General features: G+C 45.5%; 14 protein-coding genes across 23 annotated transcripts in view; 7 read left to right on the top strand and 7 right to left on the bottom strand.

The window, feature by feature from the left end:
* The window catches only part of LOC137884494 (inositol-tetrakisphosphate 1-kinase-like), a 25916-nt gene extending 8423 nt beyond the window's left edge, over nt 1-17493 (bottom strand). The window contains exons 1-5 of the mRNA XM_068726275.1: nt 17310-17493; nt 16672-16825; nt 13276-13300; nt 6797-6922; nt 3689-3806 (exon numbers count right to left, since the gene is read on the bottom strand). Coding sequence (XP_068582376.1) covers nt 3689-3806; nt 6797-6922; nt 13276-13300; nt 16672-16766 — 364 coding nt within the window. The 5' untranslated portion in view covers nt 16767-16825; nt 17310-17493. The remainder of the gene's footprint in view (nt 1-3688; nt 3807-6796; nt 6923-13275; nt 13301-16671; nt 16826-17309) is intronic.
* Nucleotides 17494-18742: 1249 nt separating this feature from the next.
* On the top strand, nt 18743-23121 carry ubr7 (ubiquitin protein ligase E3 component n-recognin 7). The gene is made up of 11 exons (XM_068726306.1): nt 18743-19038; nt 19342-19475; nt 19592-19652; nt 19740-19835; nt 19958-20011; nt 20110-20215; nt 20310-20455; nt 21451-21645; nt 21793-21949; nt 22053-22114; nt 22248-23121. The coding sequence occupies exons 1-11, from the start codon at nt 18922-18924 to the stop codon at nt 22329-22331; spliced, it is 1212 nt and encodes a 403-aa protein (XP_068582407.1). The 5' UTR covers nt 18743-18921; the 3' UTR covers nt 22332-23121.
* Nucleotides 23122-25312: 2191 nt separating this feature from the next.
* Nucleotides 25313-42757, bottom strand: btbd7 (BTB (POZ) domain containing 7). Of its 2 annotated transcripts, none has more exons than XM_068726303.1 (11): nt 42433-42757; nt 36648-36865; nt 34146-35279; nt 29415-29623; nt 28710-28785; nt 28116-28276; nt 27782-27925; nt 27209-27398; nt 26935-27113; nt 26289-26693; nt 25313-26105 (listed from the first exon to the last, which is right to left on the bottom strand). In XM_068726303.1, the coding sequence occupies exons 2-11, from the start codon at nt 36727-36729 to the stop codon at nt 25326-25328; spliced, it is 3360 nt and encodes a 1119-aa protein (XP_068582404.1). In that variant the 5' UTR covers nt 36730-36865; nt 42433-42757; the 3' UTR covers nt 25313-25325. The 2 variants fall into 2 exon arrangements, with proteins under 2 accessions (XP_068582404.1, XP_068582405.1); XM_068726304.1 differs by having other exon boundaries at nt 26628-26693.
* A 1759-nt stretch (nt 42758-44516) lies between these two features.
* Nucleotides 44517-45625, top strand: si:dkey-85n7.8 (COX8 domain-containing protein). The gene is made up of 2 exons (XM_068726307.1): nt 44517-44686; nt 45328-45625. The coding sequence occupies exons 1-2, from the start codon at nt 44573-44575 to the stop codon at nt 45433-45435; spliced, it is 222 nt and encodes a 73-aa protein (XP_068582408.1). The 5' UTR covers nt 44517-44572; the 3' UTR covers nt 45436-45625.
* Nucleotides 45626-46413: 788 nt separating this feature from the next.
* On the top strand, nt 46414-76723 carry LOC137884527 (protein unc-79 homolog). 6 transcript variants are annotated; one of them, XM_068726338.1, is made up of 51 exons: nt 46414-46592; nt 48115-48235; nt 51784-51938; nt 52704-52874; nt 53049-53144; nt 53229-53284; nt 53641-53770; nt 53882-53946; nt 54854-54942; nt 55419-55459; nt 57186-57214; nt 58344-58573; nt 58773-58944; nt 59067-59297; nt 59538-59728; nt 60246-60369; nt 61061-61201; nt 61764-61979; nt 62251-62478; nt 62566-62707; nt 63117-63196; nt 63310-63458; nt 63587-63744; nt 64879-65060; nt 65149-65350; nt 65481-65663; nt 66307-66375; nt 66817-67154; nt 67299-67481; nt 67628-67790; nt 68061-68210; nt 68311-69561; nt 70119-70220; nt 70500-70616; nt 70808-70910; nt 71009-71149; nt 71277-71315; nt 71409-71521; nt 71639-71724; nt 72128-72301; nt 72611-72679; nt 72782-72892; nt 74144-74248; nt 74354-74431; nt 74557-74646; nt 74769-74944; nt 75227-75410; nt 75511-75714; nt 75849-75926; nt 76020-76061; nt 76170-76723. In XM_068726338.1, exons 1-51 carry the CDS (start codon nt 46571-46573, stop codon nt 76356-76358), a joined length of 7959 nt encoding a protein of 2652 aa, XP_068582439.1. In that variant the 5' UTR covers nt 46414-46570; the 3' UTR covers nt 76359-76723. The 6 variants fall into 6 exon arrangements, with proteins under 6 accessions (XP_068582439.1, XP_068582437.1, XP_068582436.1 ...); XM_068726336.1 differs by having other exon boundaries at nt 51625-51938; nt 66865-67154; XM_068726335.1 differs by having other exon boundaries at nt 51625-51938.
* A 4253-nt stretch (nt 76724-80976) lies between these two features.
* prima1 (proline rich membrane anchor 1) lies at nt 80977-91723 on the bottom strand. Its single transcript, XM_068726370.1, has 4 exons — nt 90965-91723; nt 89928-90069; nt 87314-87446; nt 80977-81745 (listed from the first exon to the last, which is right to left on the bottom strand). The coding sequence occupies exons 1-4, from the start codon at nt 91244-91246 to the stop codon at nt 81646-81648; spliced, it is 657 nt and encodes a 218-aa protein (XP_068582471.1). The 5' UTR covers nt 91247-91723; the 3' UTR covers nt 80977-81645.
* Nucleotides 91724-95702: 3979 nt separating this feature from the next.
* LOC137884541 (protein FAM181A-like) lies at nt 95703-96938 on the top strand. Its single transcript, XM_068726369.1, has 2 exons — nt 95703-95953; nt 96088-96938. The coding sequence occupies exon 2, from the start codon at nt 96147-96149 to the stop codon at nt 96921-96923; it is 777 nt and encodes a 258-aa protein (XP_068582470.1). The 5' UTR covers nt 95703-95953; nt 96088-96146; the 3' UTR covers nt 96924-96938.
* Nucleotides 96939-97442: 504 nt separating this feature from the next.
* On the bottom strand, nt 97443-103075 carry LOC137884540 (ankyrin repeat and SOCS box protein 2-like). 4 transcript variants are annotated; one of them, XM_068726367.1, is made up of 9 exons: nt 102836-103075; nt 102123-102327; nt 99866-100035; nt 99565-99720; nt 99233-99478; nt 98970-99141; nt 98192-98774; nt 97954-98107; nt 97443-97803 (listed from the first exon to the last, which is right to left on the bottom strand). In XM_068726367.1, exons 2-9 carry the CDS (start codon nt 102242-102244, stop codon nt 97673-97675), a joined length of 1734 nt encoding a protein of 577 aa, XP_068582468.1. In that variant the 5' UTR covers nt 102245-102327; nt 102836-103075; the 3' UTR covers nt 97443-97672. The 4 variants fall into 4 exon arrangements, with proteins under 4 accessions (XP_068582468.1, XP_068582469.1, XP_068582467.1 ...); XM_068726368.1 differs by lacking the exon at nt 102836-103075 and adding an exon at nt 100861-100946 and having other exon boundaries at nt 102123-102200; XM_068726366.1 differs by lacking the exon at nt 102836-103075 and having other exon boundaries at nt 102123-102807.
* A 1389-nt stretch (nt 103076-104464) lies between these two features.
* On the top strand, nt 104465-106663 carry ccdc197 (coiled-coil domain containing 197). Its single transcript, XM_068726375.1, has 9 exons — nt 104465-104752; nt 104854-104899; nt 105076-105252; nt 105348-105505; nt 105594-105676; nt 105765-105937; nt 106069-106179; nt 106266-106382; nt 106475-106663. Exons 1-9 carry the CDS (start codon nt 104643-104645, stop codon nt 106652-106654), a joined length of 1155 nt encoding a protein of 384 aa, XP_068582476.1. The 5' UTR covers nt 104465-104642; the 3' UTR covers nt 106655-106663.
* An 11-nt stretch (nt 106664-106674) lies between these two features.
* Nucleotides 106675-109884, top strand: LOC137884549 (ubiquitin thioesterase OTUB2-like). The gene is made up of 5 exons (XM_068726376.1): nt 106675-107812; nt 107928-108046; nt 108130-108214; nt 108777-108968; nt 109060-109884. Exons 1-5 carry the CDS (start codon nt 107732-107734, stop codon nt 109264-109266), a joined length of 684 nt encoding a protein of 227 aa, XP_068582477.1. The 5' UTR covers nt 106675-107731; the 3' UTR covers nt 109267-109884.
* On the bottom strand, nt 109545-114319 carry ddx24 (DEAD (Asp-Glu-Ala-Asp) box helicase 24). The gene is made up of 8 exons (XM_068726372.1): nt 113104-114319; nt 112521-113012; nt 112261-112414; nt 110976-111491; nt 110550-110625; nt 110133-110321; nt 109916-110045; nt 109545-109816 (listed from the first exon to the last, which is right to left on the bottom strand). Exons 1-8 carry the CDS (start codon nt 114056-114058, stop codon nt 109545-109547), a joined length of 2784 nt encoding a protein of 927 aa, XP_068582473.1. The 5' UTR covers nt 114059-114319.
* A 54-nt stretch (nt 114320-114373) lies between these two features.
* On the bottom strand, nt 114374-116793 carry LOC137884546 (protein Z-dependent protease inhibitor-like). The gene is made up of 5 exons (XM_068726374.1): nt 116735-116793; nt 115883-116503; nt 115501-115771; nt 115139-115286; nt 114374-115047 (listed from the first exon to the last, which is right to left on the bottom strand). Exons 1-5 carry the CDS (start codon nt 116736-116738, stop codon nt 114856-114858), a joined length of 1236 nt encoding a protein of 411 aa, XP_068582475.1. The 5' UTR covers nt 116739-116793; the 3' UTR covers nt 114374-114855.
* A 153-nt stretch (nt 116794-116946) lies between these two features.
* Nucleotides 116947-121448, bottom strand: atxn3 (ataxin 3). Its single transcript, XM_068726458.1, has 11 exons — nt 121376-121448; nt 120679-120843; nt 120540-120584; nt 120364-120449; nt 120200-120266; nt 120032-120119; nt 119821-119950; nt 119551-119714; nt 119173-119329; nt 118939-119003; nt 116947-118844 (listed from the first exon to the last, which is right to left on the bottom strand). Exons 1-11 carry the CDS (start codon nt 121397-121399, stop codon nt 118792-118794), a joined length of 1044 nt encoding a protein of 347 aa, XP_068582559.1. The 5' UTR covers nt 121400-121448; the 3' UTR covers nt 116947-118791.
* Nucleotides 121449-121999: 551 nt separating this feature from the next.
* Nucleotides 122000-136898, top strand: ubr1 (ubiquitin protein ligase E3 component n-recognin 1). The gene is given in 49 exon segments (XM_068726371.1): nt 122000-122078; nt 123523-123782; nt 123936-124014; nt 124434-124544; nt 125682-125809; nt 125900-126038; nt 126168-126230; nt 126330-126453; nt 126606-126713; nt 126811-126899; nt 126986-127084; nt 127177-127334; nt 127411-127510; nt 127650-127778; nt 127901-128081; nt 128174-128226; nt 128332-128442; nt 128554-128619; nt 128714-128812; nt 128906-128969; nt 129050-129174; nt 129262-129314; nt 129410-129512; nt 129593-129641; nt 129746-129900; nt 130010-130109; nt 130215-130318; nt 130633-130713; nt 131030-131211; nt 131316-131524; nt 131650-131749; nt 131935-132087; nt 132178-132278; nt 132483-132582; nt 132693-132841; nt 132932-132987; nt 133077-133173; nt 133276-133343; nt 133549-133696; nt 133804-133888; nt 134110-134134; nt 134137-134248; nt 134327-134402; nt 134404-134433; nt 134539-134595; nt 134688-134765; nt 134841-135011; nt 135128-135229; nt 135574-136898. Coding segments are annotated over 49 exon segments (5217 nt in total). The 5' UTR covers nt 122000-122033; the 3' UTR covers nt 135716-136898.
* The last annotated feature ends 1531 nt before the right edge of the window (nt 136899-138429 follow it).

Here is a 138429-nt window from a genome sequence, read left to right as displayed (position 1 = left end):
GCAGCTTGAACATGTGCTTCGACCACATTGTACAAAACTAATTTCCTAATTGGAACACTTTAATTTTCCCTTCAAAAAAGGAACACATCTCAATTTGATCTGATCTGATCTGGTTCAAACGTTTCTATTTTTTGCCATTACATGACAGAGGAGCACAGAATACTCTCCTTCTTCTTCTCTCTCTCTCTCTCACACAGGCGAATACTTGTTGTGCGCTCTATAACCTTTCAATGTGCAGCTGGGTCTGTTCCAGCAACATGTCACTTTTGCCTGTAGGATTACCCATCAGTCATCTGTGCGCCGGTCGCAGCCACGCTCGCCACACTGCTGTTATTTTACCAGGACGAGAATAGCAGCACGACGCCGGGTAGGGAAAATATCCTCCATTACATCACTGAGTTCCCAAAGTCTGATGCAGCTACATTTTGTCTAACAAAAAAAAAAACCATCAACAAAATAATCCAAACCTTGTCAAACGAAAAACATGTCACGCTCCAAGTTAAGGATTTATAATAAAGAGACAGAGGAATGGTGGAGAAGAGAGAGTGTGGCCAAGTTTGTAAAAGCATGCGAGCTTGGCTCTGGTTGACGCTCTAGGGCTAACGGGGGTGGGGGGGTGGGGGGAATCAATCTCTGGCTCTGTCTAAACACTGCATGCTCACAGCAGACCCAGCGGAGCCGAGGACGACGTTTACGGGACTCCTAAGAAGAGAAGAGACGCTTTTTAAATGTCATTATCCAGTTACACTGCTTCTTTCTTTTTTTATATCTCATTGTGACATCCGCTGCGCACGCGCACGCGCACGCGCACACGCACACACACACACACACACACACACACACACACAACCTGTCTGGTCTGTTACATCATACTCACACATGCAAATAAATGAACTCCAAACGTCTAGGCACCCACCGGTGCGCCTGAGAATGAGCAGAGAAGGAGTTCCTGAACTGTTATAACGCCTCAACATTCAGATCATATCTTCCCGCTGGTTTCATGCATTAGGTGCGGAGAGTGACACGGTGCCAAGCTACTCTCAGCTTCATACAATGTGGTGTTGTTTAGGTGGAGGGCTGAACTCTTCTGTTGCTATTTAGAGCTTGTTTCCTAGAAACCCCAGCATCCTCTCTCTCTCTCTCTCTCTCTCTCTCTCTCTCTCTCTCTCTCTCTCTCTCTCTCTCTCTCTCTCTCTCTCTCTCTCTCTCTCTCTCTCTCTCTCTGCTGCCCGCCCCCCCCCAGACAAATCAGCAGGATTTTCAATATTTTAAATTGAACTCCAAACAAGGCGCTGTAAGAGGTTTCCACTTCAATTGCAATTATGAATCATTTACCTACTTTGACGAGATATTCATCATTTCATAATTGGGACAATGCGCTTTCACATTCGACTGGAAACCTGTGATCTAGTCGGGGCGATGCCGTCGGCCCGCTTGGCTCACTGGACTTGTTTGGGTCTTAAAAAAAAAAAAAAAAAAAGGGTCTGCGTTTGTTTCTCACGTTGCAGCTATGATTAAATATTGATCGCTTGCATAAACACTTGTTCAGTCGGTCCTTGCGGAGACCTAAAGATAATATGCAAAGAAGCCCGAAGAGGTTTCGGTTTGATCCAGAGGAACCCTGCTTGTATTCAGAAGAATCCTTTTATCCCGAGGAGAAGAAGAAGAAGCTTAAAACACTGAGAGGGGATTTGTTTTACAGAAGAGTTGACTTGACGACGGTTTCCGTCTATAAAAACAGTCCACGGTATCAAAAGTCAAGTGTACACAGGAACCAGTAGATTCCACTAAGCAACATAAACAGTTACCTTTCTCTGGCGAACACAGGAATCACAAAACCAAGTGGGACAACAGAGCAGCGCCAAGAGCTTCAATCGGCACAACTATGAATCACTGATCCATTAGCGCTCCGGCTACTTTCTATTCAACATATCAAGATGAGCCGATTGTTGCGCTGACGTTAAAATCCATTTCAAACAAGTCGGAGTAGAACAGCTAAATGCACCGCGACTGGAGCTATTCAACGTGGAGAGACCACTCCAGTGGTAGAATAAGGTTTCCAGAGAAAGCACAAAACGCGCTTTTCAAGTGCTTCCTTCTATTGAGTGCTATTCTGAGTAATGCAGACTTAAAGCATGGCAAGCTCCCTGTGGCCTTTAAGCACTGGGTTGCCTTGGCAGCTGCTTGTGGACTCCATGGCCTCTGCTGATAAGGAGGAGGAAGTGGCTGTGTCTAAGAAAGCTAGGTAGGCTTTCCACGCTCTCACACTATCCCTCTTCCTCCTCCCCCCCCCTCTCTAAACTTATACCAGTTCTCTCAGTGCCTCCGACTGAAGAAAGTCCATTTGTCCTGAGCCTCGTGCTGTTTTTCCTACAATCACAGTTGCGTGGTGAAGGATTATAATGGTTTACACTCCACGCTTGTGTTCTAAACTAACCACAATCGTCAGGGAGGTTTTTGGTATGCGAGCCTAAGTGTGAGCAGAGAGCACCGCTAGCTTTAATGGAAGCAGAGTGGCGAAGGAAGAGCAGCTTCCTATAAAATGTAGCCGGTGAGCCATCTTCCTCCTCAAACCTAATGCACACAGTGAGACAGAGCGATACAGCTTACGCCGTTATGTAACAGCCCTCATGTCCGTTTGGATAAAAAGGCGTCTTCTTGCGGTTCTATTTTAAGACCTAATGACACCGCCGACGTGCCGAAATGCCTCTGATCCGTCGCTCTGACACCAAAATGAGGCCCCTCAAAGAAGTCGGACGATCGGTAAAGTAATACTTAAAAAGGTTTACATTCCCCGCCATGTACGGGGTTAAAAGGAAATGTGGATGAGTCACAGGTGTGTTTACAGTGCGTGTGGGTCGGGAATGTGTTCCCGTCGTCATTGGCTTTCTCCGCCTCCAGCCAAAAGATATCTCTTGCCGATTAGTTTACGGTCTCTGTGACAGAGGAAGGTGTTGGACCGACTCTGAGGCAAATTCTGATCCATCAGCGAGAAACCTGAAAACGGAGCCAAGTTTATACTGGGGGGGGGGGGGTGCATTTGTCGCATGAAAGGGAGGAGAGAAATTATGATATCAGCTGGCAGGAATTAAACATCTGCTCGGAAGCATCCAATAACATAATTCAAAAGAGAGGCGACAGCGCTGTCGTGTGTTAGCCATGTGTCCCCTCTGGAAGGGGAAGAGGAAAGACAGAGAATCTGCAGCGACCGCGACTCTGCCTTCCACCTTACGCAACACGTCCAACGATATTAATGACGGCGTCCGTGAAATCAACAGCTCCTTTATTACATTGGACATCTTCTGTTTTTATAGAATGTTGAGGACCGGGAGAGGAACGGAGATGTTAAAAGCCTGGACACACGGCAAAGTGACAGTTTATTAAGTACACCAAGATTTTAGGATAGAGTCAGCTTTATGGACATTTTGGAGGCTGCAGTTTGCAGTGCTGTTGATACAGATGGGATGGACAAAATATTAGAAACACTTCCAATTACGCGGTGAACTGTAGAGACCAAAATGACTCTCTAAGACATATTTGGACGTATTTGGACCATCCACTCCAATCTCAGCTAACAGACTTACAGTTCTCAGCACACAGGTCATCAGTCAGCAGTTTGAATTTCTGTGTCAAATTTCCCCAAAACGTAAAAAAAAAAAGCGCCACCAAGTCCCATGAAACATCTCACCTTGCATACAGCTCTCTATCCTGTGGATGAGCTGGTAGGACTTGCAGCGGTCCAGCAGGGTTCGGATGGCTGGAAGGGGGTCCAGGACGATGGTCTCAGGGTGGGCGTCGATGTAGTCCTGAAACACACACACACACACACACACACACACACACACACACACACACACACACACACACACACACACACACACACGTGAACATTAGAAGAGTGCTGCACACTAGCACACTGAGGCTTTACACCACAAGCAACCACCTGCCATGACACAAACACATCTATACAGATTGGAAACGTTCACATATCAAAGTGGGAAAACTACAAATTCGAACGCTGAGTTGAAGGGTCAACATGCCTCACTCTGTATATGTTTGTGTGAGAGAGAGAGCGAGAGAGCGAGAGAGCGAGACAGACAGACAGACAGACAGACAGACAGACAGACAGACAGACAGACAGACAGACAGACAGACAGACAGAGCGAGAGTCTCTGGAGGTCACATCACTGCATCTCTGCATGGCCGGCCGTTGGGTCAGCGTGAGGTTCTCTGTTTTACATAACTACACTCCCCATCTCTCGTCGGCTCTGTCCCCACACCACCTCCTCTCCACTTTGCAGCTCTCCATGCTCTCCGCATTTCAATCTCCGCTCTGTGGATTCCTCTGCCAACCGTCCGCTTACAAGCAATTTGTCCTGAAAAAAAAAATGCTCTCAGGTGGAGCTCTGTCTGCCCGCTCACATCGCAGCACCACTGTCATGCACGCTTGCATGACATTAAACATGTACAGCTCTTATTACACACCCACACCCACACCCACACCCACACACACATTGCTCAGCATGTAAACAAATGTGTGTTCGCCTCGACACGGAGGACCCGTCTGTGGGATTTGCAGCGCTGATCAAAGCCAGTTGAGCGGTTATGTAAATGCTTCCGTCGAAAAAAATAAATCCAAACTAATCTTCCAGGAGTTTAGAGGAATACTCCGCTGATAAGGACCATCACTTTTGATTTTTACTAGAATAATAAACGCATTCAAACACAGTGAATGAGGGGGAGGTGAGATGGAGAGGAGCGCTGGCCAGCAGGTGTTAGAGAGGAGAAGAGCCAGACGTATGTCAGGGTGGGTGTGAGAGAGAGTGGGCGTTCAGGCTGCACATTTTCTGTTCGTTTTTCGGGGCAGATCTGTTACCATAGGGGGGAAAAAAAACAACAACAAGAGAATATGGGCAGCAGAGGATCGACTCTGTGCTACTGGTTGTAAACTGTGTCTGTGATGCAACTTGTGATTCACCACATCAGCTTGAGTGACTGGACACTAGACCGGAACTCTTTCTGTAGCACCTATGTGGCAGCGAGATAACACAAACACACACAAAAAAAAAAAAGATGGATCATCACTGCACCCGCGATGACGCAGCTCATAAAAACATCCTCATAATATTTGAACCAGGTCTGCTGTGCACACTACTCACACCTCAGGCCACTGAATCACCAGAGTGCAGCCCGGCCCGACATTTTGTTTTGAATAAAGATGGATTTTAGAGTGGAAGGCTTATTCCCGTCACCACAAAAAAAAAAAAAAAGATTATTTATGATCAAATCTGTGCTTATGCTTATATCCCAATGAAAAAACTGACAAAAGCTATCAATTATCAAAAATGTGAGTGTAGGGGTCAATGTTCACCTCTGGTTCTGAAGCACACTGAAGACACACACTCAGAGAAGAAGTGTGTCTGAAGTGCTTTTTTTGTCACACAGACCTTTAGAAAAGACAAGGCGTGTCCATATGCTTCAAAATGGCCGAGGGTACCATAAAAGTGTGCAAATGCTTCCATGTGTTAATATGTTGACCAGGTTCTGCTGTGTAAGTGATTGCTCCACACCGAGTTCCTGTTTGTCTTTCCTAATTGAGCAGTCAGGAGGAACACGTTGACAGAATAGCATGACGGTGATCTTGATTACAGCTCCTCTGGGTCATACAGAGACAGAGAGAGAGAGACACACACACAGAGAGACGGAGAGAGAGAGAGAGAGAGAGACAGACAGACAGAGACACAGAGAAAGACAGAGAGAGAGAGAGAGAGACAGACAGAGAGAGAGACAGACAGACAGAGAAAGAGACAGAGAGAGACAGAGAAAGATGCAGAGAGACAGACAGAGAGAGATACAGAGAGACAAAGAGAGAAACAGAGAGAGAGAGAGAGAGAGAGATAGAGAGAGAGAGAGATAGAGAAAGATAGAGAGACAGACAGAGAGAGAGACAGAGAAAGATACAGAGAGACAGACCGAGAGAGAGAGAGACAGAGACAGAGAGACAGAGACAGACAGAGAGAGAGACAGAGAAAGATACAGAGAGACAGACCGAGAGAGAGAGAGACAGAGAAAGATACAGAGAGAGACAGACAGACAGAGAGAGATAGTGCTGGTGGTACAAAATACATCTTTTCACGATCTATAACGCTGCTAGATTAATGAATGCGTGCGCACACACACACACACACACACACACACACACACACACACACACACACACACACACACACACACACACACACACACACACACACACACACACACACACACACACACCTTTTGTGAAGTGTGTTCACACCGTCACATTTGGAGCTGTGACCTGCTGTTTCAGGTGAGATTTGTCACATCTGGAGGAACAAGAATAACTCTTCGGTAACTTAAGCATTTAGATTTAATGACTCACCGTATGATGAAACATAGTGGCTAATGCCCTTCATCTTCCTGGAGCTAAGTGAAGGCTCTTTGGTCTCCGTTTGGTTCTTTGAACTGGTATATTTACATGTAAACAGAACTCTGTCATCCATACATGTTTACTGCCTGCAGTGCTGCTGTGCTACAGACAACACTATCTAGAGCTTTTACACTTTTCAATTGTATCTGAAGAGCTTTGGCTAAAGTTCCATATCATGCGTGCCGACAGTGGCTGGGCCGTCGGGTCACTGGATCACGTAAATGTGTTGTGCGTGAGATAAGGATTTGAAAGTCCTCTTTACAAAACGTTGAGAGGTACGAACATGTTTAGCTACAAAACCTTCATTACTAAAACTGAAAGACACTGAAGGACAAAGACGCATACCTGTACTCTCTGCACCAGCAGCACAGCCTGAGAGTCATTCTGGTCGGCCTCCAGGATGAGGTCAGTCAGTTTGTGGATGATGACGTCCAGGGGACCCTGCTCCTCCAGGGGCTGGCTGAGGTCCAGCTAGGAAGGGAAGGACAGCCGTGGGTCAAGGGTTAGGGTAAAAAAATAAACAAAACACTCCCACACGCAGGTATTCATTTATCATATTCAGAAATGGTTAACCAAAAGCAATCATCCACAAAAATACTTTTTTAAATAAACAAAACAAAAAAAAAAAAGCCAGTTTAGGGGGAAAACAGTAAAGCCAACAGAACACTTCGCACAAAATCAAAAACATGTTCTCACGAGCAAGTACGGCAAGTTTTTTGACCAAAAGTAAAAAAAAAATCCCCACAGCTTGTTCAGGCCTCAAGTCACAACTTGCCAAAATGTCCCCACATTCTTCTTTACCGCCCCCTGAAGCATCGAGGCCTGCAGTTGGTGAACAAAGTCAAAAGATGCCCCCCTGTACGTAGTCAGACCACATTCCTCTTATCAGAGGGAGGGTTATCGTAGGTATCGGACATGCTTCACTACACTCATATTAATACGGCACATGCACCGGGCAGCTTAGGTAGGAGGCAGTGCTGGTGCTGAAGTCTAGGCTGTTCAGAAATGACAAAGAAGACTGAATCACAGCTGCTCCTGCATGGTCTTGTTAATCGAAGCGAGCAGTGTAGAAGAATATACACACACACTGTATAAAGCTAACAGCAGAATTAAGCTGAAGGACAGATTTTATGAAGTACTTTTGAGATAGTGACCCCCCAATTTTGGGGAATCATCAATCTGCCATTGCCCTCCTCCTTTCTACTTGTAATCCGTCAATATAGATGAGTCATCTCTCCGCCCCATCTCGTAGTTCTTCTTTGGTTCTAAATCATCTTCTTTTATTCACAGCTCTAACTTCGGTGCGGCCAGAGTTTACGTCGTATTTTGTTTTGAATTACACAACCGGGATTTATTTCTTACTACGAGTTACAAACGTTCTCTCCCTCTGGCCAGGCCTCCAGCCTGAGCGGAGTAGTCAACGGCCTCGGAGGAAAATGACAAAACTAGCATTCGTTTAAAGTTTACCGCAACAGAAAGGCCGACTGCACGGACCAAGTAGTTCACAAGTAGTCAAAGCAGCTCTCCCCGAGTGCGATATGATTTATCTAGGTCACCGCTCGCACGCACACACACGCACGCACACACACGCACACACACACACACAACATGAGATAGAGGAGAGGTGCTAGGCTGTAGCAACCAATGTTGCTTCCCCTGCTGATGGCTGAGTCCAATTCACAAAAAGGCCTGTGTTCTGGCTGTTTGATGCAACAGAAGGGAGTCGAGTTAAGGTTCGTCTGTAAGAGACAAGACAACTTTCAAAAAGTTAGAATACTCAAGGTTGTGTTAGAGAGTCTGATACAGAAGCCTTCAATACGTGGCCAGGAGTAAAAGTATATCAAGAGACAAACAAATCATCACAAATGATGCTATGTTTATTCTCACAGCAGTAATACATTATGAATATGTGAAATGAACTCATGGGACTAAGAGGCAGTGAAACTGAAACCGGAGCAAACGCAGCAACATCACCCTCAAGACTGTCAGACGAAGCCAACTGTGTAGGTTGTGGTGCAGCCGTTGCGCAACGCAGTCACCAACCCATTAGCTAATCAGCAAAATGGGAGATCGCCTGATCATTCCGGACAAAAGACAATTCAGCAACACATGTGCAAATAAGCCGGAGCAGGGCAGGACCCCACACTGTCCTTTGTACTGTCCAGACGGTACGCAAACCGAGAGGGGGGGGGGGGCCACACCTTAGTCACACCGGAGCAGATCAATGCGGGATCTGTAAAAACTGCTCTGGTTTCAGTTGGTTTAGGGTTGGCCGCAATCAACCCGTCAGTCCGGCTAACATTTCCTGGTTAATGATTGTGAGAAGTGTGACGGATGGATGACTAATTAGCGTACCCTTGATCCCGCCCTGAAAAGTCAATTGCGCAGAGTTGTAAATCTGTTAGTTATCAGTCGACTAAGACACCGTGGTGTTCACACGCCGTTCACAAGGAAGAACAACATGTATTTTAGGCCCTATACTCACAACAAGGGGACACCGTGTATTGATGGAAACGTATGTATGTTTATTGTTCTCATTAGAGTCCGATATACGAGATGCATGCACTGTTCTATGGAGAGCGGGCGCGATCCATACTGCACATTATACAGTGCGCTGACATGCGAAGAAAAGGCAACACGCCCTGCGATGTGCAAGCCTAGCCCCATTTCCTTAAGAGCTCACTATGCGCTATACATCAACACGGCGTGTCTTTCCCTGCCCACCTCACGCTGCTCTCTCATTCTCGTTCCCCACGCTCCATTCCTCCTGCCTGTAAAAACACGCCCGCCTGCTCAAAAGTGATGTGCCAACATGAGCTGCAAAAATGTATGCAAGGCAACCACGACAACCATATATAGTGACTCTAGCAGGTTTGCAAGAATCGACACAGAGTGCATGTAGTGTTGCATTTTTCGTGTAAAGTGCAAAATGTTACTTAATTAGCAGCAGACGGTGATGATTTAGGATTTAGACAATTGTCGGAGTCAGATATTCAGAAGTACTCAACGGGCAGTTTTTGGAGTTGATATGCAATACTGCTGCACTGACAATATTTCATTAAAATCAACCAGTATGATTACATGAACTACAAAGCCAGGTTTAAAAACCTGCAGACGTTCTGGTGACTCATTGTACACAGCAGTCCAGCTGGTTTACCAGAAATCAGGTGTGGCGTATGGCAGATGCATAAAACACATAAACACGCAGCTATGACCTTAACAGCACCGTCACGGTACGTCAACCCTCATAAAATGTGCCGTCATTGGCGGATGACCTATTACCGGCTCTACACCGGCGTGAGCGGCGGCGGTGACGGGGCCTCGGCGGCGGCGGCGTGAGCTACAGCAGGTCGGTACAATACCGCAGCGGGCGCTTTTCTGTCTCGCTGGAGCCGGGTGGGGAAGGGAATGTGTCTGTACTCCGCTGAGGCATGGCTTTTAATCTCCTGCTTGCACAACACAGAGGGCCCGTCCACAGCCCGGCCCCTCCGCAGACACGGGACTCTACAGCGCGTGTGTGTGTGTGTGTGTGTGTGTGTGTGTGGGGGGGGGGTCAACGCACCACTGGCAAAGACGCATCGTAGAGGATGACGCTCTCCTCTCCCTGCGGCGTGGACGGAGTGACCTCCGCTTTAGAGCTCGGCCAAAAAAAAAAGAACAAAAAAAAAAAAGCCAGCAGTAAAGTCACTGATGTCCCGCTAAATGCTAAAAGCAGAAATGTCAGCCGACTTCTTTGCGGGTCCCTCTGGGACCGAGTGCGAGCAGCGGGCCACGGTGGTGATGGACAGCATAGAAAACACGCGGGATCCTGGAGGGAGAGGGCAGGTCAGGGCCAATATATTCAGCTTTGATGTGGCTCCATGGTGGGCCAACGCTATACCCCAGAGAAGACTCTAAGAAGGACAGAGCTCCCGTGTGTGCTTCAGTCTTCAACATAATTGTGTACAAATATGGTGAACACGAGCGGCATGGACCTCGTGTTTGCAGCAGTTGTTGGTCTCTTAAGGTTTCGCCGTGGAGCTGCTTCATCCTTCAGAAGTCTCTTTCTAGTCGTACTCCGCTGGATCTCGTCTCACCTGCCGTTCGCTTTGTTGTCAGGCTATCCCAGAGTGCAGACAGACAGGCATGCGATGAATGATTTATTTTCTAGTACAAAAGAAAACATGCGTGTCGGAAACAAACTGCGGTTGTTGGCCACGCTTCACAGACAGCACACGCTTAAACACGAGAGTGGATCTCCACACGCAAAAACCCTACGGAGGGTCAACCTGGGAGCTCATTAGGCAACTGTCCTTCACCTTCAACCAGGAATTAACATTTTTAGAGACATTTTTGGCAGGTGGATAAATCACGGGGGATGAAAAACAACTTGAGAAGAAAAGAGACGCAAGACCTCTACCAGGTCTGTTGAGAATGGCTGAGGAATAATAATAATAATAATAATATGACATAAAAGAGTCACGATGGACTTGGTCAAACTGATGAATATATTAAATATTGGCCACCAATCAGCTTTCATTAGATGGTGGCACACTGGAGATCACCATCTAAAAGATAATCTCTCATTCGTCAAGCTCCGATTCAATATGTGGGTGAGATCCAGCAGAACGCCGGATATTAAAACGTTAAATTCCAAAAGCACTTAACGTATAATAAAAACCGGAACTCGATAACTTTCTATGAACAGCCCACTCACAACGATGGCCATTTGCCGCGATGGGTTTCCTCTCGCAGAGCGAATATATTGGCTTGAGGCCGAGTCTGGTGAGTTAATCTCATCGGCTGTGTGATTCAGACGAGATAATGTACAGAGCACCTGGAGGACGGCTCTTATGAGCTCAGGGCTGAGGGGTCAGTGTTGATGAGATGATGCAAAAAAAATAAATAAAAAAGGCTTGGAGGGGAGAGAGGGAGAGAGAGAGAGAGAGAGAGAGAGAGAGAGAGAGAGAGAGAGAGAGAGAGAGAGAGAGAGAGAGAGAGAGAGATAATGGGTTACTTGAAAAAAGAAAAAAAAGAGAAAAAGAAGAAGAGTTAGAGTGGAAAGATGCTCGAGACGAAAGGAGCAGTCATGTAAAAGTCAAACAAAAGAACCATCTGTTCTCCTTCAGTTGTCGCTCCTGATGGGTATACATGTAGATGGTTTCCCACACTAGAAATGGAAATATAAAATGAGCTCCCTGGGGCTGCCAGATTTAGCAAAGATCTGTTCACACAGGGCGACGTCATAACCACGAGCAGCCCTCTGGAGGATCAAACCTCTTGTGGCAAATTTATATATATATATATATATATATATATATATATATATATATATCGCTGAGTGCAACGTCAAATATCTATACGTCAAACCGACTTCTATTTCAAAGTTTTGTTTGAGTAGATTGTAATTTTATTATCGATTAATCTGCCGATTACTTTCCTGATCAACTGATGAATCATTGGGTCAGAACATGAAACCATCAGGCTCTTTCAGCTCTCGTACAAAAGCCATCATTCCAACAAATCTGTGTTTTTTTTCGACAGAAATTCGCTTGAAATAAGATGGTAAACAACACGAACCAGAAAAAGCCGAGGATAAACTTATCCTTGGATATCCAGTTTTTATCGTCGAGATCAGCTGGTTTGTCAGCCCACAGGGACAAGGTTGTGATTCAATAAATGTGCAAATATGTTCTACTCCAGCCTTCTAGAGAAGGTCAAATGGACTTGGTATCCACATGACGGCACCGCTGCCACCCCTAAAGCTCAACTACATGAATAGACCATGAACGCCTAATCTGCAATGAAACACAATTTCCATTTTGAAACAATAGTAGAGCCAGACAAGTTTTAGTGTTATGTAGCAGACGCTTCCTTTCCATGATGATCTTGCATTAGATATCGCTTCATTGACTGCAAAATAAGAGTCTACGGTAAAGTCTACGGGTTGCTGGGCTCTGAACTCACTCGTGGAATGAGAGAAGTAAACTTGAGCTGTCTCAATTGGCAGCGACAGACCAAGCTTAAAAGTAAGGAAAGTTTCTGCTGATGTGTGGGAAGAGAAAAAAAAGAAAAAAGAAACAACAGGTAGTCCTGGAGAAAGAGTTACGGAGAAGGCCAGAGGGCTGTTCATGTCCCCGGGTACCCCGAGCTGTTTGTGAGGCTCCACTCTCCCACGAGGGACTGAATGCACAGTGGGACACAAAGCCCTGCTTACTTTGGGACTATTCCCAGGACAAGGCTCTTTCTGGGTGTGCAGCTATCCAAGAGAGAGACAGAATTAAAAAAAAAAGAAGAAAAACAGAGTGAGAGGCTGAGAGAGAAAAGGTAGGACGACTTCCTCCACAACTACAGAAAGCACTTCAACTGACAAGAGCTCGACACTGAGCTCCCAGGACTGAGTAGCAACTGTTACTCCGCTGCTGCTGCTGCATGTGCCGTGTTTACATACTCGATGTAATGCGCTGTGTCCGATGTCCATTAATGACAGCAGCCGTTACTTCCCTGACACACACACACACACACACACACACACACACACACACACACACACACACACACACACACACACACACACACACACACACACACACACACACACACACAGAATGAGTAGGCACTGCCCCAATTAGATCCCTCTGACAGACAACACCGTTTACAGAGTTGAGGCCACGTTGTGCCGAGATGAATTGCATCACAGCTTAACGAAAAATAAAAAATTGAAAATGACCCGATGATGCATTCAGACTGAAAATAGCAAGAATGTGACCCAAACGGGGAAACGGTACATTTTACAATGACTGACTGCAAAAACCGTACAAAAAAAAGAGTTTTTGTCCACTTACCTGAACAACTTCTATTCCTCTTTTCCTGAAAAAAAAAAAAGACAAAAATAAAAGGTCATTAATTTAACCAAATAGACAGATAAATAGACGCGGCCATGCATTGAAAGTACCTCAGCTACGCACAGTGAAAGTGACAAGAAAGCACACTCCTATTTATTTTGTACGCTCATGTAAAACATGTCTTTGCATCAGTTGCCTCTACTGGAGTCATTACCTTCATCGTCCATAAGGCCGCCTTCACACCTAATCAGGTGTTGCAGCGACAACGCCAGAGTCCTCATTCCACTTTTAACAAACAAGTACAGCAACACTAGTCTTTGTGTTGCCCGGCAACCAGCAGAGGATTACATGAGCGGGAGTTGTGACATCGCAACACCGTACACATGTACAGTCCGGCACCACAACCGCCTCAGCCCGTCAGTTTGTTTTTGAGCCAGCAGCCCCATGGTAACCAGCAGTGCATCCATTCACCGCTTCACAACAATGTGGATATTTAATACCGCAGCTGGCGCGTTTCATGCGCTGTGAATGGGGCCTTTTAGTTTGGTCCCATCTCAGATATGGAGATCGTCTGATCGTCTCCGATACTGTTGCACAGCCAGCAGAACGAAAGCGGGACGAAGGAGAAGACCCAGCAGCAGAGAGAAGCAGCCCAAAACCAGAACTTTTTGGGGAAATTGGCTTGACACACAAGAATACAGAGCAGACACTTCTTACTACACCATTTCTTACCAACACGCAGGATCGTATATCCATTTAACTCCATCACTCGTATCGTATACGTGTGGTCCACCGTAGACACGAGAGACAGTGTGTGATCACAAAGTTTATCAGTGGATGTATTTGAGAATGTGCTGCCATGTTGGAGCACACAGGGTCAGATAATGTGAGCCAACCAGGTGAAGCAGCATAAACCTGTTGGGGCTGTTGGAACTTTGGCCGTTCCTTGAAATCAATACGATCCTTTCTTTACACGTTAATACATCTTAAAGTGACACTCGCCACAGGTTTTTAAAAAATAACAACAACAAGTCTTCCAATCACTGCAGTAAATGGTATCATTTGGGTGAAAGACTACATAAATACAGCGGGTGTCCCTCAATATAATCACATCACACGTGTTGTGATGGAGCGGCCTTGCCTTGACAGGACTAAGTAACAATATTTTCACTGTGTCCAAAGACGCCGGGGCTGGCTGTTCTCGAGGGCATTGCCCCCCCCCCCCCCCCCCCCCAGAATTCAGGTATAGGAGAGTCAGTAAGAAGCCTCTAAAAAGCTGTGCAAGGCCGTGGGACGCAAACATAAACCCGAGTGGCTTTGACCAGCAGGAATCCCTTCAGTCCAGCTGGACATGACAGGCCAGACTCCACACTGAAGCACTCACAACGTCAGCTGCATGATGAAAGAGAGAAAACCTGTTCAGCCACTATCAGAGTATCACACTGGCCCATTCTGTTGAGGTGAAACATTTGCTTTATTTATGATAATACAGCCTGATGAGTAAAAAAAACAAAAAAAACCTGCTCATATATATATATATATATATATATATATATATATATATATATATATATATATATATATATATATATATATATATATATATATATATATATCTCTGTTCAGTAAAATCAAGGGGCATGAAATGAAATTCAAAGAGTGTGATATTGCCAAATAAATCATTTATGAATAAAACGGACACACCCTCGGAGAGGTGCGCCTCCAAAACAGGGAAACTACCTTTTAAAACCTATGTGTCGTCTTCATACAGGAGCCACACACACACACACACACACACACACACACACACACACACACACACACACACACACAGCAGGCTTACTTTAGTTCCACCTTCGTTCTCTAACCTGGTCTGTGATCAGGGACGTGTGTCAGGAAACGGGGAGGAGCAGAAGACAAGTGGCAGTGGGGAAATTCACCCACATTCACTCTTCATTTAAAATGGGATAGTATTGGTTGTTGTTCCTGTTAAAGGCAATTCATTTGACTTGATTGTTTTTCCACAAATACACCCCCCCCCCCCCCCCCCCCCCCCGCCCTTCATATTAAACCAGGGGTTGGCAGGATGCAGGGAGGGAGCGAGTGTTACTTGAAGGTTTATGAGGAGATTAAAAATGTTTTGTGGATTACAGTGTGGTAATCTGTGCTGGCCCAACCGGGGTTGCGTTGTGAGGCAACAACCCTCATGAAAAAAAAAAAAAAGGTAGGAAGTAACTGCCTGCTGACAACACACCTGACCTACCGCGGCACATTCTTGCCGAGTCACACGACTGAAGACCGTAAAGTGATTTCTCCACCGTCATCGTTTTGTGTTGACAGGATAACCGTGGCCCTCGTACAGCACGGGCAATTAGGCAACGTTGCCATTAGAGATGATAAGGCCGCTGCCGTACCTTGGAGCCTTTCCACGATCCAGTATGCAGCTATTGTAAATCAGCGAGGGAGAATTCACTTCTCCTGAAGTCATGTCTGCTGAGAAAATCCAATGCTCTACTTTGTAATACCTTATATAACAAATCGCCTCGGCCCAAAGAAGGATCAGCTACAGCAAGATAACATACATACAACATTCATAGAGCGGCCCCTCTCAAGGCTGGAGCCTTGCTGTGGTCAAAATACACCCTTGAACCAATTCATATTGTGACTATGCATTTGGACAGACACGTCCCCCTGTGTGGAGATGAATAAAAAAAAAAAAACGTCTAACAACTAGAGACAAAAAGCCAAGACTGGTCTGTGTGATATCACAATCCTCCAATTACAATCGACACAAGATACCGTCACGGTCAAAGGTTAATTCTGTATAATAAGAGCACATATTCTGGTTTAGATGCGTCATCGGCAGCACATGCCTTACAGCTTCACGCTTCAGGACAATTAAGGAAATAATAACACCTGTTATATCTGCCTGTCCTGTTACACGTGTGCCGTAGGCCACTAAGAACCAATCGCACCTACACACCTTCCCACTGTGTGTCAACAGGCACCGACTCAAGACATAGCAAACACAATCCAACACACTAAACTGACGTCTGCTAAGGCATGCGTGCATATTGTATTATCTTGTATACAACGTCTTTGCATTACAGCTAATGTGTTGCTTTAGTAAAACCTCAAAATGCCGAACAGACAAGGATGCTGTGTATAAGTAGGAGCGAGAAAGTGCTGCAAAACTGCTACTGGGCTATTCCCTGAAAGAGGAGAACAGATAATAATGAGCCATTGAGTTATTAAGAGGAAGTACAGTGTCTATCAGTACATCTCTTGAATTCCCTGTGATATCAACCGAGGTAAGCCTACTGTGTGAATCTGTGCGTTAGTCGCTCCACAATCACTTGACCTGGATACATTAGGATTGGTGTTAAAGCCACATACCTGCACAGATCAGCAAATGCTTGAAAATTCAGCTTCTTCATCTTCTTCTCGCTGAGCCAGTAGCCGACTCTCCGGCCTTTCAGGAACGTCTGCATCTCCACTGTGCTCCCGGTCCTTTTCTCTTAAGGTTGAACGGTGTGACTGAAGACTCGACCTGGACAAGAGGCACAAACCAGGAAACCACACTGTGACGTTCGTCCCACAACAGTCAACAATGAGCAACGAAGGAAACACTCAGGGCTCGCTTCTCGGGTTTGCGACACGTTTACGTTACCTCAAAACACAGCCCGAGGGCCACATTATCTAGTTTCCAAACGTATTAGTACAGTTAACGTGGTCCAGCATCAGAACCACGCGCACTGACCCGCTTTATGCTAACCTCAACTGCTAACGTTAGCTAGCAAGCTGGGCAGTGGCAAATTTTGCGAAGCTAACCGTTGGCATGCAATTAGGAAACGTAAGCTAGCTCGCTAACAAGGTTGACCAACGTTAACCGGCAGAACAGATTCAAACCACTTCCAGATACCCAATGAGTTAAAACTAACTAGCAACGGGTAGTTGGCTAAAAGATGAAGCAACTGTCGTAAAGGTGACTAACGCTACGCCAGAGAGGCTGTGGTGAGCTAGCATTCACTAACCTGCGATTTTACCACAGCTCCCCCCCCCCTTTGAACGTGTGTCCTCTTCAGAAAACTAGCTCGGACAGCTTCCCATTGTCGTCCCGTCCGGCGGAGAAGGAGTTTTCAAGCGAGGTGACAGATGACAGGCAGGACTCACGTTGAGATGTTCCTTCTTCAGTCTGGAGATTGAACTGCTCACACCCAGGAGCACAGGAGATTGATGCTGCCTTCAGGAGCCCCTCGGAAAATAGCATTGTCGAATCACAGTCTCTTCTGATTTCACGTGCCGCATGTGCCGTAATCATCGATTCATTTGGAGATTTGTTTACTGTTAACAGTCCCAAAATCCAGATACAAATCAACTGTTCAGGGAACTTTAGCAAATGGACTAGCAAATAATTACATTGGAAGGGTTGGAGCAAGCAACGTTTGGCGTTATTGCTGAAAAACTGATGGTTGTTTTCATTTCAATTAGTTGTGTTTGTTGATTAATCGACTCATAGTTTATCTTCTTCAAAAGCAAGAAATGAAACCCAGAAGTGTGTACATTTAGATGTATAATTAAGGTGCTGTTGAGCAGTTGTTCCTTGATAGTCCTGACTTTAACAGCAGCATGTGTTTCATTCATCATTGGGGTAAAATATACTGATTTAAGGTGCCCCACAAAATACCAGTATGACTATTTTTTCTGTTTTTGCTGGAGGCCCAGCATTCTTAGCTCTGTCCCCGCACATGAACCATCTCTGTGGGCTGTTCACGGTGCTTCGACAATATTTCCGAAAGCCTTTAAAAGCACCCGGGATGCGGTCAGAGAAGTTCAGCGTGTTCCCTGTGTGTGAGCGCGGCTTCACCGTCTGTCAACCCAACCAACCCAGTGCGTGAAGAATTAAGAAAGGTTGAGGCAGAATGCGGATCAGTGGTTTGTGAATGTGTACACAAACCAAGTGCAGTGAGCACAGTGAACTGACCTTCTATCTGCGGGCATGCTGTAGCTTGCAACACCCTCCTTTCAGCGAAGCGATGAACGCATATTTTAGGCGGGCGCCCAAACAGAGAACAATATCACAGTGGCGCCATCTATTGGAAAACCACTGCAACATACAGCAATTTAATACACTGTACACACACACACACACACACACACACACACACACACACTTATTATGATAGTAACCGATCAAAAGAATTGATAAGAAAAGATTCTGAACACATACTGAATATATTCACTGTAATTCTCCCTCAAAATGCATATTTCTTAAACGTCTAGTCTAATTTGTTTTCATTGTGATAATGAACCCAGAGACTGTATCCCACCATTGCCACCTGCAGTTACAATACAATACAAACACATGTCTTGATTTAAGCCAATTAAATGCAATCATTGTATTACGCATGTCCTTGAATTCTTGATCATACCATTTTAACTAAAATAACTAACGCCATTGATCGAACAGCAACACATTGGAGATTGTTTATTGTTAATCAGTAACGTTGCCCTGCGTCACTTCCTCCACGTGGTCTCTGCACAAACGACTCCCGCCCGGAACGGTCGTTTGTCAACACTGTCGTTTTTCGGCTCAGCGTGTCTTTGTGTTCTCCTCACCCTCTCTTTTTTTTTTTTTATACCAAAATGGCAGCGAATAAAGAAGACTCAGACACGGACGACATTCTGTCCAACGAGGAGGAGCTGGAGAAGGCTTTGTGTGTGCTGGCTGGAAGCGACCCAGAAAACTGCTCTTATTCCCGGGTAAGAAACGCGTCCCTGCACCGCGTCCCTGCAGCCATCGCCTTTATCCGCCTTCCGTTTCACCGCTCGTGCTGCAGTTGTATGTGCAGTGTTCATTGTGACTCTGTGTGTAACAAGTACGGTCTTTGTTGCTTCTGAGGGGCGTTTAAGAGTGAAACTATGCAATGGTAGTTATTGTGCTTGGTATCACTGCAGTATTTCTAATCAGACAATATTAAATTACTACTGTAGAGCTTATTAGAGGGGGTATGTTATCATTGTGTACAGTGCTGTCTATTCATACCTCCTGTGTTATTGTCACAGGGCTATGTCAAGAGACAGGCTGTGTTCGCCTGCAGCACCTGCACTCCAAATGCTGCAGAACCAGCTGGGGTGTGTTTGGCTTGTGCCAATAAATGCCACGATGGACATGATATCTTTGAACTGTACACCAAAAGGTATTCTTTTTTTTCCTTTTTTCTTTTTTTGAGTGATGTAAAGTGATCGTACAAATTCAGTCCCACAGTTTTGCCATATCCATTTCATAATTAACCTAATTTTTTTTCTGATGTAGAAATTTTCGCTGTGACTGTGGAAATGGCAAGTTTGGGGATTTCAAGTGCCAGCTAATTCCTGTGAGTCCTCTGGCTTCATAATGACTTCTAACCGATTCGTGCTTTACGTTGGTGCCGCTGACGTTATTCCGTCTCCTGTCTTCACAGGCCAAAGATGAGGAGAACGTCAGAAATCACTACGATCACAACTTCAACGGCTGCTACTGCACATGTGACCGGCCGTACCCAGACACGGACGACCAGGTATTCCTTTTATTTATTTATTTGTTATCTCTGAGATCTTGCGTGAATTCAGATTACATTGATCAAATCTACCGTTTCCATCATCTGTCATTGTGACACCTTTTTATTAAATTACCCAATAGGCCAACGATGAGATGATTCAGTGTGTCATCTGCGAGGATTGGTTTCATAGCAGGGTGAGCACAAGTCCTGTTATTGAAATGACATTTTTGAGAACTTCCCTTTTTTCCACATTCTCTTCTCATGACGTAGTCCATTTGTTTGTCGTTGGTAGCACCTGGGCTGCGCTGCAGTGGACCCCGAGGAGCTGCAGGAGATGATATGCGAGGCCTGCATGAACAAGGCCCCTGTCTTGTGGACCTATGCTGCTCACTTTGCAGGTAATAGTTGTCTTGAGCTGCTCGTCAGGGTAGGCAAATACATTTAATAGTAAAATCCAGAGAACAGTTTTTGCATTTGTCCTTCCCTTTTTAGTTTCACCTATGATCAGCGTCGGTAATCCTGAGGGGGAGGAAGAGGAGGAAGAGGAAGTCGAGGACGGAGCAGAAAAGGAAGAAGCCTCTGAGCCCAGTCAAAGTGGGGATGAGGAACCGTCCACCAGTGCTGAGCACGCAAAGCAGGTGAGAACCCGTGCTCGTAATTACCATGGCTCCTATGTGACATGAACGCAGCATGCTTCACTAGCCCTTCACAGAAAACTAATTTGACGACAAATGGGAGAAACATAAATTTAGGTCTTCTCTTGTTATTTTTCCATTCATGGTTTGGGTTGTATTTTACTAAAAAAAGAAAAGAAAAAAAATCCTAACTGGTTAGAATTTTAAGAAAACATCCCTTTTCCCCAAATTCATTAAAGTCATAACTCGATGATCTCCATTTCATTCTCTATAGCGGTAATTGCAGGTGTGGTTTTTGTATCTTTCTTCCCAGAGGGCCCCACTTTTTTTCCCGGGAAATATTGCCGCAGACACCCAGTAATTTTTAATATTGCAAATACTAAATAAAGGGCTTTCATCAGTGTGTACAATAGGCTCAACCACCATGGTGTTTACCTCATTTCACAGTTTCTTTGAGTGAGCAGTGTGTGTGTATTTGTATCAACATCAACAGATGTTTCCTACTTATGGTAGTGTGGTGCTACCTGCTCATGAATACCCTCCTCCATCATTTGGGAGCCCTCTACATCTGTGTGTGACTCCACTGTGTTATGCAGGGATCATGTACAGTATTTCAGTGCTCACTGTGCGGCGTTCCCTCGGTGGCAGCTGGTGTGTTTTTCCGTTGCCACAAGATGGGGCTGGAGGGTAATGAGCAGATTATAGAGCAGGCTCCAGCTCCTGTTATCGTGCTTCCCCCTCCTCTGGGTAATTAGGGGAGAAATGACCCATGAGCCACTGCTTCCCCTGCACTGTTAGACGGCTTTGGCCAGGCTTCACAGGGCAAGCTTACTGTAAACTGGTGATTTTCATCACCCGATGGTCTCGTCGTGTCAGTCGCCTCCAGGCTTCCCCCGGACGAGTCTGCAGCGCCGTGGGCCGAGATGTTCCACAAAGCCCACGCTCCTCCTGCCAGCAGCGCAGTAACTCGCCCCATCCTCCTGTTATTTGTGTCTCAGGAAGTGGCAACCAGGAGTTCCCTCTGCAAACGGACCCACGAGGAAATGTCAGGCAGCCCTGCAAAGGCCGCGACCAAAACCGCTGTCTGCAGGCTGAAGGATCTGCACGCCAAGGGCCTGGAGAGGCGAAGACAGGGAGCGGTGTTCTGGCCTTACAGCTGGCGCTCCGAGCTCTGCACCTGCATGAGCTGCAAGGTAGGCCACGAATACCAGCTCTCAGATTATAATGTGGGTTTTAACAAAAGGGCACGGGGAAGCCACTTCGCAGGTGTTGTGATCCCGGTCCATGTAACGGAGTCCATGAAGTACTCTGGCTTCTTTACTTAATGAGCGTTTCTACAGAGGGTCTACGTGGCTGCGGAGGTGCAGTTCCTTATGGATCAGTCGGACACCATTCTAGCCTACGAGAACAGAGGCTTGGATGAGCCGTTTGGTCAGCACCCGTTGATGGCGCTGACGAGCTCCATGGACCGGGTGCAGCAGCTGGAGGTCATTTACGGTGAGCATGTGTGGTGTGGTGTGGGGTGTGAGGATGTAATCATGCAAAGTGGAATTCATGGGCGAGGCGATCGATGGAGACTAATCGCGCGTTCCTCCCTCAGGCGTCAACGAGCTGACGACTTCCATCACTGCGTTTTTAGACCAGTGTGTTACTGAAGGAAAGGTAAGAAACGGAAATATAGTCTGGACGGTTTTGATCCATTAGTGTTTCCCTTGTCACCCGTGGGAAAGAGTGCAAATTCTTTATTTTTTTAACATGTTTGGTGTCTTTTTTTTCCCCTCCTCTTCTCTATCAGACGGTCACAGTTGAAGCGGTGCATCAGTTCTTCGAGGAGCTGCGGGCTAAAAAGAGACGACGGACCAATGCAGGATACCAGTGACGAGGAGGCCCACGCTGCCGTCTGTAGGCCTGCTTCACATGGTGCTGTGAAGGGATGAATGTGTGATTCGGAAGATTAACCTTTTATCTTTGTTGAATAAAAAAAAAAAAAAAAAAAAAGGAAAGGAACTTCTTGCTGCAACCGATGTGATCCTAACGCGCAGAGTGCACCGACTCGCCGCTGTGAATTGTTTCTTCTCGAGTGAAGGGAGTGAGATTGTTTTTATTGATTTATCATAATGCCTTAACTCTAAAGCTCCAAATGAATGTTACTCGAGACGTGTCAACACTGTATGCTTTAAATAGATTCAATTGTTACATTGCTACAATGTTATGTGCGTCACATGAACATGTCCAGTTTTGGTGACGACCAAATGTTGTTCCAAATAAAGCGATCACGTTTCTAGTGCACAAAACAACGCGACTGAGATCAAATTAATTCCGTAATATCAAACCACTTTATTTTTTGAGGATGCCCAAGTTGACCACTGTTATGCACCTTTTGAGGCGACAGTAGAAAAATAGATTCAGTGAAACTAAATGCAACTTAATGTCAATCTACAAACATGTTTTCTATAATACCATACAAGCACAAAGTACCTGTTTATAATTCAACACAAGCAATCAACACATTTCAGATGGTTCAATTTCCAAAAGGTGCTAAATAACACTATGTACACAGAACGAGCTACATGAGATTTCAAAAGGACTATTTGATGCAGGCTGGTAAGCTGGTAGAAAAGAGCTTGCATAGACATCAAAGTCACTTCTTCAATAAAAGCCCAGCCGCAGGCGGGGGGGTGGGGAGTGGGGGGGGAAGGCACTGACTTCTCTACAGCAAAGAGCAAAACAAGGACTTTTAGTCAATGGAACGTTGTCCCGGAAAATAAAACGACTACCCAACATGAACATGGGGAGGAATCTGGAGCTTTTGCATTTTTTCCCCATGAAGCAAAACCCCTTGGATGGAAAAATTAATTTTTTTTTTCTGCTTTAAAATCGCCGCTACTAATATCTTCAGATCCTCTACGTATTCATGTTACTTTAAAAAAGTAAAGAATAGGGAAGAAAAGAAACACCTCTACAAATAATCCACACCACCTACAACACTGAACACACCGCCCCAATGCCTAACATTTAGGGGACAAAATAGATTGAGACGCAATCTTCTTATGTTTTACACCACACATTCTGAGTGAGACTTCAGGACAAAGACGAGTACACAGTGCTGTCCACTACAGTAAAAACTCAAAGCCTTCCAACAACCACTAAAGTGTGATAGAAAACAATTCCAAATTTGTCAGAATGGAGTTCAATTCATTATATACAATTTCATTGGAGATGTGAGCCAGCTAAAAATCGCCAACTTCTCTTCAATATTCCTTTTTGTTCGAAATTCATTTGTTCCTTTTCCCTTCGGCTAACATACCGGCGGCTCCTACAAGTGCAATGATACTGGTGTGTGAGGTTGTGTGCCAGCTGGTGGCTGTAACAGGCTTTTTGTGTGTGTGTGTGTGTGTGTGTGTGTGTGTGTGTGTGTGTGTGTGTGTGTGTGTGTACTTGCATGGTGCTGGAGCTACAGCTGCTGTGGCTCTTTTAACAGTATTTAATAGTATCAACACTGACTATGCAGGTCCACAACCTCGCAATGGGAGGCCTGGTGTGTGTGTGTGTGTGTGTGTGTGTGTGTGTGTGTGTGTGTGTGTGTGTGTGTGTGTGTGTGTGTGTGTGTGTGTGTGTATATATATATATATGTTAGCATTTGGGTAAGGGGGTAGTTAATGTGTCCATAGTGAACAGAACAGTCAAATAAGCAGTTAACAGGGGTAGCGATATGACATCATAATTAAACAAAATAAAAACAGGTAGCTAAAAGTGAATATTCCAAGCACTGATTAAGGCTTTAGATGAGATTACTTGATGGATTAAACAGAACAAGAGGCTGTGGTTCAGTCACCTCTGATATGTACAGACAGACCTGACTAAAGATGGGGAGTGTACAGTACTGAGATTGTCTCTACACAACTGTGTGTATCAAAGTTATCCTCGCACACAGACACACGCACACCTGTTCCAGCTGAACCCCCCCCCAGTACATCAGTTGCCATGGCACCCCTATATTTGTCACTGTGTTTCGTAATGAGTCTGCTCGTGCTCCTTCCCGCCACCCCTAGCCCTCTGAAAACACCGGGCGTCTGCCTCTAAGCTAGACACACAAAGCATGTCATAGGTAAAAAAAAAAAAACGACGCAATTATCAGGCCGGGTAACGGGAGGATGACGAACTCCCGATGACCCCGCTTCCTGTAAGGTCACCGGGTGGTGGGGACTAGCCAAGTGGGTTGCTATAAGCATGCTACAGGGAAAAATGGAAATACAAAAATAATGGGAGGAAAAGAATACAGTCAGATGTATTTACATACGGTTTTATCACAATACTCTCTGTCCCGGACTGAGGACCATTGTTAGCCTGTGTGTGAATTGAGATCCCTATCCCACCGTCTCCCCATTCTACGCCTAAAACAATGGAGAGACAACAGAGCTTATGAATGTAATCTTTGTTGAACCATCGGTTCATAACGGAGCTACATCTAGCGTTGCGATCTCTCACGCGGCATAGCGCTGAAGTCTGTCTTTACAATCAAACTCAAGAGACCGCTCTGTCCCAGTAGAGCCTGAGTCATCCTCTAAACCAGCAGGATCAATTACTACAAGCATGGACAGTTAACCTGCGGCTCTTACTCATTCCACTCTGCGACTGTGTGATGGATAGCACGGTGTGATAAGAGGTAGGACAAAATAAAAGGACAGATCCAATAAATAGCAACCATTGACCACCTCTTTACCCTGCTCCTCTCACACAAACACACACAGACAGACAGACACACAGGCACACATTTAGTGCTTCTCCATTCATTGTGATGGACAGCCACTCATCATGCTTTCCCTTTTCGTAACTCATCCCTCCCTCCCCCCCCCCCGGTCCTCAAATGGGGTTAAAGTGCAGATTTCTTATAAGGGTAGTCGGGCTTGCTGGGTGACCTGCGGTCTCTGGCGATGTCCTCGCTGACACTGTTCCTGTGAGGCTGCTGGAGGGACCCCGGGCCCAACGATTCTCCAGCTAGAACCATCTCCTCCGGGGCATCTCTAGGTCCTGTGTGCCTCTCCTCATAGCTGTCCATGTTTCCACTGGGAGGCCGTAAATGTCCTAAGCCATGAGTCAAATCCGTCTCATTCGATCGCCCCCTTTGGACGTGTCCCATCCTAGGTTGGGCCACAGAAGGGCTGGCAAGGACTCCATCGTGCCTCTGAGAAGTCATACTAAGGACGTCCAGACGTAGCGGGTCTGCGGCAGTCCGTCCCTGCGGGCGGCCCTGGGACTGAGATTCAGAAATGTAAGGGGGCGGATAAGAGCCGGAGGGAGTGCAGCTGTGGCTGTAGAGGTCTGGTCCTGCAAAGGAGGGCAGAGGGTGAGCGGAGGTCGGGGTTGCAGGTCGACAGGAGAAGTCGTACAGGTCAGGGAATTCGGCTTGAGCCTCCAGCTTGGGTTCGGGAGCGTGTCTCTTGCATGAATGGCCGTGTCCGGGGCCGTGGCCACCGTGGCCGTGGCGGGCAGAAGGGCAGGGCCCATGGGGCAGGTGGTGGCCCGAGGGACCCATGGGGCCGTGAGGGCCATCCCTGTCCAACTCTGCCATGTGCTGCTCCCTCAGGGACATGACAGAGACACCCAATGCAATGTCAGGCATGAACTCCCTCATCGCAGGCTCCATGCTCATCTGCAGCGGGAAAACAGACACAAAGACGTGTGACGTTACCTGACAATTTAGCAACTAATGATCCCAGGCACAAACCATGCAGCCGCATTTTAACAAAGAAAAATCGTAGCACAAGGACTCTAGGAAGTAACACACACACGCACTAACACACACACACACACACACACACACACACACACTCACCGCTTGCTGTTCAGAAAGCAAAGCTCGGCCCATAGCCTGCGGGTTGGTGCAGTCTGGGGGCTGGGGCCTGGGCACAGAGGAGTAGTCTGAGCTGCCATGCTTAGCAGCTGCATGGCGCTGGATCAGGGTGCGGTTGCAGGGATAGGAGAAGGAGCGGGTAGGGGTTGGCATGGGCACGCGAGGACGCCAGGCACCCTTGAGCTGAGCGTGGCTGGGTGTGGCAGGGGGGTGGTATGGGGGAGGTGGAGGAGGTAGGGGAGGGTGAAAGCCAACTACCCCTTCTAGCTCTGTGAACATGCTATCCATGGCTGGGCTGCTGTTTACCCGACACCGACCCACCTGGCGTAGAGCCAGAATTGGACTCTCATCTCCAAACCGTTCATCGGGGAAGAACTTGTATGGGTTCTGAAAATACAAAAAAAAAAAAAAAAAAACAGTACATGAGATAGAGAAATCCATGTCCATTGAGGTGCTGACAAAGCATTGAAAAGAAGATCTATCTGCCTGGGGTTGTTCAAGGTCTGTATCTGCTGCACTACTGAGGTCCGTCTGTGTCCTCAGCACAACCATCCCTGTTAGTATCCCAGCCACCTCTCAAACCCCCCCCCCCCCCCGGTGGGGGGAACAAACTCTGCTTTCTACCAACCTGCAGTAGCTCAGTGGCTCCGTCTGCCAGACCGAACTCCCTCAGCACCCGCAGCTGCAGCTCATAGCTGACGGTGGCGCCTTCACCACAGTTGAGGGCGTAAGCTCTCTGGACCTGCTCCGTGTGTCTCAGCTCCTGCAGCCTCCGGATCATCTCCTTGACCACGGACAGCTGAGGCACTGAAAGACGCAAACACATTGACGGACGCTTCACTTTTTGATACGAGCATCACGTTTAAGGGGACTTTAGTCCGTTACCATCTGGTCATTTTTACCTGGAATTTCATTGGCCACAACCGACGGCGCCGCGGTCGAGTTGCTTGCCATTTGCTGGTGGTTGATCATGTGACAGCACTGAGGCACGGCGTTGTTGACCATGTAGAGCGTGTCCGGGACGTTGGACATGCGCACTAATCGCAAACGCACCAAGTCTGTCTGCTCCACCATCATTTCATCAAGCACAGACTAAAAAGGGGGGGGGGCAGGTAGACGAGAGAGGGCAAGTTAGACCATGACTTCTAAGAAATGAAACTCAACTCAAGGACAGCGAGACGGTTTGCAAATTAGTTCCACTTGATTGACACTTCATTTAATAATGACTCTCTCTGGTCTAGGGAACTGTTCATAAATATTCATGGCCCTGGGAATCCATATAAGTTATTAGGAAAAGTGTGCAAATGGACATAAAATGAATTTCAGTCAAGTGATGGAGGCAGCTATTTAACGCGGTGAGTATGCAGAGCATCCGAGCGACGCAGAACCTCTACTCTTTGATGTTAGACAAATAATCCACCGCTTCCCGCGTTGCCTGGAGTCCGAATTAATCGGCGGCAGTGAGCGAGCCTTACCTTAGCCTCCTCCACATAAGGAGAGAAGAGGCGGGGACGCACATAGATGCCGGCGTTCTTCTGCCGCAACCAGGCATTGGCTTTTCCCCCCTCGGCTGTGGGCAGCATGTCCGAGGGAGGGGTGCTGATCAAACCTCGTTTAAGCTGTGAACGGGGGGTGAAGAACGTGGATCGATGTTTAGTTTATCAAGGTCACAGTGACTCAGGTGAAAACACACGCACACGCACACACACACACACACACACACACACACACACACACACACACACACACACACACACACACACACACACACACAGAGCAGCTGAGAAAGGGTAGCGAAGCAGCACTGACCGCGTCAGCGAGGACGTCACTGTTGGGAGGTAAGATGTGCTCCGTTCGGATAAAGGGCAGGAGGGGAGACAGGATCTCCTTCAGCTCCTCCACATCCAGGTCCCTCCTCTTCACTCCCCTCTTGTTCACGCTGTGGGCTGTGCCGCTCAAAAGGTTCGGTTCTGGGTAAACGAGGACAGGAACAGCAGCTTTAATATAATGCGTTTAACCGTGACCGTTTGTGCAACTATGATTAGGCTTTTAATGCGTTTAAGTCAACCTGCTGGCTATTTTTTTTCTCCCCCCACATTGTTCAGGATAAAAACAAACGATGTAAATATAAATATTGCATTGCTTCCTGTGTGGTTCAGCTTCCTAAGAGCAGGTTAGCCAGCCCATACAATACGATGACCAACAAACCGTGACAATAAATCCTACAGAAGCTTACTAGGTCAGAGCACACAACGACATGACCAATCACTATGAGGTCACTATTTTTTTTTTAGGGTAAAGTAATGCTTTTAAGTGCATTTGGAGGCTGTGGTAAGTGGGTAATGTCCTCAGAGCCATTAGGGGGGGCTGCTCAGAGGGTAATTATAGAGCGTATTATCTTACCCCTGTCTGCCATCCTCTTAATAAGCTGCTGCTCGCCCCACTTAACAACATACTTGAGAATGTCCTGTTCACTCGCCTGTAAATGAGACCAAGGCACAGAGAGAGAGAGAGAGAGAGAGAGAGAGAGAGAGAGAGAGAGAGAGAGAGAGAGAGAGAGAGAGAGAGAGAGAGACAAAAGTATTATTAGGACATGGTTAGATATTGTCGGGAACAAAGCTGTTAAATGAGGACGAGGTGAAAATGCAATATGTTCAGGCGGTGTCCCAGCAAAACTCGGGCCCGGTTGGTTTGTTTGCGTCGTTGGATTTCGACACCTCAACCATCTGGTCTGATGCCAGAGTATCTTGGCAGTGCAGATGACAGCTCAGCTTTGATTAGGTTCTTGGTTTGAAGGCATTTCCCTCCAGGGAACGGCGTTACTCATCTCTGTAGACCCAGAGTGTCGTGTCTCTCTCTCTGTGTGTGTGTGTGTGTGTGTGTGTGTGTGTGTGTGTGTGTGTGTGTGTGTGTGTGTGTGTGTGTGTGTGTGTGTGACACAGATATTGTGTTAATTTATCCCTCTGTGTTTACTGTATTTCTCACCAAGCAGTAGTCATCGCGAACATGTCAGGCACCCATTACTGAAACGTCCCGCTAGGAAATGTACCTCCGAACCGGGAGATGTCGTTAAGGGGCGACAGGTTGACGGATGAAGCGTTTCCTTACCTGCAGGTAGTCGGACTGAATGGCGCAGAGAAGGTGCTCTTTGCCGAGCTCGTAGAGAACATCTGAAGAGACGACCTGACTGAATTCCTCACAGAGGAAGTGCATGGCCTGCCTGTGGACCCACTTGGAGCCGTACGGCTGGGAGCTCCACTTCAGGATGGGGACGAGCGAGTCCAGAGACAGGCTTTCCACGACGATGTCCTCGCAGCCTGGGAGAGACAACGAGACGGACGAGCAGGTTACATCCCGATACGTCTTCGTGGGCACAAACATATTCCAGAAACGGCTATGAATATTAAAGAAAGCAATACTTCACAAAAGATTAAAGAAATACAATAAGAGGATTTAACTGGAAAATGATTGGAATACAAGTGGTAGTTCTGCAGCCGCTGCCAGACCGTGAGTAGTTTTGACTTGTAGTCACTGACCCAGGGAGTCTCCCTCTACTAGCCCCCACATCCTCCTCGCTGCGTTTCCTAAAATCAGAGCACATACCAGAACAGCAGGCAGCGGTTTAACTCTGTAACACACCAACCCACATAAATGCCTTTGATACCTTGATGTGTTTCAGTCTCAAGCTGCCTCCTCTTAACCGTGATAAGTAAACACAGCAGCCAGAGGAAATGTGCTGCCAGTGCACACACACACACACACACACACACACACACACACACACACACACACAGTTTGCAATAGAATACACACTTGTGTGCATAATTCAGAAATGCATTAAAAAAGACACAGAAGGCTTTGAGAATTATGTACCTGCTGCTCTAGTCATTTCAAAACAAAAAAATTCCGCTTTATGCCGGCACTCAAACTTGCACTTACTCTTAAGAAGGATCCATTTAGGCAGAATGACCCCCCCCCCCCACCCCAACATCCCCTCAGATTAACATGCGATTGGCTAGCTCAAGCCATCAATGCCAAACCCCAACACGCCTTGTTCTCTGATCAATAACGTTTTATACAAAATGGAGATAAAGCCAGACTGACCGACGTCTAGTTAGAGCTGCTCTGAAACTGTAACAAGCTGGCCGACTTCCTCATTCCAGGCCGTCCTGTCCTTCAGCTCACAGTTGGGGAAATGCTTCTCTCTTATCTTGAAGTAGAGGATCTAAGCTGCCTTTCTGCCCCCAAAACCACCACTTTGCACATACACACTCAGGGGAAACCGGACACCAGACTTGAGAGCGACGGCTCCAGCGAATGCTTTTGAATCCGTGGCATCCAACACATAGGCACACCGTAAGCAATCATGTACACACGCGCACACACACACACACACACACACACACACACGCATGGATGCACAAACTTATGACGCACTTCCTCCTTTTGGGCGTCTTTAAAGTTGTAATGGCAAGTTAGAGAAATGCAAAGCAGACACCCGCAGCGTTTTAAAACCAAGGGTGGAACTCCTGCGTCGTTAAGAAGACAGATGAAGCTGAAATGTGGACCCGGGCACTTTGGCTTTTTTTTATCTGCTATAAACAGACCGGGAGAGGCAATAGATCCACAACATCTGTGCCTCTGTCTCCACCACTCGTCCCTGTCCCGTCCGTCTGTCTGTCTGGAAAGTGCTTTTGCTCACGTCAAGCTTTCACCTTTGCATCTTTTGCCCCCCTCTGAACAACACACACACACACACACACACACACACACACACACACACACACACACACACACACACACACACACACACACACACACACACACACACACACACACACACACACACACACACACACACACACACAGCTCTGCTTTGTGTCAGCCCATTAGAATTCACAGCGACAGCCCGTCTTTTAAAACGCAGCACTTTTATTATGAGCTAGAGATTAGAATCAGCATTATATCTAATACTAACCCGCCTCCTCTTCTCTCCACGGGTGGTATACACCACATTCGCCGGAGCCCAGTCGACTGGCAAGAACATCAACACAACAGCAGGAGCAGCAGCAGCGACAGCCAGCTTTTCACTACACTAACTTTGGAGGACATATGCATTTTGTCTTGCTGTTATTATTTGGAGCTCCTTGTTTACGGGGCGCACGGTCTCCAAAGCCACTTAAATCATCAGCAGCACTCAATGGCCTGTAAACAAGGCTGTGGATGTGAATCACGTCCGATGATCACTCAAGAACTGGGACTTCAGTCAACACACTCCAAACGCAAGACACTGAAAGCACTGGTCAGTGAGGGGGGGGGGGGAGACAGACAGAGAGAGAGAGAGAGAGAGAGACAGAGAGAGAAAAAGAGAGAGAGAGAGAGAGAGAGAGAAAAAGAGAGAGAGAGAGAGAGAGAGAGAAAAGGAGAGAGAGAGAGAGAGAAAAGGAGAGAGAGAGAGAGAGAAAAGGAGAAAGAGAGAGAGAAAAGGAGAGAGAGAGAGGGAGAGAGACAGAGTGAGAGAGAGAGAGAGAGAGAGAGAGAGAGACACAGACAGACAGACAGACAGAGAGAGAGAGACAGAAAGAGAGAGAGACAGAAAGAGAGAGACAGACAGACAGACACAGAGACAGAGACAGACACAGAGACAGAGCCACAGTGCATGAGCTGAAACCACACCGACTGGCTGTAATCTCTGCGGTGCACTTGAAAAATTAATAAGGCTTTTAATATTGGTTGCCGTTTGAGTGAGATGGAGTCATAAAGGGATGCACATCTTGAGAATTAAATCAGGAAGAAGGACAGCGAGATCAACCCGCTCCACAAAAACCTCCACGGGCCGAAGCTTCACACGGGCCAGACGGTAGCGGTGGAGGAGCGCTCGCTGGAGGGGGACAGATGAGAGGACTCGCCCCGTGTGAAACCTCTGGCATGGGCCTCATGACATGGCAGCTACTGAAGTCTGGAGCGGCGGGGTGGACGCAGACCAATTTCTTCTTCATTTCATAATAAACTCACAGATGCCCCGATGATCAGACGAGCAGGATTCTTTTTAATTAAATGTGGGAAAAAAAGGCATAAAATACAGATCTCCAAAAAAAAAGGGTAATAGAAAAGTTATAAAATAAAACACCGGGTCAACCTAAAACCATCTCGGCACATTCCACACTGTGGTTTCATGGGAGCTGATTAGAGCGGTGCAGCCGCTGTGGGAGACGGAGGAGAGGGGATAAAAATACCCTCGAGTAGGGGCTTGTCGAGAGAGAGAGAGAGAGGGGGGGGGGGGGGGGGGGGGGGTGATGGTGTGCGGGGATGACACTATTTGGCTGCTCGTCGGCTTAAGCTGCCAGCGTGACCCTGAGAGCGACACTAGAGCTCCAGGGTGGGCGTTGGTGTCGAACCAGCCGAGTGCCTGGTGTTAGCGGACGGCGCTATTGAGATCACCGCAGCTCTCTTTAAAAAACAACAACAACAACAACAAAAAAAAAAACGATTGACTTCTTAGTCGATACAGACAATTCAGACAGTTGCTGTGCTTTTGCACGATTTTACACAAGCATGCTCACTATTGTAGAGTTTACTGGATTCAAACAAAGTTTTAGAAACGTAAGCGTTCGCGTCGCCCTTCTGAGAACTTCAGAGATTTTCAACTAAAAGGCTTTGAAAGAGAAAGAGGCTCGGTGCAGCGCCTTTCTGTTCTCTCCTCATTAGAAGCGATTGAAGGAGATGCTGGCGCTGTAAGGACATGCAGCCTCACAATACAATCCTTTCAGCTTCACTCAAGTGTTCCGAGTCTATAGAAACCGTCTATACAAGTTCTTTGGAACGCGCCGTTTTAAATTGAAAATAATAGTGTTTTGATTTCCTTACGCAGCACGGGAGCAGTGAAGACAGACGTGTGCTTAAATTGCTTAATAGGTCACATATCACCATTTCAATATCTGACAAGCTAATTCCCATCACGGCGGCTCTTTAGAGCAGCCGCACATGTGCTCAGACGAAAACGGTGAGTGGCTCGTGTCGCGTCAAACTTTATAACCTTGTGCCGTTCTGAAACGGTAGCAAGGAGTTCAGAAAGACGGGCGTAACCCGGGTAAAGATAGACTAGTGTTCTGAGGCGCCGCGTTGGATCAGACGGTAAGGCGTCTGCACCAGGAGACACAGACAAGTCCTTCACCTTATATCAATCTGTTGCCGGCAGCCGAAAGCTCAAAAACACCCATCAAAGTCAGCCACGCTGTTAGACACTAGGTCTGCACAGTGATATATTGCACGTATGCCGACTGACGTATGCATAAAGTAGTTTTAAGGAAAGGGTGGGATATTAATACAATGAGGATCAGACATATTTGTAGCAATGCATGGAGGGAGAGGTTGAAGTAAGCCTGAGTCACGCCAGTAAATTGCGACTCCTACTACTTTATCCACAGAGAAGGACACTATAATCAGTGGACTGACAAATGAACCTTTAAATTCAAGGTAAAGACTATTCAACTACATTATCGCAGTTCAAAAACAATTTGTCCAAGCTGTTGACTCGACACTACCGAGACTCATTTAATCAAACCGCACTAAATAGTGTGGCAGACGTAGAGCCGGACAATTGAACACAGTCCGGTACTGTTACCCTGAACTGGTCTACGGCAGGACAAACATATGAGAGGGGAAAAAAAAATACATGATGCATAACAGATATGACACTTAAAAAGGTCAATCTGATAATATGTCTTCATGTCAATTTAAGGTGATTTTGCAAAGGCTTTTAGTCTATTTAGAACTAAATCTTTTTATCTCGTCAGGTTCTGTTGACTTGTGTGCGATGTAAATATTCTCATGACTCACCTTGCGCAAGCATGCTGAACTCCAGGAACAGAGCGATGTGGTACAGCTCCATCGCCTCCTCGGTGCGGGTGCTCGCTCCGCGGCCGCCAGACACCAGGGCCTGCACCTCGCCGAGGCTCCCCGCCGACGGGCTGCCCCGCAGCACCAGCCCGAGCTCCACCGCGTCCGTGTACATGCAGTGGAGAATAACCTGCACGTATTTCCGCGGGATGATGGACTCGTCCAGCACTATGCGGGTCGGCGTCTGCAGCGTGCGCTCTGTCATTTCCTCCCCCGTGCGGATGCGCCGCTGCAACAGGTTCCTAAAGAAAGGAGAGCGCGCCGAGAGGATGGCTTTGTGAGCCCTGAGGTCCTCGTCTGGGGTCCCGGGGCATCCCGAGCCCACCGCCGGCGCTGCAGCCACGGCGCCTCGCTCGTTGCAGCTCTCGATCATCTCGGAGTCCGAGGAGAAGCTGAGCAGAGCGTCGTAGTAACACATGTAGTCAAACAGGCCCTTCATATCAGCCTCCAGGGAGTTGGGTGTACCGAACTCCTCACTGAGTTGCACCAGCACATCCACGTTCTGCAGCCTGGCGTCCTCCGCCCCGCTCACCCCAAACTCCCCGCTGTACAGGTAGTGAAGTAGGGCCGAGAACATGGGCACGTCGATGCCGGCTGTCTCGATGTCCATGAGGACCTCCGCTCCATAGCCGGGGGATGACGACAGCAGAGTCTTGAAGAAGGGGCAGCGGGCAGCCAGGATGGCCCGGTGAGCTGGGAAGCAAGTACCCTGGAAGATGAGGTCCACATCAGTGCAGTACTTATGCTGGTAGAGGGCAGCCAGGTCCCGATGCAAGCTGGGTGCCTCGGCACGTGCGAGGCTGGCTTGGAAGCTCAGCTCCTTGAGCGCCGCCGTGCCCTCGTATTCCTCCACCAGGGCGTTGGTGTCGCGGACGTCCCACCCCGACAAGAGCTCCCGCATCTGCCGCGCGTGATCCGCCGAGCGGCTGGACTTCCTCCTTTTGATGAACCTCCGCTTGAGCGTCGCCAGGCCGAGGCTCTTCTTCTTCCTGTCTGCGGGCCGCTCGTGTCCGTGCTCCAGACTGTACAGCTTGGACTCCCAGCCATATCCCTGCTGAGAGTAGGACGAGGTCCCTGGAATGAACCGACATGGCAGGGTTAGCTTCAGGAGAATTGTATGTTTGTGTTTAAACAATCTTAAAAAGTGTAACACATTACTGGATATAAAGCAAGAAACCTCTTATCAGTATGAAATAGCTGTGATATTTTTGTCTTCTGATGAGACGTATACTTTACAACCCCGACACCACTCCACTGCTGAGGACGGACTGCTGGAAACACAATCCGTCTCCGAGCTCCGTCAGGCCAAACACACGACCCCGACCCAGCTCCCAAAGCATTTGGACCGAGTTCAACAGCGGATAAAAACAGACAGAACACATTCATGTCGTTTTTCGTTTTTAGATCAACCCGCGTTTCATCACAAGAACCAATTAGCTCATTGAGGACTCTGTCCTGCTCTGTGCTCCTCAACGAGTTCGGGGTCCATTCGCACACTTTGGCCCAATCGATAAAACTAAACAGCCGTCATGTTTGGCTTGAGAGACAGGACTCGTACGTCAGAGGAAGCTCTGCCAAGGAGATCCTCTCTCCCCGCATTCATCGATGTGACCTAAACAGTAATCGTACACTGCGAATCCTCCGCGGCCCAGGCCAGCTCAAACAGGTTCAGAGAAAAACCTCATGGGTCTCAAGGGTCTACAGAGATCATCTGGCTCCTTAAACAACACTTTCACTTTTAAGGGGATTCTACAAAACAAAAAAAACTCCAAAACTCCAAAACTCAGAGCCAAAGTCATTTAGAAAGCGAAAGAAATTAAATGGGTTTTTTGGATGGATATACTGTATATTTGCATTATTTATTTTTTTATTGCAAGCAGGTAGACAGAAAGACGCTGTGGTACAACAACGCTCTCCGACAACGACATCAGCGCTGCTGAAATTGAAACAAAAGCAAAAAAAAAAAAAAAAAAAGGGTCTCCGGCTGTAGCTGTCGAGTCATTCAGCAGTGAAATGTGACGGTCTAACAAGCAGCCTATCGCTGGTCACAGGCACAAAAATCACCACGGGCAGATTAGCTCCCATCCAGCCCGATAGCCAGCAGCCTTATAATGATCACACCACAAGCACACAGGAACAACAAGGCCAAGAAGAGCAGGACTGCAAGGATAGCACTAGAAGAAAAGGAGGTGCGTTGTTCGTTTTTTTTAATGCATTTCGGGTCAATTGTACGAGTCAGTTCAAGAGCTCTCATGCACAAACGCATCCACCTTTTTGCACCACCAGTAGTCCTGAAAGCAGGTTAATGTAATCCTAAGTGTGAGCTCACGAGTGCGGTTTTAACACTTCAGATGAGTGGGAATATCGTGCTTTTACACTAACGGATAGATCTGATCATTTGAATCGTCCATCAGAGCCGACTTTGTGTTAAACAATACCCACCTATGAAAGTCTGCTGAGCCTGTGCATTTCCCCCGATGCGCGGGGAGCATGAGTGTGGATAGCTGGATCCATTAGCACCCATCCTCACTTCTCTTCACTTGCGATCTGGGGGCCCCCCCTCCTGCTGAGTCATTCTGCTCAGACAACGTCTTCCCTCTCGATCCTCAGTCGCGGGTCAGGCTCCGATCCTCAGAGCTCCGGGGCCCAGCCTGCCATACCTGGAGGGAGGACGACGCAAGAACAGTTAGAGAGAGACGTCAACAGAAAACAAAATGTTGCGGACTAACATCTCACCGGGATCGCAAACATGGTGGGTTTGGACTGTGTTAAAGATAATGAATGGCCAGGAGCGGAACAGAGGAACATCTATTACCATCTATTACACAGTTTCAGTGATTGATTTCAGTGCGATCATAGATGCCGTCGCAACTTCACAGGCCTGAAATGCTACAAATTGTGATGAGGAGGCATTTTTTAGTGGCAGTTCTTCATCTGATGACCGGGTGTACAGGCTTCCATCTATCATCTTCATCGGTTAACAGAGTCTTCCTCTGCAGATGCAGAAGTACAGTGATATTCAGAGGAAGGCACAACTCACTCCGCCTTTGCCCACATGGTCCATTTCAGTAGTTTTCACATTTGTAGTTTTCAAGCGCTTTTAATGGTCGGAAGACTACAAAAGCGCCACACAAGTTTGTTTAATTACTATTGAAATGTCACTTAGCTAGTTTTCAAACTTTGGGTCTCTCTTTAGTTTGCGTCTCTTCAGTCAGACTCAGCATCAGAACAGCTGCAGTGACCCGAGTTTGTTCAGTGAAACTCTTGTTTTTAGTGCTTCAGAGCGGCGCCGATGGGAAATGTCACATCATGCAATCTCAGTCCATTATGTGACACGGGGGACGTCCTCGAGACAATATATATAATATATACTCAGAGCTGACGCAACCGTGTCGACCGTCAGCGCTTTCCCCACGCCATTAATACAGCTTTAATACCAGCACACCGTGGGCGACGCAGCATATTGTATTTTTTAAATGATTTCTGCATTAACAGCAAAAAAAACAACTTTTGGATTAATCGGGTATTTAATTAATTGCATGAGACAAAAACAGGCATTGCTGTCCGGTTATTTTGTCCGTTCCACGGAAGCCATTTTAGCAGTTTACAGCAGGAGAAGGCGTGTAAATAATTAAGAAGAAAGATGGCCGAATTCCATTTAGCTACTTCAGTTTCACGGTCGTGGTTTAATGCGCGCGGCTTCTCGTCGCACCGTCGAGCCATCATTAAGATAATTAGTAACACCTGAATGTTTCCTGCCACGACGAGTCAAAACTTCTCCGGTGAACAATGGCTTCTTGAGGCCCTAACGCGAGACCACTCCACCAGAAAAAACCAAATGGGTTTTTAATATTTGGGTGGTTGTTAATCTAACAAACAGCCATTTTCCCCTCAGCTTATTGTTGCACAGTAACGTTCCTGCTCTCTCCTTTGTACCGTCTAACAGAAAGCAGAGCGCCTCATTAATTAAGCATTCCCTTAACCATCGGATTATTAATTACAAGCCAAGTGTATCAGACTTCATTTCTACCGGCGTGTACATTTGAGAACACAAATATTTCGGATTATTTTCCAAACCAGGAGGGACGGCTTTCAATTACTACGCCACTTAAATTATGGTTAAACTTGAATAAATATGCCCCTTTTTTTTAAAAAAACACATTCTATATCTAATTGACGGAGAACTATGGCGTGATGGGAGATCTGTTTTATTTCAGCCTGCTGGTTTTTCCTGCCTACTAACCCAATAAAATCATTGTGTCGGCCCCTTTAGAGCAGCACTCTGCAGCCTCCAAGGGTTCAATGGAAAACCACAGCCTGTTACTCCGCACACACGTCACACACACACACACACACACACACACACACACACACACACACAGTCACACACACACACACACACACACACACACACAGAGAGCAGTCACACTGGAGCACTCCAATAAAACGTTGGTTGATCTTTATTTCATTAGACTGCTTTAAATAAGCTCCATCTTCACAGGGAATTCATTTGGACAAAATTAGAAGTTGAATTTGAATATGTAGGAGAGAGAGGCAGCCCTTGAGATACATACCGTCTTGTTTACAAAGGGGGGGTAGGGGTAGGGGTGGGGGGTCCTCAAAGGAGCCCAGCAGAGGCAGAATAAAACAAAAGCAACCAACGCATCAATTGAACAACACGCTGACTCCCAGCGTCGACTCTATTCAAATGAGTGAGACGAATCCACCTCGAGCCGCGGTGCAGAATCTCTATTTTCTAGAGACCTGACACTGTCCAGTAGTTTGGACTGGAACAGCGAGCGGCTCTGTTGTGTTCTGGGAAGCAGAGAAGGGCAGTGCCACAGACGGAAGCTTGGGGGGGGGGACGCCGGCAGCCGAGCTGGACTATACGTCCCTAATGAGAGGTGACAGGAGACCCCTCCCTGCCCCCCGCCTATCTCCCTCTACATGCACAGAGGACATACGCTCCCTTTCAAAACAGCGGGCTGCTCACCTTGCCTCCAGTCGCTCGGATCATTTGATTTCATTTAAAAATCAGCCACTTGCAGAGTTTTTTTTTTTTTTAATTTAAAAAAAAAGACAGAACCCCAGCCTCCCACGGAACATTACCATACAAAACTGCTCGGCACGAGAACAGGACCGATGTATTATTCAAATGACAGTCAAGGCACCTGATCAATCATTCATGTGGATGTCTCATCGCGGCTAGAGGAAAGGGGAAGCGGTAGGTATCTGGATCTCCTTTCCTGTCTGCCACACTCCTAATTTTGAGAAGCGTGTTCTTATTATTTCAACTCATCCACTTTAACCAAAGCTCTGCTAATGACACACACACACACACACACACACACACACACACACAGGCAACATTTTGACTCAAAGTGACAGCTGTAATGAAGCTAGGACAGCATGACAAGACTTCAACAGTTGAACGCGCTGTGAAGAATTACTTGGGCAGTGTAGCAGATGATTGAGATTTTAGATTTCATGCCTTTTTATAACAGTTTGAATCTAAGAAGACCCCCTTGGTTCAAAACGGCCTCAAAGACACCGAGGCGCTGCGCTCTCTCTCTCTCTCTCTCTCTCTCTCTCTCTCTCTCTCTCTCTCTCTCCTCTCTCTCTCCTCTCTCTCTCTCTCTCCCTCCCTCCATCGGCCCCCACAGTGAATCCTGTGAACGAAAGATGAAAATCACCACCTTTTGACAGTAATCTTTGTTAGCTCAATGACACAGCCCCTAATCTGCTGAAGAGGAGCAATCACTGCGACAGTATCGCAGTCGGGCCTGAATGAAAAGGGCAGCGACTGTAGCGGTACTGAAACACTTCCCCTGTCTAAAATTACACGGTAGCTGCAAAGTGCTCTAAAATGTGTCAAAGCTCTCAAAAAAAAACACAGCTCTTCAGTATCAGTTCTTCAATGTGGGATTTGTATTAGTCTACCGCCGGCATGTTATTACCTCATGAAGTCCTGTCGCCAGAAGAAGCGTGGATAATTTACTTTCTTGACTCGCGTACAACGGAAAAACAAAAGATGCAAAAAGCAACACAATCCAAGAATGTCAACTAGTTCCTCGTGATTTCAGTCTTTAATAAGTTTAAATAGATGTAGAACAACAAAAAAACAAACACGTTCTGCCGACACAGACGCTCTTAAATGACCCGTGTGGAGACTGTGCTCTGCTGGACAGAAGCACAGCGTCGGTAATTATAGAGCGTTTGACTCTTTGGATATTCGATACAATCAGAGGCGCTCAAAGAGGAACATAATAAGCAGCGCTGAGCTGAAACTAGAACGTTCTCACGGAGTGACCTCTACAGTATCGATGTGTCTGCACACACACACACACACACACACACACACCTCACGGCCAGATGAGCCAACATGGAAATACAGGTGGAGGAAACAGAATAAACTGCTTCCCCTTTTAAATAACAATCATGTCATATTTTGTCTGAAACGATGGCCTGAGAGAGACAATTTAGTGGCGGAGAAGACTGCTTACCTCGGCAGTGTTTCAGCCAATCAGGTCAATCAGTGCAGCAGTTAATCAGGCCATCCGACTGATTACAGGACTCTGCCAGGAGAGCTAAAAAGGAAACTACAGAACCAGAACGGGCCAGAAACGGCAACACACTGACAGGACAGAGACGGATAGAGTCAACAAAAGTCCTCACAATGATGACTCATGGTGGGCAGCCTCTGGATTAGCCAACAATACCGGACCGTAGGGCTGCGTATTTTAGCATTTCGCAGACTACGCTGTCAGATGATATCACACAAGATATGTCATCAGCGTCAACACGTTTAGTTCATTGGTGTGAACGGATGAATAACGGTGCTCCAGGTCAGCTTGCAAAACAACCGACCGGGGCCGACGCTACAATAAAAGAAATGTTAAGTGCGGAGTGACTACATGAACACAGCCTGGCAGTCAAGCTCCAGCGGACGAATGGCAGCCCAGGAAACAATAAGTGCTTATTTTAAGCGAGTTGTGGGTGCTCCTCATCGGAGGTCTCGACCCAGCAGGCCCGGGTGAAACAGAACGCAGGCCAAAGTCCGGCTCCTCCAGCAACTCTGTGGCAAGTACTTGCAAGCTCGGGTGCTGAGCATGTAACTCCAATAATTACATGTCATTACTGCACTGGAGCACTGACACAAAAATACTTAACCTGTTGAAATGACAAAACCTAGAATGCTGAGGAAGGCAGTGAATGCAAAGACACACACACACACACACACACACACACACACACACACACACACACACACACACACACGCACGCACGCACGCACACAGAGGCTTGTCTTTAACAGGAAGGCAGGGTGCACACAATGCTGCTGTCTAACCAGAATTTCAGTGGGATTACCACAGGATTATCACATGTGCATATGGCTCCTCACCACTTAAATAGATGGTGGTACCAACACGTATCATACACATTGTTAAGAGGAAGCAATGCAATACAACAACAACAAAAAAAAACATCCTTTGGGTGGGTTTGTGAAAATAAAAGAGGGTACCTATCTATTAATATATACGGGGTCGTCATCAGACTGCTGGTTTGAGTATGATATGACTTTGTTCCACTAATAAACCATTTACCACAAGTAGAATATCGGTCACAATATCAGATGCCATATGTTGCCACAGCACAAACTATCACAAATACCGTTATCTGACACAGAGGCGATGAACAGCAACATGTAGGTTGATCCGCAAAGTTATAATGCACATTCATCCCCAACTTTTCTGTCGACATGAACTCCCAAAAACGGAAGAGGTGTCTCTGTCTCTGTCTCCCCCCCCCCCCCCCCCCCGCTTCTGTAACCAGTGTATAAAGAAATCAATCACTGGCGATGGCTTTGTTAGCCTTACGTTTACGCGGAGCTATTGTTGCTCTCTGAGCTATTGGTGGCTATCGCTGCTCAGCGGAAGCCCCGGTTAAAAGTGCTCGTAAGAGCAAAGAACAACAGAGTTGTGTGTGTGTGAGTGTGAGTGTGTATGTGTGTATGTCGGCTGATTAAAATGGGAAGCAATGTCCAAATGTGTGGCGACAGCCTGGCGAGGGGAGTCCTATTCACCACGGTAATTAGTAGCATATCCTCGGAGGCTAAGCTACCTCCGCTGTGTCGCTTTGACTTCAACGTTACCCATCGGAAACAGATGTCTACTCAGAGCAAGACGCGGTGCAACTGTTGAAAAAAGAAAGCGCTCAACATATTTACCAGAAAGTGGAGAGCTTCGAGGACATTCTATCGTTCGTATCACCTCGTAGTTTAGTCGGTACTCCGACCCAAGTTGTCCCTGGCAGGGAGAGCGAGAGAGAGAGAGAAAAAAAATGCAGCTCAACACCTTCTTTTTTCCAACTCTGCTCATTACGCACGGCTCGACGTCAACGTCCACATTTGATCCCTAGTATGCGATCTTTTCCACTTGCATCGACTTTCCGGGGAATTCGCAGCGTTTATCTTGACTGTAAACTAAACCAACACCGTTTTTATTCTCGGTTCGGTTCGGTATTTCCCCGTAGTAGCACGACGCCTTGTTGGGTGGTTGTTATGGCCTATCCCAACGCTAACCGTTTCAAGCTAGCGAGATTAATACACGTAGCTTCCGGTCGGGACTTTCAAAATAAAACAATTGGAACGTTACATTTCTTGATTTGTACAATAAAATATATCTCTGATAAATGCTGCTTCAATTACACGTTCAGTATTAATTATAGAAAAGTCATTCCAACAAAGAGCTGATTGAAAATCGCGAAAATACTGTTCACATTAGATAATGTTAGCGCGTCTGCGTCGCTCCTTTAGTTTGGAGGCGAAAGGACGTTCTTTCCTGTATGTCGCTAGCTTGTCAGCTCCTCAATGTTGTACGCCGACTGGCCAAGAGGCCCATCAGTACTCCGAGCGATGTATGCAATAACACAGTTGCTAGCGCCCTCTAGTGGTTCGTTTGTGGCAGTGGTGACTGTGAGGGCGTCCGTGCCATCAAACGTTATAGATGACGCTGTCAGTAATTTGACAGAGAGGGCTAAATAACTAGTTGCGATGTGTACAGAAGTGAATCATTAGCATTCATAACTTTGATCTCCCGCATAGAGGTCTGCTGCGTGGGGTTACTACGATGTAACGTTTGGCTGTCACACGAATTTAGGTCATTAAAATCTATATCAAAGCTTTAAACCATCTAATATATGTTCCTACGTTATGCAGCGGGACGAACCCCATTACACTGTTTGAATTGGTATATCTATTGGAATGGCATCTGATTGAAGTTCTTTGAGCGTCCTGTTGATGGCGACACAATACGTGCAATGGAGGCCAAACCGTCTTTGGTACATACTGATGGAATATCTTTTTTTATTGGGCTCCAAGGTCATTTTTGCAGTTTTGATACAAACAGAATCCCTGATTTGTATTAAAAAAAAAAGCCCCGTGAGACTTGGCATAATAACACAAGAATGGAATGAATAAGTAACAAGGAAAAACATAACTGAATGTGCCTCCTGTAGGAAAGTTTATTCTAACCGGGCAAAGTAAGGGAAATATGGGTCATTAATTCAGAGAATTGAGTGACACCATGTATATATTGTGTTGTTTTATTGTAGGTAGTAGGATGATAAAGGACGTTTAAACATATTTGGGTTGTTTTGTTATTTTTCCGCCATGGATTGAGTTTGGTGTTATCCCGTAGAAATGATTTTTTTTTTGCATGACATCATTTCCCCATATAACACACATCTCTGTTCTACTTAATAATTCCCCTCACAGGTCTGCAGCCATGTTTAGTAAATCAGTTGAAACCTTGCATGTTTATAGTTTTGGCATTTCTATTCTATTTAGCTCAATTCTTCATGTGCAAGAGTTGACTAAGAGTGAACAAACCTGATTTTTGTAAATACAAAATATGCAAGTTATTCAGATTTGGCACACTTTTTTTGTGCAATTTTTGACACACACTATTCAAGTTATCTCTTGGAATATGAAACTTTTGCTCCACATTTGTTGTAAAATGTAAGTTTCGAATAAATGTCGGCTCCGTTATTGCTGTTGACTAACTTAGACACAACTCCATCTCAAAATAAAACTTGTTTTGATAATTCATCCTAACGTAGAATCCCCATTAGACTACACATAGTTGATTTTATTGAGTTACTTTTACAGTCCCACAGAGAAAGCCAACATTCTTATCCCGATGAGAAGTTGGTCTGTATGTTTACACGAGTGTCTTTGGAATGACTCCTCCCAGGGAATTAGATGAAAGTAGTGACTATCTGATAGATCTCACAGGATATGAGGAGGAATTTCCACAGAAACATTATCATTTTCTGTTTCGAGGCAAGCGACTTCTGTGAGCAGAAAGATGTTCTCCCTTCTTAGACCCACGCTGACCTGGTCCAGGTTGATGAAAACCATCCGGCAAAATCACAGGTCAACCATCTACAGCAAGCCGCCAAAGGAAAAGATCGGAGCAGCGGTAAGAACATCTTGATTAGTAGTTGTCTGGTAGAAGTCGAATGGCCAGACGTCCCAGCTTGTTGGACGCTATAGATATGTACTCCAACAGCAGGGGTGTGTACTGACCTGGTGCTTAACGACAATGAATCAAATTGTAAGGAGCATTATGGCACACGAAAAGTGCAACACTCTTGGGAAGTCGGTATCTGTGATACTTCACTGTTTTCCCCCCTAATGCGAGGAATTCAAGCGAGCTGTGTTCCCCAGTCCGTAGAGTGGGAGAGATGTTTTATTCATTTGTTATCCATAAGTCAGTTTGAAGCTCTGGCCTCTGTAAATGGATCCTGTGATGGTACTGCAACATAGCGGCTGGTGTTTATGCCACTATAAATCTGCTGATCTGTCCTCGGGGACAGACACAGGGGCTTTTACAAAGCCTGGCTCAGGTTAGGAATACCAGAGTGCAGAGGGACAAAGGGAATATCATGGCAGGACAATTCAAATGTTATATCACCCGGTGAGTCACTGAGATTGGGACCTGCTGTTGTGGACCCAGGTGTGGATAGGAGAGGTTTGGGAGCTGTACTGCACTATATGGTTTGTGTACTAAACATCTTTCCTCATGAATTTGCGTTTATGTTCTCATGGACTTTCTTACAGCAATCGTTCTTCGCCATGTGTGCATTTGCTGTAACCCTCTTGGCCCCGGCTGGATGGATCATGCATCACATCCCGGTCTACCAGCAGAGATCACCTCCACAACCCTGACTTCTTAAAGAACTCTGCACTCAGGGAGACACCACTGTGTTATTGTGTTTCCCAATGTGCAAAATGTCGTGAAGGTAAAAGTTGACGATGCAACTGTTTTCCTGTATAAAGACTTTGATGTGATATCTGCTCTGGTATGTTTTATTTCTAACTCATTTAAAAAATAAAAATAAATGGCTGATTTGTTGACTGATCTGATTCCTGTAATGTTTGTAAAATCCTTAATATGTGCCTTGATGTTTGAGCATAACCAGTAGTAAGAAGCAGAGGGTTCATTCCAGGGTGTTGCTCTCAATCAGCTGGAGATGAGATGGAGATATTCCAACAGTTCTTGGCACAAACTGTAACGGGAAACAGGGTCTGTCAGTGGTTCAGACCCTGGAGTCTGTTTAGCCATCACTTGTATTTCGCTCTGTGAAAATTGTAAAGAAGAAACTTTAGGCTCAAAGAATGGCATATAGGTACATTTGTAGATACAATATATTTATTTATTTAGCCTCATGACAGACCAATATGTAATGCTTAAATTAGGAAGAACTTCCAATCCAATTAAAATATTGTAAAACATGTAAACAAAACTGTGTGAAGATATAAATATTCCCCCAGGACATGTCATGCTCGTGGTCATGACAATGTGACAACCATCTGTTGCACGTTTTATTTATTTTAAATGCAGCATAAACAAAAGTGCGCGTGCACATCTAGGCTAAATTCACTGATCTCCTTGGCATTTCCCTCCTATAGGCTGATCAGTTCAAATGGGACTGATACGGGTGTCGGAAATCTTGAATGACAATTTGTCAAAGGTGGATCAGTCCATTTAGAAAGGTGTGCCGTGGCGGATGTATATCAATATTCCTCTCTGACACGACAGCATAACGTTCTCAAAATTAAAAGCACACTCACAAAATTGGCTCCTCGTTTTATTTCGGCTAAAAGCGACCGCGCCACCGCCACAAAGCCACAGTGTACGAATCCATCGCGCAGAGTGGTACAATCAAGCCGAGCCTGGGCTGTAAGGGGGGGTAGATTCACTTTTTCACGACCGAGGGAAACACAACGCCGGGGAGGAAAACAACAAAAACACTAAAACAATTGACAGTCTGGGTTTTATGTCTCCTCAAGTGTCTGCGAAATGTCTACGAAGGCAGAGCAGTGTAAGTACGGCTGTGTGTGTGTGTGTGTGTGTGTGTGTGTGTGTGTGTGTGTGTGTGTGTGTGTTATTCCTGTCTTGTCATGGGGGTTTGAGCACTGGGAATGTGATTTTTGTTTTAACCAAGAAAGCGAATGAGGGGAGCTGTCCTTGGTGATGAAACCGCGGTTGCCATGGCAGGTTGCAACACGTCCTCTCACTGCAGAGTGTGTCTGGAGGGCTCAGCGAGCACCGGGAGCCGCTGTGTATTTCTCGGCATGTTAAGGGGAAAAAAACAATTTAATGGCTACATCGTCATATTGTCTTTTTTTTTTGTTGGGGTTTTTTTTTTTTTTGATTGACGTGGTCGGATGAGGCGCGTGCAAAAAAAAAAAAAAAGAAGAAGCGAGGTGTGCTGCCGGTCTCAAGGTCGACCTGACAGATTCTTTACTGAACAATACGGTGGCGTGAGATTGATCGATAACGGGGGTTTGATCACACCGTCCTGATGGCGCTTCTTGATTCTCTCCTCGTTCCTCCGATTGCTTTCGAACAGGTGGAAAGCAGCCTCTGCCTCCACACTCTATTCCATGTTACTGACTGAATCTCTGCACAGTTTTAATCCGATTTTGCCCGACTTAAGTATGTAAACAGACACACAATATGGGTTTCAAACTTGGTGTTTGAGGCTTCATCTATAATTGGGCTTAAAGTTGTGTGTGGCTGATGGTAAATATATGGATCAGGCTAGTATCAGAAAAAAAACAACAGAGAACAACAAATTGTCAGCTGTTATCGCCATATATATGTATACAAAAAAATGATTATTCATGAAAATGTCCGTCGACATGTTGTAGATTTAAGACGAGAGAAGCTGGTGTACGACTGTGTGTTTTGCAACGCAGGCTTTTGACCACACACGCTCAAAGCCTGCGGCTGTTATTCTTATTTCGGGGTTTGTCATACAGGTCAGGGGAGGGAAGCTGCTAAACACCACTGCCCAAAGTCACAGAAAATGGGTCAGCAATCACCCACACCGACTTCACTGGACTCTCATTTAAACCAGGCGCAAACAACACAGTCGTATCTTTAACAGCAGCGCGAGGACGGCGTTAAACCGAAGGGGGGGTCACCGCTGAAATGTCTCTCAGTGTCATCTGCTGAGAGATGAGTAAGCCCTCTCTCGTGTCTCATGCCGACTGCATTTTCCCAGCTTGTCTTGGGACTTGAACCGGCAACCTTTTGTCCACCAGCGTGTTTTCTGTAAGCAATAGGTTGCCGCGTCCTCGAGGGTTTCCCGTGACCTCGCTGCTGTACCAAAAAGGTCACCTGCTGAAGGCCAGAGAGCCATGAGAACACGGACTCTTTGTTTAACTTGATCGTTGGAGCTTTACAGTACATGCCGTCTCACATGGATCTCAACCACAAACAACAACAGAAAGCGCAGCTCTATGCATGTTCTACCATTTGCCTTATCTGTGTACTCAGATTCGAATGAATGAGTCTCCTGTTGATTTGCCTGTCACTCTGCTCTTTATTTTGTCTAGTTGCCTCTAAGATACGATACTTGCAAGAGTATCACAACCGTGTGCAGCACAATATTTACCCTGTGCCCTCCGGAACAGACATTGCAAACACACTGAAATACTTTTCCCAAACTCTGCTCAGGTAAGTACCCTGCTCTGGAGCCAACAGGTGAAGTAACAGACTGTAGAATGTGTGATATCTAGCTTCCTTCTGGATCAGACAGGTTAACTTGCAAGCGGGTTGCCGCGCTCCCCGAGAGGGATGACAGTGATATCGTTAAATGGCTAATATGAATTTTAGGATGTCAAGAGGAAGTAAGGGAAGTGGCCAACTCTGACTTGCCTTTGGCCCGCACTGCTTTGAGAGATAGAAGAAGATGGAGCAGATATCGTCGTGTTGTTTCGAAGCAGCTGCGGATTTAGTGATTCAGCGGCCGCCTGCTAAAATGAACGCTTTCCTCGGGACGGGCCCGTTGTGTCCTTCCCAGAAGGGGGCTGTCGGAGGGCAGCTCCTGGGGCTCTGCAGTTGCAGGGTCAGCCTGCTCCCTCGGGTGCTGCGAAAGCCAGGGGAAGGAACGCCGTGTTATTTCCTCCTCCAACACACGGGGGTCAAGTAGGCAGCCATTTTGGACACATCTTATTTTTCACGATGTGTCACGTCCCTGTTTTTCCAGCTGGAGCTTCTTAACATAGACGAGCAAACTGCAGCGATAGAATATGTTCGTATGTCTCAAGGTTGGTTTAATCTTACTCCCTTGCTGGCATCACAGACAATATTACCGCTGCCCAAATGTATGAGCTAATTTCCAAAAAAGGATGGAATTACTAAAGGCTGAAGTTGCATGTCCCACTTTTATCATTATTTTCAGCTTAGGGCGCAATCTATTTGAGATTGGCAGCCGGCCTCAATTCTACACGTTATGCCTTCGGCCCCATAAGGATTATTCCTCTGTTGAGTGATGCTCACAGAGCGGTTACTTTGCGCTGAGCCTTTGCTTGAAGGGCTGTCCGGCACCAGCAGCCACTGTGCCGTTTGAAACACGGCCTCTCGTGTGTCTTTCGCACACAGATGGATAATGACGTGGGGGGGGGGGGGGGGGGGGGGGGGGGGCAGCGACTGTGGGATTCAAGTGACGATTCTGTCTCTGAGGGGCAGCGGCATTCTCTAATGCGAAAAGGAATGACTCGCTGTGATGCCGCTGTTAAACGGTTTCCCGAGGCAAGGGCCTCTTGGTCTCAGATATGCAGAAGGAGTAATTCTCCCCACCATTAGAGGGGTCTGGTTTCCTCAGCGGGGGACTGCAGGATTATCCATACACCTGTGCCTTTCTGAAGCACCGGGGTGAAAAAAAAAAAAGAGAGAGAGAGAGAAATTAAAAAGAAAGAGAGAGAGAGAGAAAGTGGGAGTAGTGAGCCTTGGAAAAAAAAAAGTGGAGCAGGCATGTGTCATGTTCCTGGAAAGACAAACTGAAATGGCTAAAAGGAGGTGGTTTGCTGATTCACACACCAATGTTAGGTTCAGGTCAGATGTAGAACAGGAAACGACAATTACATATGCCTCCTATAACATGAGGCATCGATTTTTTTTTTTCTCTTCATATTTCTGCAAGTCAGATTGAGCTCTCTGCATCAGTGAGCCACGCTGACTTCATGCCAAACTGAGTCTCTCTGAGGAGAACGACAGCAGGGAGCAGCACTCATACGTAGCATTGTTTAGACATGATGTTCTTTAATTGTGTAAATGTATGAAGTCTGATTAACTGCTACATAGCCAATGATGTTGTATTGACAGCGCAGGGTTTGACAGTCAATGTGTGTCATGTGTCTGTATCAGTGCATTTCTACATGTGTTTTATGTGTCGTACATGTTTTGTAGTTTTTCGTGTCGTCCGTCCGTGCGTGCGTGTGTGTGTGTGTGTGTGTGTGTGTGTGTGCACATACGTGTGTCTCTTTGTGTGTAAATGTTCAGTGTATGCGTGTGAGCGTGTCTGTTAATCTCTATGTTCATTGTTCAAAATAATGATGTTTTCTATATGAGGAATTGGCAGTGAAAAAGTCATACTCTGAGATGCGGTCTGTTGTTGTTCGGTATCAGTCCCGTTTGAGTTCACGCTGCACAACACGCAGCTTTATGAACGAACCTACGCCGACTAAAATCTTACAGAGTATAACTTTGAGGGGATAATTCAGAAAATGTTACAATCTGCTGTTGACAGTATGAACTGTTAAGCGACACGCTCAACATTTATGTATCTAATGTTATGTTAATCCATTTTTTTTTTTGTTTTGAAAATCCCCTTTCTCACTTGCCGAGAATGATGTAACTCTACTTTTTGAGTGACCTTTCAAAAATAAAAATAAATAAACAATACATCAGCATTTATAAGCTGGGCTCTCTTGATAAATCCCAATCATTTGCCTGATAGAACAGCTTAGCTCTTTAATAATGTGCAGTAAAAAAAAAAAAAAAAAAGAGCAATGCTCTCTGGCCCCCCCCTCCCCCCTTCCCCCATCCTCACCCTAGACGCTCCACACTCAACCCAACTAGTTTTTCCTTTTTTTGTTTTCCCTCTCTTAAAATGTAATATGTCCACCACCTTCCCCAGGGGACAGCAAACACAATTGTCCATCCCTGCATTAGCTCACAAACATAATGCTACCAGTCATCTCCCCCCCCCCCCCCCGATACAACCTATTCCTTTGTCATTATAGTTTCTCCTCTACCGTAGATTAGTTGTTACATTTATTTTAGAAACCTGAATCCATATGCCTGTTGGATCTCATTATTTCTCCTGATGATACTGGTGCAGTATCATAACGTATGCACACGGACATTATTTCTCTGGTGCAATAAACATGTGCTGTGACCTCGGAGCACTTGATCTAACCTCACACACATGTTTATTACTGGCTGAAGCATGTTTCAAAAGTGTCACCTCTGTATTTTCCCCGAACCAATTTGGTGTCACTCCCATCCTTGACAGCCCCACTAAAGACAAGGAAATTTCTTTTTTTTTTTTTTGGATTTCTTTTTCTCCACGGCTCATTGGCCTTTTTTTTTTGCATGGTAGCCTCTGACCTTGCTGATTGGAAGATGGCAGCCATCGAGGGACAGTCGTTTGCACTGTGCCTTTTTGGAGAAGTATGGGGTTGCCACTGAAAACATGCCATTTTTTATATTTTTGCTCCTTGTCACCAGATACGCATGAGATGCAGTGATCATTGCAGTTTGTGCTCATGTTTTTTTGTTTTGTTTTCCAAGTGCAAAGATAGACAAAACGAGATAAATTGAATCAAAGTCACTCTGAACAGACAAAGCAGGGAGAAATTGCCCGTGCCTTCAGTGATACAGTCAAATAGTGAGACACTGCATCCTATGTGGGGTTTATCTGGGTTTGTTTTTTTCTATTTACGCTGTCTCTGTAGTGCCATTTCAATGTAATGTGCTGTTTTTTTGTGTCTTTGTTGTCTCTTTTTTTCCCTTGTTCCCCTCCCCTACCCTCCCTCCCCTCCCCTCCCGCCCCGGAGCAGCATTCTGTCCCGCACAGGCAGGAAGGAGAACCAGGAAGCTTCCAATTTGGCCGTGCCCATGACCATGTGTCTTTTTCCTGTGCCATTCCCACTCACCCCATCTCTAAGACCACAAGTCAGTTCCATCAACCCTTCAGTTACTCGCTCCCTCCTTTACAGCGTTCTGCGCGATGCCCCGTCAGACCGCGGGGGGCAGGGGCAGCAGAGTCGGGACGCTCAGCTCTCAGAGTACCCCTCTCTGGACTATCAGGGCCTCTATGTGACCCTCGTGACCCTGCTTGACCTGGTGCCCCTGCTGCAGCACGGTCAGCATGGTGAGTCAAGGCCCAGTGCACCACTGTTTGTCATCATCATCCCCCGAGCCGTCTGGCCTGCATGAAGCCACTGCTGCTTTTTTGGCCTCTTTTGTAACTGGAGGCGAGAAGTCCTGCTGAGGATCTTGAGGGATGCATGGGGTGATTGGGAGCACGCTGGATCCTGTCAACTTAATCGTTCATAAGCCATTGGATACACACCAGACATAGGCCTTCTCTTCCGTGTATCATATCTGACTGCATGTTTGTTATGTAAAGTGGGAGAAATGTTTTACTGCTGATGTCATGTGCAAATATACGAGTTAAATGGAAAACGCACATTGGCAAATGTAACGTTTTATTTCTTTCAATACATTTAGAATACGTCTGAGAATGACTTATTTCCGCACTGTTTTTTTCACGGGCTAAAGGCTGCATCACAGTCAGTGCTCCTGTTTTTCATGAATATTTTACCACTGTTAAAAAAAGCTCAAAAGCATGAAAACCCGTCTTCTTGACTAGAATGCTCTACTTTTAAAGAAAGCTCACTGCCCTCAGCTAAAGTTGATCTTCTAAATGTTCTCTTTTTTTTTTTTTTTTACTGTTATTACTGTTATAATATATACAATATGCAATGTCTGAAGTTTCATGTACATTTGACATCTGTGGCTGCATACAGTGTGTGAGTACTGTATGTACTGTTAATTGAATGAGTGTCTGTGTATCTCTCTTTGTCTTTTTTTTTTTTTTTTTTTTTTTTTTTTTGCCTTTTCCCTTTCTCATCAGATCTGGGACAGTCCATATTTTACACAACAACATGCCTCCTGCCCTTTCTCAGTGATGATATTCTCAGCACTTTGCCCTATACTATGATCTCCACTTTAGCCACATTTCCCCCTTTCCTCCATAAAGACATCATTGAGTACCTGAGCACCTCTTTCCTCCCCATGGCTATATGTGAGTATGACAACTTTGACAACTAATTCACTTCTCATCATAATAAAACTGTACCTTTATGTTTGCTATACTTGGTGATTTATGAAATGCATAAAAGTCCTTTCATTTATTAAATGGTATTTCATGAATAAATGAAAACGGGAAGTCATTCTTTCTCTTGCTTGCTTGCTGTAGTGGGCTCCACTCGGAGGGAGGGGGGAGTCCCTGCCTATGTCAATCTGTCTGCCTCCTCTATGCTAATGATTGCAATGCAGTACACCACAAATCCAGGTAAACCACCACATCGGCTATATATAAATATAATGTGATGTTGTGTATGGCTCTCTTTTTAAGCTGGCTTCTTCTTCTCTCTAGTGTATCACTGTCAATTGTTGGAGTGTCTAATGAAGCACAAACAGGAAGTGTGGAAGGTAGGCTACAGATATGAGGTCTTCTGTGTAAAAAACAACAACAATGAACCATTTTTCAAGTTTTATGTAAGTCAAACATAACAACGTGTCGACAATATATAACACAGCATATACTCACAGTCGTACACAGTCCTTTTGAATATAACATTCGTTTTTTAAACACATTGTCTCGTCAATCTTTTCTAAATCTTGAACAATGGACATTGGGCAACAGTTAGTCTTTATAAAATGGGTAATATAGCATGTTGGAATGAAAACCTTCAGCTAGTTGCTAATTCGTTAGCATGCGAAACATATTTAAGATAATACCTTCAAATATCGTTGCACTTTGTACTTACTGTTTAAACTGTGTGCAGGACCTTCTGTATGTCATATCCTACGGCCCATCCCAAGTAAAGCCTCCAGCTGTGCAGATGCTGTTTCATTACTGGCCCAACCTGAAGCCACCAGGAGCCATTAGTGAATATCGAGGGCTTCAGTACACGGGTGAGGTTCTGTTCGTGTCACGTCTGCTGCTTGATCTGCCCTTGAACTGACTAAAGGTCTAACACATCCCCAATGTGTCTTCTTCTCTCCTCCACTAATGCAACTCTTCAGCCTGGAACCCCATCCACTGTCAACACATCGAATGCCACAATGCTATCAATAAACCTGCTGTCAAGGTGACTTCAGTCTTAAAAAAACATGTTTTAAATCAGCCTTAAACATGAACTCTTGCATCACAGGTACATGTATGGCTGTCGGCTCCCACGACCCTTTTATTACGTTATTATTACTGTAAGAAGATGGATTAGCATCACACTCTGCTTCGAGTATAGCGTCGGGAAGGCATGGAGGACGTGCCGCATTGCTTTGCCGAGTTCAACCGCGCGTGTCAGCGTGTTTGCTTTTGTGAGCCCCCTTGGTAAATAAATCAGCGCAGCTGTGGGAGTAGGGTAATGATATCAGCTTCTATGCTGCTTTACAACAGCCTCTGCTTTATCAGCTCCACCTGCTTTTATTCCAACTGTGCTCAAAAACAGACAAATAGACTATAGGAACAGGGGCATTGACAAGAGGCCGGATTTCAATTACCAGGAGCAGGGAGGGGGTACGGAGGGAGGGGAGCTTAATTGGAAGCGGTGACCCTGTGCAGCCCTTGAGGATCAAGTGAGCGCAGTAAATTACAGTGCACCATCTGAACATTGAGGCCATGAGCATTGAGGTTCGGGCACAGGTTGCAGGAGGACAGAGTGCAGCATATGCACGCAGCCAGCCACGCAGAGGCGTGGGGAGACGGGTATAGGTGTCACATGACTTCTTGGGCAATACCATGATGAAGTAGACATTTTTCTGGCATACAAAGTATGGTAGTATGGGTATTGGAATGTACAGGTAATGTATGATATGTTTTATTCCACTTCAATCGGTGGCTGTGTGAAAATGACCAAACCATTGACGAGGTTTAGCTTTGAATATACCATGTTAAACTTTGTCATGTTTACTTCCCCTCATCAAAATACCAGTATGTTCAAACTTGTTAATAAATACCACATCCATATTCTAACACTCCCTTGTCTTACTTTGCAGATGTGTATAGATCCTACTCTTTCCGTTGCCCTGGGAGACAAGCCCCCTCCTCTTTATATATGCGAGGAGTGCAGCCAGAGGATAGCAGGGTATGCACATGTTTCACTTCCCTTCTCCATCGCCCCCACCCCCCCCATTCCGGATCCTCCCCCTCCTTAAATACAATGCCATTCAACACATACATCACCTACTGCGTGCCTCATTATTCATCTTTAACCCAGGGGAAATGCATCGCCATGGTTACGTAACTCCCCTGCGCCGTTAATGACGTCGTCATCCCGAAACCACGCAGCCACTTTGTTATATATAATATTATAATATAATAATTGCGTGACTCTGCAGTGTTGTGTTTCACTTGATATTGAGCGACGGTATATTAGCGTCCCAGCTCTGGTGGGAAGTTAAGACTGCTGTGTTTACACTATAGTGGGTTATTATATACAGGCTCAGAGGAGCAGTTTGCATACATATATATATATATATATATATATATATATATATATATATATATATATATATATATATATATATAAGCTTTGTTCATACATTTCTTCCATCTTTTCAGAGACCACGCTGAATGGCTTGTTGACGTACTCCTGCCCCAAGGTGAGCGTTCACAAACAAAAAGGTGTTTGATTGTCTCTCAGTCTGACTTGCTCCCCACAGACAATGACACACACAGTAAATGGGACATACATGGAATATATTCAGTATAATCTACAATATACATAGTTTTTTTAAGCATAATATTAGACAGAGGGTTAGTGTAGGTACCCATATGTGTTCCTTTGATTATGTTTATAGCTGTAGTTAAATCTGATAATCACAGTCTAGTCGTCTGAGGATGTACTTAAAACCTCTTGGACCCGAGCGCCCCCGCCGGTGGGGGCGGAGCATGCATCCACAAATGAATCCACTCATAACGTGCACTCATCAGTAACGAATATAATGATGCCGCATACCTGCTCAAACTGCAGCTCCTGCGCTACAAAGTCATCTCAGCTGTTTGTACACACTCCAAACACAACATGTGACAAAGCTACGTATAATACCAAAGTAACACAATCGATATAGCGCCACCTAGGCAGTCCCACTCGCCACATTTATGCCAATAACGTTTTGAAAAATGAATTCAATGCTAACACCCGTTAGCTCCGGAGATCGCTAGCGACCAGCCGGCAGAACACCATTTTTTCACATTCCGCTACGACACAGCCTCGCAGTTTTACTTCCAAAACAAAGCCGTCATCACAATCCGCATAATCGATCACATCAAAAAGCAGCTCCTTACTTTGAGATGTTCTGCAGCAAAAAAAATAATTAATCCGTTCATGTTTACTATCGATCTGCGCAGCTCATCCGTCTCTGCCTCGATTCAAAGCCGGCGCTGCCGTCGTGTGCCTGCTAGCGGAAGGGGCGGGGTTATACGTCTCAGCAAATCGGATTTGAGAAATTTGACACTCGGGTAGTTTTTATTTTCTCATTGGCTAATGGATTCTGTCGTTCAAAGTCACGTTAGGTTGTTTCAACAGAGCAGGCTGTGACGCGTCTATGGAACGTTTATTGGGTCAAATCGGCCCTTCTCGCGGTCTGAAAGGCTTTGGAGGGTAAAAAAACTGGAATTCAGACGATAAAATCCCATGGATGACAAACATTAACAGTCTCAGAGAGGATCCAGGCTCTCAAAATGATGCCAAACTGCTGCATATAGATAGATTGAACACTATTAGTGATAAAATAAGTGAAATATATAATTATATAGTATATAAAATGACAATGAAACAGCTGGAACAAAATTACATTTTGGTTGACCTCGTTTTGACCTCTCCGTACTAGATCAAGATGTACTAGATAAAGCTTCATTTTAAGTAAAAATTTGTTTAGAGACCCTCAACATATAGTTCTATGATCTGGGAGAGCTGGAAAGCTTGGACCTACATGATTTCTAATAAAGAAATATCCTGAAATTGCTTTTTTTTCCATTCGAAAATTTGAATTTTCAATTTGTGCTGTGTTACATCTTAATCTACTCTTAACCAGTACATATATACTGATATTTACACATATCAACACATCTCAAAAGTGTTGATATGTGTAAATATAAGTGTTATTTTACTACCAAAAGTATTAAAATAGCCCTTACAGTTGCAACGCTACACTCATTATCGTATGGGTATGCTATTTTCGAGCTGAGGGCCTAAAAATCGGTCTAGGGTAGAGAAGGCTAAAAAGATGTTTCCATTGAAACGTGATTCATTTAAAAAGCTACTTCTGTTGTGTGCAAACTAATGATAATAATAACTAATAATGCCAACTTAATTTGTCTTTGCAGCAGAGATATCTGCCATTTGTCAAAAGAAGGTAAGACTCTCTCATTTGCTCATTTTTATTCTGATCCATCCCACTACAGCATGTTGTGATATTGAACATTATCCAATGCTTCTCCATATTCAGGAAAAATAACCCTTGATTACCCTCACTCACCTTCAACTTCACATACAAACACAAATCAAACAGAGCAGATGCTTTAAATGGTTTTATCACTCAAAACAGAAACAAATCATGGAATCCCTTTTTACCTGTGATGCATAGCAAGGTCATTTATTTATGAACCTGACATGTTTTCTACGTTGAGAAGTCCGAGCAGCTCAGACCACATCAGTTCAAATGAAGCTGCTGGGGCGTGATGTTTGTTTGCTGCTGTTGCACGCACTGCTGAGGGCAAGTGCTCCCTGAGGGTTTCCAGGGAGACAGAAAGTAAAACAGTGTGAGATGATCTCAGGTATATTCCCGTCAGGCTGAGCAGCCGCCACCGCCGCGTCGTTGTCAGTGGAAACAGCTGGCCTCCACCCCGGTTTGTCCAGCAGTTTATAATCCACAGCCTCCCTTTCTGATCAGGCTTTATCACACTCATTTTAGAAAGCCTTTTCAACTCCCAACACCAGCTCTGTCATCTTCATCTGAGAATAGCTACTTATAAATACACCATGACACCCAAGATAGAACACACTGTAAACAGCTACAGCGTCGGTAATATTAGGGAGGTGTTTTTTTTGTTGTTGAAAGCAGGGTGGGTGAATGAGAGAACTCATCATCAGAGGACAGCTATGTTAATTTGATAGGGTGCACTGCATCCCTCTAATGGCACAAGATTAGAGGCTGATCAGATTAGGATGGCTCTCTAGGGCCATGCCTTTTATTTTTAGAAACCTGAGACACCGTTGTGACACATAAAGACTTTTTCTATCACTGTAGATGTGGACAGATTAACGTCCCTAAACAAACGCATATCGGAGAGGACGATATTCAAAGTCAGAGCAGTTACTTGATTTTGAAGGGCCTGGAAATATGTTTATTTTTAGAAGCTTGTCATAATGCATTATTGGCTGATTTGCTGTGATAATGGCATATTTTTTATTTTATTGCCTACTGATCGCCTCCTCCTCCTCCTCCTCCTCCTCCTCCTCCTCCCTGCTTCTTGTCTTTGTAGAACTGCAGCTCTCATGTGAGGAGGGCTGTGGTCACCTGCTTCTCGGCCGGCTGCTGTGGGCGCCATGGCAACCGGCCTGTCCGCTACTGCAAGCGTTGCCATGTCAACCACCACAGCAGCGAGGTGGGGGCTGCGGCGGAGACCCATCTGTACCAGACCTCGCCCCCCCCCATCAACACCCGGGAGTGCGGAGCGGAGGAGCTGGTGTGCACCGTGGAAGCCGTTATAAGGTGCATCCACAGTGTTTACAGCCACAGCCACAGGGCATATGCCTCTGATTCGCATGAATGTATGGACAACAATACCGCATGAAATGAGCTTATAAACGTCTGTGCCATGTCAGGATGCTTCCTGTTTTGTGTTTTCAGCTTCTTCTCCATCAATATGACTCTCTTATGTCTTCCCTCCTCCACTCTGAATTCCGTCCAGCCTTCTCAAGGAGGCAGAGATTCACGCAGAACAGCGTGAGTTTGAGATGAACAGACGTCGTCAGATGGGCCTGTCCGCCTCCCACCACTCTCTGGACAACATCGAGTTTGACAACAAGGAGGACGACCAGCACGACCAGCGACTCCTCAGTCAGTTCGGCATCTGGTTCCTGGTGTGTAATCAATAACAGGGAGTCGCGAGATAAGGATGTGTACAGTGCATGGCTCGTTATCGCTACCTCGCTACATTTATGGTTATCTGACTGATTAGTTTTGCTTCGCTCACATCTTGCAGGTGAGCCTGTGCACACCCAACGAAAACACGCCTACGGAGAGTCTGGCTCGGCTGGTCAGCATGGTCTTCCAGTGGTTTCACTCCACCGCCTACATGATGGACGATGAGGTCGGAAGCCTGGTGGAGAAGCTAAAGCCTCAGTTTGTCACCAAGTGGCTAAAGACAGTGTGCGAAGTGCGATTTGACGTCATGGTCATGTGTCTGCTGCCCAAGCCTGTTGAGTTTGCCAGGGTAAGATGGGTTATAGAGGATGTGCAGGGTGCTGATGAGGGTGGGAAAAGGTTATATTCAGAAAGCACAACTAACATGAACATTACAACCGCAAATATCCAGCCAAATTTAACATATTTCATGAATTTCATTAAATCACCATGTCACTGAGGGCTGAGATTTATTAAAATGATGAAGGGGAAGGTCATCCTCTCTTGGCTCTTGTCTGATCTAAGCCAGTCCGTTCACACTTCTTCCCAGGTGGGAGGTTACTGGGACAAGTCATGTAACACAGTGACCCAGCTGAAGGAGGGCCTGAACCGCATCCTGTGTCTGATACCTTACAATGTCATCAGTCAGCCACTGTGGGAGTGCTTCATGCCTGAGTGGCTGGAGGCCATCCGCACCGAGGTGCCCGACCACCAGCTCAAAGAGTTCCGGGAAGTGCTCAGGTACATCCACCACAACCTCAGCGTTTGCAAAGTGTAGCTGCTATTCTTGTACTAAAGACATTTGTTATATTCAAATAAGCAGGGCGGAGGGTGATACAACATTTCCTTACGAGTTACTTGTACCTGTGATTGTGTATTTTTCTTATTCCTGGATATGACATGACGTGATATTTAAAGTGCAGCTACAATACACTCCGATAGTGGATATGTTTTTTTCATTGTCTAAACATTAAAGATGAATGATTGGCGTCATTCCACAGAATCAGCGAAAGAAGGCTCTTCATAGACCTCAATGGTCTATAAAGCCCAACACTGGCCCAAATCTCTGACTAAAGAGGTGGTATCTTCCACCGATGCATCATTCTAGAAAATGTCTGCATAGATGAAATCACTCGCTGACGAGGAGCTAAAACACAGGCAGTGTGTGGACCATATGGTTGCAGCATGGAACAACTTTAAAACTGAAGCTTACCTGAGCTGAAGGAACATCACATTGTGCTCTGCCTTCTGCTTACAGTAAGATGTTTGATATCGAGCTGTGCCCCCTGCCCTTCTCCATGGAGGAAATGTTTGGCTTCATCAGCTGCAGATTCTCTGGCTACCCAGCGTCTGTGCAAGAGCAGGCTCTGCTGTGGCTGCATGTAAGCAAGCATAAACACACACACACACACACACACACACACACACACACACACACACACACACACTGCCTCATGTCCAGTTCACAGCCTACGGTTCTGTCAACAGTGCGTGTGAATTGAACAGGTTATCATAGAGTGCGAGAGTCTAGGCAGGGGCCCTGCTGAATATGGATCTGGGTCACCGGATGAGACCGAGAGAGATAGGAGGGATTTCGCTTTTTCATCCCATATGCACTCACAGCTTGCTGCCCTGTATACATGGATCAATTTCAAGTTTTCTGTCGCAACCGTGATCAAGAGATGCTTTGATTTACCCGCGTTAAATAGGTCACACTCAAGACGGGGTGAAAAATGTGACTTTTTATACCCATAATCTCTGCTTTGGTAACTTTACAGATTACAGTTTTTCATACACTTCCTGTCCAGTGAAAACCATGTATCACCAGGTGACTGTTGAAGTGGATGAAGTGGTCCTTTATAGGTTGAAAACATTCTCCTTAAGCTAAATAAACTAAACTATTTCTGAGCTCATGAAAAGTGTATTCAGTTTATAAAACTTAAGGAAAGGATCAGAACGCGACTTCCACCACAGCAGATATTTTAGCACTGGAAACAATATCAAAACCATCTGCATCTGTAACTAGTGTGAACAGACCCTTTAATTGCTTTGTGTGTCTTGTTTTGGACGCAGGTGCTGTCAGAGCTGGACATCGTGGTGCCTCTCCAGCTGCTGATCGGGATGTTCTCTGATGGCGTGAACTCTTTGAAAGAGCTGGCCAATCAGAGAAAGGCACGCGCCTCAGATCTGACTGGCAACACTGGGGCTCGCAGGGTGAGGGAGACAGCTGGGCCGAAACTATTCCGCCAAAAAATAATAATAAAAATGATACAGCAAGGGGAAAAAAACAAGAACATACATAACCAGCATCACAGGTTAAAAGCAGAATAGAGAAGGCCCTGAACCCTGTGAGGGTTCAAACTCATTTTCATTTATTTTTATTACAGTTTAGCTGTTTAAACCAGGATTTATAGTACATAAAAAAACACTTAAAACCACCTGATTCAATGTGAATGAGAGCTTTATTTTGGGGGGCTATTTTTGCGTCAGATACCTGTTTAGGATTACGACACATTTCTATTCTTCTTTGCTTCTATTTCATACCATTCATTGGGTTGGACTGTGTGTTGCCATGGTAACTGCCGATGTCTAAATATAGCTTCCTTAAAGGGCTTAATTGAACTTGACTGTGATGCAGATCTATCATTGAAGTTCATAGCCGAGCAGCTCTGGAGTAACGTTGGAGATTAAAAGACTGTCAGAGGCGTAAATGGTTTCGAGTTTCAGGTGAGACACTGTAACGTACCTCACACGGCGACGTGCTCTTTGCCTGCAGGTGAGCGTGGTGTCAGACCCAGGACGCCGTGGGCAGCACAACACCCTCAGTCCGTTCCCCAGCCCCTTCAGGAGCCCGTTCCGCAGCCCCCTGCGCTGCAGCCCCTTTAAAAACCTGGGTCACGCCACCGGCCACTGCGCTCTGGATCTGGACTGTGACGACGATGACATGAACCTCGGCTGCTTCATCCTCATGTTTGACCTCATCCTAAAGCAGGTCACCACACAGACATATAAAATGTTGTTATTATCTGTATGGGAGTAAAAAAAAAAAACGCCTTTTCACAAACAGTATCATATTGTATTACTCAATATTTGCCAAGGATGAACACCGACGTGTACACAGTCTAGAAACAATTCTTCTTCTTATATATACTGTATAGAGAGAATAATGACAACAATGCCCACAGGTGGGATCTTGAGATATGTGTGCCGTGCTCCACTTTTTCTTCCCCTGTGTTTTACGGTCGTATCCCCTGCCGTCCCAGATGGAGCTCCAGGATGACGGTGTGATGCTGGGTCTAGACAGCAGCCTGGGGAAGGACATCGTGGGCATCGTCAACAACGTCTTCCAGGCGCCGTGGGGGGGCTCACACACCTGCCAGAAGGATGAGAAGGCCCTGGAGTGCAGCCTGTGTCAATCCAGTATCCTGTGCTACCAGCTGGGCTGTGAGCTCCTGGAGAGGCTGACCCCCCGAGAGGAAATTCGCCTTGTGGTGAGACACAGCATGCATATGTATGCATCTAATATACATTAACCTTCGAAAGTGAATGCTATGCTAAGTGTTCGATTTCCTCTACAGGAACCTACAGACACTTTGGAGGAAACCTTGCTTCTGGGTCAGCCAGATTTCTCCCTTGGTGCAGGGAATGGAAATGTGGAAGGAGACAACCCAAGCGGCACGCACACTGACAACCCGACTAACCATTCTCCTGATAACCCATGTGTGTACCAGTTCTGTCACAACGAAATATCATTTCATTAATTGTTAACTGCCAGAAGATTGCCATTCATATTTAAAGGAATCATTCACCATTTTGAGAACTATACTTATTTGTCGTAGCTAAGCTGCTAGCTGTAGCTTTGTATTTAAAGGAATAGTTCAACACATGTTTATTTGCTTTCTTGCCAAGAGTCAGATGAGAAGATAGATGCCAATCTCATGTGTGCACTGTACATATGAAGCTACCTCTAGTAGCTAGCAGGGAATAGCTAGCCAGGCTCAGCCTGCAAAACCCATCGCTCGCTATTCACCATGCTAAGCTAAGCTAACCGACTTCAACCACGTCTGCTCTGTTATAGTGCTTGTAAGTGATGAGAAAGTTGTTTCTAACACTACCCTCTTCCCTCCAGCCATGAAGAATAACTCTGACAAGAAGTTCTCCTACCAACAGCTCCCTGTGTCTTTGAAGCTCATATACACCGTTCTGCAGGTACTTGTATATTAAAACTGATGCACATAAAGGCTGGAGGCATCCAGGAATGCTTCTGAGATGTATTTTAGTGTGGAACACTTTGAGTCAACACACATCTCTTCTGCATTCAGGAAATGTCCAAGTTTGAGGAGCCTGACATCTTGTTCAACATGCTGAACTGTCTGAAGATCCTGTGTCTCCATGGAGAGTGTTTGTACCTTGCCCGCAAGGATCACCCGCTGTTCCTGGCCTACATCCAGGAGAAGATGCTCATACCGAGGTGTGTGCCGACAGTTACTTTAATCAACATTCTTGTAAAATTGTTATATTCAACCAACTCCTTGACAGCAATGTGTGTGTGTGTGTGTGTGTGTGTGTGTGTGTCTAAATTGGTGTTCTTTGTTTCAGTCTGTGGTCCATGTTGAAGTCAGAGTTTTGCCAGCTGGCCTCCCTGGCCGTGCCTCAGCTCCTCCACGCCCTGTCTCTGTCGCATGGGGCGGACATCTTTTGGAACCTCATCAACACAAACTTTAACAGCAAAGACTGGAAAATCCGGTTTGAAGCAGGTGGGAGACGAGGCTTATGGTGTGAAACCACATATGTTGTGTATCTGATATCTGCACACAGTACCACCACCTCATCGTGACGCGACCAAACCGCTCACGTTTGGTTTTATTTCATTACTTTGTAAGCAAAGTGGTTTTGGTCTAATATGAACCATGAGATGAATAACCCCCAGTCTGCTTATATAACATGCTACCAAAACCACCGCCTGCCCACATCTCCTCCTTCTGTTGTCATGGTTACCGTGTGGCTCAAACAGGCGGGAAAGAGGAATTGTGGGATTGATTGAAGGTGTTTCTCTCCTCGTGATTGGCAGAGAGGAGCTGTAAGACCTTGAGACGGAGGCAGAGGACTCAGCGCATGAATACGGGGAAACAGGAGAACAATTGAATTAACAATAGATTGACAATAGATTGACAATAGATTGACAATAGCCCCAAACATACGGGAAACATGAAAAGGTGTTTTAGTAGTGTTGAAACAGATAGAACGGTCGCCATAAGTCATACATATATATATATATTTAAAACCTTTAATTAATGACCAACAGGCAATGTGGTGCAGCTCTGGGATTTCTCTTAACCTCCACACGGACACCTAGTGGTCAACACTGGGTACTATCCATAAACCCAGAGTAGAGGACAGTTTATGGATTTCAGAGTAAAGCGTCTGTTTTTAAATTTTTATTTTATTTTTTCATTTATATTTTACACGCGGGATGCGGGACATTATGTTGTAAACGTATGAGCATTATATTATAGAAATGTATTTTATTCTATTTGTACACTTACACCCATAGAGAAAATGGCAAATGAGACTTTTTACCTATTTTTATACATTTTGCATGTCAAACATGCAGATACAGATATAACGTGTTTCAAACTGATTTTAAGTAGATTTTATATTTATATAATTTATTATGCCATTTCTCAGTTAGTTAACAAACACACCCATGCATTGTGTAAAGCAAAACAGGACTCTGAAATAGTAGCAGTGATTAATACCTTAACTTAACTTCATCAACGAGCTCATAGCTGATTCTCTTTATTATATCTCGGTACTTATTCTTATTGTGAGATGTGTCTGTGTCGCTGACGATGTCTCTGTCCACTTTACATTCTCATGAAAACTCCCAGTGGAGAAGGTAGCGGTGCTGTGTCGATTCCTGGACATCGGTGCGGTGACTAAAAACCACCTGCTGAAGTATTCCCTGGCCCACGCTTTCTGCTGCTTCCTGGCCTCTGTGGAGGACGTCAACCCAGCCGTGGCCACCCGAGCCCGGCTGCTGCTGGACACCATCAAGAGGCCAGCCCTGCAGGTTGTTAGGCCCCAATTAACGCTTATTGGATTTAAATGCTGCATGTGTCCCGCTGTATGTTTACGTGTGTGCGTTGTTTATTATACAGGGGTTATGCCTGTGCCTGGATTTCCAGTTTGACACTGTTGTGAGGGATCGGCCTATTATCCTCAGCAAGCTCCTGCTGCTGCACTTCCTGAAGAAAGACATTCCTGCGCTGAGCTGGGAGTTCTTTGTCAACCGTTTTGAAACATTATCTCTGGAGGCTCAATTACACCTGGACTGCAACAAGGAGTTCCCTTTCCCTACTAGTATGTAGCCGCTATGTCCTCATTCAGAGTTTTTACAGCTGCTCCACCTGCTCTGCACTAATTCTCTATTTATTGTAACATAAACATGACAGCCTGATCGTGCTTCATATTATAATCTTTGTTTTGACAGCCATCACGGCCGTGCGAACCAACGTAGCCAACCTCAGCGACGCGGCAATGTGGAAAATACGACGCGCCCGCTTTGCCAGGAACCGGCAGAAGAGTGTGCGTTCGCTCCGTGACAGTGTGAAGGGAGGCCCGGCAGAGTCCAAACGGGCATTTTCACTCCCTGAGTCACTGAGCAACCGAATTCGTGAGTAGCACAGATCAGTCGATCAAGTGGAATCTCGACCTTTGTCACTTTCATTCAGTCTGTGGTCGAACAGTGTTTGCAACTACTTTGAGTGCCTCGTGGGTGCTTTGTTCGACTTGAAATTACAGGTTCAAGCCATGACTTTATCCAAAGTCAATTTATTATCACGTATGAAGAGAACCTGACGCTGTCTGCATCGCCCTAATGTGGCGATCACGGCCCCATTTCCTATTCTTTATAGGTGAAATTAAATGCTTATTTGCAAATACTATTTGACCAAATTTGACCCATTTTCCGAATGTTTCTCTCCTCACTTCTTTGCTCCCAATGTTCATCACACTTCAATATCTAAATACTGCTTTGTTTTAATAAAGGAGGAACTCCCAACCATGTCATTCATGTTATCTTTGGCTCTCTCTTTGGGAGATTCTACTTGTGTTGGCTTCTAACGCCGACGTTCCATATTTGTGATGAGACATAATCCTTCAAAACACTGTTCCGAGGCCGTGTAGTGTGTTTTTCTTTGTGTTTTTATGTGTTTGTGTGCGCACATGTGTTGGGTGACCATGACGCTCACACATGTGTCCTGTACTACCTCCCCTGTACATTCTCCTAAATTGTGTTCTTCGTATGTGGTTTTTAGCTCTAAGGCTTACGAGGCAAGAGCACTCTGCCCCGACACTGGGAGATATGATAGAGAAAGTCCTGCCAGGTAAATAACAACCTAAATCTGAAACATTAGTTTTCATAATCACATTATATATTTCGGAGGAGAATGCAGTATGATTATCAATAACGCCGCTGTGAAATTATGACAGAAGATATGAAAAAGCAATGTTTGCTCTATGAGGACAGTCGTTTTTTTTCATCCTGTTTACACAAATTTGGACACGGGATGCATATAAATTAAATTGACTTGAAATATCATAAAGTTGCAACACTCTTGCTAACAGTTAGCTGGTCTTGTTTGTGTTTACCCCGTTTACATATTCCATAAACACATTGCACCGATGTATGTGTATTGCATGGATGATGTCTCTGCCTGTCTTGACAGAGAAGTGGACAGGATGAGTTGACTCCTCCCACCTCTGTGTTGTTACCCCCCGCCGTCTCCCGCTCCTTTCCCTCTGCCCATCTTCTCCCCTGTCTGCAGCGCGTTTCCTCCCGCACTTTAACCCTGACGCTTCAGTCCCTCTCGCAGGCCAGACCCCGTCTCCTGAGGACGACACCGTCATCAGAGACCTGCTCCCTGAGGACGCGGGCATCGACCACCAGACGGTTCACCAGCTCATCATGGTGCTCATGAAATTCATGGCTAAAGACCAGAGCAGCGCCGAGGCCGACATCGGCAGCGCCAAGGCCTTCAACACAGTGAAGCGCCACCTGTACGTGCTGCTGGGCTACGACCAACAGGAGGGCTGCTTCATGATTGCACCTCAGAAGATGCGCACCTCTACCTGCTTCAACGCCTTCATCTCTGGCATTGCACAAGTGATTGACATAAAAAATCTTTTAGAACATTTGTTGGTGTTCTGTTACTGCAGCTAGAGATCAACTGGTACTTTCAATAGCACACTGTGAAGAATATGACAGTATAACATGAATGCTGAGGAATTTAACTGGTGTCTCTTGTAGGTGATGGACTACAATATTGGTTTGGGGAAGCAGCTGCTCCCCCTGGTGGTCCAGGTGTTGAAGTACTGCACGTGTCCCCAGCTGAGACACTACTTTCAGCAGCCGCCTCGATGCTCTCTCTGGGCCTTGAAGCCAAACATCAGACAGATGTGGCTCAAAGCCCTGCTAGTTATCCTCTATAAGGTATTATTATTGTATGTTAGTGGGATTTACGTGAATGGATTATTCTCTCAGTTTCCTCGTTGACATGTTTGTTTTAATTCTAAGTCTCTTGCTGTTACATATTTTCTTGCTTACAAGCTTATGATATATATTTCTATCCATCTTAGTACCCGTACAGAGACATGGATGGGAGTAAAGTGGTCCTCCATCTGATCCACATCACCATCAACACTCTGAATGCCCAGTATCACAGCTGTCGTCCCCACGCTACAGCAGGACCACTCTACAGCGACAACTCTAACATGAGCCGCTACAGCGAGAAAGAAAAAGGTGAATCACATTAAAGTGTGTTTTTTATGTCAACACCAGACTTCTAAAACGCCTAGTCTGCAGAACATTTGTTCAATTGTTGATTTTAGGTGGAACTCTCTTCTTACGAAGGATATTATTTAACAAATTAGAATTAAAAACTTCTGTGCAGGTTATAATGGGGTTAAATGACAGCCTTCCATGTGAATGTCTCTTCCTGCGGGTATTTGTTTGCCTCTTAAATACAGCACTGACGTAAAAAAAAAAAAAAAAATCTTTTCTCCATCTTAGAAGAGGACAGTGTATTCGATGAGTCAGACGTCCATGACACGCCGACTGGTGCTGCTAACAAGGAGTCACAGACCTTCTTCGCCCGCCTGAAGAGGATTGGCGGTGGCAAGTCTGTGAAGTACCAGCCGGTAGAGCTCAACGCCAAGAAAAGTAAGAAGCAGAGGCTTTCAGAGTCAAACATAGTACAAGAGCAGAACATGTCTTTGAGAGGAGAGTCTCACTTTATCCGAGTTGTATTGTTGTGTTCCAGGTGAAATTGAGCTGTCAGAGTACCGTGAAGCCAGCGCCCTTCAGGACAGCATTCTGCACTGTGTGAGGGAGGAGAGCACCAGGAAGAAGCGGCTGCAGGCCATGCACAAACAGAAGTCTCTGGACATTTCCAACACTGACTCCATCCTCTTCAATCTGGACGAACACAGGCGCAAATCCTGCATTGATCGCTGTGACATGCAGGCGCCCCCGGGGGACCTGCCTCCGTCCTCAGCCGCGACGCACGGCAAGCACCATGGCAAAGGATCGTCCGACGGCTCTTCGGTTCGGGTGGAGGGCAGTGATGCCGTGGACCGGCGGGGTTCCAAGCCTGTCATCCCAGAGGTTCGCCTCAGCTGCATGGAAACCTTTGAGGACAAGTTGGACCTGAGCTCACTTGGAGGATCAGCTCAGGGGAAGGAGGACCAAGACCTCATCGACCTCTCCTCTGACTGCACCTCCATTCCAGAAAAGCACTCACTGCTCTCCATGTCCGACAGCGACTCCTTGGTGTTTGAACAGCTGCCTCCTCTGAGGATCGTAGAGAGCGATGAGGAGTTTGACCTCACCACCATCATAGCCTCCAAGTTCAACGGGAGTCCTAAGTTCTCTGTGTCCCCTGCTAGCAGCAAGACTTTGCGACTGTCTCCTGTGGTGCAGGTGAGTGTAGAGGATTGTTCTAGTGACGTTAAGACCGCAGACCTGCTGGTGGGAGTGGGAGGCTCACAGCATCCATTTGAAGCAAGGAAGCCAAACCGCATGACTCCCAGCGCCTCTCTGGATCTTCCTGACCGAGTGGAAAACGTCTGCCATGAAAGCCCGATGACCCTGAAGCAGAAGAGAGACCTGCTGAGGAAGACAGCGCATGTCCCCGACACCTCCCTTGACGACATGTGTGATGAGGTAAAGACCGGGATTGTACCAGGGACCAGTCCCTCTGGTCGGACGATCTTCTTGGACATCCCCGAAGACAAGGCAGAGCCTCTGTCCTCACCAGAGAAAAGCAAGAGTGACAGCAACGACGAGGAAGAGGACGGGGACGACGAAGAGGACGACGACATGGGCGACGAAGTGGACAGTGACCAAAAACCTGACAACGCAGACGACAACGATGAGGCAGAGTTCAAAATCCAGATTGTTCCACGACAACGGAAGCAGAGGAAGATCGCGGTTAGCGCCATCCAGAGGGAATACCTGGACATCACGTTCAACATGTTCGACAAGCTGAGCGCCGAGCAGACCGCAGAAACCGGTAAGAAGGAAGGTTGGATAAAGATAACTCTTCTTTTCAATAATCCCTTTTTGTAGCAGAAAATGTGTAATGGCCGTGATAGTAAGCATTCGACAATGGACAGTATATATGTAAAGGCTGCATGATTTTTGTATAGAGATGAATACTGCAGAGACATGGGTATGCTTCTTAAACTCTTTCTCATCTATGTGTACTTTGAACATCTGTAAGCCGCCTCACATCTGTATCTAACCATCCACTCCAGCTGTGTCGTGTCCAGTTGTTCGTTCGCTCCTCCTTTCCTTTCATCCTGAAGCTTTAGAGCTTTAGAGCAAAACCAAAGATCAAACTGCAATCTGTGATTTTCTAAATTTGGAACCAAACACTAAACTTCAGATAAGAGGTCATTATTAAATTGGTACTAAATCAACTTCAACTTTAACCTCCTAATTGTTGCAAAAGTAGAGCTTATTACTACTGAATGTCCATATCTTAGTAGTTTTTTTGTATTGGTAGAACATGGCATATACTCTGATGCCAATGCCCCGCCCCATTATTTACGCCATATTGCCTTGCAGATCACAAAGTTCTGTCTACATTGGAAAAGCCACGAGAATCTGCCTCGGCCCCAACGCTCGAAGCTGCTATGCCTGAAACAAGCCACCGCTCTTCAGTATCAAGTAGGATCCCAATACTTTGCTTCTCAGTCCCCTAATAAACCTCATTACATGTGACTGTTGTGGTATCATTACGAGGACCATAACTGTCCATTTTTTAGACTGTTTAAGCGCCATCTCTTATCTCTTACACTTATCTCTTTGTCCTCACGATATTCAAAGATCACATTGATAGTCTCTCTTCACGTGTGTCTTACCTATTGCTTTGTAACCACACACACACTTGCTGTAGAGCTGAAACTTCACCCCGGGTGTCGTTTTTTTTGTGTGTCTGACCTTTAGCTCAGTACCGTCAAGTGAAGCGAGGCTCTCTGGGAGCTCTGACCATGAGCCAGCTAATGAAGAGGCAGCTGGAACACCAGTCCAGTGCGCCACACAACATCAGCACCTGGGACACGGGTCAGTCACTTCAGGCTTTTCTTTATCCTATAACGACCCCTCGAGGAGACATATGGACATACAGTAGTAACATATTGCATCTACAGAAATCAAATAGAGTAAATATTCCTCATTGACCTCATTCAGCAGCTAATAACTGACTCTTAACCAAAAGCCTTTTTGTAATCACTGATATTCTTCATTCTCTGCAGGGCCAACAAAGACCAGTCTGCTCTCTGCACCGAGCACAGTCAGCATGTTTGTCCCAGCGCCTGAAGAGTTCATCGATGAGCAGCCGACCACGATGTCTGACAGGTGAATCGATCGATCAATCGGAAGCTGTACTTGTCTTTGAAACCGGTTATCATAATGCTAAGGCTGGCCTGGTTCCTTTCCATGCACGATGGTCCCAGGTGTCGGGACTGTGCAGCCGTGCTGGAGGAGTACGACGAGGAGACTCTCGGCCTAGCGGTGGTGGTTCTCTCCATGTTCATCCACCTCAGCCCGGATTTGGCTGCGCCAATGCTCCTTGACATCATGCAGTCTGTGGGCAGGTACAGCTGCCCCTGCAATCTCCATCCACACAGCACTTCACCTTTAAATGAAGTTTCATAACTCACACTCAGAAACTCATGCATAATTCATCCCAAAGCCCTAATCCACTGCTGTAACTTCTTTCAGGTTGGCATCTAGTGCCAATTTTTCTGGACAAGCTGAGAGGTATGAGACGTATGAGACATTGTCACACCGGTGTTCACTGTGCTTATGGCTGGGTTCAATAATAAACGTGATTCTCCCTGTGCTGTTTTGCAGTATGTTGATCCCAGGGAACGTAGCAGGTGTAGCAAAGCAGTTCCTCCGCTGTATGTTTCACCAGCTGGCCCCTAACGGCATCCTGCCCCAACTCTTCCAGAGTAACATCAAAGGTCTGCTCATACCGCTGACTACTGACTATTCTCCATAATGATAAGACTAACTTAATAGTTCCCCACGGGTCTTTCTGTCACATCCATTCGATGAGTTCAGTCTTTCTTCTTTTGCAGATGGGAGTTTTTTGCGAACACTTGCATCCTCCCTGATAGATTTTAATGAATTGAGTTCCGTTGCTGCCCTCAACATGCTGCTCGAGGTGGGATTTTTTCTTCTTCTTCTTCTTCTTCTTCATGTAATTGTGTTTTTTAAACAGCAGGAGGAGCTCTTGTCAAAGCACAATCTTTTTTCTACAGCTACATGAACAGCATAAGCCCATCTAAAACAACAAATCACGAGGGCATTCAAGAAAACCTGCCTTACTCCACACCAGTGTACCAGTTTATTGTTGCTGTTAAAGTTAAATAAATGACACAGATAAGAACCTGTTGATGCGTGAGCTCATCCGAGCAATCATTTGTGCTTCAGTGTCCTAAATGCCCCCGCTCTCATCATGAGCATTGGGATTGATCAGGACTGAATGATCAGTTAAATGGAAATATCTACGCTTATAGAATTTCATTATATAACCCTGCGATGGTTTGTGCCTCTGTGCCCTCCAGGGTTTGAACAACAAGAAGAGTCTACCAGCAGGGGGCACAATGCTGCACTGCCTGGACAACATTGCCACCTTCATGGAGGCTCTTCCCATGGACTCTCCTAGCAACTTGTGGACAACCATCTGCAACCAGTTCCAGACCTTCCTCACAAAACTGCCCTCTGTGCTTCCTCTAAAAGTAGATATCGACTCTCCCGTTCACTTAGTCATGGTCCGATATGGTCTAATGTGATTATGGCGGGAGGAAAAAGCATCTAGCAGTGCCCTTGTCGGGTTCAATAGGATAGATGTAATTGATTTGACTCTGGCAATTTTGACCTCGGAGGTCAAATTAATGTACTCTAATCAATTTATCGCTGCACACAAATCTAAAGACCGGGAATATGGCTATGCACCGTGCAGCACATTTCAACTTTTGCATTTTAAAACCTACTCATAGTCAAGATTTTTTCAACTGTTTTCTTTTGCAATATGTGTGTCTCATTAGTGCCCCATGGATTCCAGTTTGAGGATAATAATTTGTCTTCTGAAAATCCCAACTACAAACGCAACCCGGGTAAGCCACCCCAGGTCACAATTTCATTTACCGATATGTCCACATTTCAGTAAATGTCTAACCCTCTCTTCTTCTTCTTCTTCTTCTTCCTCCACACTACAGAGCCTCCTGGAGCCTTTCTCCAAGCTGCTGAGTTTTGTCATCCAGTATGGCATGTTCAGCCTCTCCTACCTCGTAGAACTATGTGGACTGTGCTACAAAGGCTTCAACAAGGTACCCTTGAGTGTATTTACATATGCTCTCTCTGTGTAGGGAGAGTGAAGCCTGTGTTAATATCCAGCGTGTATGCAGTGATGAAAGAGTTAAGCCTTTTAAACTAATCTGCAGTGTTTAAAATGTTGAGCTCCTGTTCGCAGGCCTCTCACTCATCACTCTTTTGGTGCTGTACCTACTTCCCTGACTCGCCAGTCAGCCAGAAATGTGGCCATGTTGTCACAGATGATTAAGTAGACAGTCAGCTAGTATTGATTAACATGATTAGTTGATGCGCGAGGGCCCGACCGTGTGTTCCTGAGTGGCTGTCTCAGACGGAGCCAGGGCTGTCTGCACTGTTGGGCCAGATGGATCCTCAGTCCTCCACCACTGTCAGCGCTGCATGCTTTATGTCTCCTGCAGTATTGATTTTCTACACCCTCTTTAATTCCTCACCGTATAATATCCGCTTTTCAAAAACCCAGAGTCACTATGAGCAATTGCTTTTGGAACCTTTCCTGTGCAGTTGCAGTTGGAGAGGAGAGGCTTTCTGGGAAGCGCCGCTCAGTTATCTTTGGAGGTCAGGTTTTGAGGACACAAAGTCAGGTTCTCTAGTCCTACTAAAGTTTGTCACACCGTGCACCATTTGTCACAGGCAGCCGCACTGCACTACACGCACAAATGCCACTGGGCCCTCTAGCTTAAGAACAGCTTATAATTTGCTATTCACCAAACGGACATGCTCCACTAACTTTTAATTACGAGAGTGCCGCGTCACAGGTACGGGCATTAAGAAGCCACACGGTGAGAGTCGGAAACAGCTCTGCATTCTGTAAGAGTGGAGGAGCATGTGCCTGCGCCTAACATAAGCAAACACGACTGCATAGAGAAAGAGAGAGGCAAAGTGGAAGCCAGAAGATGACAGTGTGGTTTGTAAACAGGCAGCTGGGCTTTGTGTGGAAGGGATGAACAAAGAGAGCAGCCTGTCCTCAGGGAGGGAGAAGGCAGCCTGACAGCCTCATCTGAGCTGCCTGGGACTCTGGGAGGAGAGATCTGGACTGGCCTAAATCTACTCCTCAGCTTCACTATTCTCTGTCTATTCTCTGTCTCCCGGCCTCGCCTCCCTCCCCTCTCGCTGCCTGTCCTTCCCCCTCTATTCAGGCTACAGAGTTTATACTCTCCTCGCAGCATGAGTAAGGGAGAGTGATAATAGAAAAAGGCAGCCTTGCTGCATCAGTACATTTACTCCACTCTCTATCTCCTCGCATCCAGGAGAGAGATAAGTTCTACATGTCCCGCATTGTGGTGTTAGAGCTTCTGCAGGCTCTCAAGTTCAAGTCTCCACTGCCTGACACAAACTTGTTACTGCTGGTCCAGGTAAAAAAAATAAATTGTTTTATGCACTTCAGTTTACAAGAACCAAATAAATCGACAGCGTTTCCTCCTGAATACAAATCTAAAACCTGCTGTGGATTTCCTCAGTTTGTTTGTGCAGATATTGGTACGCGGCTCGCAGAATCCACCATCATCCAAAAGCACATGATCCTAACGCTGCCGGGGGTAAGACTTTATAAGACGTGCGTTCGGATCTTATTAGAATCAGCCTCATAAAACAGCGTGAAATAATGATAGTTCCCCCACTGCGATTCCTCCTGAAGGATAAACCGTTTTTTTGTTCACCACAGTGCACAACGGCAGCCATGGAATGCATGAGACAATACATAAGTGAGCTCCTGGACTTCATTGCGGATATGCACACCCTAACCAAACTAAAAGTAAGTCTTGCTTGTGTCACAACTCTCACAGTATTTCAGTAGGAGTAGTTTGAGGTTTTTTTGTCCCCTGTTTTGCTTATTATTCAGCCTTTTATTTTCCTGACTCCACATGTGTCACTCAGAGCCATATGAAGGCTTGTTGTCAGCCGCTGCATGAGGACACTTTCGGGGGGAACCTGAAAGTGGGCTTGGCACAAGTCGCCGCCATGGAGATCAGCAAAGGCAATCACCGCGATAACAAAGCTGTGGTCCGCTATCTTCCTTGGCTTTATCATCCGCCATCCACCATGCAACAAGGGTAAGAACGACATGAGAACATATTTCCCTCACATATCTCCAGCAATGTTCACCGTAAATCGTCCAGGTTGTAAGATATCCGTCCATGAGGCAAAAGAAAAAAAGGGTTCACAGTGTTTTGGTGTGCGGGCAGAAATCGATATATGTGACACGAATGTTAGTACGGCTAACTGATGGTGAAACATTAAGTATAATCGTGAGAGGTATGACAATAACATTTAATCGAATATATAACGTGGGCTGATCTGTGAAACTGAATTTCAATGTTTTTTTTCCTCTGAAGGCCAAAAGAATTCATCGAGTGTGTGTCCCACATTCGTCAGCTGTCCTGGCTACTTTTGGGCTCCCTGACGCACTGTGCCCTGCACCAGGGCTCCACCTCCTGTATGCCCATCCCTCTAGATGCTGGCTCCCACATCGCAGATCATTTAATAGTCATCCTCATTGGTTTCCCAGAACAGTCAAAGGTGTGGCCGAAACAAAATCCCTTCAAATGATCCCAGGTTTCGTTAATATGATCTATAAACCTCCTCACTGGCCTTTATCTCTCTTGATCTCTGTCTCCAGACGTCGGTGCTGCACATGTGCTCTCTCTTCCACGCCTTCATGTTCGCCCAGCTGTGGACCATCTACTGCGAGCAGGCGGCCGCTGCTCCGTCCCTGCAGAACCAGAACCAGACTGAATTTTCGTCCAACGCCATCCTCACTGGCCTGGAGTTCTGGAGTCGGGTTACGCCCAGCATCCTGCAGCTCATGGCCCACAATAAAGTGGTGAGTGCTCTGACAATTATTTAAGGCAGCAAATGTGGTGTGTTTGGATGAATTCCTATTTCATATATGATGAAGAATCTGTAACTATGTTTGATAAAATCACAGTTTTGATTGATTGATTGATTTTCTCTTAGATGGTAGAAATGGTGTGTCTTCATGTCATTAGCTTGATGGAAGCCCTGCAGGAGTGCAACTCAACCATCTTTGTCAAGGTTTGCTATAATCCTGGTATTTTTCTACATGTTTAATATATGATCGCCTTAACAGATACCATAATATGCATCCATTCTCACTCTTTCCTATAGTTAATCCCGATGTGGCTACCCATGATTCAGTCAAACCTTAAGGTAAGGCTTTAAAAACAACATTGATGCAGATTAATAAAAATGCAATTCACTATTGACCCATTGTGTGATGTCTAAAACGTTGTCATCTTCCATTCCTACCTTCACCAGCATCTGTCTGCGGGGCTGCAGTTGCGTCTCCAGGCCATCCAGAACCGCGTCAACCACCAGTGTCTGCAGGGCCAGACGTCCGGAGCCCCTCCGTTCGCTCTGCGCAAATGGCTGCAGTGCACCCAGTTCAAGATGGCTCAGGTGGAAATCCAGTCGTCTGAGGCCGCCTCGCAGTTCTACCCCATGTGACCTGCTCCCGCTTGTCGCCTTGGGTCCAGTCTGGGTCCTTAGACCTGCATGCGTCCTCTCTGGACGAACCCTCTGACCAAAAAAAAAAAAAGGACTCTTCTGTAAAACTGATGCTGTGGGATTCATTTGGACTGGATCATTTTAAGCATCTTTAGTGTACTACTTGTATATGTACAGTGAATCTATGCTATTTTAAAGTGCTATCACTGGAGCTAATAATTAAAAGTCTGGCAGGCTTGTGGGAGATATTTGCATCAGGTGCCTAAGAGAATTTCTATAGACCCACGTTAGTATTAGTGAGGGTGTGAAAGCAAATGCTTGTTGAATCTTACAGTACATACGCTCACTCTATTATATATATATATATATATTCTATCACTTTTTAAGTTGCTTGGTTGCAAGCTGGATAATAAAAGTATGATTTTTTTCTAAACATTGAGACCACTTTGTCATTTCACATCAATTGCCAACCCATTCAAAATTCAAATGTGACATTTACCGCCCTTTGATGTCGCGGCCGATGTGGAAAATGTCCAGTTTACCATAATGCAGATGGCAGAGCGATAAAGTCGGCTCTGTTGTTTTTCCTCCATGGACGAGAAACTGAACCTCAGGTGTGTCCGGGAAAAATGACATGACATGCATTACTCAGCTCCCGTCTGAGGTCCTCGTCGGGCTGTCAGTCATGCTGCCTCTCGCCATCAGTGCTGCGATCAATCAGAGGCCAATCTGAGGCGCAGCAGCAGCTTTGTAACTCGATAAGGTGGAGCCAGACATTGGAGGTAAACAAGACTATTTCGGTTGCGCACCCCCCTCCCCGCCCCAAAATGGAAAAGCCCACCTCGCGTCTCCATGCCCCTCTTCATTGGCAGCAGCGAAACAGATTGGCCCACGCATATACCAAGCAAACGCAATTACCTTTGGCCTAATGTGGTTTGTTGTGATTAAGCATTGTTGTGAGGTCTAACCGCATTACCGCGAAGCCCTTGTCTGAGAATAACAGATGACATGACAGCAGGGCCAGAAAGTCCAACAGCACATTAATCTTTGTTTTGATCTCCACTGCTGCAAGGATTTCATTATCAAGCTTTAAAATGAATTAGATCTGGTGATATAAATGCATTCTGCAAGAAGAAATTGGTTTATTGGACAAAAATAAGTCAAATTTGATTTGCATATATTTTTCAAAAATGTGCTTTTAGTCACTGCATGTGTAAGAGGACCCATGTTGAGAGGTGTATGCCAAATGAGTCACTAGTGTAATGATATCACACAATGTGACTAATGAACACACACACACACACACACACACACACACACACACACACACACACACACACACACACACCTACACACACTCACACTCACACACACTCTCCCCGGTGACCCCAGGCTAGCTGAATCAGGCTGCAGTGCCCCTTTTCATCAACCTCTAGTCTTGGCTCATCAAAGAGCCGCTCTCCTGCTGTGTGCCTCTGTGTGTGCGAGTGTGTATTAAAGTGATGCTGGATGCAGGTGTGTATGTGCATGTATTCCATCATGTGCACAGGGGTGTGTGTGTGTGTGTGTGTGTGTGTGTGTGTGTGTGTGTGTGTGTATTTAATCAAGTCCCCCTTGCTCTGGGGTTGCATCTGTCAGCCACTGCCACCGTTGTGATCGTTTGAACTCGCAGCCCTTTACCAAAGAACCTCTCTCATTAGCAGCAGCTTATGTAATCAGTGTCCCACAGGTATCCAGCACTTTCCCCGCCCCTGCCTGCCTTTCCTGCCTGCTGCCTCCTGGAGGACCATATGGAGGCGCTGACCTGATGAGCAGGCAGCTGGAGGTAGTGAGGGTAATTAAAGATGACCAAAGGCCTCTCGGGCAGAGAGGGTGTGAGTGGGTCCTCAAAGATTGTGAAGGTCAGCTTTGAAAGGACTTTTGAGCTCTCATGCACACACACACACACACACAGACTTGCATGCACCAGCATGGTGTATATCACCAGGTGTGTGCATTGGTGACATTTCTTGATTAAAGAGCAGGTTGATACAGAGTGCAGCACTATTTTTGTTTGTTTGTACGGAAACAATTTTGAAGAAGCCACGTTTAAAAGAAGCTGTGTTATCGGCGCCCTTTTGCTCTGTGGGAATACCTTCTGAGAGGCTCACGAAAACTTGTTGAGACAGTGACAATCCCTGGTCCCTGGTCCCCCCCCCCCCCCCCCCCGCCTAGTGCTGTCACATTGCTTTTATTACAGTGAAATCCACAGCGCCCTGGCTGGACAATGCATGAATGTTTAAATTGCTCAGAGTGTCCATTGGCATTACCATCAAGCGGCACATCCAAAGCAGGGCAGGCAAAGCACTCTGGTCCCTCATTCACATTATAATTCATTGACGTTCCTCTTCAGTGCTCCTGTGCATCAGCCTGTATAGTACAGGTTTGTCCCCCTTGTTTGTTTCACATCATTAACCACAGTTAATGTATAATGTGCAAATTAAAACAGAAATGGAAAAATGTCTGTACGATTGAATTTAAGACAATTTCACAGAGGTGTTTTTTTTTTTTTTAAATCTACTTCCTTCTTTTAGCTTCCTTCTAAACCCCAATTTCATTCTTGCGTGAGCAGCAGAAATCCTTCACACACATCCACGAGGTTTCGTCACGTGATTATTTATCGAGCCCAGAGCGAGCGCAATATGCAACGTATAAAGTTTTTCTGGTTTGCGTCATTAAGCCCCATGGAGAGCAATATGCTTGATAATTGCAGTTCATTAAAGATGCACTGTGTGAGACAGACTGAGAACATGTCCTCCACTGTGGAGGGGAGAGGGGGGTGGGGGGGGTGGGGGGGGGGGGGGCCCAGGAGACACGGCCAGCACGGCTCTCTGCCCAAGACATGAACGGCACAACACAGCACATTGCAGACAGGATGAGCAGGGGCGTAATAGAACAAGCTCACTTTTATCACCGTGGCCACACACAGTCCAGTTGGTCTGCCACAACATAAGGACAGATTCATATCTGCACATACGCCTCTTTAAACACAACGGGCTGTGGGTCTGTTGTTATGTACAGTTTTATTTACAACTGAAAAACTCAGCAATTAAATCAACTTATGCACATCTTTCGGTTTGGTATAATGCATAAATTGTGTATGTACTATTGATTGCCATATATACATTAATGGCTTGCTCCAGCAACATGACAACATTGACATAATTCTAAATGGTAGCACATTTGTTTAAGTTTGACTATGTATAAACATATGTTCTGTTACACTGTACATTAATTAACAGTCCAGAAGGCAGATATTTAAATAGCAATATTTACATTCATGCATCCTTCATTTCGCTCATATAGGTACATGGTGGGGTATACTGTTAGCTAATATCTGTGCATGTTTCGATGCAAGCATGTGTTTCTCCAAATTTCCACAGTTTAGCCAATATCTATAGTTAACTGACAGCCACAGAGTACAGCCCACTCTCACCGAGTACACTCATCTGCATGCACACTCACAGACAGACCGACAGCCAGACACACACACACACACACACACACACACACACACACACAGTCAGTCACTTACACTCACTCTCTCACACACTCACACACACACACACACACACACAAGAATGCACTCATGCACAGACACACACAGCTTTAATGTATAAAAGCAGAGCAGCGTTGAGTGATGCTCCAGTTCAGCTCAGTTGTGTTTTTCCAGCGGGGATGTGGAGGATGCCTGTGACAGCACAGACACAGAGAGTCACACACACACACACACACACACACACACACACACACACACACACACACACACACACACACACACACACACACACACACACACACACACACACATCCCTGCTGAGGCCATCCTCTGTGCAACCCGATCTCTGGCTATTGGCTAAGTCTCCTGTCTCTCTCACCAGTCACAAGGTCAGGCCTGGGCTCATGTCCCCAGTTTCTATAGCGATGGGCTAAGCCCCTTCTTGACAGATAGAAAAATGAAGATTGTCAAATCCAAAACAAAGCATGACTGAAGGCATCTAACTGACCCCAAGACTCTGAAACAACAAGATTGAACCAAAAGGCTTGAGATAGCAGGTTTAAGTTGTAGGGGAGGCAAAAAACGGGGACTGGATTATGATGCAGCACATTAATAATGTTTGGAAAAACACACATTCACATAACATCATAGAGACCCCCTGACGTTTTAGCAGAAGTCTCAGGGAAACAGAGAAAAGCATATCAAACACCCAGAGACAAAACAACTGATACCGAAACTCAAGCGTGTTTTCTGCATCAGTGTCTCAACAAAACTGACAGCAGGCTTAAAGCATCGGAGCATCACAAATGGATAATACGGTTTATAAATTATTCACTTAAAAAACATAGCTATTAAGAAATAAAATGAGTTCATCAAGATGTTCAAGATTTGTAAAGATGTGAGTAACTTACAAGACGGTTTATTTTTTTCTTTTAAGTAGAAAAATAAATTCAAAAGGTAGATAAATAAGTAAAGAAATTGAGCAAATAATTCAATGAATGACTGAAGTATATTACATTGAGCCTAAGTCTTCGGTGGCATGGTAAAATAACCAGTATGTCCCGTGTTGATGTCGTTGCTCCTCTCTCTTTTTTTTTTTTTTTTTTTCATATGGATTTCTTTAAATTGCATAGTCAGATGAATCCACATCTCAGAGGCCGACAGGAACACCATGCCTCTCACAAAGCATCTGTCTCCAAAAATGCAGAACAAAAGATGGACAGTGGTGGGGGGATTGGAATATAAAAAAATGTTGCATTCTCTGTAAAAACCGCATGCACGTTATTTATTTTGTATGATGGGCTTGTCCTGTCTGCTGTATCGTCTCTTGTTCCATTGCAGATGTCAACAGTGTGTGAGGTCTGGATCTGCGGCAGACTGGCAGACGGTCCCTCTCCAGCCAGCAGCCAACCAGCCTGTCAGCAACACTTGCTGTTACTAAGAGCATAATGTTCAGCCTGCTGTGCCACTTTCAACACCATGGGGGTTTTGTGGATTTCTCCCTCCGTCCTTTCTGGCTTCCTTTTATTATTTTTATTTTTTTATACCTTCCATCTTTTGCAGCTCCTCTTGAGCCGAATGGTGTCTTCAGTCCAGGCAACATGCCAAGCAAAGAGGGAAGGTTTACCTATTTGAAAACCTTGGATAAAACCCTGTTGCATTCTGGGTGAGAAGGGATCGTTGTATTTGGGGGTTTACGGTGAGAGACGGTAATGGTGATGTCACTTCCTGCGTCCACCAGGAGACAGTCTATACCACAGTGTTGTTGGTACCCATGGCCTTCTTGTTACGGATGCTCATGGCGTATTCCCCACGACTTGTCCCGTTCTCTTCTTTTCGTAGTGGTTTCCTGCGAAATAAATATGTTCATAAAGTAAAGTCGAATTCCTTGACAAGAGAGTTACATTTGTCTTCATTAAACAGAGTTTCTAGACTGTTAACCTTCAGGCTGATTTGATTTCTCGGGCTGCTCTTGATGGACTCGCTGGTCTCAGCGATCCTTTCTAATAAGTTCAATGTTCAAAGGTCACCTTTTTTTTTTTTGCAAGGAGACGGGGATACATCGGGATAAGGCAATTACCTACTCCTGACTGGCAGACGCGATCTTCCCTCTAAGTAATGAGTACGTGTGTGGCTGTTAAAAAAAACAACAACTTTGGAATACCATCAATGCATAACCTTCTCTTGCGCTGTAGTACTCTGTCCTTTCTATGAGGACGTTCTGGTGCAAAATAAAGCTGCAACACATGATCCCCTTGCTGCTACTGGCCTGTGAAGAGCAGTATCATTCAATGCAGCCCTTTTCATGCACTCCTCAGTGCCTTTGTGGTTATTATATTTGTCCAGTGTACTGTGGCTTCTGCACCGACCCCCTCAGCTGCTCTCTCCTGCTTTGGCTTATGTAACTCGGGAGACAGATCTGAATACAGTTAGTACAGTCATTGTTCCACTCAACACTGTACTATGCCTTCATTGCCACAGAGGACCCTTGAGCGACATCTTAGCTCAGCGTCTCCTCTCCCCTTCTCTCCTCTGAAAGCCCTGGCTGGCCAGTCCAACTTTGACAAACAGTCATTCCCAGTCCAGTCTTTTTTTTCCCTTGTCGGCCATCGTGCAGCGGGGGGGAATCCTTACAGGGTGAAATGAGCTCATGCTCGACAGAATGCAATCTAATCTAACAACCCTGCAAGAAAAACTACGTTTGTTTACGTTTGTAATGAGAGAAGGTCAAAGAGACTATGCTACTTTTGAAAAATAACACAATCTTCCTCTCTCTCAAATGAAAATAAGCGTAAGCAATAAAAATTCACTCGATTCAATTCACTCACAGGTTTTGCTGCTTCAGCCCTGTCTGGTCTGATATGACTAGCAGCGTATGGCAGCTTATGTTAGCTAACTTTGGATATATGAGTAACTGAAATGACTGAGTTGGCGCTCTTTGCCACTTCTGTACACATCGCCATGGACTCAAAACTGTGCCACCGAGTTGAGTCAATACCTTTGACGGGATCTCAGTAAAAATGCACCGTGAGCTTCATAATTGCAGCATTTATTGTGCTTCGCACTTTGGATTGCATTACGGTTCTTGCCCCCATGTGTATTCACACACCGAGACTGTAAAATAAAGAAGGACAGCCGATCAATCTCCGTTATGTAAAATGTGTTTTGGTGACATTTCCTAGAGGATATAATACAATTGATGGTCATGAATATGCTAAATTTGCTCATTTCCTCGGCTGTCAACTCAATTTGTCAACTTTATTTTTTTTCGTTGCTCCCTTAAACATTGGCCCATCTGATTCTGCCACACCTGTTATTCCACCATCTTGTTGCTGTCAGGTTTTCAAAGCGTTCCTGTCGTGGCTGTTTTTCAGCTGTCATTGCAGCGCTGTGAACCACGTCAACCCCTCCACCTCCCGGGTTCCAGATACTTTCGTCTGTCAAAAAAGTCACTGTCAAGAGTCTTCGCCGGGCTTTAAAGCTTTCGACTAAAAAAGACATCACAATGGGGTCTACATAATAAACACTGGCGATATGCCTCCTCTGTAATATTTAGCTGTGGTAGCGACATGGCTCTAAGGATGTTGTTTTCAATCTGTCTGTCAGTCCACAACTTTGGTGCAGACTAAAATATATCAACAACTGATGGAACTTTGCACACATTCATGATCCCCAGAGGATGACTCCTACTGACTGACCCCCTGACTTTTCCTCTTTGTGCCACCATTAGTTTGAAGTTTGTTGTTTTCAATGAAATACGATTGGATGGATTGTCATGGAACCTTCATGTTCACCTCAGGATGAATTGCAATAACTTATTCATGTGTTTATTTATTATGTATGACCAATAAAATACCTGCAAAACTAATGAGATTGCCACTCGCCCTTGACTGTACTTTGCTGATGAGCAAATGGTAGCATGCTAGCACACTAAACAGAGATAGTGATAATGGTGAACATTACACCTGCTTAATACCAGACCAAAGACTGTATATAAGAAGACATCAGAGCTAGCCTTGCCACAGTTGGCATGTTAGCATGCCGACGTTAGCTTTAGCTCAAAACACCGTTGCCTCACAGAGCTGCTAGCATGTCTGTAGACTCTTAGTCTTGTTATAAAGTTATCAAAAAAGTATAAAAGTTATATAAATAATACAAGCTCTTACTTTCATTTGACGCTTAACTTTGTACATTGAGCTTCTTTTTCTATTATAAAGTCTCAGATTGATGATGGTATTTGTTTTTATATTCATAAGATGATTATGAATAACTGTTGAACGACAGATGTTTTGTGAACATCTCACGCTGCATTTAGTCCATGGTTGTTGGGGTTGTTTTGGGGATGCAAGCTAGCGGCTCTTGAACAAAGTTGTGCACAAAATGTGAGGCAATGACTAAGACTTCCTGTGGGACTCTGTCAGCTGGGAGGGGTCACACGTCTCATGGACACAAGGGATCCACGCCGGCCATGTAGGACAGATTCGACTGGCTGTGTCCCTTGTGGGACCCAGGGAAAGACTCAAAATAGAAACTGTCCAGCCCCAGGGTGGAAACACATTGTGCCGCGGGGGAGAAGACTGGCTGATGCAGCTGCAGCTAGGGGAGTTGGGATAGACCAAAGTGTTCTCCAAGGGACAGACGGCAGGGTTTACAGCCAGTCTGGGAATTCTTCTACTTGGAACAAAAAGTCAGCGGGGTTGATTTTGTTTGTCGTTATGCAACATTCTTGCAGCTAACTAATTATTTTATTTTAAAAATATTTTTTGACGGATCAGTTATTTATCTGTTATGTTGTAAAAAAAAAAAAAAAAAAATGGCCGTCTGACACTGTCGATCTACAGCCTGCTGGAAGGCGCGTCAGCCCTGTTTATTTCTCCCAGGACGTAATCTCCGCTCAGACTGACCATGTCGCTTTTGGCCACCACACAGGGCAGAGCGGTGGGGCCTCAAACCGACCTCTACCCGGGGCCTTCAATAATAGATGCCATGCTGTTGACACATGGCAGGTGGCAACACAACATTTCACAGGTTAGATGAATATTTCATATCAAAGCTGTGCAATCACAGCACGCACATTCCTGTTTGAAGTTTGGGGAATGGCTCATGGTGAAATTGGGACATGTGTTGAGCTGTTTACAATTACTCCAGCCATCTGGAAATTAGAGTAACATGCTACGGTTCAAAGAAAACACATTACAAAACAGACTGTAAAAATCTGTCACCGGTTTTGATGGTGCTGGTATAGTCATTTTGAAAATAAAACAGAGATTAATTATGTATTAGTAAATATTGGATTTTAAACCACTTTGCCTGACAAGTAGTTTCCTTTTATTGTATCTCTGGCTGAGCATTTTGGATATTCTTTATTGCCCTTGGACAGGAGCAGCTGTGATGTATTATCTGTCTTTGGACAAGCCTCCCAGAGCGGTAAGTGATTGGAAAAAGCATCTAGCTTCATTAGTCAGTTGGTTCGAGTTGTGTTTGTTTTGGCTTCTTGGATGGCTGACAGCCTGGACTGCAGCATCATGTCTTTTGCTTCGGATGGCACAGCAACACTGAAACGCAGCGTGTGTCTGGATCCTCTGCTCTGTGCTTGCACACACCAGCCTCCCTGGTGCTGTGGACTCTGAATAGAATTGTATGGAAGTGTTTTTCCTCTCCAGCCCCTTTGCTTCTGACACATGACTGGCAGACAAAGATTATGAAAAATAACAAAAGGCCAGGAGGGCTGGGACCCGCAGAGCTAGCTCCTCTGCTGTCTGTGGTGCTCAGGCCTTGGCCCTCGGCCAGCTGATTTTCATTGGGAAAGCCCGGAGCACTGAGGGGCTGGAAGGGCTATATATAACTGGCTGTGTTATTCTCACTGACAAACCCTGTCTCACACTGTTATTGACTAAGAAGCTCAATTACTGCCTTTGCCTGCTTTCGTAGACAACATTTTTTTCTGTCCTTTTCGCTGTGTCGTTTCCTCAACCTTCCACTCAGGAGCGATCGGATGATTAGAGCGAGCTGGGATTAAATGTTAAGGAATCACATTTTCTTTCCCCCTGGACGGCTCTCCTATTGGCTGGCGACTAATGAATGTCTAATGAGGCCAGTCTGGCTGGACCTGTGTATTTTTCCCCCTCTCATTCAGAGTGGAGGGGAAGCTTGGCGTGGCACAAGGTCTGCAGTCTGGAGCCCACAGAGCTTCAGGACACGACCCGCTTGCATGTATAAAAGATGTGGCCTGCGACTGAATGACTGCGCAAATTAATTCATAAATAATGACTTGGGTTTGGGGCTGGAGCCCGTATTGCAACAACACTTTCTTACCACTGCTGCATTAAAAAAGGTGCCCCTTGGCTACACAGGGGGCTGGAGAATTGCCATAATGAATTCCTGAGCCAACCACCCATTACTTCCGCTGCCTGACTTTGCCTATTTGTTGTTTAAAGAAAGGAGGAATAGAGCTCTAATGAGGAAAGCCGTGTCTGGCATGCAGGTTTAATGTAATTCCATAAATATAATAAGGTATGATACTAAATCAATTTAAATACACATAAATAAAACATAGAAGTAGCGCCGTGATTTAGCACACACACACATATCTGTGGCCACTCTCACATGGGGTGTGTGTGAGAGTCAATGTTTATGCCGTATTTTACAGAGTGTGTAAATATGCCAAGATGATGTATCTGTATGTAAAGATGTTGTGAGTATATGGATGGGTGCACACAAATCGCCTCCTCCGCATGCCTCTCTGAGCATGTGTGGCTGCTTTGCACGATGTGTGTGTGTGTGTGTGTGTGTGTGTGTGTGTGTGTGTGTGTGTGTGTGTGCGTTTGTTAAATGTCTGCGAACATTAACATGGATGTCAGAGTGCATGTGTGACACCGTGCCGCCTGAATGTCACACAGAGAATTGGGTCTGGCTTGTGCTGCAGGCTAAAACCTCACGCAGCCTTTTCTCTAATAAGCCAAATGGGGGAAACAGTTCCCAGCTGCAACAGCGGCGTCTTGGGATTCCTCTGCTCGCCTCTCGCTTTCACTTTCACGAAATCCAGCTGCCGCTTTAGGAAGCTTTAGACGCTTATGCAAATTAAAAAAATCAACACGGCATTGTATGGTTCGGGTCATTACGCACTTCAATAAATTAATTTATAGGATGCTTCTTGGTGACTCAGCGTAGTGGATCTTACTCGGTGACATTTATAACCCATTCCATTATCTAACCTCTGACCTCAGTGTGACCCAGCAGGGTGATAACGGGGATAGCACAGTCTCCCACGGGTGAAATTACATATCACATGTTGAGTAGCCTGTCTGTGACCGTTCCTATTTCATCTTGTCATCGCCTCAGAATATTTCAGAGGTACGTGCGAATAAGATCCAACTGGAATACTACAAGAGCAGAAAAGAGCAAAGGGACCTCCAACCTCTTGATGGCCTTGTAGCAGATGATGATGGCTGAGAGCAGGAAGACAACTGAGGCACAGCCCACCGTTCCAAGCACTACAATGTCCATCTCCATCCACCACGGCCTCAACAAGGGCACCTCGGGCTCTGCCACTGAGGAGAAAAAAAAGAGAAGAAGAAGAAGAAGAGGGGACGGGAGGAAGGAAATTTGGATACAGAAGAAGAGAATGAGTAGAACGTATTTAACACAATAAATTACAGTGCTCATCCCTTTGGACACAGAACTAACTTTGAGTTATTAGTTCCTTAGTGGTTGCATCATACGACATGATAACACAGCAGCATGAAAGTGATGTTCTTCCCCGTTCCGAGTCGGGAAGTAGCCGTGTCCTCGCCTGTTCTGCAGGTCTTAGGTTCAACGTTCAAAGATATCCAAGCCGACACAATGAATCATTTAAGGTCCCGTCAGCCTTCCTTACACCAGCACTCTTGTCCACACCAATTACTGTTGCGGGAACCTCCTGCTCTTTCCACATTAGATTTGTGGTGTAAGGCCACTCACCGGGAATGTTGTATAACATTGTGTGCATCAGCAACTTTGTGTCTGTAATGCAGAACTTATCTCTTCTCTTTCTGCAGCATTTGATGCTGTACCAGCATATATTAATCCGTTTAGTCATGTGCATATCTATCTATCTATCTATCTATCTATCTATCTATCTATCTATCTATCTATCTATCTATCTATCTATTCATCCATCTATGAATGCCGGTTTGTTCCAGTTTTGTGCGCCTGAGAAAACACACTGTGCTGTATATATCATAACAAACTCAAAGCTCCTGCGTTTACAGTTACGTCGTTATGAATGAGAGGAAGGGTTTACACCATAGCAACAAATACTCCTTAGTAATGCTGTGGACTACTTTCCAACGCAGCACATTTCTACGGAGCAAATAACGAGACACGGCTCTCCCCGGTACAGCAGACCACGTCATAAGTCACTATGAATTTAAAAGCTCCTCTCAGCCAAACTTCCATTTTAATCCTGCGTTTTTGTCAACGGCTGTAGGATTTAATTCAGTCAGTGGTAAGAATCTACTTCATTGTGATAAAGCACGCTCCTCTGAAAGACTTCGGAAACCATTTTTAGCACATACAGACTTACCTAACAGTGCCAATTTTTCTCCCCTTTTTTTTTATAGACTTTTAGCAGATAGATAAAGGTCTCAGACATTGTCCCAGTTTTTCATGTTAGCTATGCATATTCATTGCATTTTATAGACTACAGTTTAAAGAAAAAAATTTCAGCTCTAATCGTTTTGCAAATTGGGCTACTGAAGGAATATGAAGATAATTATGCGCCTGTATGGATTAAATTGAGAACTGAAGAAAGAAAACTTCCTTGAAATGAATTATTCATGGTGTCTCCACCCTCTGCAAACATTTCTGTGTAAAGTTGAAAAGGAATAAAAATTGGCCTGCTTATCATGTTTATCGTGACACACTACTGTTTATGGATGAGTTCAGAACTCCACTCATGCGTTGGCTGTAATTGGGCATTCAACCCCCCCCCCCCCCCCCCCCCCCACTTCAGCTTACAGTCAGATGGTCCTGACAGCATCCATGCAGTGCCCGACATTTACAGAATAACTCTCGATAGGTAGTGAGTCGGTGGGGAAATAAGGTCCATTTAAATTGACCAGACAGAAAGAAATCATTGGAAGTGATTGATTGAAACCTTTACACTGCTGCCCGGTGAGACTTTGATGATTTAGTGCTCCTCCCTACTCATAATATTAAGGGCTCAGCGTGAGTGATTTCCAAAGAGTCACAGTAATAGCTCAGAACGGCTGCATCATCAGAAACGCCTGTCCCATATTTCAGCGCACTGTTCATTAAGGTGCTTGAGACTACGTACAAATCACATCAACTTTCAGCGAGCGGGCCGGTGAAATATGTTCGCCTATCTGTCAATGGATTTACCATCTTAGAGGGAGTGTCGGGGGGGGGGGGGGGAAACTGCTGCAACAGGCAGCAGATCCACACAGATATGCACGCTTGTTGTATCCAAGCACTAACACACAAAGCACTTAACACACGCGCACACCCTGATTGCCGCCAGCTCGACTTCAAAACGAAGCTAAAACTACTGGGCCGCTTCATTAGCTCCTTATCTCTACCAAATTAAAGCTAATTTAATTAACTCATCTGTATTTTAATCAGGGGTCCTCCGGGGGAAACCCTACCACTGAACCATTGAGCTTGGCAGCCCAGCAGGCATGGATTTCACAAGCAGCTGGGTAGTCCCCAAGGTCAGACCCGGCATAAATTAGTCCTGTGTTCAGCTGTCAACATCCTGCTGGCTCTATCACACGCACAGACGCACACACTTGCGAAAACAGTGGCCCATGCACGGCCTCTCACACATGGTGCATTTTTCTTTTGAGCATAAAAGGAAACACTCCACGTCAAAACAGTTTCTTCAGACTAGCCCAGTTGCTTGACACCTGCGCTTGGCTGTGGAATGAGATCCAACTGCGGAGCGAGAGCAAACTGAGAGAGTGAGACAGACAGACTCGTAGGCGAGACAGGTGAGAAACCTGGGAGTGTGAGCCGGGAGGTGGGAGTCTCACCTGTGGTGCCCAGTAGCCGTGGGGGAGGCGGTGGAGGCGGTGGAGGAGGAAGGGGAGGGTATCTTCTACAGTGGCATGCCAGCTGGCACTGTTCACTAACTTTCTCCGCCACAGTCCGTGAGCATGACCTCTGGAGTTCTCCCTTATGGTGAAGGAGAGAGAGAGAGAGAGAGAGAGAGAGAGAGAGAGAGAGAGAGGGAGTGAGAGACACATTGAAATGACTGAGGCACTGTCCTTCAGTGCATTACTCACGAGTGCCATCAGCACAACACTGTGCAGCACAAATGGAGATGCTTGAACACTCAGCAGCCTCTTAGTTAGCAGCACCAGTGGATATCCTCTCAGCATTCTTTTTCGTAATCGCGGCTCCAGTGTTGTTGTCACCGGGGCTGCTGTGTATGTAGTACATGCACAATAGTATCACGTCTATGGCTGCAGCCCGCTCCCTGTAAGAAACCACCCACCGACAGAGTGGGCAGCAGGCTGCCCCGAGGAGTGTGCGTGGGTGGACTTGGAAACTCAAGCAGATCACATTACACATGAACCCTGGCAACACTGCGTGCGTGTGAACAACAGCTCACCACTATCTGTAGGCAGCAGCACGGGGCAGAGGTTAGCATACTCATCACTAACATATGCCTGCTGCAGGGATCCTGGTGGGATAGCTGAATATTGTTATCATAAAAACACAGTTGGCCACTCCATGTTACCCACTACAACAGAGCTGAGTGTCTGTGTGTGTGTGTGTGTGTGTAAAGCTAGATGTCTCATGCCTTACTAAAAACTCTACATATGCATGCCAGTCAGTATTTGTGTACCCTGGACTTGTGATCCCAACATCTGGTGAAAAGACACTAAGCAATGCTTTGCATATTAATCGTGACATAATGAGTGCATAAGTTACTTGAAAACAGTTTCACAGTTTTTTTTTTTGTTGTTGTTGTTTATCCTTCAGAAAAATCAAACTCCTGTTACATTAGTGCAACATCTTCTCATGCGTAAATTGACAAAGTGGCGCGCGTGAACACGATCCTTACCTGGCATGAGAGTAAAAACAGTGAGAGAAGGCAATGACCGAAGAAAAAAGGCCAAAAACTTAAAGTGAATGGCATTAGATCTTGGACCAGCATTCCTCTTGCGCTGTTCTCGAAGATACTAGGCAGCGATTCCAACAAACGAATGCAGTATACATAAGCTTGAACTGTTTGGGAAATAACCATCCACCTTGTCCAGTTCAGCGGCGATATCTGTGACAAGCGTCTCCAGAAATAGTTTATGCCACAATCATGTTCCTCTTGAGATCCCGTTATCGATAGCATAGGACAGGCGAGCCGGTGGAGTGAGTAGCAAATCTCGATAATTCACATCTCGAAAGTAGTTTTTTTTCTTATTGGCACTCAGATAGCGACCTGAATCACGCCGCTACTCCGTGCAATGTGAGGGCGGTGGATGGCCCGTACCTTACATCCCTCCTCGGCTGCAAGCATGAGTGCAAATGGGCCACTCAAGCCATCGAAGTTGAAGGAAAAAAAAGAAAAAAGAAAAAAAGAAAAACGAACAGAGAGAGAGAGAGAGATCCTCAGTAATATCGTGCGGCAGGATTCCTCACAATAGGATCACACATCCCCTCAAGTTATCTAGGCTGAAGACTGTATGGGCGAGTCCGGAGGGCAGAGCCGAGGGTTAAACTGATGCATCCCCCTCTGTGCCAAAATACAGCGGGCTGTTTTATACGGGAGCATCACCACCGCGCACTTGATGCAGCGCTCACATCAGCTCATCCTGACAGTGTGTGCTCAAACAAATTCACCCTCCGCTTCTCAAAAAGTCCCCCCCCCTCCTCTTCCTCCTGCCCCCCCCCCCCCTAAAAAAACACACACACACACACACACACACACACACACACACACACACGGAAGGTGGCACGTAGGCGTCGTTAATGTCAGCGGTTTGTTTGTGTTTTTGTTTGCTTGTTTATGTATTTGTGTTATATATATTTTTTTTTTATAGTGGTCCAGGCAGAAAGTGTAGCCCTCAATGCGTGGAGGCGAGTCCGTAAGGATGACGCGTTCTAGACCGAATTAAAGTGAAGTGGGGGGAGAGAGAGAGAGAGAGAGAGAGAGAGAGAGAGAGAGAGAGAGAGACGCCTACCTACTGAAAACACTGCCGTACCCATGTTTGATGTGCTGTGTGCCTGCTAGAGCACTCTGTGGTCCAGTTTCCTAAAGTAGGCTGAGATCGGCTAAACAATACTGATGTAACCTGGCATTTACTGCTAAAGCGCCACTGCAAAGACATCTTTAAGATATTTATTAGATGTTTATTTATAAAACCGGGCTGCTTTTGACTTTTTCTTGCCACCATATTGATATATTTTACAAGAGGTGAGTGCAAAGAATCAGTATAGTTTTTTTTTTTTTTAAGAGCAGAGTTGCATAATATTGTTGGTGGTCTTCACAAGGCACAGTTATGAAATTACCCCACAGCCCCTAGCCATGTACGTGGTACCAGAGAGCCAACGTGACATCCACAGTTTACTGGATTTACTTAAGCAGATAACTGTCAGTGGGAGTGGAACCTTGATGCTCATCTTAGTGGCATTAATAAGGGAAGCAATCAAGAAGAGGAGTTGTTTTGATAGTTATTAAGTCCTCGCACTAACTACTCCTAATGCTGACAGTGGGTTTACTTTATTGATCACAAGTCTAGAGCAATTGTTGATTATGGGATTACAGAAAATATGAATCAGTAACTATTTGGTGATTGTCATTCTATAGAAGAAAAAGCTGCAAATTATACCAAGTTCAAATGTGAGAATTGCTGTTTTTTCAGTCTTATATAATTGTAATTTGAATATATTTTGGGTTTTTTTGGACTGTTAATTGGACAAACCAAGACATTTGGAGATGTTACTTTGGGAATTGAGAAAATGGGGATTTTTTTTTTCCCACTACTCCCTGATATTTTATAGACTTTCATCAATTCTGGTTAGTTGCAGCCCTACACCGTTTAAATACTTTCCCTTCAGCATCCACTACAGGGATCGTTGTTGCTGCCGCAGCACTGCCCCTTCAACTGTTAACAATCCATCGTCTTGCTCGAAGGCATTTGTTTGCAGGTTTCTCTGCTCGGTACACCAACATGCTGCCATGGCCTGGGTGACATTTTCATTGCCTACTCATGGTTCATGAATCCACAGTCGTTCGCTTTACCAAAAATGACTTCTGTTTGAAAGTGTTGCTCGTGGTTTAAATAGCAGAAGTGACAGCCAATGGTGTCACCGCTTATTCCAAATAACACAAACAGCATCTAAGCCAATATTCAAACTACTTTGGATTAAGATCAATGGAATCATCTAGCGTCTAGCCCTACAGCCTTTTGGTCAGCCGAGCATTTATCCCATCTCTTGCCCATCAAAAAGCTCTTCGCCGACAGTAATGGGGTGAGCTAATGCACAAGAGCAGTAGATGGCTTTTGGAGTGGAAAATCCACATATGATGCTGAGCTGCGTTTGTTGCATACAATGCAGGGATTTCTCAAGAGTTTCTGAAGTATAGAGCAAGCCTGGATTCGGCGTATAGTGTGCCTGGCGGTTCAGCTCGTCCATCCTCTACAGTCTGTCCCCAGTATCGATTATCTGACAAGAGGAAAGCACTACGTCCTCCTGGTTCCTTCCTGCCGCCTCACCTCCTTCCAACTAGCAGCAATCTGCCACAACATGCATCACGGCCCCTTTTATACTCAGATAAGAAAACCTCTTAATACAATTACTGTGGTCTTTCAGTGTTATTATTCTTGCTGCGATACTTAATCTGCATCTCTGGACAAAAACAGAGCACAGAAATATTACTTGCACCAAAGAAAAAAGAGATTTGAATTCCCTTTGTCATTTAAGGGATAATAATGTTCAGAGCAAATTAACTCCACTGCATTCATCTTTGTGTGTTTCTCCTTTATTGTATTAGCCCAGCTTGTATCAGTGTGGAGGTAGATTGCCATCTAGTGGGACAGTCTGGCAACACATGCGATTTATATATATATTAACAGATCATTGGAACAAGTGGATACAGTAAGTAGAGGAAAGGACAGAAAATGCATTTTTGTCTGAAGTTGATATTTTGCATTGCTGGATTTGTGTTATTCTAGCGGTTTCTATTAATTGTAAACTCATCTGTACTTATTTTGTATCTGCAGATAGAGTATTGTCATTTCTATCACAATTCAAATATGTTTTTTTACAAAAGTGAAATAGAGAGAAAACACAAGTGCATCACTGGAGACCCCAAACACTCCCAGACTGCAACCTTTTCTAAGTGGCAGTTTGCCTGCAGCTCCCAAGATATGCAAGTAAGGTCCATATCTTGGGTGCACATGCAGCAGTTTTAAAGTGACACTTTAACTTGTGTGTTGTGTTGGTTTCCCTGTACAGACTCCCATGAGCCTCTACAGTTGGATTAAAGTGTAAAGGTAAATACAGAAATGAGTGAATATTGTCATTTGGCTCAATGTTTTTCCAGAAGTCCCATAAATCAGCTCAATCCTGGACAAACATTTCGTCCACCTGTCTTGTCACCAGGACAGCGTCACATTGTGGGATTTAAGGATGCCACTATGCTTCCTCTTTCTCCCTCACTTCAAAAGCACAGGAGTGGGGTGACAGGCCAGGGGAGGGGAGCCCCATTGTTAATTGGCCTTTTCAGCTGAACAGAGAGGTGAAAGGAAGAAGAAGAGAGGAGGACAATAGGGTCCCATTGCCTCTCCAGAACAAGAGGGATGCACTGCCTAAAAAGATAGACCAGCCAGAGCACATATAGACCTGCGGGGCTCTCCTCAGACAACCCCAAACTGAGTGAATGAGGCAATCAATCATGTTGTGCTGCGGCTCCCTCGGAATAAATGGCCTGTAGCCTTCGATGTAGACTGCAGAATGTTTTTCAGAAATGATGCGTCCTGGTGCAGGAGTAGTTCGGATAATGCTTTCAGGGTAGCGTGGTGCACACGCACGAGGTGTTACTTACCAGACAAACGGTTTCCTCACATCTCAGTCCTTTGCTGCTGCTGCGGTTCAATGGAACGATAGGTACTCTTTTTTTTTTTTTTCCACTTCAATAAGGGGATGAAGCTCAATTAGCATTTCACAAGTCCCCTTTTCCTCCTCCATTGCAACCTTCCCCGCGGAGCCCATGCTTTCTCTGGGGATTGTCCTGTTTTGGGCCCTTGTTGCCGTTGGCAGGGTGACAGTATTCGAGTGTGCAAACTTGTGCTATTGTCCGCGGGCCAGAGGGAGCCATGGAGACCCCATAATATGACACAGGAAAATGTTTGCTGATGGCAATTCTATGGGCTTTGTCCGACTCTTTCTCCTTCATGACGACTCGATTTAAGTCTCTAAATGTTTGACTACAAATGCAGGAGTGCTATCCAGCTCCTTTCCCTTTGTCCCGCGAGGTTTGAATGAGTAATTCAGCCTTTGTGTCGCTCGATTGAGGGGGCAAACAGAAAGACAAGATTCTTGAGCGTTCAAGCCCCTTTCCATGGTTATGCACTCTTTAGATCCCCCCCTCACCAAATCCTACAGCTGACATCACTCTTGGGGGGGGGGGGGGGGGGGGGGGGGGGGGGGTTATCCATGTTTAAAACTAAACTTTAACCGCTCCAGGATAAAGTGAGAATGCATGCCTATTTCAGCAAAACTTGCGCTCATTTTGTATTCATGCGTACTCCGGCTTTTTGGAGATGTTTGGCCAACGCGCGGAAATCACCGTGCAGGAGAAATATCGCATCCCCTCAGCGGCCTTTTTTCCAGGTCTCCATGACAACAATTTGCAATGGTGAAGAATTCGATACCAGGGCGCTTGGAGGCTGATTGGGTGCATTGTGAGGGGCCTGGGGTCGCTGATTGGTTCAAGGAAAGCACCAACAACTACAAGGAGTTTATATTCATTCAACTTGTTGAAGTGCTCAGCCTGGAGGGAAGTCTGTGCTTGGACTGTGGCTTCGAGTGAGTCTGGAGCCATCCAGCAGTGGTGAGCAATGGGTTATTATTAAAGAATATCAACCGAGAACCATCACGTTCAGTTTAGCTTTGGTTGCAGAATTCCTTTAAAAGAGAAATGTGCAATGGCGCAAATCCTAAGTTGTTTTTCTGATTCCCCTTTAGATCTCGATGGTGGACTACAAGCTCCAACATGGACTGATTTAATCAACGTCTTTGCAAATATGGCGAACGCAGACAGTGAAGTCAAGACGTTGCTCAATTTTGTGAATTTGGCATCCAGCGATATCAAAGCGGCCTTGGACAAGTCAGCTCCGTGCAGACGCTCCGTGGATCACAGGAAGTATCTGCAGAAACAACTCAAGCGATTCTCCCAAAAGTACTCCAGAGTCCCGAGGTGCCACACGCACAGGTCTGCCGAGTATGGGTGCGCCAAACCGGTGGGGACTGTTCACCAGAGTGTGAAGGTCACGGAGAAGGCCGGTTCGGATGCGCAATGTGCGGAGAATGTGCGGAGCGCCGTGGAGCAGGTGCCCATGAGGAAACGCCAACTACCAGCCTCGTTTTGGGAGGAACCTAAATTGACCCCAACTAAGAGGGATCACTCACATTTAGGATTAAAACGGAACCATGCAGGCACTTCCGAGGGCAGTGAGAACGACAAGAGGAAAAGGAGTTGCGATAAGGATGATACAAAGGCCGCTCTGTCGGCGTCCAGTCGGCGCAGCTCTGCGGATAAAGAGACGCTGAAATTGGACCTGACCTCTCACCACTGCGTGAACGTGTGCGGCTGCTGCCCCTTCCAGTACCACGGACACCAGGTCCTCCACAGTCACATCGTTGTCCCACACCCGCCGCTGGGACTGTGGAGTAAAGCAGCAGAGACAGAGAGACCCGAGCATCCTTATGGACAGAAAATCCACACGCACGTTGTGGTCAAACCCATACCGACCAAACCCACCGTCCAGTCACCGATCTTCAGCGTGTTTGGATTCATTTAACTACCCTTACTAATGGAGCAGTCACACAGGACGTGTGTGAATAGGACTAATTATGTTCATGTTGCATTCTACAAAGCCAACTCATTCATTTTTCAACATTTGTACATGAGACACTTCCTTGAGCACTTATTGGAAACGTAATCTATTTTTATTGTTTAAATCTAAAGGGCTAAGTTGCACTTGCAGAACAGCATCTTCGTGTGCACTTTCATGTCAGTCTGATGCCTTTACAAGTATCTGAACAGTGACAGTCATTTAAAAGGTTTCTACTTTTAGGTTTCTGCAGAGGATGAATGCTCTTCTTCTTTTTTTCTTTCTTCCAGCACCAAACATCATGCAAATGAATGAGCACATCCTGTTTTACTTTTGTCTTTCAACTATGAGAATAGAATGTGGGACATAGATTGCTTTTTTTTTTTTGGTCTTTGTCAAAGTAATGTATGATAGATAGGCCCATTTGAAACAGTGACTTTTATTTTTAAATAAATGATTCAACTTCCCTCGAGAACTCCTTTGGGCATTAGATTATTTTTGCTTTCATTGAGCGTTTCTGTGAAACTACAAAACACTCTGACGGACGGATTAAAGAAACTTATTATCACGTTTTACATATGTTATAAATAGATATTTTACACATAGAGGATTGCATCTCACATAAAAGATATGCGATGAAGCTAAAAAAAGAAACACAAATTGATAAATTTAGTCATCATCTATGATGCCTATGTTGCTTGAAGTCCAGATTAAAGTCAGTCAGCCAGGCTCAGGTATCTGATCAGTCTGTCTGGCAGAGGTAGACTTGTGAGAGACTTCAGTCTGTGTCTCCCCATTTGGGTCCGAATCCTAAATCTGCAAAGGTGCAGCAGTGGACGAGGTGACGCTGTGGACAGGACAAAGAGAAAAAGATCAAGAGGATTGTCGCTTGCATAATTGTAGACCGCATTTGCGTTGCATGCATGTGTGAGGAAGTGAAAGATAGAAAGAGACATGTTTTGCATGTCAGGGTGATAAGATTCTGTCAGACGCTTACATGACTTCCTCTTAACAGAGAGCCATTCTTCTCGGCTGTCCAGCTGTTCGGTGAGCTTGCTGCAAAGCTGAACATGACCGACATGCTCCAGCAGCAAGTCTACGATCGGCCCTGCCCACTTACACATGTCGGATGTTGAGATCCACTCACAGAACTGAAAAGGAAAAAAATACACTTAGAAAGAACATTTCACTTATTGTAAAATCACAGTCACTGCTTTTTGCCTATTTTTTCACACCTGTGTTGCTCTTTCTGGCGGCTCACTGCAGTTTAAAGGAAGCATATTGTCATTCTGCAAAACAATTCTGCTGCTGCCTCCTGATGCTGGGTGAGGGGCGCAGCCGTATGTACAGGTAAAACAGGAGAGGGCATCACAGCCATTGTCCAAAAGACACTTGAGCAGAGGCAAATTACTCATGCAGAGGGCAACAACAGCGGGGAACGTAGTGGCGTAAGAGGGTATCCTGGCGTTGACATTGGCCCCTCTCTCCAGCAGCAAGGACACGGTGCTGACGCAGCTCTGCCGCACAGCGATCAGTAGAGGACTGACCGGGTCCAGACTGAGATCGGCGCCGGCGTTCAGTAACACCTCTGCTGTCTTGGTGCTGCCGTTGGCGATCGCAAAGTAGAGAGCTGTTGCTCGTCGATCAGCATACTGGACGGAGTGGCTGTCGGCCAGCGTGGCGTTTACATCGGCACCTGTCTTGAGCAGCACAGCTGCCACAGTGTGTCTGTTGTGCTCTGCTGCCAGGTGGAGGGGGCTGATACAACTGTGGCGGAGCCTGGCTCGACTTGTCACCGAGACAAGCAGGGACACGATCCTGCACACAGAGCGAGGACACAAAAATGCATGAAGACAACAAATACTAAGACGTTTTCTAAAACCCTTGTCGTGGCCTTATTCATAATAACCACTCTGTTGTACATTATAACCACGCGTGTTGTAGCTGAATACAAATATTGCAACTTCAGCTGTGTTTTCTGTTGTAATAATACCTTATCAACAAGCCACTTACTCGTGGTGTCCGAATTGGGCAGCAATATGCAGCGGCAGCAGTCCTGAGTCGGCGGGTTTGTTGGCGTCTGCGTTTTTAGTCAACAGCGCTGCAACGCTTTCCTTGTGGCCATTTTTACTAGCCTCATGCAGAGCTGTGACCCCGTCACACGTCTGCATGTTCACATCTGCACCTACAGAAGAGCATGCGGTCTTTTAGAACCTTGAAATGGGGATTAGAAACATTTAAAAAAAGGAGTCATATTTTTTTGTGCAGAAAAGTACCTTTTCCAAGAAGGTAGCAGAGCGCCCTCATCTGTCCTCGCTGAGCTGCTACAATGAGCGGCGTGACGCTGTAAGTATTAGGCGGATTGATTGCGGCCCCGGCTCTGATTAGTATCTCACAGATCTCTGTGTTGTTCCTGGACACGGCCTCATGGAGGGCTGTCCAACCCTGACCACACCGCTGGTTCACAGTGGCCCCATGGGTAAGAAGGAGGCTCACCATGTCCATGTCGTCCAGCTCACACGCTACAGAAAACAGACACGTCATTTGGCTGTCATACAGTTATCTATACTGTTTCTGAATAGTCCTGTTGTGTAGAACACTGCTGCACCTTTGTACAAAGGGGTTTCTTTGTTCTTGTTGCTGATGTCGGGGTCGGCGCCTGTCTCCAGAAGACACTGCACACACGACAAGTGTTCACAAGACACAGCGAGCAGCAGGGCCGTCTGCTCCTGCAAGGTCCGTTTGTCTACCGATCCTGGATGGGCTGCAGGAAAATATTCACAAAACACAAACCAGTTCGGTGACTCCTTTTTGCATTTTGAGAATGTACAAACAGAGCACCAAAACGCCCATGCTATTCAAACAGAACAAATGCGCTGCCTTTAATAATGCTTTTTTAAATGTCATACCCCTCAGTAGGATCTTCAAGCACTCCGTCTGTCCGCAGAAGGCGGCATCATGCAGAGGTATCCAGCCATCTTTGTTCTCCTTCAGCAGGCCGAGAGGAGCGGATGTTGCCAGATCATTAACGGCCTTCACATCCCCTCTCCTGATGGCAGAGACCACCGGCTCAACATCCCTTAAAAGGAGAGAAAAAAACACTTGAATTGACTTGAATCAGGCAACAGCACCATGTGAGGGCTCCATGAGATCTCCAATATTTAATAATATACTATTAGAACAACTCTAACTGGTGTAATATGCTATTCATTTAATCACAATTAAATATGTCCTACTCATATTCTACAACAGTTACACAGAAGACCTCGGTTGAGCTGAAGGACACCCAACACACACACACACACACACACACACACACACACACACACGCACTCAACAAAAGACTCACTCCGGCTCTGACGCTGCGTCGCTCTGTCTGTCTCCTCTCCTCCTATCTCCTCGCAGTCGCGACATAACGTTATTGCATTTACCTCCAGCATTACGGAACTGAGATAAGTATTCCGAATAGATGAATTTCGTCATTACTGATGATGAGAGATTTCTCGGCAGCGTTTCCTCTCACAGCGTGGCGGCGGCGGCGGCGGCGGCGGAGCGAGCGTGGCGGCGCCGAGCGGGGCTCAGCTGTGCCGTCTCAGATTATTTCGGGACCGTATTGTCAGGCGGTCAGAGTGACGGGTTTATCCATATATGTCAAGAGACTCGGACGTCCAGAGATAAGGGCGAAGCAGCGCTGAAGATAACGCAGCCGAGATGTCTTTCTTTGCACGCGAAGCCTTTATTTAATTGGCTGGTTTCCACATTAAACAATGAGTTAATAAAAACAGTAATCTTAAAAGCGTGTGGAAGAACAGGCCTAGTATGAGAGGAAAAACACAGCGAGGGATTACAATGAGTACTACGGGAGATTAAAAGGTAGAGCCACCACAATTCACGAGACACTCACTTTGCAGTCCTGGACTCGTGTGTCCATAGAGAATGCTGTTTGAATCTTGTTGTGTCCTTCATTGTTGTTCAGAGAAGAGGTAGCTGCTGTAATCAGAAGGACTATACAGTCATCTTTAGAAATACTGGAGCCCCACTGATCCTTACAACCTTATTTCCCTTTTTGTTTTGACATTTTGTTGATTTAATTGCGCAATTATATTTTAAGTACGTTCAATTCTCCCACGTGATAGTCGAGAAGCTGTTCAAATTGTATGTTTGAATCAATTTAGTTTGTGGTCAAACTATTAAAGGTGAGTTAAAGACTCATACTGTATACTGCTGAGATGCACAGAGAACTCCTTCTTAAAAATGTGGCTGCAATAGTTCGTCATACAACTCCTATAAAAACCAGCAGGTACTGTTCGAGGCAGTTGGGCACAGTTACATAATTATTCATGTTCATGACATTTGTTTAAATGAGAAGCGCCGCTTGTAATTTACGCACTATATCACTTTGAGGGGGCTGCAGTTTCTCCACCAGAGGGAGGGTTTTTTTCTTCATTGACAGACCACATGCTAATCTATGGCATCAATTAAAGTAACAGCAGTTTACACCTGCAGATGTACACACACAGCTGCTGCACACTCACAGGCCTCCTGCAGGCAGTACGCAGTTGAACAGTGCTGTTTTTCTTTTACATACACTTTTTCTTTGTGTGTGTATTTTCAAAGTTAGCTGAAAAAAAGTGATAATAATTGAACATCTTTTTGTAACATTTTACTTCCAGATTATGCAAACCGCTCAAATATTGTGGGACTATTTAGCGTGTTGCTGTAGACATCAAATGTTAGATTAAAACGTTTTTATTTTTTATTTCCCTTCCGTTGAACCAGAGATAACATTAAGCTTCACCACCATTTCTTTTAGCCTCCTGTACTGAGCCAAGCAAATGAGCCACATTTATTCAAACAACTTCACAAACACCAAAGTTTGTACTTCAAATATTCAGCACAGACAAAGTACTGTTCTTTGTTGTTTTCTTTTGAAGACTAATTATGCTGTTGTGACAACCATGCCATTTGAAAAATACTACAATTTATATAGAAAATGAATAAGCACATGAGGTCACCAACCAAAAAAAGACTGATGTCAAGATTTCAAAGGGATTACTCAGGGATTGTTTTATTATAAGACATTTGCATAGGGAGAACTTCATGTGTATACTATACAGTACTTCTCTTAAAAAAGACGAGTCATAAAGTAATATTACGTTTCCTCACCTGAGCAAGTTTACTGTTGAGTTGGCGGAAGTGTGGAGACTCAGGGAGTGGACAGCCAGCCTGTCTTTGATGTCCTTGTTGAGTCTCCGGTAAAGAGACCTGGATCTGCTGACTGCGATCATCACTGGAGGAGATGTGCTGTCCAGTCTGAGGACGGAGACATCCAACAGCGTGCTGCTGTCTTCTTCATAGGCCAGCGATGAGCCTGATGATCCAGACCAAACAGAGTCAGAACAATTATATTAGCAAATGTAAAAACATGCGTAAACACACACTCACACACACACACACACACGCGCACACACACACACACTCTACAGTCACACTGTGTGAATTAGACACCAAGCTCCTTTGACGGAGCTGAAATCTGCACTTGTAGACATCAGAGAGCAGCAGCTCAGGCAATGAGGATGGATGCCTTTTAAGGGCATGTTCAACTGTGTTTGATTCCACTTGATTCTGCAGCTCCAGAGGCAGCGCTGAGGTGAGGTCGTGTTTACTGTTACAGTGAGTTATGCAGCAGAAAGTTGGCACAAGAGCAACACATAAAGTTGGAGTTAGTGTTTATTTGCTCAGCTATGAGCAAGTGATTTCCTAAGGGTTTAAGAATACACTGTTTATTTTTTAAACAAAGATAAAAACAGAGGAGAGATTTGGAAGACAAAGTGCATCAAATCTGTCCTTAAAACAGTAATTCAAAGACTGCGACTCACCACGTGTCAGTGTTCCTCGTCCTCGCTCAAAGAAGTTGCTTTAACATTACGAACACGTTGCTCTACCTCTATAACGACAGAGATGATGATCCTTCTGCTGTATCCGCTCTCACTGTCACACGATGAAGTGTGAAAATGTGCACACAACAACAGCTGATTTTCTTTGTTTCACAATCCCTTCTTTCAGAAGTGTTTGTGAAGAATGCTTCCTGCAACAAAACTGGAAGTTGCGTCTGGTTTACTTGACACAAACAAGTCTATCAGCGTATCTATTTACAGCTGGAGGAACCAGACCACTCTGAGGTCTTGTCTACATTTCTGAGGAGTCTCACGATGAAGACAAACTTGTTTTTTTTTTTTAAACTATGTTGTCATTCTCTGATTCCAGGTTAAAAAGAACAGCCAGCACCCACAACACAAATTGCAATTTACTACCTGTTGCTTTTACGTTCACTTTAATTGTGACAGGAACAACAGATACACTGGTAGTTCCTGCCGTACAGCCATAAAGATAAACCCAATATGTTTATGGCAGTTACACATACATAAATAAACGTGTATGAATAAGATGTACATTGATGCCAGTGCATGTGTTGCTTTAGATTCACAATACATTTAGTGCATGTATCATTTAAACTAGAATACATAAAATCCGTATTGATCCTTCTACCCTTATTAATATGAATGGAAGTTGAGTAAGTATGTAAGGAAGGATTTAGTACAGTTGTTTGAGAAGAGAGGAGATCGTGCTAATACTGAGAGGTGGTGTTTATTAGGTGTAGTTAACGTCATTAACATTGTTTAAGTGCGTCAGCAAGTCTCGTCAGTGATTACACCTGCGGTTTTCCAAGTCAAATTGTCTTTTAGGAAAATGGTTTATTGGTAAAACTGTGTCATATATCAATGTCCACTATATATGGAAAAAAGGTCGATACAACTAGAAAGTGTGATTTGGTGAAGTTCGTTTGCAAACCGCTCCTGGTTCAACATGCGGCTCAGATTGAGAACGGACCGTTCAGTGATATAGACATGTTGCATCCACCAGTTCAACATTAGAAATGACATTTGTATATTATTTGCAAAACTAAACTACTGTTTAGTTAGTTCATCTAATACTATACTATTTCATTGTATATACTGTATATACTTTACTCTGTTATTTTTATTGCTTAAGTATATTTTTTGCTGCTGTAACAAACAAACAAACAAACCTATCTATCTATCTATCTATCTATCTATCTATCTATCTATCTATCTATCTATTATAGCAGATTATATGAGCATATGTCTCAAACGTGTCTGAATGAGATCTTTAAATACAAAGTTGCCAAAGCAGCAGACTTCCTTTTCTTAATTATGCTTTTATTATTATTTCACTGTCAATACTGGGTTACCTGTTCACTGGTAAAGTCTGCAGAGTGGTTCATCACGTGAGCTTTGATATCGGTGCATCCCATAAACCCCTCTCTGGACTACAGCAGAGTTTTGGGGGACTCGGTTCTCTGAAATCAGAACGGAGTGAGCGCTCTTAATGCCCCCCCCCCCCCCCCCCTCGTTGTGCACACGTTGCTCTCATTTATTTAAAAACAGAAACCCGCCTCCTCTGGCAGTTGCCATGACAACGGAGAAACCTATCCCTGCACATTCCCTGTTGTATCGCGCGCGGCTCCACGACAACTGACAACACAAATCCAGGAAAACATCCGGAGGAAAGGAAAAAAACCAAAAAAAAAACCGTTCTGGTCTCGCTCGAACGTGGAATAAGTGCAGGACTCGTTCACTCATCGGGATTACGGGACAAACAGACATGGCGACGTCCTCGCTGCCTGTCCTAGAGGACAGCAATCCGCGGCTGAGACTGTCGGTGGACAGAAGAAGAAGAAGAAACATTTTTGTAACGCAACTGCAGGACACCAGGTAGGCCGGTGCTTGTGTTGTTCAACGGGAGGCCAACTTCGTTTCTCTCTTAAACCCATTTATGAATGATCGAATGGTTCTGAAAATCTATTTCTCATCAGACACAGAGAGGAGGAGAATGTCAACTACCTACCTGTTGTGACAGAGGTGAGACGGAATAAGTAAGCATGCTGTTAAAAACATGATGTCATTATACGCTGTTGACCGAGGACACTAGAATATTAATATTAAATATTAAAATAATGATACTGAAAATTAAGTTTTGTGGCCTGTGATGACACCATGGTCCATGGACAGAGTTTGAGTGTTCATCACGTGTTTAGACTTCCAGCAGAGTCCTCGAGGCAGGAGTGAACACTTTGCAAAAGACTCTGGTTCTGAAGAAACAGGCCGAGTTGGACAAGGTGAACCAGCAACTCGCGCTCAAACGACAGGAGTTTAAGAACCGCGTGGAGGCTCTAGCTCGGAGAAGGTCTGAGCTGGAACTAGAACAACAGCAGGTGAATAACTGAAACCACTTGAAAGCATGAATGATTACGCTCTAGAATGACACTGGGCAATATAAATACCGTTTGGGATTTGTATTTTCACCCAGACTAAAGAGAGGGTGGTGAAGTTTGAGAAGTTTGTGGCTGAAAACGAAGTGAAGCGACGGCGAGCGCTGAAGAATTACGAGGCTGCACTTGAGCTGAACGTGTCTAAACAGAGAGAGATAGAAGATCTGACGGATCACCTGAAACAACTCAGAGCCAGGTGAGAGCTGTCGACCGACGCGCCTCAATGCAACGGTCACGCCGTCGCTTCTTTAACCTCCGTTTTTTCCCCATTTCTCAATTCACAGAAAGCAAGTTTTAAAGGAGCGAACGTCAAAATACAAAATCTACGAGGACTACTTGATGAAAACGATAGATCATTTCCCCAGCAGTAAGTGAAACAGACTCTCACTGGCCTCCAATAAGAAAACGTTTACCATGCTCATCCTGACGGACCAAACGCGCACGATGTCTTTCAGCTGACCTCGATCGCGGGTCTGAATCTTTGGTGATGCCCATCATTCGGCGCCACGAGATCCTGTCCATCACCCACCGGCAGCTGCTGCAGCGTTTGGGGCGTCTGGAGGAGGAGGTGGAGCAGGGCCAGCGGCAACTGCTGATCATGAAGCAGGAGCACAGCATTAAAACAATGGTCAGACACACACACACACACACACACACACACACACACACACACACACACACACACACACACACACACACAGATATTCATCTTTCCTTCAATTGTCAGTGCTTAAATTAGAGATTTGATGTGTGTTGCAGATGGCCAATAAGGAACTGTCTGAACTCCAGAGTGAGTTAGAAAGCCTCAAAGAGAAAAACAAGCAGGCTGAGGCTAACCTGCTGACGAAGCAAGGCCTGAACCGACAGAAGGTTCCCAGATTATACATCGGAAAGGACTCTCAGCTAATTTGCAGATTGGATTTAGGGATGTAAATGTTTTTAAATGTGCCACTCAGGTTGAAGAAGTGGGTCGTTTGATTATGGCAATCAACAATCTTGCAGAGCAGTGTTATCTGTCAACATACGGACCTCTGGAAAACATGAACATACTGACGATGTTGGACATGCTGAAGGTAACGTCTTAAGAACAGTAGAAATAGTCGCTTGCTATATGGTAGCATTTAACGCTGCTTTACTTTTTAACTGACGAAGAGTACGATTTCAGGAGTGCATCCTGGACAAGGCGGACACGGAGAGGAGAGCGAGGAGGCTGATGGAGTCTGCCGTGACGAGCAGGACGGCTCCGACTGACAGAAGGGAGAGGGGGTCGATGAAAAGCATCGGCAGTAAAACACAAATTAAAAGCTCGAGTAAAGTCAGTAGAAAGAGTGAGACCATGAGTTGATGGGGAACTTTAACTGCTTACGGTCTGTTGAGTGTGAACATTCATATTTCTGACCTTTTGAAGCAGTAGTTTGACAAGAAAAAGAAGTCTGACGACTGAGAAAACTACGTCCGCTGATTAAAACTCTGGGAAACTTTGTGTTAAGATATTTTTGTCGTCATCTAAAAAGTGGTTTGACTCTTTCAATTTTTTGGGGGGGGGGGTTTGTGTAACAGAGTTTCAGTGTTTAGAACTCTTGCTCTGCACCACATTTTGAAAATGTCTTTGGAATCATTGTTGCATTTTAAAATAAAAACGTTTACGATCAAATGATGCCGTCAGACAAGAAGTAACGGCCTATGCGACGGTACGTATGCAATTTCTATCAGATGATTTAGATTACACAAACGGCATGATCTGTGATTTCATGCGTATTTGAACTGATGTAGACTAAATTATTCTTTGTGATATTCTGTATTTTCTAGAATTAAATACAGTTCATATAGTTCAGCAGAGATCATCTGACTTCCCTGTTATGAATCCTACACACCGTGCAGGAATACTTGTTCTTTACTTGAGTACTTCCATTTGTGTGCTTCTACTTCACTTCAGAGGTAAATATTAAACTTTTTACTCCACTACGACAATGTGACCATAATTGGGCTACTTGTTACGTCAGAGATTCAACACGTTTCTACAGAGATTTATGACGCGTTATTGTCGCTGTATGAAGTTGTTTGACTGAAGTACGGTCTTGAACATAGGCTTTCTACTTGTAGCGGCACAGGTTCATTATGGGTTGCCATTTTTCCGCGTGCATACAGTCGCCTACGTAGGAACGACTCAAACACCGTACTGTCCCTTTAACACGAGCACGTGGTATCTGCAAACATCCGGTTTCCAGAAAATGGAAATAAGATTGCAACAATGTTTTGACACACCGCTTTGACGCACAGGATTCTTGCTACACTGTAATTTCGTTTGTTCTCCGACATCGTGTCCATGTTGTTGAAGTACGGGGGGGGGTGTCGCGCCGGTAGTCGACCCCCAACTCTGCGGGCTGGTCTCTAAATAGTAAAGCCGTTTGTTTCTCGACAGATGGAGGCAGGCAGCCTCGTCTCCTGCCGGGAGGACATCTCTTCGCTGTTTCCAGAGCAAACGCCGGGTGCCAAATACAAAGTAGGACGTTTAGTTTGGGGTGGGGTTGGTTTAGAGGCTGCTTCCTGTGGCCAGTGGCCCCCGTTTAAAGGCTTCAAACTGTCGCGTATTAATCACACCTCTTGTCCTTTGTTAGGATTTAAGCGGTCAGTTTTCCACCGTCAGGCAAGTGCGCGGAGATGGGAACTGCTTCTACAGAGCCCTCTGCTTCGCTCACTTGGAGTCAGTGCTGCACAACGCCAGGGCTTTGCAGAGGTCAGTTATCGTCGTTACTGCCATTTCTAAAAGTCACCTAAAATGTGAGGCGGTCACATATCTTTTATTGGTTTGACTTTCAGGTTTAAGGAGAAAATTGTTCAAACCTATGAAGACTTGTCTTCTGCGGGATTCGATGAGCGGTCCTTCAAGCACCACCTGAACACAGTAAATAATGCATTTCTTTTGACGGGTAAGGTTAGGAAAGCCCAAGTTCTAATAAGCCTGGAAGAGAAGTCTTCATTTCAGTGAGCTGCAACAGGAGGAGTTTATTGATGGGAACGAACCATTCAGAAAAAACAGAAGTAATAATAATCAGATTACTGGTTTTGGGCCTTTGGGTACGTCATAACAATGCTCCCACAAAAGCGGTGTTTGTAATAATACACACATAAAGGCACATAGAAGGTGTATCGTGCAAAAATAGATCAAGTTCTGATAATCTGGATAAGTGAGAATCTCTGACAGTCAGCTGCAGAACTAAATTCCATTTACAAGCCATCTTCTGGGAAGGAACGTCACTGATCTGGCAACATGTCACAACAGGACTAATTTGGTAAAAGTCTTGCAAGTCAAAACCAGTTGACATCTTTTAAGTTCTTTGGATACTCATCAGTCTCTGCTTTTTTTTTTAAAGAAGGTGCAGGGAATTAAAAATAGAAGTATTGGAGGCACACGTGGAGAACTTAGCTTAAACCCAATGTGTGTAAATACCTCGGTTCTCTCGCAGGTCGTTCACGTAGTGGAGCAGTGCCAGGCCGACGAGCAGGAGGACACGCTGCTCAGGCTCTTCAATGAGCAGATGACGTCCGACAGCGTGGTGCAGTACCTCCGGCTGCTCACCTCGGCGCACCTGCAAAACCAGGCGGAGTTCTTCTGCAACTTTGTGGAGGCCCCAAATCTACTGGTCTACTGTCACCAGGTGTGTAACAAATAGTACATCCAAGGTTGTTTTTTTTTTTTTTTACAAAAGGACGTCAGGTTTGGTAACGTCTCCGCTCTCTTCATTTCAGGAGGTGGAGACCATGGCGATGGAGTGCGATCACGTGGACATCTTAGCTCTGTCACAGGCGCTGGACATTTGCATCCACATCGTCTCCATGGAGGGCGACGAACAGCAGTTGGCTCACCACGTCATTCCGGAAGGTGCCGAGCCGTCCCTGCACCTCCTCTACCAAACGTCACACTACAACATTCTCTACCCGCGACCTCAACACTGACCAAGAGACCCGCGAGGACTCGGCTCAACTCAGGAATACTGACTCTGGTGGAATAAAAAAAAAAATCCTTTCTGGGCTTTAAAGACACTTATGAAAACAGATTTTTATAAAGTCTTGCAGTGTACAGCGATTCAACAACATTTTGAAATACATTTGGTTTTTTTTGCACATTGTGCAATAAGTATTTAAATGAATTGAATTCATGTAAAAACATTTACATAAATCAACAATGACACACACCTTGTCAAAAGATGGCCTCTCTAAATACACATATTCCATTAACGTGTCGCTGCTGCTGCTCTTTTTTTCTGCTGCTGTGCAACACCTTTCTTTAACTTCTGTTTCTTCTCCTGTAATGACACCCTGGTGAGGGCGTTCCCCCTCCCAGGTGCAGGCATGCCAGGGAAGGAGAGCTTTCCCATTTGAGTGGGGTACTTGGTCCTGATCCCGCTGTTGAATACCGGCTGGGAGATCAGATGCTTCAGATGCTTTTTCATCCCCTTTACCGCCCTCTGCTGCTCTCGGTCGTCGTCCTCGTCCTTCCCCCCGCCTGTGGACATAGATGGTATATTCAGTCTGTATTTTAACACTTTTTAAATAAAAAAAAGGGAAACCTGGTGCGGGACGTGTTGTGTTGTGTTGGTCTCACCGATTAAAAGATCGTCGTCCAGGTCCAGCTCCAGGGCCTCTGCTGCTTGTCTGAACCAGGAGTTGTGCTGCTTCTCCTTGCTGTTGTGGAACTCAATCTTCTCGATCCGTCTGGCCAAGTTTACCCGCTCCTGAAGGAGAAACGCACTCGACGGTGAACAATCGAGAGTAATCTCTTTAATGTCACATCAAGGCTTGGTCTAAATGCTGGATCTCACCTTGATGGCTTCCATGCATTTGCTCTCTATGGGGAACATGGGTAGCTCCTCGTCCTTCCCCAGAGCCCTGTAGATCTTTTTGAAGTTCATCATGTCGTCGGGGCCGATCAGCAGCAAACTCAGACCCTCTTTGGTGGCTCTCGCTGTTCTGCCGCTCCGATGGACGTAAGTCTCGGACGTCCTGGGAACCTGATGATCACAGGAGGACACGACTATTACGCCGGCCTTCCATAGAACAGCCTCGAATACGATATTCCGGTTAACGGAGCTATGCGGCTGTATTATTTAGCTCGACAGTGAAGCAATTCCTGCACCGCGGCTCAGTAGAACATGGTGGTTAGGGCGACAGTATATTAGTACCTTTGTTTATACAGGACGATACTTTCTAAAACACTGAATGCCGTGGACAAAGCTTACCTGGTAGTGAATGACATGCTCAACGTTGGGGATATCCAGTCCTCTAGCTGCCACGTCGGTAGTCAGCAGAACACAACTGAGAACGACATTTGGATATTGTGTCAGTTCAGGAAGCAATGAGAGAACGTGTCGAGTTGACTACATGTCAAGGGATGAAGAGATGCTAAATAATGACGTGTTTTTACAGACTATTCAAAGCACACTTGAGTCGTTTCTCCACCTTCCACTTTGAGGAGTGCAACCGTGTAAACTACAGAGCATATATCGTACATATGCATTATGATTGAACGAGTCGTGGAGACGTAATCCAGGACTTTTGATGCACACCAGATAAAGCCCTGAAGGCCTTAGTTGCAGTTAAGACAGTTAAGACTAACCCTAACCTGAGGCTAACGCCTTCAGACCGCCGGTGTGTGCGACCCTCACCTCTCCCTCTCAGCAAACCTTTCCAGGTTTTTGAGGCGCTGCTTCTGGTGCATGTTGGCGTGAAGGGGCAGCGGAGTACAGTCCAAGATAACCAGCAGAGAGTTCAGTCTCTTGATGCAGTCTATGCTGTTGGCAAATACCATGGTGCGGCCAGGATACTGGAGCAGAAAGTAGTAAAGGTAGAAGTCCTTCTCTTCCTTCTGACAGTGGATCCGGGTCTCGGTCAGGGTCTCCACAGTTGCCTCCTTCCGGGTCAGGTCGACGATTTTGGGTTTGGACCTGATCCCCACTTTGTCCATGAGAGCTTCCAGCTTGCTCCTCTGGTCCAGGTTCTTCTTCTTCTTCTTCTGCAGAACGCGGGAGGGCAGGCTGCGATCCATGGTCAGCGTGGCAGAGAACACGAAAGTCTGCCTCTTGGGATTGAAGTGAACGGTGTTCAGCATCTCCAGCAGACTCTCCAGCTCCGCAAAGTGGCCTCTCTCTACCATGCGATCTGCTTCGTCAATGACCAGGCACCTGTAGAACAACACAGCAAAGAGAACTTAACACAAAAGGTTGCACACAAAAATTAAATAAAAAGCACACATTGTGCTGCTGCCTCTGGCTTTTTGTTTGACAGTGACTGCACAGGGACCCCTCCTACAATAATGAGCATGCAGTCAATGCAGTGGAGTCAATGCAGTGCAGTCAATGCAGTGGAGTCAATGCAGTGGAGTCAACGCAGTGGAGTCAACGCAGTGCAGTCAATGCAGTGGAGTCAATGCAGTGGAGTCAATGCAGTGGAGTCAATGCCAGGTCTCTCTCATTTATTGAGCCTTTCACTGATGATGATGTTCATCATTACAGAGCTTTTTAAACACTCTACATTTAATCTTTACATTACAACCTGTATGGTTCCCCGCATTTGAAAATTAGCTGATGAGGTCCCCCCTCACCGGCCAATAAAACTCAAAGCACATTCCATATTTCTATTTATTAATATGTTGAACTGAAACGCATCAATCTTGAGAAAATGAAATACTCAAAAGCGCTCTTTACACACAAACGCCTCGTCACTTCTACCAAAATCAGGTTAACAAATTAGAAATTAATACAAGAAGTTATATTGCATTGAATTATTGCAATTGTTTTATGTGTGATGACCTGTGTCATGTGATGCAGTACAGTGGGACTCAGTATATTGTGTGTGATTTTGCACATATTTGCCACATCTTGATAAATATAATATTGATATCTGAAACATATTGCCAAACCACATATCAAAGAGGTGTGAACTGTGACTTACCTGAGCCGTCTCAGATTCTGCAGGTGTGGGTGTCCCTCCTGGATCAAGTCCCACAGACGTCCTGGAGTGGCAATGACGATCTCCGGTCTTCGCTTCAGCATCCTTCTCTGCTTCTGCTGAGCCATTCCACCCACCAATATCGCCGTTTTGATGTCTACACAAGAGCAACACATTGAGCAGCTTGACATTCATAATTCTGTTTTGATTATTAAAAACAAACACCCCCCCCCCCCGGTCATCATAACACTTGAATGACTTACCTGTGAATTTGGCGACGGCGTCAATATGGTGCTTGACCTGAACGGCGAGCTCCCTGGTGGGAGTGAGCACCAGTCCAAGCAGAGGCTGACCGCCTCCTCCACCACCGGCAGCTTCTTCTTCTTCTGCTGCTCCAGCGGCGGGCTCAAAGTCAAACTCTACATTTTCGATCACTTGAACACACCCGAGCCTCTCGTCGTCATCTTTTTCTTCGCCGTCGTCGTCGTCTTCGTCCGTGTCACCTCGATCCTGCTCTGCGACCTCTTCGCCCTCAGCATCCTCCTCGTCTTCCTCCTCAGCGTCCACGTTGTCCTCCTCCTCCTCCTCCTCCTCGTCTTCTTCTTCTACCGCGGTCTCGTCTGCAGATGGCAAATACAGACTCTCCACCTTTGCGGTCGATCCGGTGTTGTCGTCGGTCGGCTTTTCTGGACTGTTCTTCCACTCTAAGATGGCGTGGATCATGGGAATACCAAAAGCCAGTGTCTTCCCGCTTCCTGTAATGACAGTGCTCACATTAGGTTCACCGATGGACACATGAGGACATGCTATTATGGGACAAAAACAAAAGGGTATTTTTTATCTTACCTGTCTCTGCCGCCCCCAGTATATCCATACGATCCCTGATAGCTGGAGGCAGAGCCAGGGCTTGTATGGGACTCGGTGAGCTAAACCCAAGACTGCTCAGCGCCTTGAGCACAGGGGACGGGACGAACAGGTCCTTCCAGGCACTCACGTCAGCATTTTTGTCATCGGGGCCGGATTGTCCTGCATTTGTCCAATTCTTGATCTGCTTTTTGTTTTTGGGAAGCTTTGGGACTTTATCTTGAGCGGGCTTTTCTTGTTCCAGAGCCTGAAGTTCTGACTCCTGGTCTGGCTGCGCCTCTGGGATTTTATCTTTTTTTATCCGCTGCTTCGGTTTCTTTTTCTTCTTTTTGTTACTCTTCACTGTGAGTTGTGGGGCATCGGGTTCTGAACCGATTGCTGTATCTTTAGAGGCGTCTTCTGTCGGCATTGCATCTTCTCCTCCCTCCTCACCCGCAGCTACATCCTTCTCCATAACTTCTTCAGCAGTGTTATCTGGCTGGTCCGACTCCTGTGCAGCCAGTTTCTGATTCTTCCTCTTCTTTTTGGCTTTCTTCTTCACAGGTTCATCTACCTTCTCTCCCTCTTTGCTCTCCACAGCGACCTTCTCTCCCTCTTTGCTCTCCACAGCGACCTTCTCTCCCTCTTTGCTCTCCACAGCTACCTTCTCTCCAGCCTCCTCTCCCTCGCCGGCTTTTCTCTTCTTCGTCTTCTTCTTCTTCTTTTTCTCCTTTATGAGTTCCTTTGCTGCTTTAGCTGCAGCCACCTCAGAGTCTACCAACCGGTAATCCGTCAGCTCTTCAAAACACACCAGACCCTCCAGTCCCTCCTCGGAGAAGATGCTGGGATCGAGCTCTAGAGCTTTCCATTTGCCCTTCATGTGGATGCTCCGTTTGCGTGGTTTCATCGGCCCGGAGGACATGCGCTTGTTTCGGGGCTTCATCTTCTGTATCTTCATTGTGCTACAAATGTATACCGAGTCACGCCAACACGTTGAATTGCCTGCCTCAAAACGGAGCAGTGAAACGCGTGGCGGTACGTGTGAAGTTAGCTAGCAGCTAGGCGAACGCCAACTATGTAGAAAACACCGGTAGAAACGTCAGACCCGGTTGTCTTGGTAACATAAACAACAATACAAAAACTATAAGTAAAATAAATGAAAACAATAGTACTACCTTGACTGGCTTTGTCGTTTTTCTAAGTCAAAATAGTGTTACAAACGATGACAACCACGCATGAAAACGAGGGCGCAGCCATGACAGTGTTGATCACGTGGTTTGAAAAAAAAACTTTATTTGTCCAACAACGGTTACAAGAGGTTTCTCTCCCGCAGCGCGAGGTGGGAGAGAAAAAAAACTATTCATGTGAAGTGAACCAGGCGCGTGCTGTCTCTAGATTCATAGTGATCATATTCATACAATCAGTTATTGATACATTCCAGAGAAAGTTATACTTTCACACATTCACTCAGTGTTTGAGCTGACAGGACTTATTAAGAACACATTCTTATAAGGCACCTTTAATAAAAAGGTTTATACATTGTAAGCAATGACTAAATTCATTCATTCATCATTGTTTTGCGCACATCTAAATCCGAGAGCCGAAATGATTTGATTAAATGCAAAAGAAAGGCTCGATAATATTCATTCTTTATTACAGGTCTCACCTTAGACAGGCGTACGGAACAGAACGCCACACGCTTTAAGATGCATACAAACAGCCATTTAAAAGCCGTAATAAACAACCCAGTCATGACTAGTTCTTGGTAGGGTCAATCACCCTGCCCATGAACAGCAGACAGTTCGTGGCTTCATGGTATATGAAGAAGAAAAACGGCCTGTTGACAAAGAAGGTAGTGGGTAAGGAATACGCAGTGATGCCAGTCGTTGTGGCAGCTGCTGCGATGGTTCCCGTCTCGTCCACTTTGATCACAGCCTTGTGCAGCACCTGTGATTTTACAGTAGAGATTGAGTACAAATGTAACAGAGGCTGGGATATGCAAGTATGCTGTTACAGCATTGAGGAGTGGAAAACTAACCTCTGACACGGTGAGGCCTTTGTCCTTACTCAGCTTTGTCAAATTGGCTGAATTACTGAAGATACTGGCCATGCCCATATCTGGCAGAAAGGTTTGCAGGGAATACGACTCCTCCATCTTGAATTTGGGTAACTTGACGTCCAGCTTGCTGTGAACATAAAGATACGGCCCTCAATGTTGCGTAGACTCACTTGTCATCTGTTGCTGTAGGTGTTTGATAGTCTGTATTTGTTTGTTGATGAAGTGCTTTTTGCAAAACCTTTCTTGAGAAAATGTCACAAAGTGCTGAATGACTCAAAAGACGATGAGTGTTTCTGGTCAGTGCAAAACATTTTCCACGTAATTACTTTCTACGCACTTACATTTTTTGCAGATTTTTGATCCAGCTGAGGAACTTCTTCGCAGTGATCGCATCGTCAATCACAATGTCCATGCCTTTGTTTGGGAGCAGGATCAGCATGGAAACACCTTCCCGATACGGTAGCTTCAACACTCTGGCACCGAGAGCAACGTCTTCCATGGAGTAGAACTTATCCGCTAAAAACATCATGGGTACTTGCACAATGTTATAGCTGTTAATGTAGAACGGCTCATTTTCAGTATTATTGGGGTTGAAAGGCTTCTGCCAGGATCCTGCAGAGGAAATGAGTCCTTTAGTTTAAGTGTGACGCGAAAGGTCGAAGGTCGAAACACAAATGGGTGTCAAAGCACGGCTAATAACAACCGCAGGGTGGTTCAACTTACCCTGGAAGAAGATTGTGTTGATTAACATGAGTTCTGTCAGTGCATCCAGGGTGGACATCATCTCCGTCACTTTGTCCTCAGTCTTGTTCTTGATATACTCATTGATGAAGCGGATGCTCCCTTCTTTGTCCGCAAAATCGACACTTTTGATTTCGGCTTCGAAAAACGTCTTGATTTGATCTTTAAATACTTCCTCCACCACAAACTGCTGGTCCGTAAAGAGGGCCATGCCCTGGTCCAGCTTCAGCGATCCATTCCGTGTGATGTTCTCATGAAGGAGCTGAAAGAGTGCTGGGATGAGTTCAGGCTGGTCAGCGCGCTCCAGCTGCTCCAGGTTGAGTCCCTGCAGTAGTTCCTTGTGCGTGACGCCACCAGAAGCCATTAAAAGAGCGGCAAAGCTGGTGGAGACGCTCAGAGGTGAGAGAAAGATATTGTTGTCATGATAGCTGGATATTTTTCTGTACAGGTTCATGGCAAAGTCCATATTTTTGAAGGAAAGATCTGAGATGGTGGTGCTCGGAATGTGCGCTTGGTGGACAGGAGCGAGGAAGCCCATGCAGGCTACGACTAAAATAAATCCCATCCTCATTTTGTGTACCACCATATTTTGAGGTTTGGTTCCTGAAACAGACATGTAGATGTCAAAATTAAAAAAAAAAAAATAGCACAATTGAACAGTGACACAGATAAATATCCCATCTGCTGAAAATCATGAAACAGATTTGATCCCATAAATAACTTTTGTTTCATTTCTATTACCATCAAAAGCACTTAAATTAATTCAGTTTTTAATCGCAATAGATTGTTCTGACTAAATATTATTTTCCACGATTGACTAACTATCATACGTACCCATTCAGCTAGTGGGAGTCTACTTCTGAGAGCTCCATCTATTATTTGGGGAAACAAAGTGCAAGTGTACCCTGAGCGTTACACATTAACCGCGACACACATGTTGCTCCAAATGACGTCACGCGTTGTTTTTGGAACATTCAGGGTCTATTTTTCACAAGAACGGTCAATAATTGCATATTAACATTGCGGTACAAAAAAAACAGACAAACTTCAGGAGGAGTGAATGTCACTTTAATCCAAGAACTAATACATTAAATGAAAGAACGTGCAATGGTAACATGGAATATAAGAGAAATGATGAGTTCTTATTGTGAGAATGAAGTGAGTGAAAATAATGCGAAGATAAAAACAACAACAACAACAACCCAACAACCAACATTGTATACCCTCTCACAAGTGCATTTTAAATAGACAAAGCCTAACAGATCCAAAGAAAACACTATGACAGTTTCTTGGACGTCATCCAGCACAAGAAGCAAAACTTTGCGTGACATCCAATACTTTTTTGCGGAGGCGTCAAGATATATCCATGCTGAACATGTCATTGGTTCCGGAAAAAAAACCGTAATAACTGTAAACAAACTCAACAGTTTTAATGCTGTGATGTGATCAACGATGTGTGTTGCAACATGATAGTGTTTTGTTTTTTTATGAAATTAAAAACACCCAAGAGAGAAAACAAAAAAAAAAGAGTCTTCAAAGCGATGTTCTGTTCCGTCTTTGGATTTTAAATGACACAAATAATGAGGTTGAATAACCGTTCGCTCTCACTATTTGACCGTCATTTAGGAAGATCATCGATCCCACTGACGGCTTTCATAGCGTTAAGCCAAGGCAACCTCAGTAGAAACCAATGCATCTGCACAGCTAACGTGTAGAACGTTGTTCAAAGTGTTTTCAGAATACGGGATCAGTCAAATCAGTGCAATTAAAAAAAACAAACGTATTTCAGGGTTTGTGGAGGTACGTCAAAGAGAGAATGATCATTTGAACAATCTGTTCTTGATGAATACTGATGAGAGAAACAACAGGTGAAGTCTGTTTTTTTTTTGGTTTTAAGTGATTTTACTGTGCTGAAAAAAGGAACTATGTATTTATTTATCAGCTGCAGTATCATGCCGTTTACAGATCGCTTCTTTGTTCCCCATTACATGTTAACTTATTCTGGACAAGACGTGAAAAATATGCATCAGTCAAAAGCATCTCAACCAATAGCTCTACAGAGTTCTGTTGTTTCAGAAATGGACAGGACACCCTTAATATTGTGTGCGTTAATAAGTGTTTGTGAGCGGTGTGATCTTACATTTCATTATGTCTACTTATACACTTAAAAAAAGGTGAGAACGAAACATCAAAAATATGTTATTGTCTAAATACCTTGGAAGGTCACTCTCAGACGTCCTTCAGTACAATGATTGGTGAAGTCAGGCGCTAACGACCCACACGTCTTTAGTGCTGCTGGCTAAAAGAATAGTTCAATACGAGAAACGATTCCAAAACTACACTGGTGCTCTGGTGGGGCGTGCGCTGGAATCACATCTAAATGTCCAACAGACGCAAGTCCAATGGAAAGGTAGGGGGCTCTGTCGCTATCTGTGGTCCTAACATTGGTCTCTCGTGGCCTTTCAGCGAACAACCATCTCAGCGTCATCACCCCAAAACAAGTAAACACACCCTGATGCTGAAGATTCATTTTCCATCTCTTGCAGAGAAAAAAAACGAGAATAAAAAACAGTTTACGATAGAAATAGAAGGCGACATGGTACAAAGGCAATTGCAAACTTGGATTAACTGCATCATGAGCTCTGTGGTCACCCTTGTTCCCAGCGTCAGTGTCTCACCGAGTTAGGTCGGACTAACTGATGCCTTCTCTTTGTCGTTGTTCTCTTCTCTACAGCCTGTCAGCGAACTAATCAGGGGAAACGGGTCAGCCTTCTGACTCTCCTTACGTTCGCATGTGCAAAAAGGTTAGAGGAAGGAGCAAAGCTAGCCCCGTATTGGGTTGCCAATCCTGGCAGGTGGTAAACAACATAGGCAAACCTTGCACACCTTCTTCACTGGCTGGGCTTTTGTTGTTGGTCCTCTTCAGAGCCAGTGTTCACTGATCCTTAAAGAGGGGAGAGGCTTCATGATCAAATTCATTATAATAACCTGCACTGTATGAATGTGTAGATATACATATATATATTAAAACTACTTACCTGAGCCACCTGATGGTTTTGTGTCTGGTTGTTGAGGAATGTTCGGCTGAGCTTGTTGCTGCTGCCTGAGGAGTCAACAGTGAGGGTTTCATTCATTCATTCATTTTCCGTTCACTCAAAAGGAGGTTGACACAATATCATGAATACTTCCAATATAAATGAATTACAACAGTAAAAATGATGGCCTAAAAAAAATAAAATAAACAGGTGTTGATAGAAGCTGGTTAAATCTACCGATCGAAATAGGCTTGTCTCCTCTTCCGCAGCTCCTCGGCTGTGAGAGCCTCATTCTGGCCGGATCGTTGTCCTCCTGCAGCACTGCCTGCTGCCTGGCTCCCTGATTTCACATTTCCCAATTCAGACTCTGAGGACTTGTTGCTCATCACTGCACCTATAATAATAATAATAATAATAATAATAATAATAATAATAATAATAATAATAATAATAATAATGTGACCCAGGGGCAAAATGTGCTAAAATAAGACCGAATTCATTGATATGATCAATGGAAAAGGCCTAATTAATAGTGCAATATATATATATAGAATTGTGAGTTTATAACATCAACTGTTTTGCTGATTTGCAATTCATCTGGACTCATCATTTTACCTTGCATGCTAAGCTGTATGGCCCTGCGAAGATCAGCTTCTTCATCTTCCACATCTATGTCCTGTCTGCTGAGTGCCAGGGCTTTCTTCAGCTCTTCATCTTCATCAACAACCTCATCCTCCACACCGAAGACCACCTCTGACTGGCTCAGAGCTGCAGACCTACTGCTCACAGTACAAGACGTAATCAGTTGCAGCAGGTAAGCAGAGAAACATTAACATTAACTAAGATACTTCTCCATATCGTGCTCTCTGCACATTCAGTACATACCCCGCACTTGTCTGGGCTTCATCCTCTCCGATAAGCCTCGGTCGCTGCTGCTGCTGCACCCTCATGATCCCAAGAATCTGCTCTGCTTCACACTCTGGGAGGTTTCCTCGGATCACAAATATGGAATAACCTGCACAGGGCAACACTGTTAGACCGGTTTCTGCTTTGCAACAACTAAACATCGTGGAACAAAAGTCAAATCGTACGATACCTTCTTGTTGTAACTGTGCAAGGAAAAGTGCTAGATAGGTGTCGGATATCAACTCCGGTCCAGTCAACAGTGAATTCAGATTAAACCACTGCAATGACAATACAAGTATTTTTAGTCATTTAAAGTTGTGTTGACATTGTTTATTGTTCGTTTGCCAGTGCCTCATACCTGTTGTCCAAGTTTCCGTATAGTAAACCAGTGCTCCTTGTAGTTGCAAATAAAGGCTTTCTCGTTTCTGAAACACAAAAGCAGGAAGAGCCGTCACCTTCAACTTAAACTGTAAAGTAGTAATGGGATTACAGATCAAGATAATACACAATAAAGTCTTTTACATTGAATTAATCATCAGGCTCTGGTACTCCCGGCTGTTGAAGAGGATCAACTCCAAACCCCACACTCTCAGTGCATTGCTAATTACCTAGAGGATGACAGAAAAGGGTATTTCATATCACCAACTTATAATGGTTATTCATCTGTTATTAACAACAATAATAAGTGAATCTCTCACTTGTATTGAAAAGAAGCCGCTGTCATCCATGTTGCCAGATGGTTGCTAGAATCACATTCACAGAACATGAACGTTAGAGACCGTCTGAATACACAGACAATAACTAGGCTGCTGCACTAGCATTCATATGTCTCCTCACCTGTAAGAAGGTCCTATACTCCTCACTGGCCATGCCTCCTTCAGCCATCCTCATTCTTTCCTCTTCATCGAGCTGATGAGCAATGGAGGACAGATCCACAGGAGTGAAGTACTCACCTTGCAGGAGGTTGTTGAGACAGTGTTGGGCGCAGAGAGAGCCCTCTTGCTGAAAAAAAAAGAAAAAAAGGTTCAGACATTGATAAGACACCAACGCGAATGACTATTCTAACACGACAGCACGATGACGTAGTTTTCTTAACAACTTAGTTAGCCTTAAGGACATGGAAATAGCTGACGTAAGTACTAAAATGGAGTTGGTATGTCCCCAACAGTTATACACTGGTAGAGCTACATACAGCTAGCTAACGCACACAGCACAGTTAATAACGTTGCTCGTGTATAAAGACCAGATAGGTCGTTCGTTTAACTAATGTGACAGAAATAACATGGTCGCGGCTGTTGGGAAGCTTTCCGCGTCGTTACAACAAGCTTGAAACTTTTTCATGATCTCTGACTAGCAGGTGCAGTTAGCATCTTAGCTGCCTGGACAACAATACTGACAAACAACACCACACGTCTCTCAACACCGGGCAGATAGCGCCGGTAAACACGTCGCCGCTAGAAGACCCACGGCTTTCCGAAAGAAACACGACGAGTTACTTGGGGCTTCATGTTTTAATTTCAACGTTTTAACTTACTTTCTCATGAAATATGGACTCCATATTCAAGCTTTCTGTCAAACAGTCAACTCTGACCCCCCGCTCCGCTACATTCATCACCACGGAAAGAAAGGACAGCGCCCTCTAGCGGCCTGGAGCCCACACGCCCACCGTCATCATCATAACGCCAACTGATTTATACATTTAAATCAACGACGTCATTGAAGTCACTGTCTGTGTGAGCAACGTAACTGTCAACCAGCGTCACTGTGTCGCTTCATAGAGACACTGATCCACTAAGTGTCTTTATTAATTAAAACATGTGTCCGTAACATAGCAACATTTGACTAAAAATACATAGATTGACTCGAAACGTAACCTAGTAATTGTCAAATGATGTATTAATTAAAGACTACCACCAGGGGGCGAGTGTGTGAAATTTGTGTTTACAAAAATGTTTGTTTTGACCGCAGGCATATTATTAATAGAAGACAAAAACGTTCATTTAAAAACATGAACAAGTCTCCTATTTGACCTATAAACTGAAATAGGAGAGCGCTCGTGAGTGCTTAACGACACCTACATATTTCTGTATTCTATACAGTATCCTGATGGTCAAATAACGTCGCAAAAAAGGCTTCGATTACAAGTGGAACAGTTACCTAGTGACACCCTCCTCCTTTACGGCAAATGGAATATGGCGGAGGGTGAGAAATCCCCAGACGGACTGGAGCTCAGCAAGGTATGATTTTCACACAGCTAACACGCCTCTCAGTGGTTATTGAGAATCGGGGCCATAACGCAGCAGTTTAATGTTCTTATGTTAACAAGTAGTCTGATCCGCCGGGCCTTTAGAGGGCATCTACTTCCCAGGCTAGCATCCGCGGTTAGCTCCTGTGCTAGCTGCCTAAACGTTTAAAATGTCCCTGCAGAGGCTGCAGTATTTGGTGGCCGTCAACAGTGAGTGTCTTTAGCTGGTTTAGTTGTCAGTACTTGTTAGGAGTTCTCAACACAGTCGGGGAAAGTATGCCACGGAGGTGTTTGTCCGCGGCGTCTTAATCGCCAATCTGTGCTATTCTGATTGTCGCTTTGTCCACAGCGCTTCAGCATGACTTCTTCATGAGTTTGGACATTTTGAACACCATTGTTGGCCGTTTTAACCACCTCAAAACTCCAGCAACGTGTTGTCAATCATGAGCTTATCGTCCAACGCGTTGTTGAAGCTTGACAGTGAAATGTGTTATTACATCAACGTGAGATATTTACTGTATGACACTTGTCTTGTCTCGTAGAACCAGCGTTATTAAAACCTGAATATGTTTTGATATTAAATGTAACTCTAGCCTCCAGGTATAATGTGCATATGCGACCACAGCTATTATCTGCCCGTATTAATGCTGTTAAAAAAAAAACATATAGTGTTTCACCCAACCGGTTCAACTTTAGGGTGGACACTTCATGCAGCGCTCATTCACACTTCCTAATTTAGGCCTAAACACAATGAATTATCAAAGATCACCCCTCCAGACATTTATTCAATGTTTTATTAATGGCGTCCGAAGTTCCTCTCTTTCTGACTTGTGCTCCACCATATGCTGTATACTTATAGTACATCTATATATGGTACCAATATTAGTTATTCTTGCTGCATAGGTTTGACAATTCCACCAGTAAACACTGCCCTGTGTACATGGTGCTTTTCGTCCAGCTGCCAGCCGGTACAGTAAATGTGGAAGTGAGCTTCAGTAATTTGGCAGACGTCAGGAGGGAAATAGGGGGACTAATTCCTGAATGATGACTTCAGTTATTCAGAAGTTGTTAAGAAATCCGTTGGTAATTTTCTCTCTTACCTAATTGTTGAGGCCAGGCTGTTTGTGGTGCACGTTTCTTCACTACAGATGTCTGAAGACAAAACTAATTAAAAGCTCTGCTTAGTGGGAGCATCAGCAGCCATTCAAATAACATATTTCTGCCTTATTTTTTTATTGCAAAAGTTTTCATCTTTCTAATCTTTCTCAATTCTCCTGAAACAAAGATTTGAAGTCTTAATTGCTTATTTAAAGGTGATTCTTTGCTGAAGTTAACATGCATCTCTGTGACTTATTACGTGTGGTTATGAATCACTGGGTGGAGACAGATGTGAGTCACTGCAAAAATGGTCATTCCCCTTCTCGGTTATCTGGCAGGAATGGCTGGAGGCTGCAGACAGCAGGGCGGAGCTGTTCCGCTACCTGAAGGAGCAGGTGCCGCAGATCTTCTGCCTGAAGAAGGAGTCCAGCCCTCAGGAGGAAGAGGAGCTCATGCAGAGCCGACTCTTCCACCCTCTGGAGTGCTTCCTGTTCGGAGAGGATCCTCAGGAGGGTTTGGAGAAGCTCAAGCAGGGCAGCACCTCCTCCCAGCTCTGTGGACGCGTCTTCAAAGAGGGAGAGACGGTCTACTCCTGCAGGTCCGAATAGATCCTCTGATCTTAATAATAATAATAGTTATGATAAAATACTAGATATCTGTGCTGCAGAGATGCCCTGACCTACACATCATGTTCTACAGACTTAAAGAACACTTTCCTTTTGTCACGTAATACATTTTATTGTCATTGCAGGGATTGTGCAATAGATCCCACTTGTGTCCTGTGCATGGACTGCTTCCAGGACAGCGTGCACAAAGGTCATCGTTACAAGGTTGGTGTCAATATAACCTTCATGTTTTTTTGGGGGGGATTTTGATGACTCGCAGTCAGCTTCTTCCTCCTCTTGATAATTGTGAATAATAGAAAATCAGTCCTCCATTAGATTTATGTTCTGAGATTTCTAAATGGACTCACTGGTTGCTGTGATTCCCTCCTGTGCACAGTGTGCTCTGATGTCAACTTGATTACTCTTCTCTATGTCCTTTAAGCGTTAGGAAAAGGACACAACAGACCCATTAAAATCTACCATTAACTCATTCATTATTGGCCTTATTTTTGTCCTCTCATGTTCAAACTCCCACAACTTCAAGAACTTAATTGTGTGTGTGTGTGTGTGTGTGTGTGTGTGTGTGTGTGTGTGTGTGTGTGTATATATACATTACTCTGACCATATGTACATTGTTTTCCCAGATGCACGCGTCATCAGGCGGGGGCTTCTGTGATTGTGGGGACATAGAAGCCTGGAAGATCGGCCCCTGTTGCTCCAAACATGACCCTGGGGCAGCCACTGCTATGGTAACGGTGAGTTACATAATAGAGTTGAAAGAGGGACGGGGGGGGCGGACGGACTTGTCCCATTCTGTGTCAGTGAACCCCAGAATGCTTATTTTCCCATCTTAGTCCTGGATGCTGCTCTCTTGGCTGTGGGTTTGGATCCGGACGCGAGAAAGAAAAGCACTTTGTTGACGTGTAGCAGCTGAGAACACTTATAACGAGCTTCAGAGATTCGGGAGACTGGTTGAAAACAGCCTTTCCACAATTTCTTATATCCTGCCGAACTGTGCAGCGTTCCGTTTACAGCGACTGAACTGCAGCTGGACACATGGTGATTGATTGCGCTGCTCTAGCAGTTGTTTGTCAGGCCTTTCTTTGCTGATCAGCGTTTGGGCTTTCCTCTGATAAGATCCTGCTCGGGGGGGATTTGAGCAGATGCACAGCTCGACGGCTCGGCGCCATTTTCCGTAAACAGCAGGTGTTCCTGTTAACAGAGCCGTCGCTGGCACCGGCCTGGATTGCCGCTTTGTGTTTTCTACACCAGACCTGAACCTGTACTTCACAAGCAGTGGCGCATCAGAGGACCATGAACGCGTGAAAGCCCACCACGCTGTTTCAGACTTCTTCTTCTTGGTCCGGTTGCGGTAGATTCCAGGGCTTGTTCTCACACAGCGGTGTGACGTAGAGGCTGGTGTAGCTACACAGACACAGTGTATGTTTGGTTTGTGTGTTAAATGTCAGACACTTGTATGAAATACTTAGCTGCTATGTGGAATGTTTGCTCTCAGGGGATTTGATGTATACACTTCACAGGGTCAGCTGCCTGTCGAGCTCTTAGTCGGGAACACATTTAGTCCACTTCTCGTCATGTTGTAGAGTTAGTGCTGCTGACACAGGAAGTAGGCAATTAGTAAAGGTTATTGCAACAAATTTCAGAAAAGTTGATTATTTAATCTTGGAACACTTTCATCACTATAGGATCAGGACAGGTTCAATGTTTACGTCATTTACAAATTCGGGTTCACTAAATGATAGTTTCTGTAAAGCTGAAGACCTTCCAGAATGTTCCTCATGGAGCTAAGAGACCTCCTTAGAGTTCTAGTTGCATGCTCAAAAAGTCCCGTGCAATTTTATTTTATTTTTTTTTTGTCTCATTTTGCACAGGATGAGTGTGTGTTGGAGCCGGACATATACAGCCGCGCTGAGAGGCTGTTCCGGATACTGCTGCACTACGCCACCGACTTCTTGGTGTGGGAGGAGAACCTGGAGCTGTCGGCGGACCTCCAGCCCCGGTACGGCCCGTCGAATCGCACGCATGTACATAACTCCATATGCAAAGCGCAGCATTTTAACTTTGACGGTGTATTCGTCTCTCCGCGCAGGACAAAAGACAACGCATACTACTGCGTGCTGTACAATGATGAGCACCACTCGTACGACCATGTGATCTACACCCTGCAGCGGTCCGTTAACTGTGATCAGGCTGAAGCGCAGACGCACACGGCACTTATTGACAAAGAGGTATTTCACGGCTGTGTTTGCTCGGAGCGTTTCCTTTACAACACTGTCACGATTTGAATTCCATAATTGCAGTCATCATATCCATTGCAGGTTATGGCCGTTTTGTAATTTTTGTGGACTGTTGCACAGGGTCGGCGGGCCGTAAAGAGAGGGACCCTTCGTTCCTGTCAGCAAGCAAGAGATCTCATCAGGGTAAACGGCAGAAACCGAGACATTTAGAATAACGTTTCGTCTTAAATCTGGAATTGTCAAGTGAGCTCTGAATCTAAACCCTTCACTGCTGTGTTGCAGTCCAACTCGGAGCACATTTCCCTGCAGCCGCTACGCGTGGAGATCCTCCACGCAGCAGTCATGGCTCATCAAACGTTCGTTCTGCGCCTCGGCCCCTGGTTCCAAAAGATCATCAGTTACTCAGGTGCCGCCGCCGTCGTCTCCGTACTTGCACCACACAGACGTAGCTTTATTTCTTGATTGTGCACCTTCCATGTGTGCCATTGTTTAGAAAACATGTCATGTGACTGGGAACCTATATATATATGTGTGTGTGTGTGTGTGTGTGTTGTGCAGTGGGCTTCAGACAGGCCTTCTGTCAGGTGGCACTAGAGGCCAACGCAGACGGAGACCGGCCGTGCCTCATCAGCAGACTCATGCTGCACGACGGCAGGATGTACAAAGGCACGTTACAACCTCGGCTTGATTCTCAGTCCACGCTTCATTCCAACTTGACTCCAAATGACACTAACATGAAGGTGTTTTTCTGATTTTCCTCAAGGAGCTCGCAAGATAGTCCATGAACTGATTTTCTGTAGCATGCTAATGGAGACCGAGTTCAAGAGGCTTTTTGCGATTGAGTTTACAAAGGTAAAAAAAAAGGAGGGAATGTATTACATTTTATGCAGTTCTTTCACCTACGTAAACTAATACATGCTCCATCTTTGTGTTTTCAGTACTATACGCAGCTGCAAAAGGACTTCATTGTCGATGACCACGAGAGGAGCATATCCATCACTGCTCTGTCCGTTCAGATATTCACCGTACCCACGCTGGTGAGGGCTGCTTGTCGGTAGAGCTGCGTATATATGTCGGCGCCTTAACGTCTCGTCTATGCCCTCACGTTCCTCTTCTGTTCCTCTTCTAGGCCAGACAACTCATCGAAGAGGGCAACGTCATTAAAGTGATCGTCGGGACGGTCATGGAATTGCTGCGTGAACATCTGGATAACAACAATCGCTTCTTCTTCCTTGGCTACAACTCCGACAAGTTCTCACGCATCCAGATCATCTTCCACGACCTCAGGTCAATAAACTGGCAACAACTTTAATTAACTCTTTTTTTTATTTACTTTATCTAAGATGTAACTTGTGTCTCTCAGGTATATTCTGATCAGTAAACCCTCGATATGGACCGAAGAGCTGCGGAGAGAGTTCTTAGAGGGATTCAAAGTCTTTCTTGGGCTTCTCAAATGCATGCAGGTAATCATGTTCTCAACCCTGATTTAGCTCTTGGGTAGTGTGCAATACCAGGGCCATTACATCAGCTCATGGTGACTCGACAAACCAGATATTGAATCCATCCTGACCTTTTTATTTCCACTTTCACTTCTTCTATTAGGGTATGGAGGAAGTGAAGCGCCAGTTCGGTCAACACATTGCGGTAGAGCCAGAATGGGAGGCTGGCTTTTCTCTTCAGATCCAGCTTCGCCACATTCTTGCTATGTTTCAAGACTGGTGTTCCTCTGATGTGAGTTGTCCGTCAAAACAAAAGAGTTCTCCCACAAACAGAAGGAGGACAACTATAAACCCCCCCCCCCCCCCTTTACCCTCCGTTCACTGTGGTCTATTATTGCTGGTTTGCCCCTTCAGGACGAGATCTTGCTGCTTGCGTTTGAAGAGTGCCACAAAGTCCTGATGCAGTGCAGTAACCAGCCCTTCCACAGGGAGGCCACTAACTACTACATGTCAAAGCACGTCCTCCACGTTCGGCCCTACAAAGTGTCTCAAGAGCCAGTCAGCATACATCTGCCCATCTCCAGGCTACTGGCTGGTAGGAGAGCTCAGACTTGAGGCGCTTAGTGATTTATTTGGTGTTTTTCTGTTGCTGCGTGAACTTACCACTCTGTGCGTTGCGATCCGCAGGTTTGTATGTACTCCTGTGCAGAACGGGGGCAGTTGAACGTCTGGATGATCCTGTAAGCGACATGAAAACTCTTATTTCCTAAGCTTTAAGTGTTCAGTGTGTCTCACCTTCCACTGCAGGCATTACACAGTTGTGTTTCGCTCTCTGTCTGCTGCAGGAGCGCTTTGACCACACCTTCCTGGCAGAGCATCCTCTGCGCTGTGTGGTTCTGGCTGCGCAGGTCTCGGCTGAAATGTGGCGGAGAAACGGGATTTCGTTGGTCAGCCAGGTACACCGCATTATTTGGCTGTTGGAGGCTTTGTTTTTCTTCTGTATGCTCTCTGTTCTGTTAACAAATGACAAGTAAATTAATCGTTTTTTTTTCCCCCCACATGGTCAGGTCTACTACTATCAGGATGTGAAATGCAGGGACGAGATGTACGATAAGGACATTCTCATGCTCCAGGTCGGTGGCAGTCAGACGTAGAGAAAGTCTTGAGATTTGTTAATATACACACAATGTGGTGATATATGGCTCTCCATACAAATATTGTTTACAGATAGCTGCTTCCAAAATGGACCCCAACCACTTCCTCATGCTGGTCTTGTTGAGATTTGAGCTCTTTGATTATTTTAAAGGAAGTACAAACAAAGACCAGGCAAGTAACACCCCAGGAATCATTCAGAATAAAAAGAGTTGTTGTGTCGTATAAATGATCTACTTACTGATGAAATGCAACACAAATCTGCAGGATGAACTGATTCAGTGGAACCGCCTGACAGAAGAGATGCTCTACCTCCTTATCGTCGTCATTGGTACAGAGTCACGTTCTGCTAATCAAAGTTGGTTTGAAGAGGAACCGGACCGCAGCGTCTGACTACTGTTGTGTTTCCAGGTGAGCGCTACGTCCCCGGGATCAGTCAGGTGACCAAAGAGGATGTGACCATGAGGGAGGTGATCCACCTGCTGTGCATTGAACCCATGGCTCACAGTAGCCTGGTCAAGGGTCTGCCGGAGAACGTAAGCGACACGCGGCCTAAATTAACGAGTTAATGAGGGAATGATCATTTGGAGAAACGAGTTCAAAATGTTTTTTTCCTTCTGTAGGAGAGCCATGAAACAGGCCTGGAGACTGTTATTACCAAAGTTGCCACCTTCAAGTATGTAAATACCGTGAAAAGAGCTTTTGAGTTTTATCTTGATAATCTTTTCAGAGTGAATTTAATCTGTTTTATTCTACTTTTTCTGTTTTTAGAAAACCGGGAGTTTCAGGGCACGGCTTGTACGGAGTCAAAAAAGAGCGTCTGGTGGAATTCAACCCTTTCTTCTACCATTATTCAAGATCACAGCATAGCAAGGTAATGCAATGTTAATTCCGTTAACGTGACACATTTGTGTTCCTCATTTCATTCTCACGTTTTTTGTACTCTTTTTGCAGGCAGAAGAGTCTCAGAAGAAGAGGAGGACTCACGAAGGCCATGATAAAGGTGATCAACGTCTCTGTGTAGCTCCAGGATGTACCGATCCGTACGTCCCAGCTGCTGCTGCTGAATCCACTGACATTCCCCCTGGTTCTTTATTCCACTCTCAGCTCTGCGTCCTCCGGTGCCCCCCGCCTTCTGCCCAGCTTTCTCCAGCATAGTGCGTCTGCTCAGCTGTGACATCATCGTCCACATCCTGAGACACACCCTGCAGAGAGCTGCAGAGGACCGGGCCACTCACTGGACAGAAGCCATGATCCAGAGGGTAGACGTTACATCTACTTTGACTTTACAGAGTCTACCTTTGCTCCGCCTTTTGCCCTTTCACTACTCGAACCCCTCGCAGTAACAAAGTGCATGCGTTTACCACACAGGCCCTGCACCTGATGGGTCAGGCGTTGCTGGAAGAGAAAACGCAGCTGGAGGAGAGCACTATGGAGGAAGTGGCCTTTGATTTCAGCCTGAAGGCCCGCAGTGAGTGAAGCCGTGACTGTTTTGTGTACAGCTTACTGACTATTTCTCATAATGTTGTTCGTTTTTGTGGATTTTGGGACATAAATGTCTCTTCTGTTCTTCCAGGAATTGGTTCAGAACAAGGCAAGTCCGTCTTCCTCCTGTTGTCCAAGATTAAGACGGTTCCTTCCCTGGAGGCTCAAAAGGACATGGTTAAATGGGTTCTACAGGTAGACTGCTCAAATACTCAATGTTCATCACATCACAGTTCACATCATTTATGGAGACTGAGTTCAGTTTAAACCCACTGGGCTTATTTAAAGCCTCCACCTATACATTATTAAAATATCACATTATTATAGAGAACACAAAAGTAATTTACATAAGATATGACTATGAAGTATTTGAACAATATGTGATGTCTTACAATAACAATACATTATTAACAACAACAAAGGAAAGAAAGTGCGTTTGTGTGCGTGTGAGAGTGATACATTTATTTTCCAGTTACCGACTCCATCTTATGTGAATGTTTTTCTGCTAGATGTTTGAGATTGTCAAGTGCCTTAGAGAGAAGTCCAGTCCAACAGCCTCCATGAGTGTGGATACAAGCAAGCCAGAAGAGGTAAAAGAGCGATGAACGATGCGTAAAAACCTGATAACTAGAGAGCCTCATGTCATTGTCTCAAAAAGTAAATCCATTTACAAAAGTGTCAAATCTACAGTTGTTCAAACTAAAAGGCACCTTGCAGCGCTCACAACCTCCCTGCCGTGCGTTACAGCATCCCACTGACGACTCATCGTTCATTCGGTTTCCTTAAAGCATCAGATGTTTGTCGATACAGCTGTCCGTCATGAAATGATAAGAAATAACAGCTTAATTGCGTTGTGTATCTTCTCGGTATTGAGAGGTTTTAGGGTCTGACTTGTTGTTCTTCCAGAGTGCTCAGGACAAAGAGAAAGCTGAGCGCAAAAGGAAGGCAGAGGCAGCCAAACTCCACCGGCAGAAGATTATGGCCCAGATGTCTAAAATGCAGAAAAACTTCATCGAGTCAAACAAGATGCTGTATGACAACATGCCAGAGAGCGGGACTCAGGGAGAGCCTGTTGCAGCTACTGAGAGGTGACTACCACACATCCCTGGGTGTGTTTAGCTGGCTTGCGATCGAAATCCAAGCCAAATTCATTCGGCTAACTCTAGTTTGGGGTTTATGTTTGTTCTTCCAGCTGTGCCATGGAGCACACGGAGCTGTGTGTCGCCATCGGGCCCCACCGAGGGTCCTCTCCGGCAGAGAGGGAGGTGCTCACCTGCATTCTTTGCCAGGAAGAACAGGAGGTTGCGGCCCAGGCTCCGGCCATGGTGCTGACCGCGTGTGTCCAGAGGTCCACGGTGCTGACTCAGTGCAGGGGGAGGATACCGACCAACAGAGCCGACGGTCGGTCTTCGGTCACTAATCATTCCGTCGCATCGTTAACAACTGTAATTTGATGGTGGGGGTGGGAGGGGGGTGGAAATCAGACTCATCTGAGTCATATGTGCGTTTGTATTTCACCCTTAAAGGGACAGCGACGTCATATCCCCTCTTCATGCCTCCTGAACTGGCAGTTGGAACCCACACCGGCAGCTGTGGACATGTCATGCATGCCACATGTTGGCAAAAGTGAGTTATTACAAGAACACATTTGCTATTATTCTGTCAGTTCTCCCCGCGTGTGTGTGTGTGTGTGTGTGTGTGTGTGTGTGTGTGTGTGTGTGTGTGTGTGTGTGTGTGTGTGTGTGTGTGTGTGTGTGTGGTCCACTTGACAGGTAATTTGCCATTACGGTGTTCTTCTCTGTGTTTTTCAGATACTTTGAGGCCGTTCAGAATATGACCAGGAACCGGCTCCACGTTGAGCTGATCATCGACCTGGAGAACGGAGAGTACTTGTGTCCCCTGTGCAAGTCTCTGTGCAACACCGTTGTCCCTCTCATCCCGTTTGAAAGGTTGATGTTTAACTAGTAAGTCCAGTTCACCGTCTGACTCCATACAGCTAACGGAGCATTCGCTGCATGGAAGTCGGTTTGAATGCGTTTTTCCCCTGTGTACAGTGAAAATGCAGAGATAATTGGACAGCATCTGACCCTGCCTCGCTGGATCCAGATCCTCTCCGCCAGGATTAGAGGACTCAAGTCAGTCACTCAGGAAAATGGTAAGAAGACACACTCGACACACTCGACATGCAATGGTTGCATGTCTTTGGTTGGGTGAACGGCAGAGGCTGCTTTTTTACCGTAAAGCAGCCGCAGAGAGAGATTTATTCAGCAGCACACCACGAGTTACTTTCCATTAAATGCCATTACGCCTGGTTGTTGACATGAGATAAATGCTGATTTTCTTTCTCTCTCTTGTGCAGATTGCAACAGCGAGGGCAGTAGTGTCGATGGCGACGCGGGGCTGTGTGGAGAGGGCCAGACGGACTTCAGATCCATTCTGAGCTACGGAGTACAAGAGCCGTGAGTGGAACCGTCACAGCGCCTCCTTCGCCGCTCCTCAAGTCTCTTATGTTTCCCCATAATGCATCAGTTTTGAATTCTCTGCGGCCGGTTGTTTGTTTTTTTTTTAGGAGGAAGTTCTCCGACAGCGTGGTGGAGATGCTGGTTGTTTGCGCCACCACGGTTCACAGGGTGGGCCTGCAGACGGCACCCAATGAGCTGTGCCCACGCGTGCCCCTCATGGCTTGGAACACATGTGCCTTCACTATTCAGGCCATAGGTACAGTCAGCGTCCGGAGGCTTTGTTGTGTCAATTTACCCCTTGTCATGCTTTTGCGCTTCTCAAAATATGTTCGCATTGTTTTTACAGAAAACATATTGCAGGAAGAGGGAAAGTCACTCTTCGGGTCCTTACAAAACAGACAGGTTGGACCAACATGAAAAGTTAACATAATGCATGTAATGTATAATGGATCAGTTCTTCAAATTCTTCTCTTTTTTTTTTTTTTTTTTAGCTTGCAGGTCTGAAGGCAATTGTTCAGTTTTCAGCAGCTCAGAGAATTAAGAGCTCCCAGGCTGTCATTCAGAGGCACTTTAACGACATGTTGGGGGGTATGTGCTCACTTAGGAATACGTACATGTGTTTATTTGGATATTGTTGTACGGCTTGATGTCCATTTACCTTGTGGTCATGACTGCAAACTTCTCCCGCAGTGCTGCTGCCGGCCATGGGCAGAAAGAACACCCCTTCTCTGCCGGAGGTGGACTTCTTCCATCTTCTGGTAGGTTTCCCCTGAAGGGAACAGTGATGGACTCCAACGCTTCTGGTCCTCATCTCTCAACAAGTCCTGTTGAATATAACTATCGATGATTAATGGTTGTGATGGTTATTGATGTGTGCACTCATGAAACTTGATGATATACTGATAAATATTTCAGATTTTGCCTATTTTGTTGTTGATGGTGTGTGTTCCTGTGTTCCGTCAGGTGGGCTTGGTGTTGTCTGTACCTGCCCTGTATCAGGAGGAGGCCGTGGACTTGCAGCCGTCTGCCGTCAGCTCTGCCTACAACCACCTGCACATCCTTCATCTGGTCACCATGGCTCACGTGCTGCAGGTCCTCCTTTCCTCGACAGGTACAAACCCTACGACGCCGCACCCACCGGGTTCATTGACTGAACTCCTGCAGAAAGAAGCCGTTCAGTGTCGAGGAGGATTAAATCACGGTGTCATTTCTACGTAGATTTCCCTGCAGTGGCCGGAGAGGAGACGGAAGAGTCGAAAGCGGCAGCGGAGCTCTACACTTCAGTGTCGCAACTCACCGAAAGGTACAAGTGTTTCTCGTCGTCCTGTTGTTTATCAGGCGGTATAATCACTCGGGTAGATGTGTACATTTTTTTGTGACAGGAACCTGTTTGTAACGCCCTCTCAGTGGAGGCAAACGTTACTTCTGGTCTTGTTTTCCACGCTGTCTTCTCAGAGACGTCCTCGCCAATGTGAACCGTCTTCAGCTGGTTTTGACTCATTTGTTCTGTGGTTTGCTCATCAGGCCGATTCCAGATGTGTCCGGGCCCTCTCCGTGGCAGAGCGAGTGAAGAGAGGAATTGAACCTTTCCTGCGCTGCGCTGCTCTCTTTTTTAATTGCCTTACAGGAGTGCATCCTCCAGAGGAGCTTTGCAGTACTGCTGGTAGGTCAAGTATTCTATCATTATAACTACACATGATGATTTCACGAATTCAAGATGAACATTTTCGGTTTCTTGCAGTTACCTCACAAGGACAGATGGAGGCGCTATGCAGCTACTTGGCACTGCCCTCCAATGTGTTCCAGCTCTTCCAGGAGCAGAGACACCGTTACTCCGCTGCTGAAAAGGTAAGTGATGAACGTCGAGGCTCGGCCAAAGTGTCTGATCGCTGATCTTTTCCATACTCACCGGTGAGGTGGGCAGTTTTTATGACGGTGCTTCTTCTTCCTTAGGTGGTGTGGGAGTCCAGCTGTAACCAAAGCCCTGAAAGGCAAAATTCAGACCGTCAGGTAGACTTTGGCCTTTTTGTTTTACTTCAGCCCCACTTTTATTTTGCGATAAATCAGCTCCTAATTATTGATCCATATACTCTTTTCCACAGATACCCCAGGAGAAGGAACCGTTTGATTGATCTTCCCGAGGATTACAGCGCTCTCCTCAATCAAGCCAGCCATTTTCAGTAAGCGGGGGGAATTCAAGCTCTTTCAGTGGAGAATCTCCTCGAGATGTTCACGCTCTACTTTCCCCCCCTCAGGTGTCCCAAATCTACAGACGACGACAGGAAGCACCCGACCTTGTGCCTGTTCTGCGGGGCCATGCTGTGCTCCCAGAGCTCCTGCTGTCTCAGCCAGCTGGATGGAGAAGATGTGGGAGCTTGCACTGCCCACGCTGCTACCTGCGGGGCTGGAGTGGGCATGTTCCTCCGGTGGGTGAATTCTAGGCCTTTTTAGAGCATTTTTTTTTTTTTTTTTAACTTTGAATCACATGTTGTCTTGTTTGAAATGCGCTGCGTATAACTGAAGTTTGTTTTCACGTCGACAGGATAAGAGAGTGTGAAATTGTGCTGATGGCCAGTAAGACTCGAGGAAGCACATACCCCGCTCCTTACCTGGACGATTACGGGGAGACTGACCCTCACCTCGGGTAAGAATCGCAGCGTCTCTTCCAGGTGCTGAACTGAAAAAAAAAAAAGAACCTTCTGTCTAGAATTGCAAAATGTAGAGATTGCCTCCTACGGCCACCATATCACACGTTCTATCAAGTCACAGTTTAGTAGCCCTGTCCTACTTTACAAACGTCTCGGAGAGTTTAATGTCCTTCAACAATGATGTCACTGGAAAAACAACCTACTGCTTATTTGACTCATCGCTGCTTCCGTAGTCCTGGCCATGAAGTACATCCTTTTCTCATACTCCTATGTCTTTTTTTGTGACAAACCTTGAATAATTCAGGCCTTCTGTCTTTTTACATTTTTTTTTTTTATATAGAAGAGGCAATCCATTGCACCTTTGCCCCGAGCGCTACAGGAAGCTGAACCAGCTGTGGCAGCAGCATTGCATCCTGGAAGAAATCGCCCGCAGCCTAGAGGTGGTCAACGTAATGTTTGCCTTTGAGTGGCAGATGTTGTGATGATTGCTCCAGCTGTGGTGGACGGGAAGTAAAGAGCACAGCCACAGAGCACAATCTGCTCCAGTGCTCCTTAGGCAGACCCCCCCCCCCCCCCCCCCCCCCCACACACACACACACACACACACACACATATGTATACTCACACACACACACACACACACACACACCAAACCACCCTCCTGCAATCAAAGGAGGCCCGAGCAGCCGATCCCTCCCCCGATGAAACCCCCGCTGGGTTCCAGAGAGGCGGGCCACTCACAAGAGGAAACCAAGTCGCCTTGATTTAATTTGAGTTTCTGCTAGAGTAACGTTAAAGAGGCTCATTCAAATAAAGACAAACATCAGATACACACCAACATGTTTTAGGTATCAGTTTATATATTTCATTTCTCTCAGTGATGCTGTGAATTTGCTGGATTCTCTTTTTGGTTTTATAAATTATGATTTGTCATAAGTTATTATGCTGTTTTTGGAGGTGACGTTCATTTAGAAACATCTCGGTAGAGCTCACACATTTTGGCATTTTTTTTTTTTTTTGCCCGTTTAACTATGTAGACACTCCAAATAACGGAGCCACATCCTGTTACCTCTACTCACATATAGAAGCGTATGTAATGGATAAAACATTTATAGAAGATACATTATTTTCAAAGTTGTATTAAAACAAACTCAATATTCTGAGAAAAGTATACAGTAACCTGCTTCCATGATTTCCTGATATAAATACTTTGTAGCATAAGCAGACATTCTGACGCCATGTTGTTGTCATCTATGGTTATAAGTCCTCACTGCCCTTAAGAATCAGTGGGTGAATTATATGAAACATCTCTGCCGCACTATATAGCATCATGATATGCCCTGTAACTAAAAAAACCTATTAGGCCAAAGTGATTATGAGTATCAGATGTATGTTTATAATGAATAAAATTTATCAAGGGGACCTTTGCTCGACAGATTAGTCATATTTCACCATCTGCTGGTAATCCACTTAACACAAATTCAATTTAAATTTCCCACAAAACAACGTTCAATATTCTATTTAAGAGGGAAATGTACTACATCGTATCTTTTTTTTCCCGGTTATTGCTCCTTTTCGGGAAAGCGTGTGAATATGGAATGTGTTGTTTGACGGTCCTTCATGACTTCCAGGCTATAGAAATAAAGACACTCGCCTCCATACGGACGAACTGCTCCTGTGCCCTGAATCCATCCGAGTACACTAGTGTCTATAATCTCTTATGGGATTAGATTTGTTTCATTATAATGGAATAAAAAAAAAAAAAATCTCCTCGTTGCTCACCCGTACGATAAATTAATAATCTATTTTCCATCAATGTTTCGTCATCCGTCAAGTGAGAGCCCCCGGGTGACGTATAGATGGCAGGATTGTCTCATTTCACAAGTTTGATCCTGGATTTTAACGTCTCACAGCGAGAAGCTTTAATTTAGCAACCGCCAAGTTTCTGTATCCCCCCCCCCCCCCCCCCCCCCCCCCCAAACGTTCTACGCTGTAACTCGACTCCTCAGCTGCCATGTGCTCTTATCATTTCTGAAAATGATAAGTCAGAAGAAGCAGACTTCCTTTGACCCACAGACAACATCCAGCCTCCAGTCAATGTGATCGACGTTGAAACAAAGACACAGCAGCCTATAGTTTGCGATGCACCGGTTTTGAGCCAACCATCACCAGCACAGAAGGTTTATCGTCAGGTTTTTGTTAGTTCTAGCAAAAGTGTCTGAGGTGTTTGGATAAGACCATGGTGGCGTTGCTGAGGCACATGAGTCGTTGTCGTGACGCCTTAACCTATGAATTTATAAATGAATGATGAGCAATCGATTAGATTCCTAGAATTTGCTTCTTAAAGTCCGGTAATGTGCACAGAAGGGATCCGTTGATCTGAACACCCAGCACTAACGTAAAGCTCACGCTCTTCCAGGTCTTATACCGCAAGACCTCATTAACCTGAGGAGGCCAAAGCACTCGGGACTTAATTCAAATCTCCTACATGTTTTTGCTCTAGTACTTCTAAACTACTCACGCTTTGAGAAAAACGTGGCCTTAAAACTGCTGACAGTTTGTACAGACGTACAAATAATGATGCACGTTTGTGGTGTTTGGATATTTGCATCGTCAAAAAAAAAAAAGGAAAACGTGTGTATGGAAAAATTCAAAAAGGCATTATCTGCAATTTTGGAAAATATTGACCCCCATCGTAGTAGCAAATGTATTATATATCGTGTGATATTATCCACAATATGCCTTAGTTTCCTCACACAGACACCTTTGTAGAGGTGTTTTGTAATTCTTGACTCAAACTCTTTTCAAGTAACTGGGAAACGGCCCTGACTTCTGCTTTCAGGGCGTCTGGTCCTCTGAGGCCTGAGGGAGGGTCAACAGGCCTCGGGCGTCTCCTTCGGGGCCACGTTGTCCGGCCCGTAGTGCGCTTTAGAGGTGGAGGGAACGTTGATGTTGGGGTCTCCGTTGTTGGCCGTGTCTATCTGGTTGCCCTTGCCGAGGCACTTGATGATGTTCAGGTTGGTGCGGGCGGTTTCCATGAAGCCGTTCTCCAGCAGCCAGCCGTCGGACTCCCCGAGTCGAGGTCGCCCTGTCTCAGCACGTTCTCCAGAGAGGTCTGGAGGTATCGAACGCCCGTCAACACCGACAGCTGACACAAGACACACGGGTACATTTCAGTGACGTTACGCACTTTACC

The sequence above is a fragment of the Cebidichthys violaceus genome, unplaced genomic scaffold (genome assembly GCF_023349555.1).
Source record: "Cebidichthys violaceus isolate CVI_PGR_0920_01 unplaced genomic scaffold, fCebVio1.0.p SCAF_39, whole genome shotgun sequence".
NCBI lineage: Eukaryota > Metazoa > Chordata > Actinopteri > Perciformes > Stichaeidae > Cebidichthys > Cebidichthys violaceus.
Note: the sequence above shows the minus strand (reverse complement) of the source record. Positions and strands in the feature narration are given on the sequence as shown.

Excerpts from the sequence above, each read along its gene's own strand:
- ubr7 (XM_068726306.1), top strand. The coding sequence starts at position 18,922 with ATGGCAGCGAATAAAGAAGACTCAGACACGGACGACATTCTGTCCAAC. Across the intron at positions 19,039-19,341 it reads AAAACTGCTCTTATTCCCGG|GGCTATGTCAAGAGACAGGC; the intron begins GTAAGAAACGCG and ends TTATTGTCACAG. Across the intron at positions 22,115-22,247 it reads AGTGTGTTACTGAAGGAAAG|ACGGTCACAGTTGAAGCGGT; the intron begins GTAAGAAACGGA and ends CTTCTCTATCAG.
- btbd7 (XM_068726303.1), bottom strand. The coding sequence starts at position 36,729 with ATGGGTGCTAATGGATCCAGCTATCCACACTCATGCTCCCCGCGCATC. Across the intron at positions 35,280-36,647 it reads GGCTCAGCAGACTTTCATAG|GGACCTCGTCCTACTCTCAG; the intron begins GTGGGTATTGTT and ends GGTTCATTCCAG. Across the intron at positions 27,114-27,208 it reads TGTGGCCAATGAAATTCCAG|TGCCTCAGCTGTCCGTGGTC; the intron begins GTAAAAATGACC and ends TGCGTCTTTCAG.
- si:dkey-85n7.8 (XM_068726307.1), top strand. The coding sequence starts at position 44,573 with ATGTTCTCCCTTCTTAGACCCACGCTGACCTGGTCCAGGTTGATGAAA. Across the intron at positions 44,687-45,327 it reads AGGAAAAGATCGGAGCAGCG|CAATCGTTCTTCGCCATGTG; the intron begins GTAAGAACATCT and ends ACTTTCTTACAG.
- LOC137884527 (XM_068726335.1), top strand. The coding sequence starts at position 46,571 with ATGTCTACGAAGGCAGAGCAGT. Across the intron at positions 63,197-63,309 it reads TCATATACACCGTTCTGCAG|GAAATGTCCAAGTTTGAGGA; the intron begins GTACTTGTATAT and ends TTCTGCATTCAG. Across the intron at positions 67,482-67,627 it reads TGCTAGTTATCCTCTATAAG|TACCCGTACAGAGACATGGA; the intron begins GTATTATTATTG and ends TATCCATCTTAG.
- prima1 (XM_068726370.1), bottom strand. The coding sequence starts at position 91,246 with ATGCTATCGATAACGGGATCTCAAGAGGAACATGATTGTGGCATAAAC. Across the intron at positions 90,070-90,964 it reads TGTTTTTACTCTCATGCCAG|GGAGAACTCCAGAGGTCATG; the intron begins GTAAGGATCGTG and ends CTTCACCATAAG. Across the intron at positions 81,746-87,313 it reads TGCTACAAGGCCATCAAGAG|GAAACCACTACGAAAAGAAG; the intron begins GTTGGAGGTCCC and ends TTTATTTCGCAG.
- LOC137884541 (XM_068726369.1), top strand. The coding sequence starts at position 96,147 with ATGGCGAACGCAGACAGTGAAGTCAAGACGTTGCTCAATTTTGTGAAT.
- LOC137884540 (XM_068726365.1), bottom strand. The coding sequence starts at position 100,439 with ATGACGAAATTCATCTATTCGGAATACTTATCTCAGTTCCGTAATGCT. Across the intron at positions 98,108-98,191 it reads CGCCAGAAAGAGCAACACAG|TTCTGTGAGTGGATCTCAAC; the intron begins GTGTGAAAAAAT and ends TTTCCTTTTCAG. Across the intron at positions 97,804-97,953 it reads CTCTGTTAAGAGGAAGTCAT|CGTCACCTCGTCCACTGCTG; the intron begins GTAAGCGTCTGA and ends TCCTGTCCACAG.
- ccdc197 (XM_068726375.1), top strand. The coding sequence starts at position 104,643 with ATGGCGACGTCCTCGCTGCCTGTCCTAGAGGACAGCAATCCGCGGCTG. Across the intron at positions 105,677-105,764 it reads GATAGATCATTTCCCCAGCA|CTGACCTCGATCGCGGGTCT; the intron begins GTAAGTGAAACA and ends GATGTCTTTCAG. Across the intron at positions 106,180-106,265 it reads AAGGCCTGAACCGACAGAAG|GTTGAAGAAGTGGGTCGTTT; the intron begins GTTCCCAGATTA and ends TGTGCCACTCAG.
- LOC137884549 (XM_068726376.1), top strand. The coding sequence starts at position 107,732 with ATGGAGGCAGGCAGCCTCGTCTCCTGCCGGGAGGACATCTCTTCGCTG. Across the intron at positions 108,047-108,129 it reads AACGCCAGGGCTTTGCAGAG|GTTTAAGGAGAAAATTGTTC; the intron begins GTCAGTTATCGT and ends TTTGACTTTCAG. Across the intron at positions 108,969-109,059 it reads TACTGGTCTACTGTCACCAG|GAGGTGGAGACCATGGCGAT; the intron begins GTGTGTAACAAA and ends TCTTCATTTCAG.
- ddx24 (XM_068726372.1), bottom strand. The coding sequence starts at position 114,058 with ATGAAGATACAGAAGATGAAGCCCCGAAACAAGCGCATGTCCTCCGGG. Across the intron at positions 110,322-110,549 it reads AGCATGTCATTCACTACCAG|GTTCCCAGGACGTCCGAGAC; the intron begins GTAAGCTTTGTC and ends TGTGATCATCAG. Across the intron at positions 109,817-109,915 it reads GGACGACGATCTTTTAATCG|GCGGGGGGAAGGACGAGGAC; the intron begins GTGAGACCAACA and ends CTATGTCCACAG.
- LOC137884546 (XM_068726374.1), bottom strand. Across the intron at positions 115,772-115,882 it reads CAACACAATCTTCTTCCAGG|GATCCTGGCAGAAGCCTTTC; the intron begins GTAAGTTGAACC and ends TTTCCTCTGCAG. Across the intron at positions 115,048-115,138 it reads AAGGCCTCACCGTGTCAGAG|GTGCTGCACAAGGCTGTGAT; the intron begins GTTAGTTTTCCA and ends GTAAAATCACAG.
- atxn3 (XM_068726458.1), bottom strand. The coding sequence starts at position 121,399 with ATGGAGTCCATATTTCATGAGAAA. Across the intron at positions 120,844-121,375 it reads AGTCCATATTTCATGAGAAA|CAAGAGGGCTCTCTCTGCGC; the intron begins GTAAGTTAAAAC and ends TTTTTTTTTCAG. Across the intron at positions 119,004-119,172 it reads AGACAAGCCTATTTCGATCG|GCAGCAGCAACAAGCTCAGC; the intron begins GTAGATTTAACC and ends TTGACTCCTCAG.